At 47.6% G+C, this 144,179-nt stretch overlaps 6 protein-coding genes and 1 pseudogene across 6 annotated transcripts; 2 read left to right on the forward strand and 5 right to left on the reverse strand.

Moving 5' to 3' along the window:
- Nucleotides 1-19,101: 19,101 nt before the first annotated feature.
- LOC109785270 (uncharacterized) lies at nt 19,102-19,944 on the reverse strand. The gene is made up of 2 exons (XM_020343866.1): nt 19,783-19,944; nt 19,102-19,731 (listed from the first exon to the last, which is right to left on the reverse strand). Exons 1-2 carry the CDS (start codon nt 19,942-19,944, stop codon nt 19,102-19,104), a joined length of 792 nt encoding a protein of 263 aa, XP_020199455.1.
- A 3,640-nt stretch (nt 19,945-23,584) lies between these two features.
- LOC109785269 (serine carboxypeptidase 1-like) lies at nt 23,585-26,218 on the reverse strand. The gene is made up of 8 exons (XM_020343865.4): nt 25,834-26,218; nt 25,627-25,734; nt 25,279-25,556; nt 24,791-25,036; nt 24,600-24,712; nt 24,334-24,420; nt 24,148-24,253; nt 23,585-24,053 (listed from the first exon to the last, which is right to left on the reverse strand). The coding sequence occupies exons 1-8, from the start codon at nt 26,210-26,212 to the stop codon at nt 23,898-23,900; spliced, it is 1,473 nt and encodes a 490-aa protein (XP_020199454.1). The 5' UTR covers nt 26,213-26,218; the 3' UTR covers nt 23,585-23,897.
- A 1,370-nt stretch (nt 26,219-27,588) lies between these two features.
- Nucleotides 27,589-36,309, reverse strand: LOC109785268 (serine carboxypeptidase 1-like). Its single transcript, XM_073500413.1, has 12 exons — nt 34,503-36,309; nt 32,526-34,376; nt 32,182-32,459; nt 31,174-31,282; nt 29,522-29,914; nt 29,310-29,417; nt 28,962-29,221; nt 28,616-28,861; nt 28,395-28,501; nt 28,225-28,311; nt 28,024-28,129; nt 27,589-27,946 (listed from the first exon to the last, which is right to left on the reverse strand). The coding sequence occupies exons 2-12, from the start codon at nt 33,067-33,069 to the stop codon at nt 27,791-27,793; spliced, it is 2,394 nt and encodes a 797-aa protein (XP_073356514.1). The 5' UTR covers nt 33,070-34,376; nt 34,503-36,309; the 3' UTR covers nt 27,589-27,790.
- Nucleotides 36,310-43,715: 7,406 nt separating this feature from the next.
- On the reverse strand, nt 43,716-44,306 carry LOC120964808 (uncharacterized). The gene has a single exon (XM_040389778.1). The coding sequence runs from the start codon at nt 44,304-44,306 to the stop codon at nt 43,716-43,718; it is 591 nt and encodes a 196-aa protein (XP_040245712.1).
- Nucleotides 44,307-44,907: 601 nt separating this feature from the next.
- Nucleotides 44,908-112,614, reverse strand: LOC109747589 (serine carboxypeptidase 1-like; annotated as a pseudogene).
- A 3,107-nt stretch (nt 112,615-115,721) lies between these two features.
- Nucleotides 115,722-116,231, forward strand: LOC141022879 (uncharacterized). Its single transcript, XM_073499157.1, has one exon. It carries the CDS (start codon nt 115,722-115,724, stop codon nt 116,229-116,231), a length of 510 nt encoding a protein of 169 aa, XP_073355258.1.
- Nucleotides 116,232-133,650: 17,419 nt separating this feature from the next.
- LOC141022880 (uncharacterized) lies at nt 133,651-134,160 on the forward strand. The gene has a single exon (XM_073499158.1). The coding sequence runs from the start codon at nt 133,651-133,653 to the stop codon at nt 134,158-134,160; it is 510 nt and encodes a 169-aa protein (XP_073355259.1).
- The last annotated feature ends 10,019 nt before the right edge of the window (nt 134,161-144,179 follow it).

Genomic DNA, 144,179 nt, shown 5'->3' on the forward strand with positions numbered 1-144,179 from the left:
GGTTCTGTGGGATTGGTGAACCACCTAGCGGTGCTTCTAAGACATAATCTTTCTTGGCTACTATAAGGATGAGCCTCAGGTTCCGGACCCAGTCCGTATAGTTGCTGCCATCATCTTTCAGCTTGGTTTTCTCTAGGAACGCGTTGAAATTGAGGACAACATTGGCCATTTGATCTACAAGACATAGTGTAAAGATTTTAGACTAAGTTCATGATAATTGAGTTCATCTAATCAAATTATTTAATGAACTCCCACTCAGATAGACATCCCTCTCGTCATCTAAGTGAAACATGATCCGAGCTTAACTAGGCCGTGTCCGATCATCACGTGAGACGGACTAGTCAAGATCGGTGAACATCTCCATGTTGATCGTATCTTCTATACGACTCATGCTCGACCTTTCGGTCCTCCGTGTTCCGAGGCCATGTCTGTACATGCTAGGCTCGTCAAGTCAACCTAAGTGTATTGCGTGTGTTTCGAGGCCATGTCTGTACATGCTAGGCTCGTCAACACCCGTTGTATTCGAACGTTAGAATCTATCACACCCGATCATCACGTGGTGCTTCGAAACAACGAACCTTCGCAACGGTGCACAGTTAGGGTGAACACTTTCTTGAAATTATTATAAGGGATCATCCTACTTGCTACCGTCGTTCTAAGCAAATAAGATGCAAAAACATGATAAACATCACATGCAATCAAATAGTGACATGATATGGCCAATATCATCATGCTCCTTTGATCTCCATCTTCGGGGCACCATGATCATCTTCGTCACCGGCATGACACCATGATCTCCATCATCATGATCTCCATCATTGTGTCTTCATGAAGTCGTCACACCAACGATTACTTCTACTTCTATGGCTAACGCGTTTAGCAACAAAGTAAAGTAATTTACATGGCGTTATTCAATGACACGCAGGTCATACAAAATAATAAAGACAACTCCTATGGCTCCTGCCGGTTGTCATACTCATCGACATGTAGGTCATGATTCCTATTACAAGAATATGATCAATCTCATACATCACATATATCATTCATCACATCTTCTGGCCATATCACATCACATAGCACTTGCTGCAAAAACAAGTTAGACGTCCTCTAATTGTTGTTGCAATTTTTTACGTGGTTTGTAGGTTTCTAGCAAGAACGTTTCTTACCTACGTATGAACACAACGTGATTTGCCAATTTCTATTTACCCTTCATAAGGACCCTTTTCATCGAATCCGTTCCGACTAAAGTAGGAGAGACAGACACCCGCTAGCCACCTTATGCATCTAGTGCATGTCAGTCGGTGGAACCTGTCTCACGTAAGTGTACGTGTAAGGTCGGTCCGGGCCGCTTCATCCTACAATGCCGCCGAAACAAGAAAAGACTAGTAGCGGCAAGAAGAATTGGCAAACTCAACGCCCACAACTGCTTTGTGTTCTACTCGTGCATAGTAACTACGCATAGACCTGGCTCATGATGCCACTGTTGGGAATCGTAGTATAATTTAAAATATTTCCTACGCTCACCAAGATGCATCTATGGAGTCTACTAGCAACGAGGGGATAGGAGTGCATCTACATACCCTTGTAGATTGCGAGCGGAAGCGTTCCAATGAACGTGGATGACGGAGTCGTACTCGCCGTGATCCAAATCACCGATGACCGAGTGCCGAACGGACGGCACCTCCGCGTTCAACACACGTACGGTGCAGCGACGTCTCCTCCTTCTTGATCCAGCAAGGGGGAAGGAGAGGTTGATGGAGATCCAACAGCACGACGGCGTGGTGGTGGATGTAGCGGGTCTCCGGCAGGGCTTCGCCGAGCTTCTACGAGAGAGAGAGAGGTGTTGCAGGGGAGGAGGGAGGCGCCCAAGGCTGTTCGTTGCTGCCCTCCCTCCCCCCCTTTATATAGGCCCCCTTGGGAGGGGGGGCCGGCCAAAACCCATCTAGGGTTGGGGGGCGGCGGCCAAGGGGTGGAAAGGGGTTACTTGCCCCCCAAGGCAAGGGGGAAGTCCCCCCACCCTAGGGTTCCCAACCCTAGGCGCATGGGGGGCAGCCCATGGGGGGCGCCCCAGCCCACTAAGGGCTGGTTCCCTTCCACTTTCAGCCCACGGGGCCCTCCGGGATAGGTGGCCCCACCCGGTGGACCCCCGGGACCCTTCCGGTGGTCCCGGTACAATACCGGTAACCCCCGAAACTTTCCTGGTGGCCGAAACTGGACTTCCTATATATAATTCTTCACCTCCGGACCATTCCGGAACCTCTCGTGACGTCCGGGATCTCATCCGGGACTCTGACCAACTTTCGGGTTTCCGCATACATATATCTCTACAACCCTAGCGTCACCGGACCTTAAGTGTGTAGACCCTACGGGTTCGGGAGACATGCAGACATGACCGAGACGCCTCTCCGGTCAATAACCAATAGCGGGATCTGGATACCCATGTTGGCTCCCACATGTTCCACGATGATCTCATCGGATGAACCACGGTGTCGAGGATTCAATCAATCTGTATGCAATTCCCTTTGTCAATCGGTATGTTACTTGCCCGAGATTCGATCGTCGGTATCCCCATACCTTGTTCAATCTCGTTACCGGCAAGTCTCTTTACTCGTACCGCAATGCATGATCCCGTGACTAACGCCTTAGTCACATTGAGCTCATTATGATGATGCATTACCGAGTGGGACCAGAGATACCTCTCCGTCACACGGAGTGACAAATCCTAGTCTCGATCCGTGCCAACCCAACAGACACTTTCGGAGATACCCGTAGTGCACCTTTATAGTCACCCAGTTACGTTGTGACGTTTGGCACACCCAAAGCACTCCTACGGTATCCGGGAGTTGCACGATCTCATGGTCTAAGGAAAAGATACTTGACATTGGAAAAGCTCTAGCAAACGAAACTACACGATCTTTTATGCTATGCTTAGGATTGGGTCTTGTCCATCACATCATTCTCCTAATGATGTGATCCCGTTATCAATGACATCCAATGTCCATAGTCAGGAAACCATGACTATCTGTTGATCAACGAGCTAGTCAACTAGAGGCTTACTAGGGACACGTTGTGGTCTATGTATTCACACATGTATTACGATTTCCGGACAATACAATTATAGCATGAATAATAGACAATTACCATGAACAAAGAAATATAATAATAACCATTTATTATTGCCTCTAGGTTTGAATTTTCATCTTCATGCAATTCTAGACTTGTAAAGTGACTATAGACTTGCAAGATAGGATCAAGAACTCACATATATTCATGAAAACATAATAGGTTCATATCTGAAATCATGGCACTCGGGCCCTAGTGACAAGCGTTAAGCATAGCAAAGTCATAGCAACATCAATCTCAGAACATAGTGGATACTAGGGATCAAACCCTAACAAAACTAACTCGATTACATGATAAATCTCATGCAACCCATCACAGTCCAGCAAGCCTACGATGGAATTACTCACTCACGGCGGTGAGCATCATGAAATTGGTGATGGAGGATGGTTGATGATGACGACGGTGACAGATTCTCCTCTCCGGAGCCCCGAACGGACTCCAGATCAGCCCTCCCGAGAGAGTTTAGGGCTTGGCGGCGGCTCCGTATCGTGGAACGCGATGAATCTTTCTCTCTGATTTTTTTCTCCCCGAACACGAATATATGGAGTTGGAGTTGAGGTCGGTGGAGCTCCGGGGGGCCCACAAGGCAGGGGCGCGCCCCCCACCCTCGTGGCAAGGGTGTGGGCCCCTGGCCTTGATTCTTTCGCTAGTAATTTTTATTATTTCCAAAAATAATCTCCGTGGAGTTTCAGGTCATTCTGAGAACTTTTGTTTCTGCACATAAATAACACCATGGCAATTCTGCTGAAAACAGCGTCAGTCCGGGTTAGTTCCATTCAAATCATGCAAGTTAGAGTCCAAAACAAGGGCAAAAGTGTTTGGAAAAGTAGATATGACGGAGACGTATCAACTCCCCCAAGCTTTAAACTTTGCTTGTCCTCAAGCAATTCAGTTGATAAACTGAAAGTGATAAAGAAAAACTTTTACAAACTCTGTTTGCTCTTGTTGTTGTAAATATGTAAAGCCAGCATTCAAGTTTTCAGCAAAGATTATGAACTAACCATATTCACAATAAGTCTTAGGTCCCATGTTTACTCATATCAATGGCATAATCAACTAGCGAGCAATAATAATAAATCTCGGATGACAACACTTTATCAAAACAATCATGATATGATATAACAAGATGGTATCTCGCTAGCCCTTTCTGAGACCGCAAAACATAAATGCAGAGCACCTTTAAAGATCAAGGACTGACTAAACATTGTAATTCATGGTAAAAGAGATCTAGTCATACCCAATATAAATTAATAATAACTGATGCAAATGACAGCAGTGCTCTCTAGCTGGTGCTTTTTAATAAGAGGGTGATGACTCAACATAAAAGTAAATAGATAGGCCCTTCGCAGAGGGAAGCAGGGATTTGTAGAGGTGCCAGAGCTCGGTTTTGAAATAGAGATGAATAATATTTTGAGCGGCATACTTTCATTGTCAACATAACAACCAAGAGATGGCGGTATCTTCCATGCTACACACATTATAGGTGGTTCCCAAACAGAATGGTAAATTTTATACTCCCCCTCCACCAACAAGCATCAATCCATGGCTTGCTCGAAACAACGAGTGCCTCCAACTAACAACAGTCCCGGGGGAGTTTTGTTTGCAATTATTTTGATTTGATTTGCATAAAGCACGGGACTGGGCATCCCGGTGACCAGCCATTTTCTCGTGACTGAGGAGCGGAGTCCACTCCTCTTGAGAATAACCCGCCTAGCATGGAAGATACGGACATCCCTAGTTGATACATGAGCTATTCGAGGATACAAAACAGAATTCCATTTGAAGGTTTAGAGTTTGGCACATACAAATTTACTTGGAACGACAGGTAGATACCGCATATATAGGAAGGTATGGTGGACTCATCTGGAATAACTTTGGGGTTTAAGGGATTGGATACACAAGCAGTATTCCCGCTTAGTACAAGTAAAGGCTAGCAAAAAACTGGGAAGCGACCAACTAGAGAGCGACAACAGTCATGAACATGCATTAAAATTAATGAACATTGAGTGCAAGCATGTGTAGGATATAATCCACCATGAACATAAATATCATGAAGGCTATGTTGATTTGTTTCAACTACATGTGTGAACATGTGCCAAGTCAAGTCACTTGAATCATTCAAAGGAGGATACCACCCCATCATACCACATCACAACCATTTTAATAGCATGTTGGCACGCAAGGTAAACAATTATAAGCTCCTAGCTAATTAAGCTTGGCATAAGCAACTATAATCTCTAATTGTCATTGCAAACATGTTTATTCATAATAGGCTGAATCAGGAACGATGAACTAATCATATTTACAAAAACAAGAGAGGTCGAGTTCATACCAGCTTCTCTCATCTCAATCAGTCCATCATATATCATCATTATTGCCTTTCACTTGCACGACCGAACGATGTGAATAATAATAATAGTGCACGTGCATTGGACTAAGCTAGAATCTGCGAGCATTCAATAAGCAGGAGAAGACAAGGCAATATGGGCTCTTGGTTAAATCAACAATAATGCATATAAGAGCCACTTCAACAATTTAATTATGGTCTTCTCCTATCGACCCCCAAAGAAAAGAAAAGAAATAAAAACTATTTACACGGGAAAGCTCCCAACAAGCAGAAGAAGAACAGGAAATCTTTTTGGGTTTTCTTTTTAATTATTACTACTACAGCAAGAAAGTAAACTAGCTAAAAGCTACAACTAATTTTTTTGGTTTTCTTAAGGTTTATCAAACACACAAGAAGAAAGCATAAAAAAGAGAAAATAAACTAGCATGGATAGTACAATGAAAGAGTATGAGCACCGACAACTAGCAATGAGTGTGTAAACATAAATGTAATGTCGGTGGGAAATACGTACTCCCCCAAGCTTAGGCTTTTGGCCAAAGTTGGTTTATTGCCACGGATGGCCTGGCGGATATCCAAAGTTATAGTTGGGGTCGTACTGAGATGCAGCAGTTATTGCATCGTGGGATGCAGCTTGGAGGCGAGCTATCTCAGCCCTCCTCTTATACTCTTCCGCCTCCTCTCTGGTTATAAAATATCTCCCTTTTGCCTGAAAGTCAAAGAAAGTAGAAGCAGGGAGAGCGACGTGATAGGTGCGTCGTCTGTCAAAGATTAGTCGGTACTGGAGGAACTGATCGTTCCTCTCAACAAAATGATGACGAACCATAGCCTCATAATCCAAATAAGCAGGAGGCAACTCAACATCATCCTCACGTATGGTTACACCAAGAAAATTGGCTATACGGGTTGCATAAATTCCACCAAAGAAATCTCCATTAAATCTATTATGATGCAACCTACGTGCAACAATGGCTCCCAAATTATAATGTTTTTCTCCTAACACAGCACTCCTAATAGTACTGAGGTCAGGGACACACATGTGACATGCTTCATCCTTACCATTTATGCACCTACCTATGAAGAGAGCAAAATAATGTATAGCCGGAAAATGAATGCTCCCTATGGTAGCTTGTGCAATGTCTCTAGATTCACCCACAGTTATACTAGCAAGAAAATTCCTAAACTTAGATTTGCGAGGCTCACTAGTACTACCCCATTGTGGAAGTTTGCAAGCAGTGGTAAAATCCTCTAAGTCCATAGTATAAGAATTTTCATAAAGATCAAACAGGATAGTTTGAGAATTGCATGAAGATGAAAATTCAAACCTAGAGGCAATAATAAATGGTTATTATTATATTTCTTTGTTCATGGTAATTGTCTATTATTCATGCTATAATTGTATTGTCCGGAAATCGTAATACATGTGTGAATACATAGACCACAACGTGTCCCTAGTAAGCCTCTAGTTGACTAGCTCGTTGATCAACAGATAGTCATGGTTTCCTGACTATGGACATTGGATGTCATTGATAACGGGATCACATCATTAGGAGAACGATGTGATGGACAAGACCCAATCCTAAGCATAGCATAAAAGATCGTGTAGTTTCGTTTGCTAGAGCTTTTCCAATGTCAAGTATCTTTTCCTTAGACCATGAGATCGTGCAACTCCCGGATACCGTAGGAGTGCTTTGGGTGTGCCAAACGTCACAACGTAACTGGGTGACTATAAAGGTGCACTACGGGTATCTCCGAAAGTGTCTGTTGGGTTGGCACGGATCGAGACTGGGATTTGTCACTCCGTGTGACGGAGAGGTATCTCTGGGCCCACTCGGTAATGCATCATCATAATGAGCTCAATGTGACTAAGGCGTTAGTCACGGGATCATGCATTGCGGTACGAGTAAAGAGACTTGCCGGTAACGAGATTGAACAAGGTATGGGGATACCGACGATCGAATCTCGGGCAAGTAACATACCGATTGACAAAGGGAATTGCATACAGATTGATTGAATCCTCGACACCGTGGTTCATCCGATGAGATCATCGTGGAACATGTGGGAGCCAACATGGGTATCCAGATCCCGCTATTGGTTATTGACCGGAGAGGCGTCTCGGTCATATCTGTATGTCTCCCGAACCCATAGGGTCTACACACTTAAGGTCCGGTGACGCTAGGGTTGTAGAGATATATGTATGCGGAAACCCAAAAGTTGGTCAGAGTCCCGGATGAGATCCCGGACGTCACGAGAGGTTCCGGAATGGTCCGGAGGTGAAGATTTATATATGGGAAGTCTTATTTTGGTCGCCGGAAAAGTTTCGCGCTTTATCGGTATTGTACCGGGAGTGCCGAAAGGGGTCCGGGTGTCCACCAAGGGGTTCCACCAGCCCCGGGGGGCCACATGGGCTGTAAGGGGTGCGCCTTGGCCTATATGGGCCAAGGGCACCAGCCCCAAGAGGCCCATGCGCAAGAGATAAGAAAGAAGGGAGAGTCCTAAAGGGGGAAGGCACCTCCGAGGTGCCTTGGGGGGGAAGGACTCCCCCCTGGCCGCACCCTTCCTTGAAGGAAGGGGCAAGGCTGCGCCCCCCCCCCCTCTCCCTTGGCCCTATATATAGTGGGGGGAAGGGAGGGCAGCAACATCTAAGCCTTGGGCGCCTCCCTCCTCCCCTGCAACACCTCTCTCTCTCTCGCAGAAGCTCGGCGAAGCCCTGCTGGAGACCCGCTACATCCACCACCACGCCGTCGTGCTGTTGGATCTCCATCAACCTCTCCTTCCCCCTTGCTGGATCAAGAAGGAGGAGACGTCGCTGCACCGTACGTGTGTTGAACGCGGAGGTGCCGTCCGTTCGGCACTCGGTCATCGGTGATTTGGATCACGGCGAGTACGACTCCGTCATCCACGTTCATTGGAACGCTTCCGCTCGCGATCTACAAGGGTATGTAGATGCACTCCTTTCCCCTCGTTGCTAGTAGACTCCATAGATGCATCTTGGTGAGCGTAGGAAAATTTTAAATTATGCTACGATTCCCAACAGTGGCATCATGAGCCAGGCCTATGCGTAGTTACTATGCACGAGTAGAACACAAAGAAGTTGTGGGCGTTGATGTTGCCAATTCTTCTTGCCGCTACTAGTCGTTTCTTGTTTCGGCGGCATTGTAGGATGAAGCGGCCCGGACCGACCTTACACGTACGCTTACGTGAGACAGGTTCCACCGATTGACATGCACTAGTTGCATAAGGTGGCTAGCGGGTGTCTGTCTCTCCTACTTTAGTCGGAACGGATTCCATGAAAAGGGTCCTTATGAAGGGTAAATAGAAATTGGCAAATCACGTTGTGGTCATACGTAGGTAAGAAAACGTTCTTGTTAGAAACCTACAAACCACGTAAAACTTGCAACAACAATTAGAGGACGTCTAACTTGTTTTTGCAGCAAGTGATATATGTGATATGATATGGCCAGAAGATGTGATGAATGATATATGTGATGTATGAGATTGATCATATTCTTGTAATAGGAATCACGACTTGCATGTCGATGAGTATGACAACCGGCAGGAGCCATAGGAGTTGTCTTTATTATTTTGCATGACCTGCATGTCATTGAATAACGCCATGTAATTTACTTTACTTTGTTGCTAAACGCGTTAGCCATACAAGTAGAAGTAATCATTGGCGTGACGACTTCATGAAGACACAATGATGGAGATCATGATGATGGGGATCATGGTGTCATGCCAGTGAAGAAGATGATCATGGTGCCCCGAAGATGGAGATCAAAGGAGCATGATGATATTGGCCATATCATGTCACTATATGATTGCATGTGATGTTTATCATGTTTTTGCATCTTATTTGCTTAGAACGACGGTAGTAAGTAAGATGATCCCTTATAATAATTTCAAGAAAGTGTTCACCCTAACTGTGCACCGTTGCGAAGGTTCGTTGTTTCGAAGCACCACGTGATGATCGGGTGTGATAGATCCTAACGTTCGAATACAACGGGTGTTGACGAGCCTAGCATGTACAGACATGGCCTCGGAACACACGCAATACACTTAGGTTGACTTGACGAGCCTAGCATGTACAGACATGGCCTCGGAACACGGAGGACCGAAAGGTCGAGCATGAGTTGTATAGAAGATACGATCAACATGGAGATGTTCACCGATCTTGACTAGTCTGTCTCACGTGATGATCGGACACGGCCTAGTTGAACTCGGATCATGTTTCACTTAGATGACGAGAGGGATGTCTATCTGAGTGGGAGTTCATTAAATAATTTGATTATATGAACTTAATTATCATGAACTTAGTCTAAAATCTTTACACTATGTATTGTAGATCAAATGGCCCACGTTGTCCTCAATTTCAACGCGTTCCTAGAGAAAACCAAGCTGAAAGATGATGGCAGCAACTATACGGACTGGGTCCGGAACCTGAGGATCATCCTCATAGCAGCCAAGAAAGATTATGTCTTAGAAGCACCGCTAGGTGAAGCACCAATCCCTGAGAACCAAGACATTATGAACGCTTGGCAGCAGCGTGCTGATGATTACTCCCTCGTTCAGTGCGGCATGCTTTACAGCTTAGAACCGGGTCTCCAAAAGCGTTTTGAGAAACATGGAGCATATGAGATGTTCGAGGAGCTGAAACTGGTTTTTCAAGCTCATGCCCGGGTCGAGAGATATGATGTCTCCGACAAGTTCTTCAGCTGTAAAATGGAGGAGAACAGTTCTGTTAGTGAGCACATACTCAGAATGTCTGGGTTGCACAACCGCTTGTCTCAGCTGGGAGTTAATCTCCCGGATGACGCGGTCATTGACAGAATCCTCCAGTCGCTTCCACCAAGCTACAAGAGCTTTGTGATGAACTACAATATGCAGGGGATGGAAAAGACCATTCCCGAGGTATATTCAATGCTGAAATCAGCTGAGGTAGAGATCAGAAAAGAACATCAAGTTTTGATGGTGAATAAAACCACTAAGTTCAAGAAGGGCAAGGGTAAGAAGAACTTCAAGAAGGACGGCAAGGGAGTTGCCGCGCCCGGTAAGCCAGTTACCGGGAAGAAGTCAAAGAATGGACCCAAGCCCGAGACTGAGTGCTTTTACTGCAAGGGAAGTGGTCACTGGAAGCGGAACTGCCCCAAATATTTAGCGGACAAGAAGAAGGCCGGCAACACCCAAGGTATATGTGATATACAAGTAATTGATGTGTACCTTACCAGTACTCGTAGTAGCTCCTGGGTATTTGATACCGGTGCGGTTGCTCATATTTGTAACTCAAAACAGGAACTACGGAATAAACGGAGACTGGCAAAGGACGAGGTGACGATGCGCGTCGGGAATGGTTCCAAGGTCGATGTGATCGCCGTCGGCACGCTACCTCTGCATCTACCCACGGGATTAGTTTTAAACCTCAATAATTGTTATTTAGTGCCAGCTTTGAGCATGAACATTTTATCTGGATCTCGTTTAATTCGAGATGGCTACTCATTTAAATCTGAGAATAATGGTTGTTCTATTTATTTGAGAGATATGTTTTATGGTCATGCCCCTCTGGTCAATGGTTTATTTTTGATAAATCTCGAACGTGATGTTACACATGTTCATAGTGTGAATACCAAAAGATGTAAAGTTAACGATAGTCCCACATACTTGTGGCACTGCCGCCTTGGTCACATTGGTGTCAAGCGCATGAAGAAGCTCCATGCAGATGGACTTTTGGAGTCTCTTGATTACGAATCATTTGACACGTGCGAACCATGCCTCATGGGTAAGATGACCAAGACTCCGTTCTCCGGAACAATGGAGCGAGCAACCAACTTATTGGAAATCATACATACCGATGTGTGTGGTCCAATGAGTGTTGAGGCTCGCGGAGGATATCGTTATGTTCTCACTCTCACTGATGATTTAAGTAGATATGGGTATGTCTACCTAATAAAACACAAGTCTGAAATCTTTGAAAAGTTCAAGGAATTTCAGAGTGAGGTTGAGAATCAACGTGACAGGAAAATAAAATTCTTACGATCAGATCGTGGTGGAGAATATTTAAGTCACGAATTTGGTACACACTTAAGGAAATGTGGAATAGTTTCACAACTCACGCCGCCTGGAACACCTCAGAGAAATGGTGTGTCCGAACGTCGTAATCGCACTCTATTGGATATGGTGCGATCTATGATGTCTCTTACCGATTTACCGCTCTCATTTTGGGGTTATGCTTTAGAGACTGCCGCATTCACTTTAAATAGGGCACCGTCTAAATCCGTTGAGACGACACCGTATGAATTATGGTTTGGGAAGAAACCTAAGCTGTCGTTTCTAAAAGTTTGGGGATGCGATGCTTATGTCAAGAAACTTCAACCTGAAAAGCTCGAACCCAAATCGGAAAGATGCGTCTTCATAGGATACCCTAAGGAAACTATTGGGTACACCTTCTACCTCAGATCCGAAGGCAAGATCTTCGTTGCCAAGAACGGGTCCTTTCTAGAGAAGGAGTTTCTCTCGAAAGAATTGAGTGGGAGGAAAGTGGAACTTGATGAGGTGATAGTCACCCCTTCCGAGTCGGAAAATAGCGCAGCGCGGGAAAATGTTCCTGTGGTGCCTACACCGACGGGGGAGGAAGTTAATGATGATGATCATGAAGCTTCGGATCAAGTTGCCACTGAACTTCGTAGGTCCACAAGGACACGTTCCGCACCAGAGTGGTACGGCAACCCTGTCCTTGAAATCATGTTGTTAGACAACGGTGAACCTTCGAACTATGAAGAAGCGATGGCGGGCCCGGATTCCGACAAATGGCTAGAAGCCATGAAATCCGAGATAGAATCCATGTATGAAAACAAAGTATGGACTTTGACTGACTTGCCCGATGAGTGGCGAGCCATAGAAAACGAATGGATCTTTAAGAAGAAGACGGACGCAGATGGTAATGTGACCATCTACAAAGCTCGACTTGTCGCTAAGGGTTATCGACAAGTTCAAGGGGTTGACTACGATGAGACTTTCTCACCCGTAGCGAAGCTGAAGTCCGTCCGAATCATGTTAGCAATTGCCGCATACTATGATTATGAGATATGGCAGATGGACGTCAAAACGGCTTCCTTAAGGAAGAGTTGTATATGATGCAGCCGGAAGGTTTTGTCGATCCTAAGAATGCTAACAAAGTATGCAAGCTCCAACGCTCAATCTATGGGCTGGTGCAAGCATCTCGGAGTTGGAACATTCGCTTTGATGAGATGATCAAAGCGTTTGGGTTTACACAGACTTATGGAGAAGCCTGTGTTTACAAGAAAGTGAGTGGGAGCTCTGTAGCATTTCTCATATTATATGTGGATGACATATTATTGATGGGAAATGATGTAGAATTATTGGAAAGTATAAAGGCCTATTTGAATAAGTGTTTTTCAATGAAGGACCTTGGAGAAGCTGCTTATATATTAGGCATCAAAATCTATAGAGATAGATCAAGACGCCTCATTGGTCTTTCACAGAGTACATACCTTGACAAGATATTGAAGAAGTTCAGTATGGATCAGTCCAAGAAGGGGTTCTTGCCTGTATTGCAAGGTGTGCAATTGAGCACGGCTCAATGCCCGACCACGGCAGAAGATATAGAACAGATGAGTGTCATCCCCTATGCCTCGGCCATAGGGTCTATTATGTATGCCATGCTGTGTACCAGACCTGATGTAAACCTTGCCGTAAGTTTGGTAGGAAGGTACCAAAGTAATCCCGGCAAGGAACACTGGACAGCGGTCAAGAATATCCTGAAGTACCTGAAGAGGACTAAGGATATGTTTCTCGTTTATGGAGGTGACGAAGAGCTCGTCGTAAAGGGATACGTCGACGCTAGCTTCGACACAGATCTGGATGACTCGAAGTCACAGACCGGATACGTGTATATATTGAATAGAGGAGCAGTAAGCTGGTGCAGTTGCAAGCAAAGCGTCGTGGCGGGATCTACATGTGAAGCGGAGTACATGGCAGCCTCGGAGGCAGCACAGGAAGCAGTCTGGATGAAGGAGTTCATTACCGACCTAGGGGTGATTCCCAATGCGTCGGGCCCAATGACTCTGTTTTGTGACAACACTGGAGCTATTGCCCTTGCGAAGGAGCCAAGGTTTCACAGGAAGACCAGACATATCAAGCGTCGCTTCAACTCCATTCGTGAAAGTGTTCAAAATGGAGACATAGATATTTGTAAAGTGCACACGGACCTGAATGTAGCAGATCCGTTGACTAAACCTCTCCCTAGGGCAAAACATGATCAACACCAGGACGCAATGGGTGTTCGATTCATCACAATGTAACTAGATTATTGACTCTAGTGCAAGTGGGAGACTGTTGGAAATATGCCCTAGAGGCAATAATAAATGGTTATTATTATATTTCTTTGTTCATGGTAATTGTCTATTATTCATGCTATAATTGTATTGTCCGGAAATCGTGATACATGTGTGAATACATAGACCACAACCTGTCCCTAGTAAGCCTCTAGTTGACTAGCTCGTTGATCAACAGATAGTCATGGTTTCCTGACTATGGACATTGGATGTCATTGATAACGGGATCACATCATTAGGAGAATGATGTGATGGACAAGACCCAATCCTAAGCATAGCATAAAAGATCGTGTAGTTTCGTTTGCTAGAGCTTTTCCAATGTCAAGTATCTTTTCCTTGGACCATGAGATCGTGCAACTCCCGGATACCGTAGGAGTGCTTTGGGTGTGCCAAACGTCACAACGTAACTGGGTGACTATAAAGGTGCATTACGGGTATCTCCGAAAGTGTCTGTTGGGTTGGCACGGATCGAGACTGGGATTTGTCACTCCGTGTGACGGAGAGGTATCTCTGGGCCCACTCGGTAATGCATCATCATAATGAGCTCAATATGACTAAGGCGTTAGTCACGGGATCATGCATTGCGGTACGAGTAAAGAGACTTGCCGGTAACGAGATTGAACAAGGTATTGGGATACCGACGATCGAATCTCGGGCAAGTAACATACCGATTGACAAAGGGAATTGCATACGGATTGATTGAATCCTCGACACCGTGGTTCATCCGATGATATCATCGTGGAACATGTGGGAGCCAACATGGGTATCCAGATCCCGCTGTTGGTTATTGACCGGAGAGGCGTCTCGGTCATGTCTGCATGTCTCCCGAACCCGTAGGGTCTACACACTTAAGGTCCGGTGACGCTAGGGTTGTAGAGATATATGTATGCGGAAACCCGAAAGTTGTTCGGAGTCCCGGATGAGATCCCGGACGTCACGAGAGGTTCCGGAATGGTCCGGAGGTAAAGATTTATATATGGGAAGTCTTATTTTGGTCGCCGGAAAAGTTTCGCGCTTTATCGGTATTGTACCGGGAGTGCCGAAAGGGGTCCGGGGGTCCACCAAGGGGGTCCACCAGCCCCGGGGGGCCACATGGGCTGTAAGGGGTGCGCCTTGGCCTATATGGGCCAAGGGCACCAGCCCCAAGAGGCCCATGCGCAAGAGATAAGAAAGAAGGGAGAGTCCTAAAGGGGGAAGGCACCTCCGAGGTGCCTTGGGGGGGAAGGACTCCCCCCTGGCCGCACCCTTCCTTGAAGGAAGGGGCAAGGCTGCGCCCCCCCCTCTCCCTTGGCCCTATATATAGTGGGGGGAAGGGAGGGCAGCAACATCTAAGCCTTGGGCGCCTCCCTCCTCCCCTGCAACACCTCTCTCTCTCTCGCAGAAGCTCGGCGAAGCCCTGCCGGAGACCCGCTACATCCACCACCACGCCGTCGTGCTGTTGGATCTCCATCAACCTCTCCTTCCCCCTTGCTGGATCAAGAAGGAGGAGACGTCGCTGCACCGTACGTGTGTTGAACGCGGAGGTGCCGTCCGTTCGGCACTCGGTCATCGGTGATTTGGATCACGGCGAGTACGACTCCGTCATCCACGTTCATTGGAACGCTTCCGCTCGCGATCTACAAGGGTATGTAGATCCACTCCTTTCCCCTCGTTGCTAGTAGACTCCATAGATGCATCTTGGTGAGCGTAGGAAAATTTTAAATTATGCTACGATTCCCAACAATGTGTCACCCTATGTTATGACTGTTACATGATGAACCGCATCCGGCATAATTCTCCATCACCGATCCAATGCGTGCGAGCTTTTCACATATTGTTCTCCGCTTATTTACTTTTCCGTTGCTACTGTTACAATCACTACAAAACCCAAAAATATTACTTCTGCTACCGTTACCGTTACTTCCATACTACTTTGCTACTAAATACTTTGCTGCAGATACTAAATTATCCAGGTGTGGTTGAATTGACAACTCAACTGCTAATACTTGAGAATATTCTTTGGCTCCCCCTGTGTCGAATCAATAAATTTGGGTTGAATACTCTACCCTCGAAAACTGTTGCGATCCCCTATACTTGTGGGCTATCAACCTCCGATCATCACTGCACCCTGCCCAATCTGCATCAGAAAACAGCTCAACAGCATTGAAGGGGATTTCCTTATAGGGAGGCCCATGCTCCGAGTATACTTTAAGTATCTCAAAATCCGTTTGACTGCTGAGAGATGTATAGTTGTGGGTGCATGAAGAAACTGGCAAACACGGTTTACTGCAAAGGATATATCTGGTTGTAAGTGTTAGATATTGAAGAGCACCAACCAGACTACGATACTTGGTGCTATCATCTTGAGACAATGGCGACCCACTTTCCTTGGTGAGCTTCTCAGCCGAAGACATGGGTGTGGTGGAGATATTGCAATTTTCCATATTTGCTCGATGAAGAATGTCACCAATATACTTCTGTTGAGAAAGTACAACCCCCCCTGGCGACGATCTCACCTCAACTCCAAGGAAGTAATGCAGAGGACCGAGATCTTTGATAGCAAAGGAAGCCTGAAGATCAGAAAGCAACTCGGTGGTAGCAGTAGGAGACGAGCTGGCCACAATGATATCATCCACATACACAAGCATAAACATGGTGACACGAGCATGATGAAAGACAAACAAGGAGGTGTCAGCCTTAGATGCCACAAAACCAAGTTGGAGAAGCCGAGAACTGAGCCTGGAATACCACGCTCGAGGAGCTTGTTTAAGACCATAGATTGCCTTCCTGAGCTTGCAGAGATGTCGTGGAGCCCTGGGATCCACAAAACTAGGGGGTTGTCGCATGTACACCTCTTCTTGAAGAACACCATGAAGGCGTTTTGGACATCCAGCTGACACAAGCACCACCCACGAGAGACTGCAATGGAGAGAACCAAGCGAACAGTGACCGGTTTGACGACGGGACTGAACGTATCATCATAGTCCAAGCCATATCGTTGTTTGAACCCCTTTGCAAGGAGTCGTGCCTTATAACGATCAACTGTTCCATCCGCCTTGTGCTCGAGTTTGAAAACCCATTTGCAGTCGATCAGGTGCCAAAGACCAGGTGCCATTGTGATGAAGAGCCGCAAGCTCGAGTTGCATGGCCGCACGCCACGCGGGAGAATGGAGAGCTTCACGATGATCAGTAGGTTCCCGCGAGGCGAGAAACGCACGTCGAGACGGGTCATACGTGACCGTGCCATCGGTGCGTTGCATGGTCTTGCGTGTGTTGTCACGTAGGCGAGTCACCATGGTGTGGACGGGCGGAGCATCGGATCCGCACGGAGCAGAAGATCCAGGTGGGAGATGCTCCTCGGATCCCGTACCAGCGGCAGGGCGAGCGGGACTGAGATCCGCCTGGGATCCCGAGCCGGTAGCTGGCGGGGCGGCAGGAACTGCAGCGGCAGCCCGCCCTGAAGCCACGTGTGGCTCGGCCCGAGACATGTCGGGCTGGAGGAAAGCCGGCCAAGGTGTGGACCTCGCCACTGGCGCGGGTGGAGCCGCGGGTGCGGGTGGAGGGGAGGCCGACCCGTCAGTGGGCGCCACGCGGCCCACTGCGGAGGCCGCTGCACCGCCGCTGCCTGGCGCGGGGGAAGACGCGTCACTGTCCGCTGACAGCGCGGGATCCAAGACCGGATCAGCCTCGGATCGGTCACCAGGATCTCCTGGGATCCCGTGGTGGTTTCGCCTGGGATTTTCTGCGCCGTGGGAGATCCTGCATCCAAGTTAGCACGCAAACCAGGGGTACAATAGTTCATGTGGTCATGCGAAAATAACAATATGGCATGTTCGGCTACCCTGGGTGGTATGGGAGAGGGGAGAGGACTAGCGAATGGAGAAACCTGTTCGTTAAACGTGACATCGCGAGAGATGTACACGCGGGTAGTGGGCAAGTGTAAGCACTTGTAGCCCTTGTGACGAATGCTGTACCCAACAAAGACACATTGTTGATATCGAAAAGCAAGTTTGTGTGTGTTGTAGGGGCGTAAGTTGGGCCAACAAGCACACCCAAACGTACGGAGAGATGTATAGTCGGGTTTGGTGTTAAACATTTTTTCCATAGGACTTGTGTTGCCAATGACACGACTAGGAAGTCGATTTATGAGGTAGCAAGATGAAAGATATGCCTCATCCCAAAAACGAAGGGGCATAGACGCATGTGATAACAGAGATAACCCCATGTCAACAATGTGACGGTGTTTCCTTTCGGCAGAACCGTTCTGTTGATGTGTGTGTGGACAGGAAACGTGATGCATAATACCAAGTTGATGAAAAAAGATGTTGCTGAGTTTCTCGTACTCACCACCCCAGTCGGACTGAACACATAGAACTTTACGAGACAAGAGGCGTTCAACGTGAGCAAGAAAATCACGAAAGACATCAAACACATCACATTTCCGTTTGATAAGATAAATCCAAACAAACTTACTATAATCATCAATGAATGAGACATAGTACTGGAACCCACCAGAAGAGGTTTTGGCAGGTCCCCACACATCCGAAAAAATAAGTTCTAAGGGAAAGGAAGAAACACTCGATGATCTAGGGAAAGGTGCTGGTGTGCTTTGCCTTGCTGACAAGCATTACACACATGGGTCAAAGACCGACTAGATGAAGCTAGCTTATTTGAAGATAAAATTTGTTGAACAACTTGTGTGGAGGGATGGCCAAGTCTTGCATGCCAATCTTCAACAGATAACCTAACCGAAGACAAAGCACGAGGAGGTGATGGCCGAATGGGATAGAGCCCATTCTCACATCTGCCTTGAAGTAGAACCCTCTTGGTGATCAAATCCTTCATAAGAAAATGAGTAGGGTAATACTTTAGATAAGCATGATTATCAACGGCAAGACGATTAATGGAAAGAAGATTTTTGTCAGCATTAGGGACATACAAGATATTGCGAAGTTTCAGATTTGCAGAGGGAGTAGGAAGAATTGCATGACCACGATGAGCTATGTGCAAACCTGAACCGTCGGCTGTGTGGATGCGATCCCTCCCTGGATACTTCTCTCGGATCATGAGGCGATCGAGGTCGCCAGTGATGTGGTCGGTGGCGTCGGTGTCAGTGAACCAGGCGCGATCTCCTAAGATGGAAGGAGGAGATGCAGCAGCGAGACCAGCCATCTTGGATTGTTGGGGTTGGAAGGCGTGGTTGTAGCGCTGGCCGCACTCCCAGGCATAGTGCCCAGGACCGCGGCAGAGCTGGCACTAGACGCAGTTGTCACCTCAATCGCAATAATCGCCGCGGTCACCGCCTCAGTTGCCGCCGAAGTCGCCTTGCTGGCGCGCACCACCCCCGCCACGGTTCCCGCGGTCACCTCCGCAAGAATTGTTGTAGCCGTCGCGGTCACCGCCGTTGCCGCGACCCTTGCCGCGGTAGTTGCCCTTGCCCCGATTGGGAGGGTTGTTGTTGGTGTTGCCGTTGGTGTCCCGAGCGACGTAGTTGACGGAGGAGCCGCTGGGATGAAGACGAGCGGCGTTGTACTCACGACGGCGTTCGAAGGCGATGGCGTGGGAGTAAAACTCCCCAAGAGACATTCCATCAAGGCAAGTCGTGGCAGCAATGATGAGTGGCTCGTAGTCGCTGTCGAGGCCGGTGATGACGGCGGTGATGATGTCCTCATCACGCATGGCATGGCCGACGGCAGCAAGCTGGTCGGCGTTGGTGCGGATCTTGGCGAAGTAGTCCGCCATGGAGAGGTTGCCCTTCCGGAAGACCGCCATGTCCAGCTTGATCTGGATGATGCTGGCACGACAGTGGATGTTGTACATCTCCTCGACATGCGCCCAGATGGCGCGAGACGTTTCAAACCGATGCACCTGCTGCAGCACTTCATCGGAGAGAGAGGCGAGGAGGTAGCTGAGAACAATCTGGTCCTGACGGTACTAGTTGGCATACGCAGGGTTAGCTCCGGCGATGCGCAGAGGAGGAAGAACCTGAGCTCGCCATAGGAGGAAGTTGGAGGTGGTGAGCTTGGCGGTGATAAGGCTAGCAGATGGCGAGGGGACGGCGGACGCCGGCGGACCGTTGAAGGCGGTGGGCAGTGATAGGGTTGAGAGAGCAGAGGAGGAGGAAGCGGAGGCCGTCGGGGAACCCATCGTGCGATTACGCGTGATGGCATGATACCATGTGAAACAGAAGAAGGAGATTGGGATTTGGCACAGCCCATAGGGCGGCCGGGGGAGTGTTTATATATGCAGCCTCTAGGGCACGACATAGCCGAGATTACATAGGTTGTTACAAGAGATAAGGAGATAACTACAAATATTAACAGCCTCCTAATCTATAACAACATTCTGTTTAACACTTGGATCCATTGTTGAGAAAATCGTTAACCGGTAGCTGCTCAGTTGGCTGCCGAGCAGGGGATTAATAGGCTAATCGGTAAGTTCATCAATTAATCGGCCAATTTATTAGTGTATCGACTACTCACTGACTCTACAAGTAGGGATTAATCGGCAAGTTAACTGATTTAATCGGCTGAATTCTTGAATAAGGCTTGGATCAAAAATTTAATGTTGGCTTCCTTTCCCGCGTGTAACATGTATTTCGCATTCCATTAGTTACACATTTTTCTGAGCCTATTCATGATGGGTTGGAAGTTCCCATTCTTGATCCTCCCCTCGGTGGTTGGCAGACCAAGGTATTTGGACTCAAAAGTGGTAGTCTCACCCTGAATCTCTTTTATGTCTTCTCTCACATGCGTCGGGCAAACTTCACGAAATAGCAATTAACATTTGCTCGTACATCTTAGAAATGTTGCCAATGGGCTGCAGAATGACCAATGCTTGATTCACATACGCTTTGACTGTCATCAGCGAATAAAATATTAGAAATACCAAGAGTGTTTCTGGCCACTTTGATAGGAGTCAATCTGCCGTCCAAAACTTCTCTATTTAGGATGCTTGTGAGTCCATCAACCACAAATAGGAAGCGATATGGGCTCAATCGATTGGGAAAATAAATCAAGTAGTTCTCCATTGCATCTAACCCAATACCTAATAGAGCAGACACACTTCATGACCCACTACACCCACTTCTGATTAAATTCGAGCTTAGTAAGGAACTCACGAAGGAAATTCCATTCCACATGGGCATAGGCCTCTGCAAGGTCTAGCTTGTATACACAATGGGTGTTAAGCTCACACCTGCTATGCTAAATCTTGTGAAAGCACTAAAGTCAATGAACGCATTGTTCGTTATCATTCTCCTGGGAATGAAGGCACTCTAAATATCCGAAATAAGCTCATCAAGGATAGGACAAAGATGATTGACCATACACTTGGAGATCACTTTGTTAGAATTAATCCGAGGCGCGTAGTAAATCTATCGAGGACCAAACAATCACACGAGGCACGACACCGGGATTTTTTTAACGAGGTTCACTGACACGGAAACATTCCCGGGGCCTGACTATGGACCCTCCTTCCCATGACACCGCTACAATACCACACCCGGCCACTCGTGCGCCGGCACACCCCGCCAACTCCCTCAACGTGCATGTGCTATTATGTTGACAAATGTTACATCGTGTTTCGACACCCTCATTATATAAGAGGCCTAGGATACGAGAATCCTACTAGGACACTACAACGTACCCTATCTACACATCGTATGACTCCATGTCCGATTATAATCTTCCTTGTACAAAATATTCCACACAATTCCAACACACCTATGATAATACACAGGCTAATGGGGCGAAAATCTTTCACGCACTGAGGGTTATTACCTTTTGGAATCTTAACAGTGATTGTGTCATTAATCCCATCGGGCATCACTCCATCATCAGAAAATTTAAGCACTCCACAGACCACCTCCTCTTTTAGGATACCCCAAATTATCTTGAAAAACTGTGCTGGAAAATCGTCCGGGCCAAGCGCTTTGAGGGGGCCTATCTTTTTTTTCTTTGCGACTAGAAAAGAGCATCACTCGCCTCCTTCTCGGTAAAGGGCGTCGTTACGTCCTCCCTCCCCGAGACGCTCTCGCAGGCGCCCTCGGGAGGAACCCTAGCGCTGCCTCCCCCGTCCCCCCTCGCCTCACCCTCCTCCCTCGCCGCCGCCGGGGGCGTCGCCGGCCTAAGGTCGCGTGGCGCTGGCGGCGGTGGGGCTGCTCCCTCCCGCGCGCAGATGGGGGCCGTCGCGGGGCGTCCCTCCTCTGCACGATGGTGGCGGCCATCGGGCCGGCCCTGCCTCATCTCCCTCCCTGCCACTGGCGTTCTGGTGGCCGGCGGCGCCGCCTCCTTCCTCTCCGGCACAACCCCTGGGGATCCGGCCCCCTGGATCGTGCTGGTGGCGGATCTGGCCCCTGGCCCAGATCCGGACGTGGTGGTTGGCGGTGGCAGTGGAGGCCGGCGGCCGTGTTTAGGTGGTGGCGCTGCAGCTAGGGTCCGTCTACTCCGGTGGGGTGGGGTGCTCCGGCTGGACCTGGCCAGGGCGCGGTGGCGCTGGTGTTGTGGTGGTGGTGGTGCGTGTCCGTTTTGCCGACGTATGGTGGGCGGGCGGCGCAGGTTGGGGCAGCGGCCCGGCGTGGTTGTTGCTCCGGCTGTGGGCGGTGGCGGCGTGGTGGGTCGGCTCTCTCGGTGTGGAGGCTTCCATTCGTCGTGCCTGCATCACGGCAGCCCGGCGGACCGGCTGGGACGACGGCTGGCTTTCTGGTGTCGGCTCGTCTGTAGGCAGCCCGTTTCAACCTTCGGTCCTCTCCTCGTCGTCCAGTTGCTACCTTCGTCGGAGGTTCGGCCTCCCCCGACAATGGTCCATCGCTCGTCTCACACCCGGCAGCAGGACTGACCTCGTCTCGCGCCCGGCAGCAGGACCGACCCCGTCTCGCGCCCGGCAGCAGGACCGAGCTCGTCTCGTGCCCGGTGCCCCGGACGGGTCGATGGAGGCCAGTTTTGGCCGACCTATTGGGTTTCGGCGTTGGGGGCGGCTCAGGTGTGCGAAAGGCTGCCCTTTCCGCCCGTATCTTTGGTTGGGGTTGCGGTGGGTCTCGAGTGAGGTGGTGTCGAGGTCTGGGATGCCAGGGTGGCGGCCCTGGTGGTGGTTCCGCGGTGCTCATGGGCAGAGCCCGTGGTTAGGTGTTGCCTGGTGGCCATGGTTGTGTGGGCGGCGTGGTATTGCGTGGTATTGGGGTGTGGCGTCCGGTGGTGGTGAGTGTTGGCCGGGGTGAAAACCTGATCTATCCGCGGATGGACCGGCGGCGGCGAAGCTCGTTCCCTTCTAGAAGGCGTCGTCGCGGCTCTCATTGCCCGTCGTGTTGCTCCAGAAGAAATTCTAATTCTCGGGTCGGGCGGTGGCGGCGCTCTGGTGTCATAACCTTCCTGAAGGCGCCACCTTGAAGCACACGGTTCGTCATAGGCGGCTTCATTCTTCGCGGTGGCATGCACACGGTTGAGGACTCCGGTTGCTCTCGTAGTACTAAGGATAGTGTTGATGCGCTCAGCGCCTTTGTATCTTGCCTTGCGTGCGTGAGAAACACTAGTACAATTATGAAGCTAATAATTAAGGAGCATCAAACAGAGTAGAATCGACATTTATTATCCGTCTCCTCTTGAAGACCAAAGAAGATGACATGTTGACATGTAAGATCTCATTATAATATCTCCTTTCCGGTTTATAGGGCTCAATTCAAAAATCTCACCAACCAAGATAGATGGTGAGTGGTGGAACAATTTTTGTAGTTTGCAAAACCAATCAATTAATGTGCTTGTTTTCCTTAAAAATTGTGTTTACCAATGCATTAATTGCAATACATGCATGTACACTCTTAATACTTGCATGCAATGATTTATTGCACCTTAAAATCTGAACATGTGATAAGGAACAACCAAATTGAGACTTATAAAATAAGAAAATTAAAATTTTGAGATAAACCTTATAAACCGAAAAGGAGGGGGTAATATGATACTACTCTTTCTGTATCACAATACTTGTGGCTAGGGAACTTATACTAGTTTTCCCTAACGACAAATAGTTCAGTACAGAGAGAGTACATGGCAGCACCTTGCATGGCGCCCAGTGTGCGGTGCTCAAGCATTCCATTCAGGAAGCGTTCATGCACCCTCGTCACGCGGGGGAAGCGTTCCATTCAGGAAGGAGCTGACCAGCACGAGCGCTGCCTCGGGCTGGTAGGACGGGACCGCGTGCCCGGCTGCCCTCACAGTTGCAAACACCAACCCACCCGTGTATCCCTGAACGAACCCTCCAGTCTGCAAGAAAAGCACGGCAGGATTATCAGAGTGGCAACGAGCAAAGACTTGCAGGCAAATCAGGACACGTAGCGATGCATGATCAATATTCTACCTCATCCTTTACCATCCACGGGCGCCATTGCTCCGTGACGTCGAGGCCGAGGTCCTTGATGGTGTAACTCGTGGCGATGAACGGGCACACGGAGTCAAAGTCGCCGCTGAAAACGCACATCTCTCCGTCACACACACACACACACTCTCTGGCAGACCAGACGACCAGATGCATATATATACTTACCTGTACAGCCACACGGGCAGGTGGTGCTCTATCAGCCATTTGAGCGTCGGCACCATCGAGACCGGTGCATCCATCCAATTGAGTGAGCTGCAAAAATACTAGAGCGTTAGTTAAGCGCAGTTTATTTTGCTGCAAATCGTACGCTATTTTGTACTCCCTTCGTCCCATAATATAAAAACGTTTTTTACATTACACTAGTGGAAAAAACGCTCTTATATTATAAAACAGAGGGAGTAGTTTCTTCGATCCCAGTTAAGAAATCCTACGAGCAGAGTTGCCACTCTTGCGATCTAGCATGCAAAGCCTTCTGCACCCGAGGATCATTGAGGTACATGTATATGTAACGATCGCTGCAAATATCATACGACCTCGGTAGTATCTGCAAAATTTAGAGCAAAACGTATTTTGTCAAGGTAGTAGGTGTGTGGCTCTTTATAATTCAGTGGCGCTCTCTTACATAGCGGCTGTGGTACTGTGTTTCAGTTGGCCCTTCCATGCAAACCGGTTCATATACGTCGTAGGGATCGATGTTAGCATGAGTGCCATAGATCATATCTTCAACGCATGCTGTGTAGCCTGGCTTGTCTAAATGGCAGTTCTCGGTGATATTGGCCCACGCCTCATTTGATATCAATCCGTGGCCCCACTGATAGTCAACTTTCCCCTTATCGTTCATATTGGCATCAAGGTACGGGTTGCCGACCTAATTAACCAAAACAGAGATGCACTCACTATACTGTTAAAATAAATAGAATGAAACTTTGTAATACTCCCTCTGTCTGTAAATATAAGATGTTTTGGATATTTTAATATGGACTACGTACCAACCAAAATGAATAAACAAACAAACTAAAATCTGTCTATATACATCTGAATCAGGAAAAAATTAAAACGCAAGGAATGGACTGGAGTAACTATTATTAATAATCAATTAATGACTCGTACCAGGATACCCCGTAGGTTTATGGAAGTTCTTGTACTACTCTTGAGATTGTGGCCGAGGATGGTGGCTGCAAGCTGCGGCACATAGTGGCCGGCGTAACTCTCCCCGGAGATGTAGAAGGGGCGGCCTTTGTACTCCGGGAACCTCTTGAGCCAGTTAAGGAGGAAGACAAACGCATCGTCGGCCGTCCTCTTGTCCCCGCTCAAGTCGTATTCGGAGGTCGTGTTGGAGTACGAAAACCCAACACCGACAGGCGATTCCAAGAAGAGCACGTTGGCAACTGCAAGGATCTCACAAGTCGGATCGGATAATCGGTTGTAGTTCTAGTTCAGTTGCGTGCAGCGCCTTACCTTTGGTCCAGGCATGCGGGTTTTCGCTGAGAGTTCTCTTGTCCTTGTTCACGCGGAACGGGCCCATCTCCATCATCGCTCCGTAGCCAAGCGATGAGCATCCAGGACCTGCGCGTGCACCATGTAAGCATTGATAGTATCTATCATCACAGAGCACTCAAAGGTTCAACAACTGAATTGAAAGCATTTTGATCGTAACAAACTAACCTCCGTTGAGCCATAGGAGGAGTGGTTTCGCGGCCGCGTCGCTGGCTGCCTCGACGAAGTAGTAGAAGAGCGCTCGACCGTTCTTCTCGTGGACGCTCACGTACCCGCCGTACTGATTTAAGCCGATGGTGCCGCTAGGCTGCCCCGGCAGCACATGGATCTTATCGGCGGCCTTCAAATTGGCCAGGTCATGGACAGAGTACTCTCTGAGGCTACTGGTAGTGGTAGTGATTCCTACCTTTGGTTCATCTATGTTGTTGGCATTGCTACTGCTCCGTCTAGACCGGATGAACCTTCTAAGCTGAGCCTCTTGCGATGCATCTGCGTGCAACGCGGCCACGCAGACGAGGAGGAGCAGACCCAAGGGGGTGTTCCTCATAGTCTGCTATGGTAAAATGAGTAACTCTGTAGCTAAAATGATGAAGATGGATTCGTGGTTGGAGTTCATATATAGAGAAATTGTAACATGGTCCCGAACAATTTGTTTGAGTAATCCATGCACATTTAATGTGTTTTAATGCGCTAGAATCTTTTTAAGTATGCCATATCTTCCTACCCCCTAGAATTCATTGATGACAATATTGTGATCCTTGAGTAGTATACGATTTGTGTAGGCAAGACAATAATGTGTATTACTATTTCCCCTTTTATGCCATGATGTATTAACTAGATGATTCGATAAGATTTTTTTGCGCAATTAAACACGGGCATGGCTTGCCTGCTTCCGCGCCTTGCTCCCATCGGTGCTCCCGGGACACGTGGCATACGTCCAAATCATCATACCATTTTCTTCCTTTCAAAACAATTCCACAAAAAAGACGATTAATACGAACCAATACGTGGCCCGGGGGTTCTTGCCGGCGCTCCTCGGCCCGACGAATTCGGTCGCCGCCGATGTCCATGCCGCAGCAGGCGGGAGCCCGGACCATACAAGGGTACTAGCACGCTTCCTCGAATGTGGACTTTGCTTTCCGCACTGATGGTCCTGATGCACCTTGGAGCGACCGTTGCGATTCCACCAACCAATGGACCGACACGACCTCATCGCTAACCCAAGCGACGAATATAAGAGGCAACAGGGTGGAGCCAACGGTGGACACCGGGCAGGCATAGAAAACATGCAAACCATCGACCGGCCAAAGAAACACGGAACGCACCCAAATTAACGCGCACTTCCCTCCCTACTTTGTCTCCACTTTGCGGGAGAAAGCATTTCCGAACCGCTCAGCGGACCGATATAGGCCCGCATCGGATGGCACAACACGTCCGGACCACGTGGTCCGGACGGTTCGAGGATCGGCGTTGAAGATGCCGCCCTAAGATACTTCCGCAAAGTCAATGGCCAATTTCTTGATGATTGCCACATCCGGACCGAGATATCATCTGTTCGCTGCACTGATTTCACTACAAAGATGCAGTCTGATTCAACCTTTGCACCCTATGTTTCCCGCCAAAAACATGTCGTTCCTAATCGTAATCATCTTCACTGCATAATTAATACAGTATAGTTTACCGACCATCAAATTCCACAACCCCAGAGGTTAGAACCAGGATGTTGTAGTTTTGGTTTAAATGGAGGTTTGATAACAAACTATGTAATGCTCAATTTTCCTCACTTTATGTAACTTGTTGTTTTGTTTCCTCCTATGGCACAACTCCTGCATCAACTTTGTAACAAATTGCATTTGGGGCATTTTTGGGTGCAGAGGTTGAAGTGCCATTTCCGGGTGTCCCTAATTGTTGAGAGGTATAATGTTTTTCCGCTTAAAATTGTTGTCTATTCTCATACCTAACCAACAGCCAGTTATAATCTTCTGCATTGAGAAACAAACACCAAGGATACATTCAAGAGCCCATCTCCATTTGAAGAGGCAAAAGACAGAAAAAAAGAAGCTCCTAAGTAAGGCAACACCATATCTGGATGCATGACACGACAGTTCTTACTTGGGTCCATATACTACTGCCCCTTTTCATAGAGTGGAAGTGTTCCTTTCAGGAACGAGCTGAACAATATCAGAGCTTTCTCAGGCTGGAAGTAAGGGACCTGATGACCAGCGCCCCTCACAGATGCAAAAACCAAACCGCCCGTGTATGCTTCAACATACCCTCCAACCTGCAAAAAATTTCAGTGTCATCAGTCAGTACAAACAAACAAGTGAAAACTGACTAGAACATGTAGTCATGCTTTACCTCTTTGTTCGCGGTCCATGGGCGCCACGGCTCCGTGATGGCGACGCCAAGGTCATGGATGGAGTACCTTGTGGCGGTAAATGGGCACACGGAGTCGAAATCGCCGCTGAAAACATATTACTATTTGTTACCCACACACTTTGGCAATGTTAGATGCGTGCTTGCAGTTGCAGTTCAGCCTGGGGTTGGCATGTTACCTACCTGAACAACCACACACGCAGCCCGTGGCCCATGAGCCATTTGAGCGTTGGCACAATGGACGCCGATGAATCTTTCCAGTGCAAGTCCCTGCACAATCACAGTAGTGGTAAGTGGAGTGAGTGGATGCTCACAAGAGTATTTATCTTGGCCCCAATTAAGCTAACTCTTACGTGCAGCCTGCCCACTTGGTCGTTCTAACATGTAGAGCCTTTTGCACCTCAGGATCGTTGAGGTAAGCATCTATGTAGTAGCCGGTGCATGGATCATACCCCGGCACCTGCACAATTTAGAGAGGATGATTTTTCTTCAGAAATTAGGTATACAAAGGAAGTGTGTTACGTGCATATAATTTGCCACTATCAGAAAAGATGTACTCCAAGATATATCTTACATAGCGGCTGGGGTAGTATTTTCCGTCGGGTGCGTCGATACAAACAGGTCCGTAAATGTCGAAGAGGAGAGTGTTGGCAGTATCATACGCGGCCATGGCGTCAGAGCATGCGTTACCATCCGACAGATTGAAATTGCAGTTCTTGGTGATGTTGGCGTACACCTCGTCTGATATCACGGCGTGGCTCCACAAGAAGTCGATAACCCCTTTCGTGTTCATGTTATCATCAAGGTATGGGTTGCCAACCTAACCAAGTAGAGATCCACAAGCTAATTTATACAATCTTCACTAGGAGATGTGTTAACTGTTATGAAGTGTATGCTTAACTGAACATAATCGCGCGTACCAAAATACCCTGTAGGTTTATGGAAGTGTTGTGGCTCAAGATGGTGGCGGCGAGCTGCGGCACGTAGTGGCCGGCGTAGCTCTCTCCGGAGATGTAGAAGGAGCGGCCCTTGTACTCCGGGAACCTCTCGAACCAGCTGACGAGGAAGAGGAACGCGTCCTCCGATGTCCTCTGGTCTCCGCTCTTGTCGTAGTCGGAGGTCGTGTTGGAGTAGGAAAACCCGACACCGGCAGGCGATTCGAGGAAGAGCACGTTGGCCACTGCACAAGCATCAAAACCTTCACATGTCACGTGTGGGGCATCGGTAGAAAACCGTTAGCGGTTGTTGTAATGTTGTGCCTCCCTAACCGTTGTTCCAGGCATGCTCGTTTGTGCTGAGGGTTCTGTTGTCGCTGTTGACGCGGAACGGGCCCAGCTCCCCCATTGCTCCGTAGCCGAAGGATGAGCATCCTGGACCTGCGTACCAAATGTAAGATCATTTTTGACACTATACGCAGGAGCGAAGCTATGTGTATTCCCTAAGGAGACACAAGTGCATCTCTATGTATGCATGGGCGAACCTCCGTTAAGCCACAGGACGAGAGGCCTCGTCGCCGCGTTGGTGGCCGCCTCGACAAGGTAGTAGAAGAGCGCGCGGCCGTTCTTCTCGTCGACGGTCACGCAGCCTGAGTACTGGCTGAAGCCGACGCCCTTGGGCGGCTGCCCCGGCAGCGCGGCGATCCTGTCGGCATCCTTCTGATCGCTCTGGTCAGAGACGGAGTGCTCGGCTCGGAGGCTACTGGTGGCAGTAGCTCCTATCATTGGCTCATCTACGCTGTGGCTACTGCTATGGGTGCTAGTCCTCTTGGACAGGATCAACTCTCTGAGCCGAGCCTCCCGCGACGCATCTGCGTGCCACGCGGCCACGCAGATGAGGAGAAGGAGACACAAGGAAGTGTTCCTCATGATGTTTTCTGAAGAAAATTAGCAGCTGTACTCCTCGCGTCCACGGATATTTCAGTGGTGTTTCGAGGTGCTTATATAGGTGTAATATAAGTGACAATGATTGGAAGGAGAAAGTTTTGACGCGATCAATCAGTCAGTGTTGAAGCCTTGAAAAGTTCTTCTGACCGTACTGAGACAAAAAGAAAAAGGAAAGAAAAACTACATGTCTGTTGCCATTGCTCAATTGAATACTGCAGATGCAGGCTGTATGTTGTCGAGTTATACTTTGTACGCAAGCTTAGAACAGCTTACAGTTAGGAGAGAGCACCATTTGGCATGCTGCCCCTGTGCTGTATGATTGTATGAGTTTCCCTATGGGTACACTCCGGTGTCATTATACGTTGCCAGTGCCAGAACAGTATTTTACCAAGGTTACACTTTGGCGCATACTGCCGTTGCTACTAGGGACTAGTCCTAACTTTTGATGGGAGGATGAGAACGATTTTTTTGGGGGTTTTTTTCTTTGTGAGGATGAGAACGATGATCACATAGTTACAACCCGTTAGTACTATCGAATAATTAGCAACACAAATCGTACATCTTTAAGATTATAGAACAATTAGGTCACTAAATCCTAACATCATCATGTTTCATGTCTTACCCATGTCCTTGTATCTTTATAGAGAAAAAGAAAAAAATCCTATGTCCTTGTATAAACTAGCATATGATGAACATTTGGAGATATTCCTACATGCAGTCCTGAGAGAATTGCCTTGCTTTCATTCTGCTCGTGATCACAAGATATTACGGAAACATGCTGTGATTAAAATTCAAAGATGTTCATCCGGCGCAAACCAGATGTGCTATTCACTCTATCCTTTTCATGAGAACAACATACAACCCTTTTCAGCACACAAGTGTTAAACCATACGACTATGGCCTGAATATGTTGTCACCTGTACTTCTCATAGTCGCGCGTAAGCATCGATTTATTTATAGATCCAATATTCGAATCAGAGCACACCGTAAATTAACATGTGGGTGCCCAAACATCCCAATTCAGTTTGGGACGTCACCCAGGTGGGAGCCTGCCCTTGAGGAAAGAGTAGAGAAGAACAAGGGCTCTCTCTGGCTGATAGCTAGGAACCAGATGGCCTGCACCCCTCACCGATGCAAACGTGAAGCCTCCCTCATACTGCTGAACATATCCTCCAACCTATGAGCCACCACAACCCCATTTCATCACAGGATCATATCTGAAGCTCTTACTGGTGTCTATTTATGTTACCTCGAAGTCCGGGGTGTACCAAGCGCGCCATGGCGTGGTGACGGGCAAGTTGAGATCCTTGACCGAGTACCTCGTCGAGGTAATCGAGCATGTGGAATCCAAGTCGCCACTGAAGAGAAGATGATCGTTCTAGTTAAAAACGTGAAACCTAGATAGTTTGTTCTGCTGATGCTCATTGTGCATGCATAGTAGTACCTATAGACTTAATAATATGGCTGTGCGCATTATTTGATGCAGAGGCCGGGGTAATCCCCTTTTAAAAAAAATAGTAGTACCTATAGACCCATATGCTTAACCCACGTTCGACTAGCCTCCTGATCGTTGGCACCACAGAAACTGGGCCAGGGGTATAGTGGAAGGGGACGCTGAAAGAAATGAAGGTGTTGCGCTCAGAAGAAAAGAAAAAAGGTGAGTGTAACAGCAGAACATTATGCAGATAGATAGAGCATATACCTTGTTCTTGGGCAAGCTAACCAATTTGTGTTGGTTCGGGCGTGCAGAGCTTCTTGCACCTCGCCGGTGTTGAGGTATGCCTCGACGTAGTACTCCATGCACGGATCGTAGCCAGCCATCTGGCAAATAAAAAATTGCGAACACTGTGACTGTCTGACTAGCCGTATAAATGAACCATTTTTATTGGGAAAGAGAGTTCGAGACTAGCCGATGGATCGCATTATCTATCTTACATAGCCTTCGCGTGCCGATGGAAGGCAGATCCTCGGGTCGTATATGTTTCGGGGATAGATGCCGCTTATGTGGGACGCCTGCCCCAACACGGAGCACCACCGCCCGTCGTCTTTTGGGGTGAAGGTGCAGTTAGCACGGATCCCGGCCCAGATCTCGTCGGAGATCAGCCCGTGGCTCCATAGAAACTCCAGATTCCCCTCGCTGTTCTTGTAATTGTCAAGGATCGGATTGCCGACCTAGATGTAATACAAACGAAACATACATATGCATGGCTACGGCAAAAACGCAATAATTTTGCAAAGTCGCATGCGAAAGGCTTACGAAGATGCCGTGGAGGTTTATGAAAGTGGTGCGGTGGAGCTCGCTCATGAAGGTGATTACGGTGGCGAGCTGCGGCACGTAGTGGCCACCGTAGCTCTCGCCGGCGATGTAGAAGTCGCGGCCCTTGTACTCGGGGAACCTCTCCAACCAGTTGAGCAGGAAGACGAATGTGTCCTCGGCGGTTCTCTGGTCGCCCCGCTTGTTGATATTATCCGAGTTGTTGCTCGCGTAGGAGAACCCCACTCCGGTTGGCGACTCCAGAAAGATCACGTTTGCCACTGCACACATCTAATCTGTTCAGTGTATCTACTCTGCTTAGAAGCCAGCTCCACTTAACAACTTACGGTTGTTCCAGGCGTGCTTGTTCCTCCTCAGAGTCTTGCCGTCGGGGTTCACTCGGAACGGGCCGAGCTCCATCATGGCGCCATACCCCAGCGATGAGCACCCAGGCCCACCGTTAAGCCAGAGGATGAGCGGCTTGGAGGCCGCCTCGTAGGGGGCCTCGACAAAGTAGTAGAAGAGCTCGCGGCCGTACTCCTCGTTCACCGTGACATAGCCGGCGTACTGGTCGAAGTTGACTCGCGGAGGCTGGCCGGGCAGCGCGGTGATCTTGTCGGCCGCCTTGGCGCTCGCCAATGGGATCGGGCAACGAGTGGGCAGGTGGCTGAAGCTGCTGGCGTCGGCCCATGGGTCGGGTCCCTCGGTTACGTCTGGATTACTGACCCTGTCAGCTTGCCTCTTCTTGGCCGTGGACTCGATGAACCTCATGAGCTGATCCTCCTGTGAGGCATCTGTGGGTGATGCGCTCAGCAGAAGGAGCAACAGGAAGAAGGTAATGGTGTGCCTAATCATATTTGCCTCTGACTTCGTGATCTTGTGAAAGATCATTCTGTTGTGGATATATATATGGGGCAGCTCAGGAGTTTGGTTGCTATTTCGCTCTTCTCCACTCAGTACAAATCCATGAGCGTACAGCTCGGAGGCTTATGGTTACTAAGAAACTAACAAGTTTGTTGCAATTAGTACACCACTACGTCTATTGTGACCAAACTGCTTGGTGCCAAAGTATCTGGTGAACAATGCTATATTTTCTTGTAGTGTAGCTGCTTGTTTGGTTTGGATTCTCCGAAGAGAGTTCTGAGTTTACATGGAGCGAATGGTTAAGTGAGACGATAATAGCGAACTCTGAGCGGTGGGTTAACTCAATGTCTTACAGCCAATTTACTTCGATTAAGACCAAGCCTCTGGAAAGTCTTCTTTAGTACAGATGGATTGTACATGATGGTATATATTTTTTCTTTTTTTCTGAGAAGGAAGTGTCAATCTCCCGGCCTCTACATCCTCAGATGCACACGGCAATAATTTATTAAAGTTTGTGCAAGGCAGTGAAGGCATAAAAAACTAACAGACATAGTACAAGACAATCATAACTATGGTAAATCTATTAGTACAAGATATGCAGCACCTACGACTAAATTTACTTCTGCCGCATCCACGCCTTCAAGAAGAGATAGCGCCGTACTCACCATCGCCCATGTCCGGCCAGAGACGGCCAGGACAAAGGATTTTCATCTGGATGCGAAGACCAACCAATGAAGGCCAGAACATCGGCATGAAGATGGTGCCTTCAACAAGGTAATGACGCAAGTTTCACCACTGTTGTGACAACCAGTGAAGGTGCGATTAGTTTTCACTCTGGACATGAAGCGGTGCTCCAAGCAACATCTTCCAAAGGGATCATCCAATAGTTTATAGTTGCGTAAGCTAGTTCTCCGCAAAGAACCACCATGGTGTCCACCAGAGGAGTCCAGACGTCTCTCCCGACACCTCCTCCCAACCATGCACAAATGAAGCGCATGCGCAAAGGTGTCATCTAGCCAACCACATCATAGGGAGGAGTGTCCCGCCAGCGGTGACGAGAGGGGGCAGTCGCACTAACGGATTGGTGGACGTCTTACCGCCCCGCCTATAACACCACCACTGCCGTCGAGGAGCCATCCTACTCGTCAGTGGCGGATCTAGGATTACACTACAGGGGGTGCCACTAAACAAAACGCAGAGCTCAGAACTTAAGTGTAATGCAAACATCGCAAATTCAAATATTGCCACAATTATGAAAATGTGAAAAACATACAAGGAAGTTACCTTGTTTGACTGCTAGAGACTTTGTACATCCTTCATGGTGTTTACTGCAGCTGAATTTGCTCATCCATACAAGATATGAGATAATAAGTAATTAGTATTTGGCCAACAAACAATACATTGAGCATAAGAGCTTGCATAATTTTGCATAACAAGAGAATAAAAACAAGTGTATATACCTACTGGAATAGCAGCCAACAGCAGGCACGCAAGACATCAGGTCCCTCTGACCTCCATTCGTCCTTCTCTGCACAGAAGGAACAAAAAACAGCCGCATCACAGTAGTTTGATTTCCACTTCTTTCCTCTGCACAGGGAGGTGGAGTAGGAGTTTGATGTCCACTTCGGCACTTCCTTCGTCGAATCTGTCGCCAACTCCAACAACTTGTTATTGAGCAGCCCTTGCCTCTTCCCGAGTGTGCCCTTCTACTAGAGCATTAGCAGACGGTGATGACGACGGTCCTATTTTTTGCACCTTTGCTTCTTCATGCTTACGAAATGGAGACACTATGGGATTATCTCTCTTCATATCTCAACTGTCAATCAACAGTGGCAGCCCAAGTCTCAGTAAATTCTGCAAACCAACTGATGAAAGCTGAACATACAGCACCAACAATGCCACGATTTGGAAGATGTGGGCCCCTCCGAAGTGCAAATTCTTTGCCTGGTTAGTCCTTCAAAACCGTGTTTGGACAGCAGATCGACTGACGCGAAGGGGATGGCCTAACTGTGGCCTTTGCCCCCTCTGCAAACAAGTGCAAGAGTCTGCAGCCCACCTGTTTTTTCAGTGTCGATTCTCAGGTAGAGTCTGGAATGAGATCACCGTCTGGCTTGGCATTCACCACTACACACTACTGACTTGGCGGAATGAGGATTCGGTTAGAGCTTGCTAGATCAAGGCTGTGGGCGCGGGAGACCAACACAGGAAGGCCCTTGCTTCGGTTGTGATGCTGGTTTCATGGGAAATTTGGAAGGAACGAAATGCAAGAATTTTTCGCAACATGGCTGCTCCAACAACGATCGTCGTCAGCAGAATCAAGGAGGAAGCCCGCCTCTGGGCGCTTGCTGGAGCCAAGCATTTGAGCCTACTTATGTCGCGAGAGTAGACCTTTTCTTTTTTCCGCTTTGCGGCTTATGTCTAAACCTTCTTCTTAATTAATGAAAATGGCAAATCTTTTGCCTTGTTTAAAAAAAAAAAGCTGAACATCAATTTTCGGATCAACACAAGGGCCACGGGCACAGGCAACAGTTCAATCAAAAATCACAAAGGGGAAGATTCTAATGTACAGATGTACTGTACTTACTCCAGGTTGTAAGCCTTGTAGGTTGAGAGAGATGGAGATTGGAGTCGGAGAGTGAGAGGGCAGCACGCCGAAACGCGCCCAGCCGGCAGCCGCCCACGCCGGTCGCCTCCGCCCTCTGGGCGACGATCGCTGTCCCCGCCGGCCGCCGCAGCGCTGCTGCGGTGCTGGCGTACTGCCCACTGCCCCAACACCACGCCGCCGACGCACAGGGAAGCTAGGTTTCAGACTTTCAGTTCTGTCGATGCAAAGGGGATCGATTAGGTCTGGAGGCTAGTTTTTTTTTAGGCAGTCCAGCCCAAGAACGTGAAGATGGGCTGGTGGGCTTTAGGAATAGATGGGCTGCTCAATTTCATACCTCTAATACATATGGAATTCGAATTATTATTGCGTATACTAGGTAAAAAAAAACTAGGTACCCTAAAAAAAGGATAGAAAAAACTAGGTAAAAAACCACAATTTGTTAGGGGTTGCCATGGCACCACGGCACCCTCATTGGATCCGCCACTGCTACTCGTGCCATGCATCTGGTCGCTGCCACCGTAGCTCAAGCCATCCATGCATGGGCCATCTAACCGCCTTTGTGCCAAACCAATCGGCCAGAGACAACACACCCATCAGACGCGCGACATGTCGTAACCGACACCATTGTCGAGCCCCGAAATTGTTCATGTGTTCAGTCAGAAAAAAAAAGATACACAAATTCTACTCTTTTCCAGATGTAAACGTATGTTCTTAATTAAGTCATCAATATTTCTTCCGACGCACGCCATATCACATGCCAAATTGCAAAAGGAGTATGAGCATATAGTTGATATTTGTGAATTGTGATTTGTGTTACTCGTAGAGGTGTCTACATATGGTTGGGACGTACATCTGTATGTATTATATCTTTTTTGCTATTGTATTATTAGCAAAGACTCCAATAGGGAAGGTTCCCTGAGCCCCTGACGCGAACAATTGTTGTGGCTGGGTGACTCAAACAAATGACGACATCATTCGTTCTGAAAGGTTCTAGCCAGCAAACGATGCTCTGCACCCTCTTCCTCACACATCTCTAGAGGATTGCCAGGTTATGAAGAGCGAATGACCATGCTACACCGTGTTGTGAAGAGAGAATTGCCATGTTGCAATAGAGAAAACTTGACAGGTGTTCTGGGTTTGCTATGTGGTGGCACACAAAAATGCCATGATATAGAAAGGAGAATTCCCATGTTTAGTATTTTCCATGGTACATCGTAGAATTTTGCCACATGATCATTGATTGCACCACTGCACTATCATGCTATAACAGGGAGAATTGCCATGTCATCGAAGAGGAAATTACCCACACTTCCGTTTATTGCCATGCTGGTAGAAAAAGATTATCATGTTATAGCAAAAAGATTTACCATGGTACGACAAAAAAGATGCTACACATGTCCAGGAATTGCCATATTACAAGAGAAAAAATGCCATGTTACGCAGAGAAATTGCAACACATATTTTGATAATTGTCATGCTATGCAGAGAAGTTGCCATGCTTTGGACTTCGATGATGTAGGTCTTGTTCTCTCCAAGGGGGATGGATGGAGCGAATGTTAGCGTCGTTCGCGCTGAGTGGCTCATACGAGCGAACAGTACGGCCACCAGGATTGCCACGTGTCACCCCGTTGAGATTCACGCGCAGGATTGGATGCACCACAAAATGTTTGCTCAAAAAACCCTTCACAGAGAACGTCCGCTCTATAAAATTTCTAACTAAAAATATGCAAATAAGCCTCCATGACACATGGGTTTAATTATTTCATTCGTTGATTGTAAAAATTAAGGTTAATTATCCTTTTGCCCTCAGTGGTGTCCATGTGCTCAGTTTTGTCCTCAGGTGCGAATTGTGCTCAGTTTTGCCCCTAGTCCATGCACAGCTACTATGACGAGGCCAAACGGCCAGATTTGAGTCCATTGCGTCCACCGGCGTTAGTGGTTGTGCGTCCGGAGCTTACACGTGGGACCACGTGGACGTGGGTCCGGAGCTGACATGTGGGCCCGTGCAACAAAATCCCCAAATCATTCGTAGGATTCTAGCCGGCCAAATCGACGCCCACTCTGCCCATCCGCCGGCCGGCTGTCCTGCGCCGCCGCCGCCACCTGCGTCGCGGCCAGCACCTGCCCCGCCACCAGCTACACGGCCTGCTCCGCCGCTACCGTCCTGCGTCGACGCTCCACGGCTACCTGCGACGCCCGCCACCTTCCTGCAACGCCACGGGTGGGGCGCCCGCCACCTGCTCGACCCGCGGCGCTGCCTCCTTCCGTGCGCCTGGCCGGAGCGCTCAAAGGTGGGGGGCTGCTGGAGCTGTTTGAACTAGGAGGAAGAACCCTAAGGCGAAATGGCGAGCAGCGGCGACCCCGGAGTATTTGGTGAGGCAGGCATCGGGCCCAAGATCCGCCGCGTCCACGACTGGGTTCCCGAGGGGTAAGTCATGCCTCCTGTTTAGATTGAGTTTAGTTGTGCATTTGAACAGTCGATTCGAGTAGGTTTGCCCAATTAGTGTGCTGATTGCGTCTCTGTTTTTCGTCGGTTAGGATGGAGTTGCGGTTTGCTTTTTTGGTGCACATTAGAAGGGACCGCTACATGTTCGATGCAAAGGATAAGAAGAAATACCAAGGAGGTTTCAATTATCGGTTGCCAATGGCTAGTAATTGGAGTTTCAGACAATTTGGGGAGGTAATTTGTAGCCAATATCCTTGGGGTTTGCTTGATGAAGTGGTATACAAATACTATGATGGGGAAAAGAAATGGGTGACAGTTAGTAATGATGAAGAGCTGGCTACCATGTTTGTTAGGCATAAAGAGAAAGATAATTTGCATGTGAGGCTGCAAGTTGATGTGCTTGTGGAGGCATTTGGACCTAGGATGACGGGTGCAACATCTCAGGGAGAACCAAGTTGTCGTAATGGCATCTCTAGCCAGAACAGTTCAGTTGGTGCACGGCGACGTGGTGGCTCGACAAGTGTGGGCAACTGCAGTAGGGTCCCCTTGAAGTGGAGCCTGATGACTACAATTCTGGGGTTGATGAAGAGAAGCTATATTCTGATGTTATTCGGAATTTACGACGGGCACCTCGGGCTGAAAACCAAGATGGGGCTCACAATGCAGTCCGTGTGGATGATGACGCGGTGGGTGAGGACGAAGACCTTGCAGTTGTTGAATGGGACCCTTTGAACCCTCTTATGGAAGAAGGTACCGTTTTTGCATCCATGACTGAGTGTAGAAATGCACTTGTGACATACTGCATCAAGGTAGAACGTACTTTCAAAGTTGACAAGAGCGATCAAGTACATTACAGAGTGCACTATCCGACTGAGGGTTGTCCATGGAGGCTGCTCGCATCTAAAATGCGAAATAGCACTAATGTTCAGGTCAAAGTGAACCCTTTTAAGCACACATGTCAAGAATCAACCCTTATGAAGGATACAATCAGTAGAGCCAAGTCAAGATGGGTGGCAGAAGAAATAAAGAAGTGGGTGAAAGAAAACCAGCAAGTGGGTCTAAAGGAATTACAGAAGAACATCAAATATAAGTTCAAGATAGATTACCATACATGAGGTTGTTCAATGGTAAACAACATGCTATGGATTCTATTTATGGTAACTGGCAGGAAAGTTTTCAATTGTTGTATTCATTCAAAGGTGAAGTGGAGAGGACAAGTCCAGGTAGTATTGTAGATATTGATCACCACACCGTGGAGTACACATTCAGGGGAGTGACAAAGACCAGGGAATGCTTTAGGAGGGTTTTTGTCTGCTTTGAGGCTTGTCGCTAGGGTTTTTTGGCAGGTTGTAGGCCTTATTTGGCTATTGATGCCACTTTTCTCACAGAAAGGTTTAAAGGACAGTTAGGTTTTTGAAATTTTCATGAAAAATGTGCTAAAAAGAGGGATCCAAAGGTAGGGTAAACGACCTCATTTCTAAGCAATGTTTTTTTCGACCTTGTCTAAATCAGCCAAATAACTTTCCTACACATATATTCTATATATACAGACTATGTGCGCTGGTTTTTCCATTTTTTGATTTTTTTTAATTTGTTTTTCTCATTTGAATTCTGGTCAAACTTAACTTTGACCAAGATTTAAACAAGTCTAAAACATCAAAATGAAAAACTAAGCCTGGATCCTTCTTAGTCACTCCAAAATGAAGCTGTGGTGAGTTTTTTGAAATTTTCATGTTCATTTCGCCAAAACACTTCTCTTCACTTCATACAAGAGAGTTTGAGATACTCGAGATATCACATAATACACATGAACTTATCGTTTAAATGTATGTAAACCTTGTTTATCAACTTAAATCGTTAGTATATGACATAAGAAGACTATGTGCGCAGGTTTTTCATTTTTCTAATTTTTTATTAATTTATTATGCTCATTTAAAATCTGGTCAAACATAGCTTTGACTGCTCCAAACCCCTCCCAAACCCCGCTAACCCTAGCGCTGAACAAGGACCGTCCATCTAACCCTAGCGGCGCCGTCGATCTAACCCTTCTAGAAGGAATCTGCGGGGAGGAGGGGGGCGATCCGCGAGATGCAATCTGATTGGCTGGGAGATTGTTTTTTTTAACAAATATCGGGCGCGCTGGATGGACTTTTGGGCCATCTCGTTGTCTGGGCCTGAGACCACAGTAAATTGCCCGTCTCAGCCTTTCCAGGGCTCCATGCATGGGAAGGGCGGCGACGTGGGTTTGCATGCGCGGGAGGCGGACGTGCATGCATGCGAGCGAGGCGAGCGAGACGCGCTAGGCTAGCGAGGCGAGTGAGGTGAGCTAGGTGGCCATGCACGTATTGATTCAGAGTTAGGCCATTACGGCAGTGGTTCAGATTACAGCAGCGAGTCAGATGCACGGGCCCGGTCAAAGAGCTTCGCTATGCAGTGATTCAGATGCAAGCACGCGCATCATGCATCGTTTTCGTGCAAAAATGAAAGGGTGCAAAACATAACGGATACACACACGCGTCCGGATTCACACACACACACCGTTCTCATCCTTTCTCTCTTCCTCTCCCACCCACAGGCCTATAAATGGGGTGCCTCTCTTCCTCTCCCACCCACAAGCCAGATCCGATCCATTCTCTCCAACTTCAAACACCCAAGCGACCGAGCCCTCTCTAAGCGACCAAGTGAAGATGGAGTTCAATAGGCCGACCTTCAACCGTCCGCCTGTCGTGCCGGAGCTGCGCTACCCACCGGGCGTGCTCGTGGAGAGGGAGCTCCGTGTGTGGGCGATTTCAAGGTGGAGGGGTTCCGTCGAACTCACCCGCGCCTTCCTCAGAGCCGGCTATGCCTACCCCCCACGGGGCTCGCCTAGGATGTTCACCCTCAACGAGGTTCGTGACCACGGCGGCATCCTCCTATTGCTCACGGTCACCTTCGCCAATCCGTTTGACGCGGGCGAGCTCCTCGGCCAAGTCTTTTGGTGCGGCTGCGAGGCCATCTTCTTCAACGTGTACAACATCTACACCAACTACGAGAGCATCTTCCCCACTCCAGGCCAGATGCACTCCCTTCCCTACGACGAGGAGGAGGAGGTGTGAAGTTGAAGACGGTGTTGAAGGGGCGCGCGACCAAGGTGGAAGAAGGAGGTCAAGATGAAGATGTTCAAGCCCGGAGTCAAGCTCGTCATGTTTTGTTTTTATTTTGTTGCTTTTCTATGTCGTGTCGTGTCGTGTCATGTTTCTTCATGTGTCCGTGAACTTATTATTATTGCCTAATGTAAGGGTACGGTGTGTTGCATCTTATCTAAGTTATTAGCGTTTATTATGTGTATTAAAAAATATATGTGCCCAAACATATCATTTCTTCCCTAAACCAAGTCATGAAGTTTGAGAACTTGTGGTTTTCATTAATGAAAATCGGAGGGGGTGAGAAGCCCTCTCTTTCATTAAAAAAACCAAGTCATGAACTAACATGCAAATTTATTCCCTTTAAATCCTAAACCAAGTGCCACTCTAACCCTAAACCAAGTGCCACTCTAACCAAAATCATGTGGCAGTGCAAACATATGTTTCCAACCCTCCAAAATTTGAGTGCAAAACAAAGGAAAACCACTCTCACGCGTGTGCAAACATTCACGGTCTCACTATGTATACCTTCCTTCCCTACCCATGTCAAAGTCTTTCCATCTGTCCTAGCGGTTACCAACGCAGCCCTAAACGCCACAAAACCACGCGGTCCTGGGTAAGAGTCCCCAGTCGCACCAATTTTTTGTGCATTTTCCCACCTTCATTTTTGTAGACAAATTATTTTTTTCTCAATGTAATGCCCTTAAAAAATGTTCATTTATTTTGGCACCAGGTGTAAACCTCTACCAGAGCTGAGGCACATTTTCCATGACATTTTGGTCTTTGATTTAAATCACGGTGTATTTGAATTGGAGTAATTAAATTGCTATTAAATATTTAACAACTCCAAAAAAAGATTCTAAGCTTAATTGTTTGGCTCTGGAATAATTCAATTAGCTTCCACAAAAAGTTTCAGCATTATGATTTACTGCCTAAATTAAATCAGAACAGAAAACAGAAAAACACGCAAGAGAACCCCCGAATGGGCCTAATTGGATGCAGTTGGCCCATTAGTCTAGCCTGCACTTGGCTCTACGGTCTGAATTTGGCCCACAAAGAAACCTTTTTTTTGACAGAAAGGCAGAGCAGAGAGCTGCATTTCATTGATCAAAAGTTTCTGAATTCCTCATTTCTTCTCCTTTTTTTCAACATATTTAAATGTTGGTCGCTTCTTCTCTTTTTTTCAACATTTAAACAACTTTGACCAACATTTAAACTAGGTGAATTTCTCATACAATTTCAAGCTTACAAATTCCTCCATAATTCATGCCTTTCCATACATTTTTAACATTACAACCAGTGCGATTACCATACCTACAAATGACCAAAAGTAATTGCAAATGGGTATTGGTAATGCTTGATCTTCAAGCTTCCTAACCTTCTTCTTCAACATCCTAAGCTCAACAGCTAGCTCTCTATCAGTGCGTGCTTCGCCCTCCATCTCTTCTTCCGGAGCTCGTGCTGCGGCCACTGCCATTCGTGGCAGCATGCACAACCATTCTTCATGCTCTTCTTGCATTTCATTCATCAGAGTCTTGGCCAGAGCATCGACCCAAAAAAAGAAGCATGTCACCTGCATGAACACCAAACAGATCAATCCATTGCTCAAAGATCCCGACCATGAAAATGGTGCAATTGCCCCGATTCTTACCGCATTCTCGCTGCACACGTAGAACGAACGATTCTGGTTCCTCGGTGTGTGAGAAACCCTCCGAACAACGCCCGCCCGGCACCGCAGACAAACGAAGACAGGCATGTCCACACGCGCCCGGCTCTGCATCCGCGAGGTGGCGCGGGAGCTTGAGGAAGACATGGAGCTCGGAGCCGAAGGGGATCTCAACGCCGCCGCGCCCTCCATGGCTAGCTTCCCACCGCCGTGCTCTCTCTCTCTCTTGCCGTGGTCACCGCTGTGCTCTCTGTCGCCATGGTCACCGCCGCTGTGTGTCGCCCGCTTATATAGCACACCCGCAACGGCTCTCTGCTGGGTCCCACAAGCCACGCGTGCAACGGTCTGAATATAATTAGCCGTCTCTGCCGCCTGGTCCCACCTGTAAGGGCCGAGTCAAAAGGTTGACCTGACGGAGACGACAGAGTTCACGGAACGAGTCGGTGCACACGGACTAGGGGCAAAACTGAGCACAATTCGCATCTGAGGGCAAAACTGAGCACACGGACACCACTAAGGGCAAAAGGATAATTAACCCAAAAATTAATGACTAAGAGCATCTCCAATAGATGGTCCAAAATTTGGCGGTCCAAAACCGGATATGTAAAATTTGGACCGCCAAAAAGTGCGTTTTGGATCTCCGAAAAAAGCTCAACTCCAACAGATGGTCCAAATTGATGGTCCAAAAGACCAACTCCAATAGATGGTCCAAAATGATGATGTAAATTTCTTAAAACGACATACTGCTAGTCCATTCAACATAGTTCAAACATCAAATTCAACATAGTTTCATACATGAACTTCAACTACTACTTATTCAAACTACTAGATAAACTACTCCTCATCGTCGGAGCTGCGGAACCGCGCCCAGAACTCCTCCTTCGTCGGGTCGTCGCACCCCTCCTCCTCCTCCTCCTCGTCCGAGAAGTCTGCCCAGTCCTCCTTCGGAAAGGACTCGATGGGGATCACCGTCGGGGGACCAGCCTCGTCCTCCTTCTTCGTCCCCTTCTTCTTCTGCTCCGCCTCACGCTTCCAGTAGTACTCCAGCTCGGCCTGGACGTACTCCGGATGCTCCCAAGCAAACCTCGCCATCGCCTCCTCGTCGGTCTCGCCAGCACTGACGACAACCGACGGCTTCTTCGTCTTCTTCTTCTTCGTCGTGATCTCCTTCATGTTGATGCCCTGCGGCACAAGCATCTCCGCTTTCGCCCGAGTCTCGATCTCTGGGAAGTTGAGGTGCGACCGAGGCCTCTCGGCACGCCACACCGCCACGTCGTAGGCACGCGCGGCCTCTTGGGCGGAGGGGTACGTGCTGATCCACCAATGCCTTCCGCCGTCGGAGAACTCCACACCCCAGTTACCAGAGGGCTTCTGCCTCACGCCGAAGAAGCCCGACTTGCCCTTTGGTGTCTTCTTCAGCGCCATCGGAGAGCGGTGGAGCGGCGGCGGCGTGCGACCGGGGCGGTGGCGGACGGAGCCGGGCGGGGCGGTGGCGGACGGAGCCGGGCGGGGCGGAGCTGCGGGACGGTGGCGGCGTGCGGGGCGGTGGCGGACGGAGCTACGGCGGGCGGGGCGGTGGTGGACGGAGCCGGGCGGGGCGGATCTGCGGGGCGGCGGCGGCGTGCGGGGCGGTGGCGGACGGAGCTACGGCGGGCGGGCAGGCGGCGGGGCGGCGTGGAAACAGCGGCGGGCGGGCGGCGGGGCGGCGTGGAAACAGCGGCGGGGCGCGGGGCAGCGCCGGATCTGATGCGGGCGGCGTCGGGGCGGCGGCGGACGGGGTGTGGAGGCGGCGGTGCGGCGGCGGGGCGGCGGCGGACGGGCGGGAGGTCGCGGGCGGGAAAGAAAATGAAGTGGCGGTTGGGTGTTCGCGGGAGGCGGCTGGTTTTGGACCAGATGCACCTCGTGATGTAAATTTGCATCGCGAGGTGTTGTATTTTACAACACGAGGAGGCCGCGGTCCAATTTTTTTTACATATGGACCGTCTGTTGGAGCTGTGTTTTTGACCTTAAACGGTTTAAAAGTTAGTTATTTTTTTTACCATCTATTGGAGATGCTCTAAGGTCTAAGAAATAATAATAGGTCTAATTTTTTTTATGTCAATGTAATGTAGGTACGAAGGACGTGGTGGCTCCTATGGATGCGCACCTTGGCCGTATTTGATGGGGGTCCATCGTTGACAAATCCGACTGTCTCTCAGGATAAATGCTAATACTATGAAAGTGAGATAATACAGAAGTTATTCGGTCTGGTAAAACCAAGTGAAGAGCAGTTTGAATATTATTGGATGTGTCCCCCGAAAGAAGAATACGCTAAGATTAAAATTCAAACGTGCCTATCCGGCACAAGCATTTACGCTTTTCAGTGTGAACAACATTACAACTCTTTTCATAAGCACACAAGGGTTAAAACCACAAGACAAATGTCCTGAATATATTTTTATCCGTACATCAAAGTTGTGTGTAACCGATGATTTATTGTGAGGATGGAGAGGAAGTCAATCCAACATTATCAGAACACACAATGAACAAGTGAGCGTCCAAATGACACAACTTAGTTTGGGATGTCAGCTGGTGGAAGCACGCCCTTGAGGAAAGAGTAGAGAAGAACAAGCGCTCTCTTTGGCTGGTAACTAGGAACCAGATGGCCAGCACCCCTGACCGATGCAAACGTGAAGCCTCCCTTGTACTGCTGAACATAGCCTCCAACCTAAATCCACCACAACCCCATTAATTTCATCAGAGGATCAAAACACACATTATATCTGAATTTTACATGGCTTTTTCTTATGTTTATTTCTGAACACCCGTTAATTACCTCGCTGTCAGGGGTATACCAAGGGCGCCATGGCTTCGTGATGGGTAGGTTCAGATCGTTGACGGAGTACCTCGTCGCGGTAATGGGGCACACATCATCCATATCCCCACTGAAGAAATCGTGGTCGTTCTAGTTAGAAACCTGAAGCGTAGCTACTTTATTATGCTCAATTGTCATTGTGCATGCAGTATACCTGTAGAGCCATACACTCAACCCACGTTTGACTAGCCTTTTGATGGTTGGTACCATGGAAACTGGGCCGTCGTTATAGTCCATATCTAGGCTGAAAGAAATGAAGTTGCGTAGTGCAAATTAGTTAGACCGGGTGTTGCGCTCAAAGGAAAAGAAAAAAAAAGATTGGGAAGACGTGCTCTGTAGCAGGTATCGTGTGTAATATACAGTACTTTTTTTTGCGGTAAGTAATATACAGTACTTACCTGCAAGCTGTCCAACTTGTGTTGGCCCGGGCGTGCAGAGCTTGTTGCACCTCGCCATTGTTGAGGTAAGCCAGGACGTAGTGGTCGATGCACGGATCGTAGCCAGCCAGCTGAGAAATCATAATTTGCAAACACGTACTGTGAATGGCCAAAGATATTTTTTTTAATTCTTATAGCTATCTTATGTAGCTGTTCGAGTAGTAGAAATGTTTGCATTGCTGCCCATAGAAATGTTTTAATTTTATTGGGAAAAAATGATCGAGACTAGCCGATCGACAGTGTGATCTTACGTAGCCGGACGAGTGGTACGTGCCGTCGCGTTCCGACTTGAGGCAGATCGGGGCGTATATGTTGTGGAGATCGATATTGCCTTTCTGTGGCTTGTGCGCCGCCACGAAGCACTGCCAGTCGTCTTTCGGGGTGAAGGTGCAGTTTTCACGGATATTGGCCCACCCCTCGTCGGAGATCACCCCGTGGTTCCATAAGAACTCGAGGCTCCCCTCGTCGTTCTTGTAATCGTCAAGGTACGGATTGCCGACCTACATATATATAACGTGATGAGAAATGGATATGGGTGTGTAATAAGTTGCGGGACGAAAGGAGGTGAATCAAACTAGGCACTAGTACTTACCAAGATGCCGCGGAGGTTTATGAGCGTGCCCCCGTAGAGCTCGTTCATGTATTCGATCACGGTGGCGAGCTGCGGCACGTAGTGGCCGCCGTAGCTCTCTCCGGCGATGTAGAAGTCGCGGCCCTTGTACTCCGGGAACCGCTCCAGCCATTTGAGCAGGAAGACGAACGCGTCCTTGGCGGTTCTCGGGTCGCCAACGTTGTTGTTATTGTTCGGGTTGTTGCTCGCGTAGGAGAACCCCACGCCGGCCGGCGACTCCAAGAAGATCACGTTAGCCACTGCACATCGTAATCTTCTCAGTTCAGTATAAATCAATGATCAGCGATCTCCTCTGCTCAGAAGACAGTTCGACTTAGACACTTACGGTTGTTCCAGGCATGCTTGTTCCTGCTCAGGGTCTTGCCGTCGGGGTTCACTCGGAACGGGCCGAGCTCCGTCATGGCGCCGTACCCTAGCGACGAGCACCCGGGTCCACCGTTGAGCCAGAGGAGGAGCGGCTTGGAGGCCGCCTCGTAGGGGGCTTCGACGAAGTAGTAAAAGAGCTCCCGGCCGTGCTTCTCGCTCACCGTGACGTAGCCAGCGTACTGGTCGAAGTTGACCCGCGGCGGCTGGCCGGGCAGCGCCGCGATCTTGTCGGCCACCTTGGCGCCCAGAGGTGGGAACGGAAATTGCGTTGGCAGGTGGCTGAAGCTGCTGGCGTCGGCCCATGGGTCGGTTTCCTCGGGCACGTTTGCATTACGGGCCCGTGAAGCTAGCCTCTTCTCGGACCTGGACAAGATGAACTTCCTCAGCTGATCCTCCTGGGAAGCATCTGCGAGTGATGCGCCCAGCAGAACAAGCAGCAGGAAGAAGGTAGTGGTGTGCCCAACCATTTCGCTTGTGACTTTGTGATCGTGTGAAAGATCAGTCGGCCTGTCGAGGTGTATATATGGAGTAGGAAAATGCATAGTACTCCTAGGTGGGTAACTGAGAACTGGCAAACAACGGTCTGAATAGAAGCATGCAGCTCGGATTCTCCAAGGTTGTTGGCTAGCTATACTTGCCGGGTTTGGATTTCCGGAAGATAATTTTTAGTTTACATGGCGCGAACGGTCAGGTGAGACGATGATAGCTAACCATGGAGTACATCGGAAGGACCCAACTCTAGCGGTGGGTTAAGAATGCCGGCGCGCGGAAGCAAATTTTAACACAATGGGCTTACTGCCAATTTACTTCGATTAAGACAAGGATGGAAATGGTAAATGTTCGCTTAGAAAAAAGATGTTTTAGGTTCCAGGTTTCCAGATGTAAACGCACTTGATTACGTCAACACATTCCTTTGGACGCATGCCATAGCCAAACTGCGAAGAGTATGTAGAGCATTTTTAATCGATCCTCTAAAAAAATTTAGAAGAGCAAAATGATGAGTTCACCACACCTAGCCAAGCTCCTAGATGTTTAAGGCATCTTTCACGTCGACTCTCAAACCGCCTGCATACGCCTGGATCACGTTGTCCGGACCGTGAAAACCATCCAACGCGGGCTTGTATTGATCCGTGGGACGGTTCGGACGCACTTTGTCCCGCAAACTGGAGACAAACGTGGGGCTTTGCGGGCGTCCGGACAGCACCCACGCCCCCTTTTGACCACCCTGACCACCCACACCCCTCCTCCCTCGCCCGCGCACATTCCCGCCCGGCGCCAGCTGCCTGCATTCATGCCGTTGTAGAGCGCGCCGCTGCACCTTAAAGACGGCTCAGGGCGGACGCGATCTCTCGCTGCCTCCGTCACTGAAGCAGCGCGCCGGCCGAGGGCGTCGCCCGCGATGCGTCTCCGGTGTCTGCGCCTATTCATTGCTGATGACGTGTTACTAGACAGGATGGATATCCACCACACCCGTTCAATGCCCCATTCGTCCGTATGCCGCCGTTAAGCAGGCTCGTCGGCCGAGAAATCAACTCCGACGCCGCACATTGATACACCCGGTGATGGGAAACATAGCATGCAATTTTAAAAAAATTCCTACGCTCACGCAAGATCTATCTAGGAGATGCATAGCAACGAGGGGAAGAGTGTGTCTACGTACCCTCGTAGACCGTAAGCGGAAGCGTTTAACAACGTGGTTGATGCAGTCGAACTTCTTCTAGTTCCGACCGATCAAGTACCAAACGTGTGGCACCTTCGAGTTCTGCACACGTTCAGCTCGATGACGTCCGTCGTCCTCTTGATCCAGCAAGATGTCGAGGAAGTAGATGAGTTCCGTCAGCACGACGGCGTGGTGACGATGATGGTGAAGTGATCCGCACAGGGCTTCGCCTAAGCACCGCGAGAATATGACCGGGGGTGTAAACTGTGGAGGGGGCGCCGCACACGGCTAACAATTGATGTTGATGTGTTCTAGGCGCCCCCCTCCCCACATATATATAGGTGGGAGGGGAGGAGAGGCAGCCAGGGGGCGCCCCAAGTAGGAACCGAATCCTACTTGGGGTTTCCCCAAGTGGCACCCCCTTTCCTTTTTTCACCGGAGAAGAAAGGGAAGGGGGAAGAGAGAAAGGAAGGGGGCCCATATCTTCCCCCGGGGGTTCCGGTACCCCCCGGTACTCCGATAAATACCCGATACACTCAGGAACACTTTCAGTGTCCGAGTACTATCGTCCTATATATCAATATTTACCTCTCGACCATTTCGAGACTCCTCGTCATGTCTGTGATCTCATCCGGGACTCCGAACAACATTCGGTCACCAAATCACATAACTCATATAATAGAATATCGTCATCGAACGTTAAGCGTGCGGACCCTACGGGATCGGTCGATCATGAAGACGTACGACTACATCAACCGCGTTGTCATAACGCTTCCGCTTATGGTCTACGAGGGTACGTAGACGACACTCTCCTCTCTCGTTGCTATGCATCACCATGATCTTGCGTGTGCGTAGAATTTTTTTTGAAATTAGTACGTTCCCCAACAGTGGTATCAAAGCCAGGTTTATGGGTAGATGTTATATGCACGAGTAGAACACAAGTGAGTTGTGGGTGATACAAGTCATACTGCTTACCAGCATGTCATACTTTGGTTTGGCGGTATTGTTGGATGAAGCGGCCCGGACCGACATTACGCGTACGCTTACGCGAGACTGGTTCTACCGACGTGCTTTGCACACAGGTGGCTGGCAGGTGTCAGTTTCTCCAACTTTAGTTGAACCGAGTGTGACTACGCCCGGTCCTTGTTGAAGGTTAAAACAACACTAACTTGACGAAATACCGTTGTGGTTTTGATGCGTAGGTAAGAACGGTTCTTACTCAGCCCGTAGTAGCCACGTAAAGCTTGCAACAACAAAGTAGAGGACGTCTAACTTGTTTTTGCAGGGCATGCTGTGATGTGATATGGTCAAGACATGATGCTATATTTTATTGTATGAGATGATCATGTTTTGTAACAGAGTTATCGGCAACTGGCAGGAGCCATATGGTTGTCGCTTTATTGTATGAAATGCAATCACCATGTAATTGCTTTACTTTATCACTAAGCGGTAGCGATAGTCGTAGAAGCAATAGTTGGCGAGACGACAATGATACTACGATGGAGATCAAGGTGTTGCGCCGGTGACGATGGTGATCATGACGGTGCTTTGGAGATGAAGATCAAAGGCACAAGATGATGATGGCCATATCATATCACTTATATTGATTGCATGTGATGTTTATCCTTTATGCATCTTATTCTGCTTTGATTGACGGTAGCATTATAAGATGACCTCTCACTAAAAATTTCAAGGTACAAGTGTTCTCCCTGAGTATGCACCGTTGCCAAAGTTCGTCGTGCCGAGACACCACGTGATGATCGGGTGTGATAAGCTCAACGTTCTTATACAACCGGTGCAAGCCAGTTTTGCACACGCAGAATACCGGGTTAAACTTGACGAGCCTAACATATGCAGATATGGCCTCGGAACACGGAGACTGAAAGGTCGAATGTGAATCATATAGTAGATATGATCAACATAGTGATGTTCACCGTTGAAAACTACTCCATTTCATGTGATGATCGGTTATGGTTTAGTTGCTTTGGATCACGTGATCACTTAGATGATAAGAGAGATGTCTATCTAAGTGGGAGTTCTTAAGTAATATGATTAATTGAACTTAAATTTATCATGAACTTAGTACCTGATAGTATTTTGCTTGTCTATGTTGTTGTACATAGATGGCCCGTGTTGTTGTTCCGTTGAATTTTAATGCATTCCTTGAGAAAGCAAAGTTGAAAGATGATGATAGCAATTACATGGACTGGGTCCGTAACTTGAGGATTATCCTCATTGCTGCACAGAAGAATTACGTCCTGGAAGCACCGCTGGGTGCCAGGCCTGCTGCAGATGCTACTAATGACGTTAAGAACGCCTGGCAGAACAAAGCTGATGACTACTCGATAGTTCAATGTGCCATGCTTTACGGCTTAGAACCGGGACTTCAACGATGTTTTGAACGTCATGGAGCATATGAGATGTTCCAGGAGTTGAAGTTAATATTTCAAGCAAATGCCCGGATTGAGAGATATGAAGTCTGCAATAAATTCTACAGCTGCAAAATGGAGGAGAATAGTTCTGTCAGTGAACATATACTCAAAATGTCTGGGTATAATAATCACTTGATTCAACTGGGAGTTAGTCTTCCAGATGATAGTGTCATTGACAGAATTCTTCAATCACTGCCACCAAGCTACAAGAGCTTCGTGATGAACTATAACATGCAAGGGATGGATAAGACAATTCCCGAGCTCTTCGCGATGCTAAAGGCTGCGGAGGTAGAAATCAAGAAGGAGCATCAAGTGTTGATGGTCAACAAGACCACCAGTTTCAAGAAAAAAGGTAAAGGGAAGAAGAAGGGGAACTTCAAGAAGAACAGCAAACAAATTTCTGCTCAGGAGAAGAAACCCAAGTCTGGACCTAAGCCTGAGACCGAGTGCTTCTACTGCAAACAAACTAGTCACTAAAAGCGAAACTGCCCCAAGTATTTGGCGGATAAGACAGATGGCAAGGTGAACAAAGGTATATGTGATATACATGTTATTGATGTGTACCTTACTAAAGCTCGCAGTAGTACCTGGGTATTTGATACTAGTTCTGTTGCTAATATTTGCAACTCAAAACAAGGACTACGAATTGAGCGAAGATTGGCTAAGGACGAGGTGGCGATGCGCGTGGGAAATGGTTCCAAAGTCGATGTGATCGCCGTCGGCACGCTACCTCTAAATCTACCTTCGGGATTAATTTTAGACCTGAATAATTGTTATTTAGTGCCAGCGTTAAGCATGAACATTATATCTGGATCTTGTTTGATGCGAGACGGTTATTCATTTAAATTTGAGAATAATGGTTGTTCTATTTATTTGAGTAATATCTTTTATGGTCATGCACCCTTGAAGAGTGGTCTATTTGTGTTGAATCTCGATAGTAGTAATACACATATTCATAATGTTGAAGCCAAAAGATGCAGAGTTGATAAATAGTGCAACTTATTTGTGGCACTGCCGTTTGAGTCATATTGGTGTAAAGCGCATGAAGAAACTCCATACTGACGGACTTCTGGAATCACTTGGTACTTGCGAACCATGCCTCATGGGCAAGATGACTAAAACGCCGTTCTCTGGAACGATGTAGCGAGCGACAGATTTGTTGGAAATCATACATACTAATGTATGTGGTCCAATGAATATTGAGGCTCGCAGCGGGTATCGTTATTTTCTCACCTTCACAGATGATTTGAGCAGATATGGGTATATCTACTTAATGAAACATAAGTCTAAAATATTTGAAAAGTTCAAAGAATTTCAGAGTTAAGTGGAAAATCATCATAACAAGAAAATAAAGTTTCCATGATCTGATCGTGGAGGAGAATATTTGAGTTACGAGTTTGGTCTACATTTGAAACAATGCGGAATAGTTTCGCAACTCACGCCACCCAGAACACCACAGCCTAATGGTGTGTCCGAACGTCGTAATCGTACTTTACTAGATATGGTGCGATCTATGATGTCTCTTACTGATTTACCGCTATCGTTTTGGGGTTATGCTTTAGAGACGGCTGCATTCAAAATCCGTTGAGACGACGCCTTATGAACTATGGTTTGGCAAGAAACCAAAGTTATCGTTTCTTGAAGTTTGGGGCTGCGATGCTTATGTGAAAAAGCTTCAACCTGATATGCTCGAACCAAAATCGGAGAAATGTGTCCACATAGGATACCCAAAGGAGACTGTTGGGTACACCTTCTATCACAGATCCGAAGGCAAGACATTCGTTGCTAAGAATGGATCCTTTCTAGAGAAGGAGTTTCTCTCGAAAGAAGTGAGTGGGAGGAAAGTAGAACTTGATGACGTAACTGTACCTACTCCCTTATTGGAAAGTAGTTCATCACAGAAACCGGTTCCTGTGACACCTACACCAATTAGTGAGGAAGCTAATGATGTTGATCATGAATCTTCAGATCAAGTTACTACCAAACCTCGTAGGTCAACCAGAGTAAGATCCGCACCAGAGTGGTACGGTAATCCTATTCTGGAAGTCATGTTACTTGACCATGGCGAACCTACGAACTATGAAGAAGCGATGGTGAGCCCAGATTCCGCAAAATGGCTTGAGGCCATGAAATCTGAGATGGGATCCATGTATGGGTACAAGGTGTGGACTTTGGTTGACTTCCCGATGATCGGCAAGCCATAGAGAATAAATGGATCTTCAAGAAGAAGACTGACGCTGACGGTAATGTTAGTGTCTATAAAGCTCGACTTGTTGCGAAAGGTTTTCGACAAGTTCAAGGGGTTGACTACGATGAGACTTTCTCACCCGTAGCGATGCTTAAGTCTGTCCGAATCATGTTAGCAATTGCCGCATTTTATGATTATGAAATTTGGCAAATGGATGTCAAAACTGCATTCCTGGATGGATTTCTGGAAGAAGAGTTGTATATGATGCAACCAAAAGGTTTTGTCGATCCAAAGGGTGCTAACAAAGTGTGCAAGCTCCAGCGATCCATTTATGGACTGGTGCAAGCCTCTCGGAGTTGGAATAAACGTTTTGATAGTGTGAACAAAGCATATGGTTTTATACAGACTTTTGGAGAAGCCTGTATTTACAAGAAAGTGAGTGGGAGCTCTGTAGCATTTCTAATATTATATGTGGATGACATATTGTTGATTGGAAATAATATATAATTTCTGGATAGCATAAAAGGATACTTGAATAAGAGTTTTTCAATGAAGGACCTTGGTGAAGCTCCTTATATATTGGGCATCAAGATCTATAGAGATAGATCAAGACGCTTAATTGGACTTTCACAAAGCACATACCTTGATAAAGTTTTGAAAAAGTTCAAAATGGATCAAGCAAAGAAAGGGTTCTTGCCTATGTTACAAGGTGTGAAGTTGAGTCAGACTCAATGCCCGACCACTGCAGAAGATAGAGAGAAAATGAAAAGTGTTCCCTATGCTTCAGCCATATGCTCTATCATGTATGCAATGTTGTGTACCAGACCTGATGTGTGCCTTGATATTAGTTTAGCAGGGAGGTACCAAAGTAATCCAGGAGTGGATCACTGGACAACAGTCAAGAACATCCTGAAATACCTGAAAAGGACTAAGGATATGTTTCTTGTTTATGGAGGTGACAAAGAGCTCGTCGTAAATGGTTACATCGATACAAGCTTTGACACTGATCCGAACGATTCTAAATCGCAAACCGGATACGTGTTTATATTAAACGGTGGAGCTGTCAGTTGGTGCAGTTCTAAACAAAGCATCGTGGCGGGATCTACGTGTGAAGTGGAGTACATAGCTTCTTCGGAAGCAGCAAATGAAGGAGTCCGGATGAAGGAGTTCATATCCAATCTAGGTGTCATACCTAGTGCATCGGGTCCAATGAAAATCTTTTGTGACAATACTGGTGCAATTGCCTTGGCAAAGGAATCCAGATTTCACAAGAGAACCAAGCACATCAAGAGACGATTCAATTCCATCCAGGATCAAGTCCAGGTGGGAGACAAAGAGATTTGCAAGATACATATGGATCTGAATGTTGCAGACCCATTGACTAAGCCTCTCTTCCACGAGAAAAACATGATCAACACCAAGACTCCATGGGTGTTAGAATCATTACTGTGTAATCTAGATTATTGACTCTAGTGCAAGTGGGAGACTGAAGGAAATATGCCCTATTGGCAATAATAAAGTTATTATTTATTTCCTCATACGATAAATGTTTATTATTCATGTTAGAATTGTATTAACCGGAAACATAATACATGTGTGAATACATAGACAAACATAGTGTCACTAGTATGCCTCTACTTGACTAGCTCGTTGATCAAAGATGGTTGAGTTTCCTAGCCATAGACATGAGTTGTCATTTGATTAACGGGATCACATCATTAGGAGAATGATGTGATTGACTTGACCCATTCCGTTAGCGTAGCACTTGATCGTTTAGTTTACTGATATTGCTTTCTCCATGACTTATACATGTTCCTATGACTATGAGATTATGCAACTCCCGAATACCGGAGGAACACTTTGTGTGCTACCAAACGTCACAATGTAACTGGGTGATTATAAAGGTGCTCTACAGGTGTCTCCGATGGTGTTCGTTGAGTTGGCATAGATCGAGAATAGGATTTGTCACTCCGATTGTCGGAGAGGTATCACTACAAAAAAATACACTTCCGTGATGATACATGTTTGTCACAGTAGGTCGCGTTTTTTGTCATGCATGTATATCCATGACAAATTTATGACAGAATGAAGATAGTCATACCTGTGCTGTCGTAGAAGTGTTCCATGACATTACCAAAATTATCATCACGGAAGTGTCCACTTCCATGACGATAAATCGCGCGTCACAGAAGTGCTTTTGTCAAGGGTGACCGACACGTGGCATCCACCGTAACGGAACGCCGTTAAGCTATCGGGTCGGGTTTTGGATCTGATAACCTGTTAACAGCCCCGACCAATGGGGATTTTCCACGTGTAAAATCATCATTGCCTGGAGGAAACACGTGTCGGCTCATCGTTGGGACAGATGTCATCCACTCATTGGACAGAAGGCGCCTATGATACGTCGACACGTGGCACGGCCCAACAGAGGCCCATTCCTGTGAAAAGGCCGGCCCGTTTGACTTGGTCAAAAGGTGGCGGGCCGGCCCATGGAAAGCCTGTTAACGGCATGTTCGCATATAGCCCATTTACAGCCCGCTAACCCAAGGCCCGTTACGCCCTATCCGAATTAGGCCCAGTAGCGTCATCTGGGCCATCCAATATGATTCCAGCCCGTTTTCACTTCTGGCCCATGTATGGCCCATGACGTCTTTCGGCCCATATCAGGCCCTATGTAACTCTTGGCCTATTAACGACCCATGGTGAAACTGGCCCGTAATGAACATTATATCACTTTACACCCATTAACGGCCCGTGGTGAAACTGGCCCGTAATGAACAGTGTATCACTTTATACCCATTAATGGCCCGTTATTCCATTGGGCCGTTTCCAGCCCATGTTATCTTTCAGCCTTCTCAGAGCCCATTTATTCTTGGGCTCATTTCCAGTATTCGTTTACTTACGACCCGTTACTGTCATTTTTTGCTTGTGGGCCAAATTCAGCCCGTGGTTACAGTCGGCCCGTTTGTGGTCCGTTAATACGTTGGGCCGTTTTCATAGCGTCATCAAATACGACCTATTAACGATGGCCCGTTATGGTCGGCCCATGAACGGACGATTCCAACTCTAGCCCGTTTACGGCCATAATGCGACCTGTTATTGGCCCATGTTTGGCCAATCGATCATACGGCCTGTATAAGGCCCATTGATGATACGGCCCGTAGAAGGCCCATTGTTTCTACGGCCCGTAGAAGGCCAACTATTTCTACGACCCGTAGAAGGCCCACTGTTTCTACGGCCCGTAGGAGGCCCAGTGTCACTACAGTAAATATTAGCCCATGGTTATTGTGGCCTAGTTTTAAAAAATAGGTTATTGCAGCCACTAGCAAACCGCGGAAAAAGAAGTGCACTGACTACAAGCAAACAAATAAACAAGACAACAAGGAAATAAATAAGCAAGCAACTTAAGCTAGGCTATCACGGCTATTACACATATTACATCCACTGGGCATCAAAGTTCGCCACCAGTGATCATAAAGCGCAACGAATAAGCAGATTACAAAAACTGGGCACCATTGCAGCGTAACAAAATAATACTGAACCGAGACCACTTCCAAGACAGTTCAAGAAAGGTTAGCCTTGCGGGGGAACTACTGCGCAAGCTGCGGAGCAAGGCTGTGAGACCATCCTAGCATGTCGGTCATAGCTTCCAGGTGTAGCTGTTTAGCGATGAGGTTCTCATTGGTGTTCTCCGCAATCTTTCTTAGAGATAGGACTTCAAGTCGAAGTTGAGTTGCAGAATGCCTTTCTGCTAGAACTTGGGACTGAAGAAGTCGAACTGATTCAGACAACGAATTCTGTGAGCTTGTCTGACTGTTAGTCTCAAGTAACTTGAACAATGCATCAAGACAAGACTTTGGGGTTGTCTCGCTATCTTCAAGATGTTTTGCCTTCTTTGCTGCAATATATGTTGGGTTTGTCTCACAGCCTTCAGCAGACTTGTGCATGCCATCAGGCATATCACCCTGAAACAAAGCAGAGAGATGACAGGTTTTGCACGTGTATAAACAAAGATGATAACTGTTCTGTCAATTCTATCCAATTTCAAATTAGAAAATAAAGAGTAAGTTCAAAATATCAATAGCATAATTTGGCATTGTTCATAATGCGGGGAGCTTCACCACACTACTGGATTACCATGTCAACATAACAAGCATAGATGATGGGCAAAGAAAATCATTGTATCTATTTTGGATAATGTGCATGGCATGTTGTTCATATCATCAGCCACATCAGTAAGATAAAACAGGAGATGACAAGGTGCAAACGTGGGCTGCTTCACCACACACTGGATTATAGATCCACAAAAACAAGCATACATATAGGGAGTATTAAGTAATGTGCATGGTATGAATAAGGAATTTGGTTTTACAAGTAAAACTTAGAACTTACGGTTCTTACGAACATGCATTTTGGTAGAAACAACAAACTAAACAGCAGTAAACGATAGGGAGTATGAGCAAATTAAACAGCAGTTGAGGATAAAGGCTTTAGAAGGACTGACTTACATTAACAGTTATCACCGGCTTTATAATGCCCTTCTCCATGTCAAGGGAAGGATAACTCAAGAATTTCAGCACAGAATCTTCTTCATAAGCATTGCCTGTACTCTACATTTTGTAGAGAGTAATTATAGATATGATAATACTGGAAGGGATAGAGGATAATGAAGATAAGATGCAGATTGATGCTACACAATCAACTACCAATCCCTGGAAGTACAAGCGTTACAGGACAAAATGTACTGACAAGAGCAATGGGCTACACTTCTGCACTGGCATTGTCTGTGTATTCTACTTGTTGGTAAGATTAAATATAGATCTGATCTTTTTTAGTAAATGGTGGGCGAGGGAGATAAGATGCAGAATGCTACAAAATGAACCAATCCCTCTTCCCATAATACAAGAGTGTTTTGAACACTGGTGTACTGTACAAAACGTTCTTATATTATGGGACGGAGGAAGTAGCTGTTAATGTAAGTAAAGTGATAGACCACGTTCAGTCCTTACAAGAGGACTGCAGAGCTAAACCTCTTCAAAAGCATTGGGTTGATTCTAAATTTATGTAAGAGTCCATACGGATCTTATAATGTCCACCAAATGGACGATTACGAGTCTAACATGTGCAGTGATGCTACATAATCAAACAACTATGAAAGTAAGTATGGTCATACAGGGCAAGAGGTACTCACAAGAGCAATGCAGTGTGCAGTATAGTTGCGAGATTCTGTGGTCCCTTGAGAACGAATGTTCTTCTGCTAACAGTTTTCGTACAAGTGAGACATTAAGGCAAATGCAGAAATTTAGTTCAAATTGTGATGTGATATCATAGACAGTACCTTACGCTGCAGCCGAGACCAATGTGTAACAAGATTATTCCAGTCACCGTCGGATAAATGTAGCACCGGAGACTCTACACAAATTTCGTTCAGAGGCTTGCCATCGAAGTGCGCTTGCCTCAGGTAGGAACAATACTTCATCAAGAGTGCTTGAAAAGTGCAACCAACCCTTGCTCGTCATCACAATCCAGTTTGCTCCTCGCCTATTTAAAAGAATGAAATCTTGTGTCTTCTGTCAGCAGAAACATATGCAGTAATGACCATGAATAACATTAGTGCATTACTTACGCGTAAGTTGCGGAGGAAGACTGGAAATTGTTCTGTGTCTGCGGTATAATCTTTCCATGAAGGAAAGATGCGCACAAAGTTCCTGACAACAACATAAGCTTCGTCTTCTAAACTGGGAAGAAATGGAACAGGGGTCCTATTTGCTGCAATTGGGGCTCTCTCTGGTTCGAAAAGGTATTTGGCAACTGGATTTGGTGTACTCTTTGCTGGAATGGGGGTTTTGCGTCGTACAGCTGGTGCTATGTCAACTGGCATAATCATACTGTCTGCTGTAGTTGGGGTCTGCTGAGTTGGGGCATCAGAAATGACCAGTGTAGTAGGGCTAGAGTCTGCTAGTGTTGGGGTATTTTGTGGGTCAGGTGATATTGCAACTACACCTAATGGGCTATTTGATTTATCAGGTGCCACTACCTTTTCCAAATACTTTGCTTGTGCTCCTCCACGATCAGCAATCGCGCTCTTCCTTTTGAATGTCTGATACACAAGAACAACATTTGAATGGATAAATATGGTATGATGACAGATGGAATATGTACTGAAAATGGATAGGCAGGGCGTATTCACATACACGATGTGTAAACTAAGCTAATGGCAGTTCAACAAAGTAGAAGCAATGCAAAGCATCAGTTGCAAGATATGTGCGAGCAATGTAACCTTGGAAAGTTAGAGCAAGTACCTTGATGGGTGAATAAGATAGGGCATCTTCCTCTGACTCCTCCACTAGGGAGCTACATTGACTTATGTCTCCCTCTAGCTCAGAATCACTGTTAGGGTCATATTCTGAGGATGAATCTGTAGGTGGAGAGCGTTTTCATTGCATTGCATCCAGACTTGATTTCAGTCCCTTAATGCCAAGTTTGACAGCCATGGCATTGTTCTGCTTTATTCTTTTCATGCGCGCAAGCTCATAATCATTATGATGCTGTTCAGAATCTGAGATTCATGAAAACATAAAAAAGTACTCAGATTATCTATGGAATGCATTGCGGATTCAACTCGGAGAGTGTCTCCCTATAAACCCCTGCATATGCAAAGTTTACCTCCCCAACCGTGCTGACCAGACCACACCCAGAAATACAAACCCCTTATGTCTCTATAACAGGCAAGCACACATTTCAAAACTGAAGTAGGAACATTAGAATCATATGAAATTCGTATTTGAACAAATAAACTAAGCAATTATGAGTGGCGTAATGTTTAGCTTCAAGGGTGGAGTGTTGGTAGTGCGACACAAAGCAAGTAGGCAGATTGTATTCCATGTAAAAGATCGAAACCTATGTAAAAGCTGGAAATGACACTTTCTTTCTATACAATGCAGTGTTCGTTACCCACACATGATGGAAGAGATCACATAGAGAAATACTATTCACTCATGTCTACGGTTCCAGTATTTAGAAACAGGGTGGTCCACCCTAAAAAAATATTGACAACAAATATGACAAGGCAAGCATAGATGTAGTGAATCAATCATTTACTTCTGAGCTTACTAGGACAAGTATGCAGAATTGTAACTACAGTAAGAGACCGTCCAAAATCTGAATGAAGAAGTTTGTCTAGCACTTATTGTTTGCAACTAATCGACGTGAATAATTGGATATTATATCGAATGAGTAAGAAAGACAAGTAAAATTGTCAACAAACCTGGCTTGCAGTAGTAATCTGGGTCAATGTCACTATGATCAACAATCCAAAATGACTAGTTTCTGTTCCGAGGGCCGGAATTTTGAAAACCCTGTGAACTTTAGAGGTACTAAAGATTACCGAAATACATCTGAACCATTAAGTGTAGGTAGCACTGAGCACACAACAAACCCTAATGACAGTCCTGCCTAATGAGTAATGAATCAATTAGAAAATGGGTGATGAGGAGTGGCTGCTGAGTGTTGAGGACGTATCTCCGGATAAATCGGGTTGGCTTGGTGGGTGCTGCACGCCTGAGCCCTGAACGGACTGGGAAGGTAGGCACGGCGGCGCGCCCGGGCAGCGGTGACGCTGTTGGGCGAGCGGCTCCTGGCCTCCTGTTAGTCCGGCGTCTCCTCCTAGAGTCATGCTGTCCGGGGACGGCAAGTCGCCGGCGAGGCAGGCGGCTGGGGGCGACTAGAGATCGGAAGCGCGCAGCAGAACAGAGGGGAATCGGGGCCTGGGACGACCCAAAATCCCAGGGTGGGCCGGCCCACCGTGGGCACCCTGTAGAGATACACACCCGAGCGGTGAACATGCATTTTCGAAACTAATTCAGGAACATTTAGCTGACCAATTAAACAACTCTGTTTTAATAATATCAGATTCGTATTTGAACAACTAAGCTTGTTTAGCTTGATGGGTGGAGCAGTGTTATTATGACACGAAGCACGTATTCTGATCGTATAGTGATCATAAAAGGGGGAAACTCTAAGCATATTTTTTTAGCAAAAGATGTTTCCCCTCCGATTTCTATTAAAGAAACCACCACGGAACCAACATGATCAATTAAACCCTAAGCATGATCAATTAAATCGTATTATGGCTGTGCCATGGCAGATTTGAAGCTGCAAACCGGAGAAATGATATTTAGCATCCATTGTTTGCTTCAAACTAAGAACTAAATTCTAAGAGCTGAAAAGAAAGTAGAGTAACCAAGTTAAGATCTATTTTCTGGTTGAGATCAAAAAGTTGAGGAGATATGAAGTACCACCTCTCTTGCGGCGCCGTGTAGGCATCGGGGGTGCGGTGGCTGTCGGTGGCGTTGAAGCAGATCTGCGACGGTAGACGGGTGCATCGGGGAATAAGTCCCGTTGCGGTGGAAGAGAAGGTCGTGTGAGCGGCCCCGGCAAAGAGGACGACGGCGCCGATGAAGCGAGAGGACGCGATGCAAGGCTATTGGTCCGTCGCCGTGGATGAGAAACGTCCATCTCTAGCAGTGGACAACGCGGTCTTGGTAGGCGCTCCGGCATGGTGGAGGACGGTGGCGATGGATGTGGTGGAGGACGGCGGCAATGGATGGGGTGGCGGACGGAGGCTGGTGTGGGGATGGGGTGTTCTAGCGCGGACGGTGTATGAATGGGAAAATGGAGGGAGAGGTACGGGGAACCATGTTTTTGGGACGCGCCTGTCTGAAATATGGGAAAGTTACGAACTTAGCCCCCGTTTAAAATTTGGACGTCTCGTCGGTTGGGGATAGGACGGTAATCTCGCATCTCGCCAATATTTGCCCAGAGCGATTTCGGGCGAGGAGAGGGTGGTTGGCGCCCATGGTTGGCGCCCACGGTGTATGAACGGGGCTGACAGGTAGGGCGGTTGTGTCACGTCTGAGTGAAGTTACAAACCTGCCCCTATTGAAAATATTTGCCTACATCGATTTCGGCCGAGTCGAGTATGTTTTGCCGCCCATCGTGTATGAATGGGGAATGGAGGGAGAAACAGAGGTCTTTCGGACGAGCTTGAATCAAATGAGTTTTGCCGCCCATGTTTGACGCCCACCGTGTCGGAATGGTCTCAGAGGCAGTCGTGTCACGTCTAATTGAAGTTACTAACCTACCCCTATTTAGAGAAGTGGAAATCGGGCCGATGGATTGTCCGTGTAATGGGTAGACAGTAATTTCCATCTCCCAAACACTTGTCTTCGGGCAGCCGACGTGGGAGTGGACATTTTGCTGCTTCTTTCGAATTTTGGGACAATAAGCATCCACGTTTACCATGGCAACTAAATTCGAATCCATTTTGTATTCCTATATGAATCTTTATAAATCATTCTATGTGTTTTTATATATGTTCAAAAGGACGACAAAGATGTATTCCACTGTCATATATGAATATGGTTTACAAATGCCGATACTCAAATTCAGAAACTAGAATCCAGTTTAAGGTGAATTCGAATATTTGAAACACTTCATTTCCAACTCAAATGTCACACGCAGCATAATGTGTACTCCCATTTAGATATGTACACAAGCGATGTATCAAGATTCAAATACCGAGTCAATCAACCAAGAATGTACAGAACTAACAGACATATAAACACTTATAGAGTATATGGATCAATAATATCAACTAACTACATAAGCCAGGCCGCTGTACTTTTTTTTGGCTACAACATCATCCTTTTTTTAGCCAGCATCTTGGCCCTTTCCAATGCGTGCCACTTATGGTCCATCTATACTACTACTATTGCTGAATGCACATTCAACCCGATTGGCATATTTGTAGGTCTGGCACAGCAATCCAAATGAAATGTCTCCGAGTCTTATCAATTGATATAGACTTGTGCTCAAATAAAATTACAAACCAAAAAACAAAAAAAACAATTATTACATGATCTCTAAAACAAATGGTTTGATTGATTACATGAACAGACAACACAAAGGTTATTCAACTATGGAAAGAACATTTCACCTATGATTTACCAAGTAGGAATTTAATTTTCTTTTTTCCTTCAGGACCTTAACAATCTGGTCAGTCTCAGCTTGCTTCGTTTTGAAATCCACGAAATATTTAATGGTTGTCTTGAGTACTGCTTGTGATTGTGCTGTTTGCTTCCTCAACATGTCAACTTCATCTCTAAGTGCAGAAGCAGAATCTCTTTCTACCACTAGTTTAGCCTCTAGAGCATTAGCAGTTGGCAATTCATAATGCACGATTGGGCCGGTGCCACTGCTGTGGGATGATGCAACGTCCATGGGGACCTCGCTCTTTGATCTTGGGCTAACCTGTTTTGCCATTAAAGTTCCGATTGGATTCAGAAAAGTTGAAGTTAGCAAAACATCTCAACTGGGAGTTATAACAGCAAACCAATTAAACAAACAAGGAATTAAAGAGTTTCAATTGGATGCTGAAAAGTAGTTATTAACATCATTGTAACCCGCTGTTGCAGCAGCAAAGCAGTTAAAGAAACAAGTAGATATTTAAGTTAAGGCAAACAGGTAATTCTTAACAGTAAGTATCAAACACATAGATAGGCGCAGTCTACAATATGATTAACAGGCTGTGCCATTATGTAATCAGTAGCAAACTAAATTAAGCCAAGCAACGTAATTGAACAATTTTGCAATAAGTGGCTAACTAAAATTCCGAGAAGCAGGTAACTGAACTTACGCTAGTTCTTTGTACAGGCACACTGCAACTTCTTTTTCGCTTACAAGGTTGTACGAAGGAGTCCATGGCATCAATTGCTTGGATACGCAGTCCCAATACTTCTTTCTTCCCATATTGCATGGGTAAGTCGAATGGTTAATCTGGTAAGATGGTGCGTCCTTGATATGTTATATGAGGACGTGTAGTCAGACTAGTTGTAGCCAAACACATCACACAGGTTTTTACTGTATATTTCATGTGATTACTTTTGGCATATCGAGATCTAAGCAATCTACAATAGGATGAAAAGACTGGCATCCTTCACATTATTGGCGAACTCAGTTCATAGAAACAAGCAATTCAACCATTCTGTGGGTAAATCAAAAGCGCCACTGGAATATTTTCACTATCCAATCATACACGCAAAAAGGGGCGACGCCACCATAGGGGCTGGTATGAGCGGCCGCCTCAGGTGGCTGGAAAGTGTGCACCTAGTTTGAGTCGTCCAGGTTGGCCCCCGCTAGTTTTGTTCGTCCCAACGCACGAGCAGGCAATGTAAAAAATGAAGAAAAATGTTTCAATTTGGATGGGCCAATAACATAAGTGCAAGGCAGGCCCTATAGCAGGCTCGCGGCCCAAACAAGCGCCTCCCATATCGATCGACAGCAGGAAAAATCCCAATTCATTCGCTCCAGCCTCCAGTCTGGTTCGCTCCTAACCTAGCCGCCGCTGGATAGACCGACACAGCACTTCCTCGCGCCCTTGTTGGAGGGCGGTCGCCGGGCTTCAAGCGAATGGAAGGACAAGAAGATGAAGATCCAACCCTGGGTGTAGCCTACGTGGGAGGCAGCGGCGGCAGCACGGGCATGGCATCGAGCTTGCGCAAACGGACAGTCGCAGCTTGCAAGAGTAGCATGCGCAACGAGCAGGTACATCACATCCCTGATTATATCTAATTCAACTCTTCAATTTCTGGCCAATAGCTAAACCTGACGGTGTTGTAAAACTGCTTGTATGTAGGGAATCTATGAGAAAATGAAACCAATTTCTACTTATTTTATAACTCCCCCAATCAATACTGAACTGACTGAATCTGATGTATCTAATCAAGTTTCCGGTGCAAACATACAAGCTCATGTTGTTCTTGAGCCTGAAGTGTCTAATGAAGGATTTGATGCAAACATTTTACATGCTCCTGGTGATGAACATATAGTGTCTAATGAGGGATCTAATGCAAGCATTTTGCAAGCTCATTGAAGGATTTAGTATCTAATGATGATCTACTATGTTGAGAGAGACAGAGATTTGCACGCATTGATGACAAGAAAATTATAGTGCATTTTCATAGCTTGAGGAAACATCGAGGCCATCTACCAGAAAGTCCCCGTATCATGACAACATAGAATAAATACTTTTCTAATCTGTTGTTTGAAACTATTGCCATACTTGTGCAGGATAGATATATTGATATGCAGTTTGCGCACTCGTTATACGTGCAATTACACTTCGATATTTTCAGCCAGAGAACGAATAATTCAAGCAGGTACAGACCATGTTTGTAGTCCTTGTACACCATGTTGCATTTTGTGTTTTTTGGTTCTTGCATCATTTAGTGTTTATAATCTGAACTACTTTGGATCATTAGTTGGTTTTCAAAGTGCATGTAGCTTCACATTTCTCAAGTTATGTTGATTTCCGGAGTGCAAGTGCCTTCGTATTTTTTAAGTTAAATGTTCGCCCCTGGTAACTTGAATTCGTGGATCAACCACTGCAGACAAATCATACATGAATGCCAGTACGAATTAAATGAAATGCAGGGACTTACGCTAGCTCGTTGTACAGGCTCACTGCAGCTCTGCTTGCGCTTGGGATGTTCCATGTACAAGTCCATGTTACCACTTGCTTGGATGTGCAGGCCTTGTGCTCCTTGCATCCCCCTCTGCATTTTTGACACGGCGAATGGTTGATCAAATAAGAGGAATCGACCTTGATGTTGTACCGGAGGACAGATACTTACAAGGTTATACGGGTGTGCAGGATGTGTACCAGATCCCGTAGCGCCGTCATGCTTCGCTAAAAAATGGATTTGCTTGTTTCAGATGATATCTCCAGAAGAAATAAGAGTTAAAGTCAGAGTTGCATAGGCGTGTAAGCTAAGAGAGCAGTGAAAGGATATCCAAACATCGTCGGAACAGTGCACAAGGGAGTGATGTGTGGATACCTAGTTCGGGTCGGCGTTTGGGCATGCTCACCTAGCTAGAGTGCGTGTCACATCAGAGCCATTGAGGGTGATGCGCTGGCGTTGGCTGGCCGCGCACGGATGCAGATCTTGAGTGGTAGCGGAGCGCTATGGTGCGGTGGACGAGACCGTTGGTGAAGCCCCAACGGCTTCGGGGGGCGGAGGTGCGACGATGTGCTCGGTGAAGTAGCCCCGGTGAGCTGGGAGACGGCGTCGGTGAAGCGCACCTGATGCGGTGGAACTCGGTGTCTGTGAGGCACGTCGGTTGCGGCGGCCGACGTTGTCGGTGGACCACCCGGTGCGGTGGACGAGGGCGTAGATGAGGTAGCTCCGATGCGGTGGTGAAGCGCGACCGTCGTCTTCATCGTCGTCGTCCGGCACAGAGGTGGGGAACGGTGGGGAAAGAGACGAGACGAGGGGTGATTCGAGGGTTGGCGACGAATTAGGGATTTGAGCAATCTGGGCGCGGAAGGGGATGGTGGAGAAGAGAGATTTTGCAGGGCTGGAATTGGGGCCGCCAGATATTTCAATCCGAAACGTGGAAGCGCGAACTTATATTGTCGTCGTCCTTTTTTTGGGGGAGGGGGGTGGGTGGCTGGGTGCTACGCGTCCGTCCGACACACGCGACCACCCCGACAGGACTATGCTTCGGTGCCTTAAGGCACCTGCCTTTGTGTCCATGACATGTGGGCCCAACAGGTGGCTGGCCCACATGTCAGTGACCCAAAGGCAGTTGCCTTTAAGGCACCGAAGCAGCGTCCACCCCGACATGACCCTGGTCTGCCTGGTGCGCCTACATTTGAGAATGCAAATGAATCTTCTTTCATTTGCAAACGAATCTGTATGTATTACCATGCCCGTGTTTTCCTTGCAATAATTAGTCATTCGAAACGAGATACTCCATCCGTTCACTTTTGTAAGTCGTTTCAGACAACTTAAAATGAACTGTTTTGCACATTGTCTAAAATGTCTTCAAGGTCTTATAAAAGTGAACAGAGGGAGTACTATAAATTAATTAATGAGGAGTTATTTGAAAAAAAATCGAAATGGTACCCACGCTAACGTGGATTAGAGTGTGTGTCACATAATTAGTTATTTAAATTAGAGTGTGTGTCACGTAGTTAGTTATTTGAATTAGAGTGTGTGTCACGTAGCGATCTCCAATTCTAACGTGGATTTCGCATTTCACTGTATCCATGCTACTTTTTAATACAAATTCATATGTATATGATGAACACCATGGTAGTGAGAAAACTTTTGGATGGATTCAAACATATGACCTACAAAATAGCACAACAAACTGAGTCAATGTCAACTTTTCGAAACTTAGTATGGCACGAATTCGAAATAATTACCCATATGCCTGGTCCTGGGTTCAAATCTTACAATGTACACCGAATTGAAACATCGATATTAAGTCTCGTACTATGTACATTCAAATGTTGTTTTTAGCCCCCCCCCCCCCCCCCGCACAAACGCTACATACTTCCTGTATCGGTCAATCTTCCTCTCCTAACCACCTTAGGAAGCTATCGGTTTCCAACACACGTTCATTCTTTCTCTCCATGTTTCGATCTCTAAGTCTCTCAACTACACAACCCCTTTTTCCACTCTGTTACCAAATGTATTTACCTCACACACCCGCCATTGCACCCCATGTCGAGCTCTCTCTCTCTCCCCCTCTCCCTCTTTCCCTCTCACCCTCTCGCGCTAAATACATGCATTGCCTATCTAGCCCCCCCAACCTCTCGTGCGCACGCACCCACGTTGTATATCTTGGTCACTCCCTCGAGACTGTCTCACTCTTTCTTCCGCACGGCGGGCCACACTCGCTCAATCTCGCTCTCTTTATCTGAGTCTCGTTTAACCTTGTTTTCTTTCACACACAAATGATATATCTCCCTGTTCGGGCCTCGATCGACACACTCTATACTCTCTCACGCAGATTGTCTATCTAGGTCAGTCCATCCAAGCCGCCGCCACTCTTTCAACCTCATGGTGGGCCACGCTCACTCAATCTCTCTCTCTCTCTCTCTCTATGTATGTCTTGATTGACCTCGCTCTTTCTCGGACAAAAACGATATATCACCATGTTTGAGCCCAATTCGACCTATTCACATTGTATACTCTCTCACGCACATCGTCTATCTAGGTCACTCTCTCCAACCCGTCTCACTCTTTCGATCGCACGGCGACCCTATGTGATCGGTTGACCTTGCTTCCTCCCACGCACAAAATATATCTACACGTCTGTGACTGGATCATCTCTGAAGCTCTATCTTACAGCCCTCACCCTTGCCAAAAAGCTCAATTGGACAATATCTCTCCAGAGCATATATATTTGTTCAATGAATGTCGGACCACACTCACTTTGTCTCTCTATCTATATGTCTCTCGATTGACCTCGCTTTCTCACACCGTATCTTCCACGCGTTGAAGCTACTACCTCTCCACCCCTCGCAAAGCCGGAGCTATTTACATTGCGAGGGGCACTCCAACCTTGGATTAATTTGTGTAGGCATTTATTCCGGTCGATTTAGATTACATTTTCGTAGCATTCGGCCCACAACTACTCAAACACCGTTGCAACCCATGCAACTCCCCTAGTTGATTTCCCTCTGGCTCGGTCATCGCTCTCTTGCATGTCCTTTCTCGCCTTCAACGTCGCACCATGGTATTATTGAAAAAACTATGTTGTTCTCTTTAATTATTATAAATAAGCTACAAAACTACACACCGATAGTCCACTTGGAATGGAACAAATTTTAACCCACAAATTAAAGTGCTACAAACTACACACCGAGGGGCCCACATGTCATGAAACAAATTTGGACCCATATACAAATTAAAAAATAAAGGACGAGGATCGAACATGCGACCGTGCCTTCAAGCCGCACGTCAATAGGCAACATACGTAGAATAGCAATGTTTGTTGTACCCCCTTTGTTCACATAATGTTTTTATATTATCACAGCCTAATTAATGGATAACATATAATATTATTTTTAGTACTATTCGCCTTCACTTACTGGTGGGTTCCATGTGTGCTCTCTCTCTCCTCCCCTTCTGCGTTTAGACGCACGGGCAAACAGGAAGAACTCGCGGGCGATGTTGCCGTTGACCATATCTGGACGCGTTCACAAGTCACGGCACCAGTTTCACGTACTAGCAGCACTGGTCAGTGTGTACGTGCAATGCACGTTAATTTGGAAGTATATTAAGTGCATGCGGATATTAACTATTAGGATATTATTTGCGTGTTGTCATGTGATTAGCACTATTTTTGGCATGAAATTAACTGCACGCTAAACGTGTTGAGCGCTCGACATTGAAGCAGTTTAGGTCGTTGGATGACAAGGAATGCATGTGGCTTGATGACATTTTATATTTAATTTGATATGGCTCTAGCAGAACATTCAATCGATCAAACCATACATTTCGTTCAGTCTAACTTCGAATTTAAATTATACGACGATCGATATAAAATAAACGGAAATGATAAACGTTCGGATTTTAAGCATGGCAATCTGAACGTTTTTCATGGCAAATTTAGATTACGTGGTGGCGGCGGCGTCTCACGGTGGGAAGCGGCTCCTCTGCCGTGCTCTGTGTGTCGTCGGGCCACTGACCGACGGCGACGGCGGCGTCTTGCGCCGTTGTTGGCGTACTCCTGGACGTTGGCCTAGCTTCAAGGAAGGCCAAAATGTTCTGGACTTCGGAGCGAGTCAACTGGCGGGAGGAGGCGACTGGCGTTGGTGCAAGGAAGCGGTCGACGGCGGCCATCAATGCCGCTGAGGGGGGCACTGGCACCCGCGCGGGGACAGGCGCTGTCAACGGCGCGGCGGAGACATTCGTGTGCACGGGCACCGGCACGGGCGCGCACGTCAGTGCACGCGCAGGCGCATGCGCTGGCAGGTGCACGGGCACCGGCACGGGCGTGCGCGTCAGTGCACGCGCAGGCGCATGCGCTGGCATGTGCACGGGTGCGTGAAAGTCGGCGGGGACCTCGTGGAACCAAGTGGGATCAAGCTCGGCGACAATGTTGGGCTCCCAGCCCATCAATGCCACGGGGATGGGCGTTGGCGCAGTCGAGGCGACGGGAGCCGGAACGGGAGCGGGGACACGCGTGGCGTCTTCCCGCAAGGCCAGTTCAAGCTCGTCCCAAAGCGCCTTATGTTCTTGAGACTCCGGCTGGGTGTGTTCCTCAGGAAACTGGAACACTAAGGGCAGACCATTGTGATGCGGCATGGCGTACGTTTAGGTCAGGCTAGTTGGAGGTATACGACAGGAGAATCGGAGATGAAGAGAGAGGATTGTAGCGATACCGGGTAGTGCGGGGTTGATTTTAAACTGTGGCACCGGTGACATAAAAAGTGGGAGCAGTTGGGACGACGGTGGGCGGCGGAGCCTGGTCAAAGGGCTCGCCTCCCGGTGAGCCTGCACAGCGGTCTGCTCGCACGCCTCCCATCGACTCACACGCTTGCTCGGACGGCACCTGCCGATGAGAAGCGGGGACTCGTGGCGGCACGTAAACGCCCACAGTTTCAATAGTGAAAGCGTTCGCCTTAACATGACAGGTCTTTGTTCCAAAATACCTTGGCTCTTCATTTGTGCAACTTGTCATAAGCAGCTTGTCTCAAATTGAAGAAAAAACTTACAAAGTAATATTTTTGCCATATCACGTGACCATGCTTAGTTTCAAGAATTTATGCTCACTTTTGGATTTTCTGAAATTTAAGATCCAGGATTCGAAACAATATCATAACCTGCATCATGCAATAAATTTTCATGCCGTACATCTGTCCTGTTGTATTTCTTAAGAAAGGATTTGGTCAAACATTTTGCTTAGTTAGACTTCAGACAAATTATATATGCAGAGTAAAAGGATAATCCCTCCGTACCAGTGCATTGCCTGATATATTAACTCAAGTACTAGGCACGAACAAACGGGCTCAATTCTGTGCTCATCCTAGTGTAGTAGTAGTAGTACTAGGAAATGCAGTTGACGGGTGACCTTGACGAGCGGCGACCGAGGGAATTGAACCGTGCTCGGCATGGTAGGTAACGCTGTCTAGTTACTAAAGCATCCCTCCGTTGTTCATCGGTAGTCATTATGGACCGGGGACATGAGGGGAATTTCCTAGGGCTGGAATTCTGGCCGCCAGATATTTCAACTTGAAACGCTGAGGCTCGACTAGTTGGGGTTGCCTAATGTGCGTACCACGCACGCCACCGAAGGACACGAGCCCGTTTTTTTTTAGGATCAACACGAGCCAAGGTCTGGCTGGTACGCCGTTGGGTCCTGCCATTCGAGAATACGAAAGGAACCTTTTAAATTGCTGAACGAATCTATGTGTATTACAATACCCGTATTTTCCTTGCAAATACTAATCTCAACGTGGTAATTGATTTATGACGAGTTGTTGAATTAGAGTGAGTTTGTGATATAGTGATCTCAACGTGGATTTCATATTTCATGGTATCCCTAGTAAGGTTTCCAATGCAAATTCAAATATAAAAGATGAACAATATGGAGGTGATAAAACTTTGTATGTATCAAGCATATGACCACACACACACACAGAGACACACACGCACGAACACAACAACAATCCAATAAGTATAGTGCATCTATTTTTCCAAACCATGCATGTATGACACGAATTCAAAAATACTCCTTCTATTCCTAAATATTAGTCTTTTAGAGAGTTCAACAAGTGACTACATACGGAGCAAAATGAGTGAATCTAGACTCTAAAATATGTCTATATACATCCGTATGTGCCAGTCCATTTGAAGCCTCTAAAAGACTAATATTTAGGAACGAAGGGAGTAAAATGTAAGACATCCATGGTCCTCAGTTCAATATTTAATATGAACATGAAACTGAAACATGAATATTAAGTCTAGTACTACAGTACATGCAAATGTTGTGTTTAGGCGGAGCTATGATTGTCGGGGGTCAACCCCTCGACCTTAGATAAAATTGTGTAGCTCTGTTTAGGGTTGTTTAGATTATATTTGTCCCCACCCTCCCAACCACCGATTGGATGTGCACCCCCACCCCTCCTCCCCGGGAGAATATCATGTGCCCCCATACCTTAGATGCTATGTGCCGATACGAGTTGCTTGGAGCTTGTAGATATGAGATATAGCAGCTCACATGATGTGTCTTAATATTTTTGCAGGAAACCTTGATGAGTTTGAGAATTGCACACAATTTGTACAAAAACTACTTAGATGCCCTTTGATCCCATATCCAACGACCTCGAAGCTCGTATCACCATAGCATCTAAGATGAAGGAGGACATCATATTCTCCTGTATGTAAGAATATCATGTGCTACCACACCTTAGATGCTTTGGTGATACAAGCTCTTCGGAGGTGTTGGATTTGTGACCCAACACCTCCTTGGTGGTTCGAATGGTTTTTTGCAGAAAAGCCCCAAAAGAGTTCGGCCACTGCTTACAAGCACAAAGACTGCTCAGATGCCATTGGATCTCAGATCAAATGACCTCCAAGCTCATATCACCGTAGCATCCAAGCTGCGATAGCAACTTATGTTTTCTCGCACGGGAGAGTATGAGGTGCTCCCGCACCGTAGATTCTATGGTGATACGAGTTCACTGAGATCTAACTGCCCACAGTAGGAGGTTTGAATGTTTTTACAATATACGACTGATAGAGTTTGGGAAATGCGCAGAAAGTACAAGTACTATGCATGTGCCATCTGATCACTGATCATACGACCTAGATGCTCATATCACCGTAGCGGGTAATTAAGCTAGGGGGAGCACCTAATATGAGCACCGGGGAGCCGTTGGATCGAAGATGCAGCGGCACACACGAGGCCTGAATGTTTTATTTGCAAAAAAACCTTTGGAGAGTTTGGAAATTGCGCATAATTACAAAGACTACTCCCAAGCCATTGGATCTCACTTCCAACGGTGTAAAAAGTCGTATCACCATAGTATCTAAGCTGCGGGGTGGATGTGATATTCTATGCCGCTGTCATTTTTGTTCGTAAACTTGCAAAATACGTGTAACTCGTGCCGTTACTTGTCTAACCGCGCAAAGTGTTTGTTCAAAAAAACCATCCTACACTGAAATATCGGAACAACACACGGGGGTCCCACTTGTCATTAATCAAATTTGGACCTCAAACTAACAAATCTGAAAGATGAGATTCGAACTGGCAACCTGGACTACAAAGCGTAAGTCGATAGCCTGAAAAAATGAACGGTTGTTGGCTTTGTCCCATAACTTGATTTTATACAGTACTTGCGTTGAGTAGAGTAGAGGGAGTGCCTCGTCAACACGTGCATGACCGTTGTCTCACTTACTGGTGGGTCCCAGGTCGGCGATCTCAATCTCTCTTCTCTCCATCGTCTAACCTTTGCACGGGCACACACGAAGAGCGGCGCTAGCTTGCCGTGGTGTTATTACAACTAAAAAAAAGCTTGGAAAATAGAAGAATCGCCTAGAACAAGAGATGTTGTGGCTGGTCGAGACGGAGCTAACCACATCAATCCTCCGTGCCACGTTTGCATGATGAAGCTGTGTGGCTAGTGGGGTGTTTTCGACCGACTGGCTGGGTCCCGAGGTCGAACCATAGGTACTACGTCTGATACTGTATATTTTTACACACCCATTTTTCCTCCGTGCCGAGACGTGGCACACCCTACCGCGCGGTTTCGGGGTCCTCCCGGGTGGTGCACGCATATATTCTTCCTGACATGGGACGCCCTACTGCGCATTTTCTGGGTCCTCCTCGGTCGTAGCGCCGAAGCAAGTAAATGAGTCGTCAAATCACGAAAGACCACCTATCCCGCCGAGTACATCAGTGAAGCACGGTGGCTAGCTAGTTGGGCTAGTTCGACCGATTAGCTAGGCCGCCGCCACATTTGTTTTTTCACCCCTTTTTTATCTACTTGCCGGCAGGTAAATTTAGATATCCACCGCGGCGTTGCTCTGGTGTTTGGGTGCAGTAGGATTTTTAATTTTTTGATTGACGGGAGTAGGCGCGGCAGGATTTTTAATTTTTTGATTGACTGGAGCAGGCGCGGCAGCAATTAGTCATGATGACTCCGCCTGTAAAAACCCACTGTTCCCTGATGTGAGAAGTCGTCGACTGGTGTTTTACTGTGGTGAAAACCAAAAGATTCCCCGCTCCCTGTGCCTTCCCGTAGATTGCATTGCCTTTCAGCCATTTCGCCCCTTTGCTTCCTCTCCCCATTGCTTCTACCTGGTGCCATGACGGCGCAGCAGATCACGGAGTCCGAGGTGAGGCGCCTGACACAGGAGCTCCATGTCAAGGATGCGGAGCTCAGGGCCAAGGACGTGGAGCTCCGTGAGCTCAAGGAGGAGAGGAGTGCCATGCTCCTCCGTTATGTGCGGGAGTTCATGTTGGGGAACGTAGTAATTTCAAAATTTCCTATGCACACGCAAGATCATGGTGATGTATAGCAACGAGAGGGGAGAGTGTTGTCCACGTACCCTCGTAGACCGAAAGCGGAAGCGTTAACACAACACGGTTGATGTAGTCGTACGTCTTCACGATCCGACCGATCAAGTACCGAACGTACGGCACCTCCGAGTTCAGCACACGTTCAGCTCGATGACGTCCCTCGAACTCCGATCCAGCCGAGTGTTGAGGGAGAGTTTCGTCAGCACGACGGCGTGGTGACGATGATGATGTTCTACCGACGCAGGGCTTCGCCTAAGCACCGCTACGATATTATTGAGGTGTAATATGGTGGAGGGAGGCACCGCACACGGCTAAGAGATCAATAGATCAATTGTTGTGTCCATGGGGTGCCCCATGCCCCCGTATATAAAGGAGCAAGGGGGAGGCCGGCCGGCCCTTGTTGGCGCGCCAGGAGGAGGAGTCCTCCTCCTAGTAGGAGTAGGACTCCCCTCTTTCCTACTCCTACTAGGAGGGGGAAAGGAAGGGGGAGAGGGAGAAGGAAAGGGGGGCGCCGCCCCACCTCTCCTAGTCCAATTCGGACCAGAGGGGGAGGGGGCGCGCGGCCCCTCCTGGCTGCCCCTCTCTCTCTCCACTAAGGCCCATAAGGCCCATTACTTCTCCCCGGGGGGTTCCGGTAACCCTCCGGCACTCCGGTTTTCTCCAAAATCACCCTGAACACTTCCGGTGTCCGAATATAGTCGTCCAATATATCAATCTTTATGTCTCGACCATTTCGAGACTCCTCGTCATGTCCGTGATCACATCCGGGACTCCGAACAACCTTCGGTACATCAAAACATATAAACTCATAATATAACTGTCATCGTAAAGTTAAGCGTGCGGACCCTACGGGTTCGAGAACTATGTAGACATGACCGAGACACGTCTCCGGTCAATAACCAATAGCGGAACCTGGATGCTCATATTGGCTCCCACATATTCTACGAAGATCTTTATCGGTCAGACCGCATAACAACATACGTTGTTCCCTTTGTCATCGGTATGTTACTTGCCCGAGATTCGATCGTCGGTATCTCAATACCTAGTTCAATCTCGTTACCGGCAAGTCTCTTTACTCGTTCCGTAATACATCATCTTGCAACAAACTCTTTAGTTGCAATGCTTGCAAGGCTTAAGTGATGTGCATTACCGAGAGGGCCCAGAGATACCTCTCTGACAATCGGAGTGACAAATCCTAATCTCGGAATACGCCAACCCAACAAGTACCTTCGGAGACACCTGTAGAGCACCTTTATAATCACCCAGTTACGTTGTGACGTTTGGTAGCACACAAAGTGTTCCTCCGGTAAACGGGAGTTGCATAATCTCATAGTCACAGGAACATGTATAAGTCATGAAGAAAGCAATAGCAACATACTAAACGATCGAGTGCTAAGCTAACGGAATGGGTCAAGTCAATCACATCATTCTCCTAATGATGTGATCCCGTTAATCAAATGACAACTCATGTCTATGGCTAGGAAACATAACCATCTTTGATCAACGAGCTAGTCAAGTAGAGGCATACTAGTGACACTCTGTTTGTCTATGTATTCACACATGTATCATGTTTCCGGTTAATACAATTCTAGCATGAATAATAAACATTTATCATGATATAAGGAAATAAATAATAACTTTATTATTGCCTCTAGGGCATATTTCCTTCAGTCTCCCACTTGCACTAGAGTCAATAATCAAGTTCACATCGCCATGTGATTTAACATCAATAGTTCACATCACCATGTGATTAACACCCATAGTTCACATCGTCATGTGACCAACACCCAAAGGGTTTACTAGAGTCAATAATCTAGTTCACATCGCTATGTGATTAACACCCAAAGAGTACTAAGGTGTGATTATGTTTTGCTTGTGAGATAATTTTAGTCAACGGGTCTGTCACATTCAGATCCGTAACTATTTTGCAAATTTCTATGTCTACAATGCTCTGCACGGAGCTACTCTAGCTAATTGCTCCCACTTTCAATATGTATCTAGACCGAGACTTAGAGTCATCTAGATTAGTGTCAAAACTTGCATCGACGTAACCCTTTACGACGAACCTTTTGTCACTTCCATAATCGAGAAACATATCCTTATTCCAGTAAGGATAATTTTGACCGCTGTCCAGTGATATACTCCTAGATCACTATTGTACTCCCTTGCCAAAATCAGTGTAGGGTATACAATAGATCTGGTGCACAGCATGCAATACTTTATAGAACCTATGGCCGAGGCATAGGGAATGACTTTCATTCTTTTTCTATCTTCTGCCGTGGTCGGGCTTTTAGTCTTACTCAATTTCACACCTTGTAACACAGGCAAGAAACTCTTTCTTTGACTGTTCCATATTGAACCGCTTCAAAATCTTGTTAAGGTATGTACTCATTGAAAAAACTTATCAAGCGTCTTGATCTATCTCTATAGATCTTGATGCTCAATATGTAAGCAGCTTCACCGAGGTCTTTCTTTGAAAAAACTCCTTTCAAACACTCCTTTATGCTTTGCAGAATAATTCTACATTATTTCCGATCAACAATATGTCATTCACATATATTTATTAGAAATGTTGTAGTGCTCCCACTCACTTTCTTGTAAATATAGGCTTCACCGCAAGTCTGTATAAAACTATATGCTTTGATCAACTTATCAAAGCGTATATTCCAACTCCGAGATGCTTGCACCAGTCCATAGATGGATTGCTGGAGTTTGCATATTTGTTAGCACCTTTAGGATTGACAAAACCTTCTGGTTGCATCATATACAACTCTTCTTTAATGAATCCATTAAGGAATGTAGTTTTGTTTATCCATTTGCCAGATTTCATAAAATGCGGCAGTTGCTAACATGATTCGGACAGACTTAAGCATCGTTGCGAGTGAGAAAATCTCATCGTATTCAACACTTTGAACTTTGTCAAAAACCTTTTTCCGACAAGTCTAGCTTTGTAGATAGTAACACTACTATCAGCGTCTGTCTTCCTCTTGAAGATCCATTTATTTTTTATGGCTCGCCGACCATTTGGGCAAGTCAAGCAGAGTCCATACTTTGTTCTCATACATGGATCCTATCTCAGATTTCATGGCCTCAAGCCATTTTGCGGAATCTGGGCTCACCATCGCTTCTTCATAGTTCATAGGTTCGTCATGGTCTAGTAACATAACCTCCAGAACAGGATTATCGTACCACTCTGGTGCGGATCTTAATCTGGTTGACCTACGAGGTTCAGTAATAACTTGATCTGAAGTTTCATGATCATTATCATTAACTTCCTCACTAATTGGTATAGTCGTCACAGGAACCGTTTTCTGTGATGAACTACTTTCCAATAAGGGAGCAGGTACAGTTACCTCATCAAGTTCTACTTTCCTCCCACTCACTTCTTTCGAGAGAAACTCCTTCTCTAGAAAGGATCCATTCTTAGCAACGAATATCTTGCCTTCGGATCTGTGATAGAAGGTGTACCCAACTGTCTCCTTTGGGTATCCTATGAAGACACATTTCTCCGATTTGGGTTTGAGCTTATCAGGATGAAACTTTTTCTTTATAAGCATCGCAACCCCAAACTTTAAGAAACGACAACTTTGGTTTCTTGCCAAACCACAATTCATACGGTGTCGTCTCAACGGATTTAGATGGTGCCCTTTTACGTGAATGCAGCTGTCTCTAATGCATAACCCCAAAACTATAGTGGTAAATCGGTAAGAAACATCATAGATTGCACTATATCCAATAAAGTATGGTTATGACGTTCGGACACACCATTATGCTGTGGTGTTCCAGGTGGCACGAATTTGTGAAACTATTCCACATTGTTTTAATTGAAGACCAAACTCGTAACTCAAATATTTGTCTCTGCGATCAGATCGTAGAAACCTTATTTTCTTGTCACAATGATTTTCCACTTCACTCTGAAATTCTTTGAACTTTTCAAATGCTTCAGACTTATGTTTCATCAAGTAGATATACCCATATCTGCTCAAATCATCTGTGAAGGTCAGAAAATAACGATACTTGCCGCGAGCCTTAACACTCATCGGACCGCATACATCAGTATGCATTATTTCCAATAAGTCAGTTGCTCGCTCCATTGTTCCGGAGAACGGAGTCTTAGTCATCTTGCCCATGAGGCATGGTTCGCAAGCATCAAGTGATTCATAATCAAGTGATTCCAAAAGTCCATCAGCATGGAGTTTCTTCATGCGCTTTACACCAATATGACCTAAATGGAAGTTCCACAAATAAGTTGCACTATCATTATTAACTTTGCATCTTTTGGTTTCAATATTATGAATATGTGTATCACAATGATCGAGATCCAACGAACCATTTTCAATGGGTGTGTAACCATATAAGGTTTTATTCATGTAAACAGAACAACAATTATTCTCTAACTTAAATGAATAACCGTATTGCAATAAACATGATCAAATCATATTCATGCTCAACGCAAACACCAAATAACACTTATTTAGGTTGAACACTAATCCCGAAAGTTATATGGATTGTGCGATGATGATCACATCAATCTTGGAACCACTTCCAATACACATCGTCACTTCATCCTTAACTAGTTTCTGTTCATTATGCAACTCCCGTTTCGAGTTACTACTCTTTAGCAACTGAACCAGTATCAAATACCGAGGGGTTTCTACGAACACTAGTAAAATACACATCAATAATATGTATATTAAATATACCTTTGTTCACTTTGCCATCCTTCTTATCCACCAAATACTTGGGGCAGTTCCGCTTCCAGTGACCAGTCCCTTTGCAGTAGAAGCACTTAGTCTCAGGCTTAGGTCCAGACTTGGGCTTCTTCACTTGAGCAGCAACTTGCTTGCCGTTCTTCTTGAAGTTCCCCTTCTATCCCTTTGCCCTTTTTTCTTGAAACTAGTGGTCTTGTTAACCATCAACACTTGATGCTCTTTCTTGATTTCTACCTTCGTCAATTTCAGCATCGCGAAGAGCTCGGGAATTACTTTCGTCATCCCTTGCATACTATAGTTCATCACGAAGTTCTACTAACTTGGTGATGGTGACTAGAGAATTCTGCCAATCACTATCTTATCTGGAAGATTAACTCCCACTTGATTCAAGCAATTGTAGTACCCAGACAATCTGAGCACATGCTTACTGCTTGAGCTATTCTCCTCCATCTTTTAGCTATAGAACTTGTTGGAGACTTCATATCTCTCAACTCAGGTATTTGCTTGAAATATTAACTTCAACTCCCGGAACATCTCATATGGTCCATGACGTTAAAAACGTCTTTGAAGTCCCGATTCTAAGCCGTTAAGCATGGTGCACTAAACTATCAAGTAGTCATCATATTGATTAAGCCAAACGTTCATAACGTCTGCATCTGCTCCTGCAATAGGTCTGTCACCTAGCAGTGCATCAAGGACATAATTCTTCTGTGCAGCAATGAGGATAATCCTCAGATCACGGATCCAATCCGCATCTTTGCTACTAACATCTTTCAACATAATTTTCTCTAGGAACATATCAAAAATAAACACAGGGAAGCAACAACGCGAGCTATTGATCTACAACATAATTTGCAAAAATACTATCAAGACTAAGTTCATGATAAATTTAAGTTCAATTAATCATATTACTTAAGAACTCCCACTTAGATAGACATCCCTCTAATCCTCTAAGTGATCACGTGATCCATATCAACTAAACCATGTCCGATCATCACGTGAGATGGAGTAGTTTCAACGGTGAACATCACTATGTTGATCATATCTACTATGTGATTCACGCTCGACCTTTCGGTCTCCGTGTTCTGCTAGGCTCGTCAAGTTTAACCTGAGTATTCCGCGTGTGCAACTGTTTTGCACCCGTTGTATTTGAACGTAGAGCCTATCACACCCGATCATCACGTGGTGTCTCAGCACGAAGAACTTTCGCAATGGTGCATACTCAGGGAGAACACCTATACTTTGATAATTTAGTGAGGGATCATCTTATAATGCTACCGTCAATCAAAGCAAGATAAGATGCATAAAAGATAAACATCACATGCAATCAATATAAGTGATATGATATGGCCATCATCATCTTGTGCTTGTGATCTCCATCTCCGAAGCACCGTCATGATCACCATCGTCACCGGCGCGACACCTTGATCTCCATCGTAGCATCGTTGTCGTCTCGCCAATCTTATGCTTCTACGACTATCGCTACCGCTTAGTGATAAAGTAAAGCATTACAGGGCGATTGCATTGCATACAATAAAGCGACAACCATATGGCTCCTGCCAGTTGCCGATAACTCGGTTACAAAACATGATCATCTCATACAATAAAATTTAGCATCATGTCTTGACCATATCACATCACAACATGCCCTGCAAAAACAAGTTAGACGTCCTCTACTTTGTTGTTGCAAGTTTTACGTGGCATCTATGGGCTTAGCAAGAACCGTTCTCACCTACACATCAAAACCACAACGACAGTTTGTCAAGTTGGTGCTGTTTTAACCTTCACAAGGACCGGGCATAGCCACACTCGGTTCAACTAAAGTTGGAGAAAATGACACCCGCCAGCCACCTATGTGCAAAGCACGTCGGTAGAACCAGTCTCGCGTAAGCGTACGCGTAATGTCGGTCCGGGCCGCTTTATCCAACATTACCGCCGAACCAAAGTATGACATGCTGGTAAGCAGTATGACTTATATCGCCCACAACTCACTTGTGTTCTACTCGTGCATATGACATCTACGCATAAAACCAGGCTCGGATGCCACTGTTGGGGAACGTAGTAATTTCAAAATTTCCTACGCACACGCAAGATCATGGTGATGCATAGCAACGAGAGGGGAGAGTGTTGTCCACGTACCCTCGTAGACCGAAAGCGGAAGCGTTAACACAACGCGGTTGATGTAGTCGTACATCTTCATGATCCGACCGATCAAGTACCGAACGTACGGCACCTCCGAGTTCAGCACATGTTCAGCTCGATGACGTCCCTCGAACTCCGATCCAGCCGAGTGTTGAGGGAGAGTTTCGTCAGCACGACGACGTGGTGACGATGATGATGTTCTACCGACGCAGGGCTTCGCCTAAGCACCGCTACGATATTATCGAGGTGTAATTGGTGGAGGGGGCACCGCACACGGCTAAGAGATCAATAGATCAATTGTTGTGTCCATGGGGTGCCCCCTGCCCCCGTATATAAAGGAGCAAGGGGGAGGCCGGCCGGCCCTTGTTGGCGCGCCAGGAGGAGGAGTCCTCCTCCTAGTAGGAGTAGGACCCCCCTCCTACTCCTACTAGGAGGGGGAAAGGAAGGGGGAGAGGGAGAAGGAAAGGGGGGCGCCGCCCCCCCCTCTCCTAGTCCAATTCGGACCAGAGGGGGAGGGGGCACGCGGCCCCTCCTGGCTGCCCCTCTCTCTCTCTCCACTAAGGCCCATAAGGCCCATTACTTCTCCTGGGGGGGTTCCGGTAACCCTCCGGCACTCCGGTTTTCTCCGAAATCACCCGGAACACTTCCGGTGTCCGAATATAGTCGTCCAATATATCAATCTTTATGTCTCGACCATTTCGAGACTCCTCGTCATGTCCGTGATCACATCCGAGACTCCGAACAACCTTCGGTACATCAAAACATATAAACTCATAATATAACTGTCATCGTAACGTTAAGCGTGCGGACCCTACGGGTTCGAGAACTATATAGACATGACCGAGACACGTCTCCGGTCAATAACCAATAGCGGAACCTGGGTGCTCATATTGGCTCCCACATATTCTACGAAGATCTTTATCGGTCAGACCGCATAACAACATACGTTGTTCCCTTTGTCATCGGTATGTTACTTGCCCGAGATTCGATCGTCGGTATCTCAATACCTAGTTCAATCTCGTTACCGGAAAGTCTCTTTACTCGTTCCGTAATACATCATCTTGCAACAAACTCTTTAGTTGCAATGCTTGCAAGGCTTAAGTGATGTGCATTACCGAGAGGGCCCAGAGATACCTCTCCGACAATCGGAGTGACAAATCCTAATCTCGAAATACGCCAACCCAACAAGTACCTTCGGAGACACCTGTAGAGCACCTTTATAATCACCCAGTTACGTTGTGACGTTTGGTAGCACACAAAGTGTTCCTCCGGTAAATGGGAGTTGCATAATCTCATAGTCATAGAAACATGTATAAGTCATGAAGAAAGCAATAGCAACATACTAAACGATCGAGTGCTAAGCTAACGGAATGGGTCAAGTCAATCACATCATTCTCCTAATGATGTGATCCCGTTAATCAAATGAAAACTCATGTCTATGGCTAGGAAACATAACCATCTTTGATCAACGAGCTAGTCAAGTAGAGGCATACTAGTGACACTCTGTTTGTCTATGTATTCACACATGTATCATGTTTCCGGTTAATACAATTCTAGCATGAATAATAAACATTTATCATGATATAAGGAAATAAATAATAACTTTATTATTGCCTCTAGGGCATATTTCCTTCAGTTCATGGAGCTTCAAAAGCGGCAGGCATCCACCACAAAGATGCTCGAGGCGTCGGTGGCGTTGCTGCAGAAAATGGGAGATACGATAGGCCGTCAGGGGAGCCGGCTGGAGCGCGAGCGGGCCGATCGTGACGAGGTCCAGGATCGCCTCAGCCACTTGGTGAACCAAGTTGACACGCACGTGTTGCGGCTGCGCGATGCCTACCGTCGTGCCAGCGCGACGATGCCGGCCGTCGGGCTAAACCCGTTAGACCACCCGGTCGACTTCAACGAGCTGCGGCTTCCTGACCTGGTCTCCTTCTTCACCTATATCTCCGAGGAGCTGAGCCGTCTCTGTGCGACGGTGGGGGCTGAGCTAGACAAGGAGGGGTTGCGGGCTGCCGTCGCCGTTGCCGGGCGAATCCTTTCAGGGCTCCGTCACCAGAATCCATTCGTGCCATTGGACGCCGTCTTTGACGAGCTGGCTCCCGTCGATCGGGAGCGGGCTCTGCGGGCGGTTGCACCCTGCATCACCAACGTCGTGCGCCTCGAGAAGCAGAGGGACTTCGGTGGTGTTTAGGCGCCCTCTGCATGGGCTTGTCCATGTCTCGGCGCAACATGACCGTTGGATCAAACTCAAACGGTGCCGATCAGTCACTGTAGCACAAAGCGTGTGGGTGTGTTTGGTTGCATTCTCATCTCAGTCTAGTTGTTTCCTCTTCATGTATTTTTGTCAACCTACTAGTGTGGACTCATGCACCCTTCATGCACTCTGCCAAACACCCAAAAGTGGGTCGAGAAGGGAACTTTTGCTCCCATCCCGTGCACCCTTCATACACCCTGCCTAACACTATTCGTGCTTCATATGGTTCATGTTTCGTGGAGTACTGTAGCACCGTACTCTCCGTGCGCTGTGGACCTAGTTCTGTTAACATTGATCTCACCATTCATTCTCGACCGGACAGTCGAAAAAGCGGTACTATGTTACATATAGGAGTAGTTGACATGCGCACAACATCATTTGTTATCCTCATATCTTACTACACTAGTAACAAGATTGTGTAGTACTGACGTATGAACCACTGCACATGCCTAGTAGTAGGAGCACTGTGTATGTTCAAGTGGCTGCCGTGTTTCGCACTCCTCCGTCGTAAGAGTGGAAACGCTTGCTGTAATCATTTTTTTCTTCAAAAAACAGTGGACACGCTCTACCTTGCGGATCCTCCTCCAGCCATGCACTAAATTACTCACTTTCGCCGACGTGTGGGACAGGCAGCACCTGGGTCCACCAGCCATGCACTAAATTACTCTGTAGTAGAGTGACGGTAGACTACCCCGATCGAACCGCCGCAGTAATGCCCAATGAGCCATCAAATCACAAAACCCCCTCCTTTCTAGCAGTAAGTTGGACGGACGAAGCAACCATCATTTCACTCTTCTCTCTCAGCTTCCTCTCTTGAAGAAAACCCCCACTCGCTTCGCTTCTCCCTCATCTCGTTCCTCCTTTCACTCTTCTCTCTCAGCTTCCTCTCTTGGATGGACGCCGGAGCACCGGCCGACGTGATGTCTATGGCTCTGGCCAAAACCATCGAGGCTCATGGTACGAAGAAGCGCAAGCACCCCGCCGAGACTACCGCACACAAGCTCAAAGCCATCGCCCTGTCCAAGCCCCCCTCTCTAGGATCCCACATTAAGCAAGTCCAGGTAATGTCTCTTGTTGACGATCTTTTTCTCGATCTTGATCGTGTTTTTTCATCTAACACGCAGTACTAGTACTGGTAGTACAACTTTCTGGGTGATCTTGCATGTGATTTTAGTGTGCCAAATGACGGTTCTAAATTCCTCTTTTGACCAAAACATGCGAGAGGTTGACACTGATTTCTTATAGATTACTTTCAACTACTCCCTCTGTCCCGAATTTCTTGTCTTAGATTTGTCTAGATACGGATGTATCTAATACTAAAATGTGACTTGATACATCCGTATCTAGACAAATCCAAGACAAGAATTTTGGGACGGAGGGAGTACTTTATGAACATCAATGCTACCTTTTAAGAGGGTATATTTGCCTCAGTAACTTGTGTTATGGATATTGCATGTAATCCCTCTGCTCTCATGCCTTTGAAGACATGTTCTAGTGTCTTTGTTCACTCATTTCTGTGCGTATATGTAGTCATATATGGAGTATAATATCGAAAATCATCTTATATTTCTGAACGGAGGTAGTAATAAAATATGGTTTCTGTTTGAATTAGAACCAGGTCCCCGGTGGAGATGAAGTTCTCAAAGTCATGCCGTGTGAACTGGAAGACCTGATGATGAGTTCTACTGCTGAACTATCCAGCTGCTGTGTCCTTGTCGCCATGTGTCCTGAACTAGTGTTTTCCTGTAGCATTGTTGTCGGGCGTGTTCTCGAGGCTGTACTTGACCACAACAATTTCCTGGTTGTGCCTTCGATTACGAAGGGTGTGGTTCTTGTAAAGATTCCCAACAAATCTGATGCGGCCTGTCTTCATCATCATGTTTATGAGTGGAAAGACCACTCTGTTAGGTTCTCCAAGGTTGACAAGATGGTGATGGTGCATGTAGACATCTCACACGAAGTCCATGGCCTAGTCAGTTATGCGGGGTTCATCCCGTAGGTCGGTGGCAAGAAATAGTCTGCAGAGTTTAGTTAGTGCAACTTTGCTTGTCTGTAGTAAGTACTATTGTTCAGTACTTGATTTGTGTTTGTGAACCCTGTATTGTTTATTAGTACTGCCGCTTTTGGTGTGTGAACGGTCTATGTTAATGTCTGTCCACTCAATTCAGTCTGTATATTTTGAAGTATCCAGATCATATTTTTTGTGAGGACGGTTTATCAATTATGGTTACACTCCAATATCTGTATGCATTGCAGGGTTTATCGCACCCACCAGGATTTCCAGTCCCATGGATGTTCGGTCCATACGATTTGTCATGACCTTTGGACTGTCCTGCTTGTGGGAGTAGGCGGGGCCCCTGCATGCCACGCGTAGTTGGACAATCAATCTTCTGTTTAGTACTTCAACATAGTGATTTCCTGGTAAGGATTCACTCGTGTCACATCAAGTAAATCTTATTGATTTACTGTCTAAATCTTATTGATTTAATGTCATGTTTTCTTTCTTTTCCTGCAATTTTACGATGCAGGTTTTGCCATGTGACATTCATCATAGAATAAACCGTTTGGTTTGCTCTACGATGGCTATTTTTGCAGGTTTCACTTCTTATGTCGTGTCAGTAACGAAGGCACTGTCCATCACTTATATTACTGGAAAAAATTGGATCAATCTATTGTCTGAGTACAAGATGAATCCCTATGACGAACTGTAGTTTGGTTTAACAAAAATGCCACAATTAGTCCTTCTCGCGTTTAAAAGAAATGAAGAAAAAAACTGGATCACGGTCACGGATCCTAGTCAAGTTAGAAAGCTGATCATAGCAGACCAGACACGATCGCCGCTGTCTCGCACAGATCGAGCACCGGCAGTTGCTCTAGCACTGACAGCGACAGCAGCTCAGTCTGATCCAGCTGAGGATTGGGCACCGACCGCGTCAGCGGATCAGTCTGATCTACCGGAGGATCGGGCATCAACACCGGAACCTGCTCCGACACCGGCACCAGCTCTACAAGGAGCACCATCTCTGGCAGCAGCGGCGGCTTCGGCACCTGCACCAACACTTGCACTTGCATCTGCTCCGGCCCATGCAGTTGCACCGGCAACAGACTGGGCTGCAGTTCGCACTTCATATACCAAAGTCCTTACAAAAACCGACATGTCCACCTTCTTGGTAAGCATTGGCCGCCCAAGTGCTTCGTTCTTTTTTCTTTCCATGTTGTTTCACATGATTCACTGTGTTGATCTAACTGTTTGGGTATGTCTTCTTGTTTGCAAACAGAGAATTCCTAGAGCAACGAGGGAGTCGTTCAACAATCCGGGCGACCGCGGCCAAGTTTCTCTTACCATGCGCAGCCTTGGTGTGAATGAACCTGCTCAATATACCGTAAGTACAAAGGATGGTCGCATGATGATTGATGCTAAAGGATGGTCAAGGTTCAAATCTAAATCATATCTTGCGGTAGGGGATGATGTCAAAATCGAACTTTCTCGGCAAGGAGAGCTGGTCCAAATCAACTTTGAAATTCTTCAGTAGCAGCACGCAACTGCCGAACTGATCTATCCTCCGAGAGATTTTGATGTAATAATCTGGCATGGTTAAACAAGTGTCCTGTGTGTATAAGTAGTACGCCAGTATTATTTATCACATGGTATATCGTTGATAGAATTGCAACTCTGATTGCTGGTTAGGAACTGTCGTTCGATTTCATTCCAACAGCTGCCGTGCTTTATTCAATTTTGTGTATTCGCCTTGCGACAGCATCTAAAACCAGCGCCGTACCGATCGCTTGCAATATGAAAAGCGCTGAGGTAGAACACATGGGCCCCCAAACATGCAGGGTCGGCCTGCGGCCCAAAGTCCAGAACCGTGAGCCTATCTGAGTATTATATTCTCAGCTGAACCCCCATAAAAAAAGCTGAACCCCCATAATGCCCGTGCGTTGCAGAGGGAGTATATTTCTCGGCAAGGTGAGCCTGTGATATAAAATATTTGTATATTTCTTTACAGAGGGAGTATCTCTCTGTCAAAAAATATATTTATGTGTAACTAGTTACTCCTGTCTTTCTACTTCCTTTCGCTGATATGTGGGGCAACCGGCAACGGGGTCCACGTGCCATATGCACAAATTAGAGTGCACAACTTCACGGTAGACACACCCCGGTTGTAGCGCCGCAATAAGGCCCAATGAGCCGTCAAATCACAACCCCCCTTTCCAGCTTTAGCAGTAAGCTGGACGGACGAAGCGGCAATATTTCACTGGGCCTGAATCCCCTTCTCCCTCGTCTGCTTGTTCAGAGAAAACCCCCTCTCGGCGATTGCATAGGGTTTTCTCATGGAGAACCAGGTACGAATTCTTCATCCATCCCCGATAAATCCAAGTCCCTTGGTCGCAGGTAATCCTACGATGGCAGCCGCCACCATTGATGCATATTTCTTCCTACTGAATCTAGTGTGTTTCATTTGCAGTGCCCAAAGTGCGAGTACCCTACAGGTTTCTGCGCCCTCGGCGAGACGCCACACTTGTTCCTTCTCATCCTAACATAGCATTTTGAAACGCGCACAGTATGTTCCTAGAATCCTCTTTTCTATCCGGGAGGGTGGGTTTTTTTTGAACATGATGTGTTCTCATATTATTTTTCCTGCAGTGTATTATTTGCTCTGCCAGAACACATGTACTCAAGATGCTCGGCCTTGCCATAACTGAATACACTAGTTTAATGGTCACAGTGAAGACAAGCCATGGATATAAGTTCCGAGTTGGGTTCATGAACCAAGAAGATCACTGCTTTTTTATGGCCGAACTTGGATAAACTTTCTCAAGTGTTACGGACTGAAAGTTGGCGCACAAATGTTGATGGAAATAGCAGAACCTGGTCTCATCTTCACTGCGATCTTCCACCCCGACGTCGTTCCAATTGTTCATCCATGTTAGTTTTGTATCTGGTTCTTGCTTGTTGCCTCGATTACTTCTTAATCCACCTATTCTGTCTAACTAATCACAATTTAACTTTAGAAGTAGCAACGAATCTCTCACGAAGATGCTACTTCTAACTAATATTTTCTTATAATTGGTGGCACGTGTAGGTTTTTTCAGAGTTAAGCAGTCTGCTTGTTTGTTACTTTGTAATAACTCGGCTGTTACTAATGGCACTGAAGTTGACTGGATCGACATCCACAAGTTCCTACACTTTATTGATCGTCTTGAGGTCCTTGTGGGGCGTTTCAATGGTGGAAGGCCACGTGGGATATGTGTGCCACTGCTGCACTCGTTGAACAGGTCCAACTGTGTCGAGAAACTTATGGTAAGAGCTATTTTCTGTTATATATGTTGTTCATAAACTATTGCTTATACACAGTTTTACAGTTGTGATCTTCTTGAAACAGGAACTGCCGAGTTCTATTGTTCCTATACAGATGCCTGACCATGGTCGGGTCAGACTTGCGCTTGGTCACAACATGATGTTTATGTCGACCTACTCAATTCCCCTTGGAGGTGAAAAGATACTTATTCATGGGTGGTCTCAAATAATGAAGGCCCGTCCATCTTGGAGAATAGGACAGAAGATTATGTTCATGCTTTTCCATGGCTCTAAAGCGAATATCCTGTTTATTGACCACGTTGCTTTCAGCTTTGGTTGTTAAGTGCCCCTGCTGGTTTCAGTTAAGGTTGTTAAGTACTCCTGCTGCTTTTGCAGTCTGTCATGTTTCTTCAGTCCTGTCTTCCTCCAGCCGCCAAAACCAAACCAGCGCCGGCGGGGCCGCCTGCTTCCGCCGCCCACGGCTGGCTGCGCCTCAGCGCACGCATCGCCGCCCGACCGTCTCCTAAATCGTTAATGCCGACGTCCTCTGCGCGCTTTGGTGCGCTTGCCGCGGCGCCGCCCTCTCGCTTTGTCAACATGGTCAACAAACAATAGGAATCGGCAGAAGTACGTGGAGAGGATGACAGTAGGGGCCCACCACGTCAGCGTATGGAAAAATAAAATGCTTCCTCCTAGTGTTTTCCTGACATCTGGCACCCACGACATTGTGAGCGTATATAGTCAATAGACAAGAGAACAGCACAAGATCGGCTGACACCTGGGACGTAGCTACTCGAGCAGTATTTTTTTTTGTTTGGTATTGTTGAGACGGAGCAGGGTTTGAACTGGGCTATGGCCCGTCTAGCCCAGGCTTATATTTTATGTTCACCATGTGACCAGCCCAGCTATTTTTTCTTTGTGAAAATGAGCCCAGTTAATTTTTTCTGAAGAATACCAAATCCAGGCCTACTTATTTTTCTACGCCCTGATGGGCTGCAACTCTTTCAAGACGCCTGCAAATCTTGAAAGTAATATGAAATGGGTTGTAAATATAAAAACAGATGACAAATTGGCAATTACTTTATAATTTCTGAATTTTTTCACATTTTCAGATTCCTATTTCACTGGGCATTAACCTAATTTAAATATATCTTCAAAGTACTTTAAATCTGGCTCGACATTTCGGTATTAAAAATAGTTTGGAACCCACAGAAATATGCGAAATTGGCCCTGGCCAACCAAAAAAACGACTGCAATAAATTGCATAAGAAGTTGCCATGAGCTATATATAAATTATTAAAAAAAAGAGGGAGTGGTCTGACTTGTGGGCCTGTTTAGTTGACGCGTATGCAAGATTTTTTTAGTTATTATATACGTCAACAAACGATTCTAGCAGACGTAACCGTTGGATGTCAATCCAACGACCATCGTGTTTCTTCAATCTCTGATCTTCTTGCTCCAACCGCCAAAGCAGCGCCGGCGGGACCGCCTACTCCCGCCTCCCGTGGCCGGCTGTGCTGCCGCGCAGGCCTCAGCGCCCCCTACTACTCCCACTGCTGGCCAGGGCATCCCTCTACTCACCCACACCCCCTGTTATTTTGTGGCGACGGCAGACTCACACCGCAGCCGAACCGGTGAACCCTCGTACTCATCTCCGCGCGGGCTTCCACTGCCGCGTCTTCCCCGGCTCCGCGTCGTCCCCTTCCTTGGCCTCGCCGTCGTCCACCGCCGTAGTGCTCTCGGCGCGGCGTGGTCAATGTGGTCAACGACCGACTTCCATCGGAGGAGTACTGTACGTGGAGAGACTGACAGCTGGGTCCACGGCAGCCGCAAGGAAGTGCCTCCTTATTACGCGGAAAATAATTATTCCTCCACCTGACAGCAGGGACCCACCGGACGGGCCACCAGTATTTCGTGACAAAAATGTTTCCCCCTGACTGCTGGGACCCACAGGACGGGCCACCGTATTTCGCGAAAAAAACGTTCCCCCTGCTGTCAGCTCGGACCCACCGGAAGTGCCTCCTTATTACGCACAAAAAAATGAATACCCCCTGCTAGCTGGAACCCACCTTGGTGGGAGGCTGACTTGTGGGCCTACTAAGTTGACTGGGACGGAGGCCTTTGTCAACTTTAGTCAATATATGAACGATTCTAGCTCTAGTGACCGTACGATGTCCATCCAACGGCCGTAGTGCTTCTTCAACCTCTGGTCTTCTTGCTCCAGCCGCTCAAAGCAGTGCCGGTCGTGCCGCCTGCTCCTGCCGCCCGTGGCCGGCTGTGATGCCGCGGAGGCCTCACCGCCCCCAACTACTCCCACCGCTGGCCAGGCCATCCCTCTACGCACCCACACCCCCTGTTATTCTGCGGCGACGGCAGCCTCACACCGCAGCCGAACGAGTGAACCCTCATACTCCTCTACGCGTGGGCATCCACTGCCGCGTCTTCCCCGGCTCCGTGTCGTCCCCTTCCTAGGCCTCGCCATCGTCGACCGCCCTGGTGCTCTCGGCGCGGTGTGGTCAACGTGGTCAAGGAATGGCTTCCATCGGACATGGACTATACGTGGAGAGGCTGACAGCTGGGTCCACGGCCGCAGCAAGGAAGTGCCTCCTTATTACGCGCAAAATAATTATTCCTCCACCTGACAGCGGGGACCCACCGGACGGGCCACCGTATTTCGTGAAAAAAAAAACGTTTCTCCCTGACTGCTGGGACCCACCAGCTACATCTTCGCACGCAAGGAAGTGCATCCGAAAAAAAACGATTCGCCCCCCTGACTGCTGGGACCCACCAGCTACATCTTCGCACGCAAGGAAGTGCGTCCGGGCAAAAAAAAACAAAACGATTCCCCCCCTGACTGCTGGGACCCAGCAGCTACACCTTCGCACGCAAGGAAGTGCGTCCGGGCAAAAAAAAAAACGATTCGCCCCCTGACTGTTGGGACCCACCAGCTACATCTTCGCAGGCAAGGAAGTGCCTGACAGTCGGGACCCACCTGGTCGAAGCGTACGTAGCGTTGTCATTCTAGTCGCGAACGTGTACGTACATATATACTGGTCGATGTAGAGGCGCGCATGTGTCGTAGTAGAGGCGCGTACGTGTCGTAGTAGAGGCGCGCATGTAGCATGTACACGTACGTACAGCGGCCAGGGTGCAAGAAAGAAAATACGTCCACGTACGTACATACGGGCAGGGTCTCGAACGCCTACTCGCGCATACGTACGGCTAGGGATCGTGTACATGGCTGGGTCGGAACGGAGAAACACCGTCGTCGTCGTGTTCATGGGGAGGCAACTGAATGCGTCGTGTTGATGGGGAGGCAACGGAATGCGTCGTATTCATCGGGAGGCAACGGAACACGTGGGAGCCGACCGGCTGGGTCGGAACGGAATGCGTGGTCGTGTTCATCGGGAGGGCTTGGACGGAACAGGCGATGGAAACGAGGCCTGGCGTACCGCAAAACGGAGGAAACTGCCTTGTGTTCGACCGGCCACGTTCGAAACGGGATCCTGTTCATCGGGAGGGGTCTGGCGTACCGCAAAACGGAGGAAACGGACCTCCTACGGTCGAAACAGGGGTCCTGTTGATCGGGAGGGGTGTGGCGTACCGCAAAACGGAGGAAACGGACTTGTGTTGGAGCGCTATGGTCGAAACGGGGGTCCTGTTGATCGGGAGGGGTGTGGCGTACCGCAAAACGGGACTCCACGAGATACTGTTCATCTCCACCGTCGACCTCCTCCAGCCTCCACGGGCTACCGTCGACCTCCTCCAACCTCCACGGGCTCCAGTTCATCCAGCCTCCACCGCGCGCTATTCCACCGGGTACTATTCAACCAACCCTCCACCGTCTACTGTTCATCCAGCCCTCCACACCACGGGGTCCTGTTCAACCTCCCCTCCACCGTCTACTGTTCATCCAGCCCTCCACACCACGGGGTCCTGTTCAACCTCCCCTCCACCGTCTACTGTTCATCCAGCCCTCCACACCACGGGGTCCTGTTCAACCACCCCTACACGGGCACCCCTCCACCGTCTACTGTTCATCCAGCCCTCCACACCACGGGGTCCTATTCATCCAGAGGCAACGCCACCGCTCACTGTTCATCCACCCCCCCCCCCCCCCGCAACACTCACTGCTCATCCAATCGATCGGCTTCAGTTAGCAGCAGTAGCGAAGGAATCGCTCGATCGGGTTCAGTTAACAGCCATCGATCGATCGCTCGGGTTCAGTAACGCGTAGCCTGCAGTGCAATCGCTCGGGTTCAGTTAGAGCCGAACGCCTCGCTCGGGTTCAGTTAGAGCCAACGCCTCGCACACACGCGCGTACGTGTACGAGAGAAACGCGCATCGCTCGGCCCCCGACCTCCCACCGTAACTGGGAACTCCCCGAAATTTTCCTCCCCCTCGCTTCTACCACGGTATTTTCCGTCATGGACGGCCCAAAGAATGTCATGCAGCTGCGTCTCCGGCCCGCCCAGGACGAAAAGCCCATTTTCTATCATGATTTTTTGTCATAGAAGTAGGAGCCCACCACATCTATGATGATACCGGGTTTTGTCACAATTATCGTCATAGAAGTGTCATATGTATGACAGAAAAAATTTTGTTCGGCCCAAAATGTCACGGATGTGTCTTTTTTTTGTAGTGTATCTCTGGGCCCTCTCGGTAATGCACATCACTATAAGCCTTGCAAGCAATGTGACTAATGAGTTAGTTGCGGGATGATGCATTACGGAACGAGTAAAGAGACTTGCCGGTAACAAGATTGAGCTAGGTATAAGGATACTGACGATCGAATCTCAGGCAAGTAACATACCGATGACAAAGGGAATAACGTATGTTGTTATGCGGTTTGACCGATAAAGATCTTCGTAGAATATGTTGGAACCAATCTGAGCATCCAGGTTCCTCTATTGGTTAATGACCGGAGACGTGTCTCGGTCATGTCTACATAGTTCTCGAACCCGTAGGGTCCGCACGCTTAACGTTCGGTGACGATCGATATTATGAGTTTATGTGATTTGATGTACCTAAGGTAGTTCGGAGTCCCGGATGTGATCACGGACATGATGAGGAGTCTTGAAATGGTCGAGACGTAAAGATTGATATATTGGATGGCTATATTCAGACACCGGAAGTGTTTCGGGTGGTTTCGGAGAAAACCGGAGTGCCGGAGGGGTTACCGGAACCCCCCGGGGAAGTATTGGGCCTTAATGGGCCTGAGGGGAGAGAGAGGGCAGCATCCCATGAGGTGGCGCGCCCCCTCCCATGAGGAGTCTGAATTGGACTAGGGGAAGGGGGTGCGGCCCCTCTGTCCCTCTCCCTCTCCCTCTCTTTCCTTTCCCCTTCCCTCTTCCTAGTTGGACTAGGAAAGGGGAGTCCTACTCCTACTATGAGGAGGACTCCCCCCTCCTTGGCGCGCCCCAAGGGCTGGCCGGCCTCCCCCCTTGCTCCTTTATATACGGGGGCGGGGGGCACCCTAGAACACACAAGTTGATCATTGACCTCTCTTAGCCGTGTGCGGTACCCCCCTCCACCATAATCCACCTTGGTCATATCGTAGCGGTGCTTAGCCGAAGCTCTGCGTCGGTAAACTTCATCATCACCGTCATCACACCATCGTGCTGACGAAGCTCTCCCTCGAAGCTCTACTAGATCGTGAGTTCGTGAGACGTCGCCGAGCTGGACGTGTGCAGTCCGCGGAGGTGCCGTAACTTCGGTGTTGGGATCGGTCGATTGTGAAGACGTACGACTACATCAACCGCGTTGTCATAACGCTTCCGCTTACGGTCTATGAGGGTACGTACACGACACTCTCCCCTCTCGTTGCTATGCATCACCATGATCTTGCGTGTGCGTAGGATTTTTTTTGAAATTACTACGTTCCCCAACAGTGCGCGCCCTCCACCCTCATGGACGTCTCGTGTCCTTCCCGGACTACTTCTTATTTTCCTATTTTCATTAATATTCCAAAACGGAGAAAAATTGCCAATAGAAGTGTTTTGGGGTCGGTTTACTTACCGTACCATATACCTATACCTTTTCGGAGTCTGAAACGTTCTGGAAGGTGTTCAACATTATGGGATTATGTGAGATATAATGTTTGATTCTTTGACCGTTCACCACCTTTGGATTTGTGCCTTCGAAGTTGTTGATTTTTATGGCACCGGAACGATTGACCTCCTCGATAATGTAAGGACCTTCCCATTTAGAGAGGAGTTTCCTGCAAAAAATCTTAAACGAGAGTTGTATAGCAAAACATAGTCACCTACATTAAACTCACGCTTTTGTATCCTTTTGTCATGCCATCTTTTAACCTTTTCTTTAAACAGTTTGGCATTCTCATAGGCCTGTGTTCTCCACTCATCAAATGGGCTAATGCCAAATAGTCTCTTCTCACCGGCAAGTTTGAAATCATAATTGAGCTCTTTAATGGCCCAATATGCCTTATGTTCTAGTTCGAGAGGTAAGTGACATGTTTTTCCATAAACCATTTTATACGGAGACATACCCATAGGATTTTTATACGCAGTTCTATAGGCCCATAATGCATCATCAAGTTTCTTGGACCAATTCTTTCTAGATCTTTTAACAGTCTTTTACAAAATTAATTTAATCTCCCTATTACTTTGTTCTACTTGACCACTAGATTGTGGATGATATGGAGATGCAATTCTATGATTGACATCATACTTAGCAAGCATTTTACGAAAGGCACCATGAATAAAGTGTGAACCACCATTAGTCATTAAATATCTAGGGACTCCAAACCTCAGAAAAATAACTTCCTTAAGCATCTTAATAGAGGTGTTATGATCAACACTACTAGTTGGAATAGCTTCTACCCACTTAGTAACGTAATCAACAACAACTAAAATATGTGTATAGCCATTAGAGGTAGGAAACGGTCCCATATAATCAAAGCCCCAAACATCAAATGGTTCAATAACAAGTGAATAGTTCATAGGCATTTCTTGACGTCTACTAATATTACCAATTCTTTGACAGAAAGACAAGACAAACTTACGGGCATCTTTGAAGAGAGTAGGCCAATAAAAACCGGATTGCAATACCTTATGTGCAGTTCTATCTCCAGCGTGGTGTCCTCCATAAGCCTCGGAGTTGCACTTGCGTAGAATCTGTTCCTGTTCATGCTCAGGTACACAACGTCTAATAACACTATCTACTCCTTCTTTATAAAGATGTGGGTCATCCCAGAAGTAATGTCTTAAATTATAGAAAAACTTTTTCTTTTGCTGGTATGTGAAACTAGGTGGTATAAATTTAGCAACAATGTAATTAGCATAATCAGCATACCCTGGAGCAGTACAAGAAGCATTTATGACAGCTAATTGTTCATCTGGAAAGCTATCATCAATAGGTAATGGGTCATCAAGAACATTCTCTAACCTAGATAAGTTATCTGCAACGGGTTTCTCAGCGCCCTTTCTATCAATAATATGCAAATCAAATTCTTGTAGCAAGAGAAACCATCTAATTAATAAGTCTAGGTTTAGCATCTTTCTTTTCCATAAGATATTTAATAGCAGTATGATCAGTGTGAACAGTTACTTTAGAATCAACAATGTAAGGTCAGAACTTATCACAAGCAAATACAACTGCTAAAAATTCTTTTTCAGTAGTAGCATAATTTCTCTGGGCACTGTCTAGAGTTTTACTGGCATATTGAATAACATTTAATTTCTTATCAAGTCTTTATCCTAGAACAACACCTATAGCATAATCACTAGCATCACACATAATTTCAGAGGGTAAATTCCAATCAGGTGGCTGAACTATAGGTGCAGAAATCAAGGCTTTCTTAAGTATTTCAAATGCTTCTACACAATCATCATCAAAGATAAAAGGAACATCTTTTTGTAAGAGATTGGTGAGAGGCCTGGAAATTTTTGAGAAGTCTTTAATGAACCTCCTATAAAAACCGGCATGACCAAGGAAACTTCTTATACCTTTAATGTCCTTAGGACACGACATCTTTTCAATAGCATCAACTTTAGCTTTATCGACTTCAATACCTCTTTCAGAAATTTTGTGCCCCAGGACAATACCTTCGTTAACCATAAAGTGGCACTTCTCCCAATTCAAGACAAGATTAGTTTCTTCACATCTCTACAAAACTCGATCAAGGTTGCTGAAGCAATCATCAAAAGAAGTTCCATATACGGAGAAATCATCCATGAAAACCTCAACAATCTTTTCACAAAAATCAGAGAATATAGCCATCATGCATCTTTGAAAGGTAGCAGGTGCATTGCATAAACCAAAAGGCATACGTCTATAAGCAAAGGTACCGAAAGGAAAAGTAAAGGTGGTCTTTTCTTGATCCTCTTTTGACACAGGTATTTGAGAGAAACAAGAATAACCATCTAGAAAGCAAAAATGTGTATGTTTGGATAGTCTTTCTAGCATTTGATCAATAAAAGGTAAAGGGTAGTGATCCTTTTTAGTAGCTTTATTTAGTTTGCGGAAATCAATTACCATTCTATAACCTGTAACGATTCTTTGTGGGATCAATTCATCTTTATCATTAGGGACAACAGTAATGCCTCCCTTCTTAGGGACACAATGGACAGGACTTACCCACTGACTATCAGCAACGGGATAAATTATACCTGCCTCCAGAAGCTTTAGTATTTCTTTTGTTACCACTTCTTTCATCTTAGGATTTAACCGTCGTTGGTGATTAACAACCGGTTTAGCGTCTTTCTCCAATTTTATTTTGTGCTGACATAGAGTAGGACTAATGCCCTTAAGATCATCAAGAGTATATCCAATAGCAGCACGGTGCTTCGTCAGAGTTTTCAATAATTTCTTTTCCTCATGCTCTGAAACGTTAGCACTAATAATAACATGATATATCTTTTTCTCATCAAGATAAGCATATTTAAGAGTATCAGGTAATGGTTTAAGCTCAAACACGGGATCACCCTTGGGTGGAGGAGGATCCCCTAGGATTTCAACAGGCAAGTTGTGTTTCAAAATAGGTCCCTGTTTAAAGAATACTTCATCTATTTCCCTTCTTTCATTCATAAACATATCATTTTCATGGTCGAGCAAATATTGTTCTAAAGGATCATTGGGAGGCACGGTAATAGAAGCAAGAAAAATAATTTCATCTTTACTAGGCCGTTCTTTATCATGGGGTTGTCTACGAAATTTAGCAAAATTAAACTCATGAGACATATCCCCCAAACCAATCGTAACAACATCCTTTTTGCAGTCTATCCTAGCATTAACAGTATTCAAGAAGGGTCTACCAAATATAATGGGACAAAAGTTATCTTGTGGGGAACCAAGAACAAGAAAATCAGCAGGATATTTAACTTTCCCACACAAGACTTCAACATCTCTGACAATCCCAACTGGTGAAATAGTGTCTCTATTGGCAAGCTTAATTGTAACATCAATTTCCTCTATCTCAGCAGGTGCAATATCATGCATAATTTCTTTCTATAAGGAATGAGGTATTGCACTTGCACTAGCACCCATATCACACCAGCCATGATAACAATGATCTCCTATTTTAACAGAAATAACAGGAATGCATACAACAGGTCTATGTTTATTTTTAGTATCAGGTCTAGCAATTCTAGCAGCTTCATCACAGAAGTAAATAACATGCGCATCAATATTATCGGCCAAGAGATTTTTAACCATAGCAATACTAGGTTCAACTTTAATTTGCTCAGCGGGTGTAGGTGTTCTAGTGTTACTCTTACAAACCACAGTTGAAGCTTTAGCATGATCCTTTATTCTAACAGGGAAAGGTGGTTTCTCAATATAAGAAGTAGGAACAACGGGATCAACATTATAAGTGATAGTCTTTTCTTCAACTTTAATAGGTGCAACTACTTTTACTTCAATGGGAGGATTATATTTAAACCAGTTCTCCTTAGGGAGATCAACATGAGTAGCAAAGGATTCACAGAAAGAAGCTACTACCTCAGAGTCAAGTCCATATTTAGTGCTAAATTCACGGAAAACATCGGTATCCACAAAGATTTAACACAATCAAACTTAGGTGTTATACCTAACTCCTTACCTTCGTCGAGATCCCAATCTTCAGAGTTGCGTTTAATTCTTTCCAATAAATCCCATTTGAATTCAATAGTCTTCATCATAAAAGAACCAGTACAAGAAGTATCGAGCATGGAGCGATTATTGAGAGAAAGCCGAGCATAAATTTTTTGAATAATAATTTCTCTTGAGAGCTCATGATTGGGGCATGAATATAACATTGACTTAAGCCTCTCCCAAGCTTGAGCGATGGTTTCTTCTTCGCGAGGCCAAAAATTATATATATAATTACGATCATGATGAACCAGATGCATAGGATAAAACTTCTGATGAAATTCCAATTTCAATCGGTTGTAGTTCATGATCCCATATCATCACATAGCCTAAACCATGTCAATGCCTTTCCCTTCAAAGATAAAGGGAAGACCTTCTTCTTGATAACATCCTCGGGCATACCTGCAAGCTTAAATAATCCACAAACTTCATCCACATAGATTAGGTGCAATCGGGATGCAATGTTCCATCTCCTGTAAAAGGATTAGCTAGCAGTTTCTCTATCATACCCGAAGGAATTTCAAAGTAAACATTTTCAGTAGGTTCAGTAGGTTGAGGAGCAACTCTTTGCTCTACTAGTCGGGGTGAAGATACCCCGAACAAGCCCCTCAAAGGATTACTTTCCATAGTAACAAGTGACAGTAAATTTCAACCAAATTACACCTACCAAAGGCGCTTCACTCCCCGGCAACGGCGCCAGAAAAGAGTCTTGATGACCCACAAGTGTAGGGGATCTATCGTAGTCCTTTTGATAAGTAAGAGTGTCGAACCCAACGAGGAGCAGAAGGAAATGACAAGCAGTTTTCAGTAAGGTATTCTCAGCAAGCACTGAAATTATCGGTAACAGATAGTTTTGTGATAAGGGAATTTGTAACGGGCAACAAGTAATGAAAGTAAATAAGGTGCAGCAAGATGGCCCAATCCTTTATGTAGCAAAGGACAAGCCTGGACAAACTCTTATATGAAGGAAAATGCTCCCGAGGACACATGGGAATTATCGTCAAGTAATGATTCGCGTTCGTTACTTTGATAATTTGATATGTGGGTGGACCGGTGCTTGGGTACTGCCCTTCCTTGGACAAGCATCCCACTTATGATTAACCCTATTGCAAGCACCCGCAACTACAAAAGAAGTATTAAGGTAAACCTAACCATAGCATGAAACATATGGATCCTTACGAAGCAACACATAAACTAGGGTTTAAGCTTCTATCACTCTAGCAACCCATCATCTACTTATTACTTCCCAATGCATTCCTCTAGGCCCAAACAATGGTGAAGTGTCATGTAGTCGACGTTCACATAACACCACTAGAGGAAAGACAACATACATCTCATCAAAATATCGAATGAGTACCAAATTCACATGACTACTTATAGCAAGACTTCTCCCATGTCCTCAGGAACAAATGTAACTACTCACAAATCATATTCATGTTCATAATCAGAGAGGTATTAATATGTATAAAGGATCTGAACATATGATCTTCCACCAAGTAAACCAACTAGCATCAACTACAAAGAGTAATCAACACTACTAGCAACCCACAGGTACCAATCTGAGGTTTTGGGACAAAGATTGGATACCAAAGATGAGCTAGGGTTTTAGAGGAGATGGTGCTGGTGAAGAGTTGATGGAGATTGACCCCCTCCCGCTGAGAGGATCGATGGTGATGACGATGGTGATGATTTCCCCCTCACGGAGGGATGTTTCCCCGGCAGAACAGCTCCGCCGGAGCCATAGATTGGTTATGGTTCCGCCTCGTGGTGGCGGAGTTTCGTCCCGAAAGCTTTTTCCTGACTTTTTCTCGGACGAAAGACTTCATATAGCAGAAGATGGGCACCGGACGCCTGCTAGGGGGCCCACGAGACAGGGGGGCGCCCCCCACCCTCGTGGCCAGGGTGTGGGCCCCCTCTGGTTAGTTCTTTCGCCAATATTTTTTATTAATTCCAAAACGTGCCTCCATGAGTTTCAGGAGTTTTGGAGTTGTACAGAATAGGTCTCTAATATTTGCTCCTTTTCCAGCCCATAATTCTAGCTGCCGGCATTCCCCCTCTTCATGCAAACCTTGTAAAATAAGAGAGAATAGGCATAAGTATTGTGACATAATGTGTAACAACAGCCCATAATGCAATAAATATCGATATAAAAGCATGATGCGAAATGGACGTATCACGGGCCGCCGGATCAGCCCAGGAACCCCAACGAGAAGCGCAAGGCCCAAAACGGCGCCCACCTGTCCACCTCCCTCTGGGCTGGCCCAACACGCTAGCCCTAGTCGGCCCACGTGAAGACACAGCCCGGTTCCGACCCGACCACGGAGCAGAGCCCTCCCGCGGCGCCGCCGGAGCCGCCTCCGCCGCCGGCGCGGCCGCCCCGGACCCCGCACTGGCCCCAGCAGAGCTACTAGGCTCCGCCAGGACCAGGCGGCGGTCTGAGATAGCAGGCGCAACACCCGTACGAGCAGCCGGCCCAGATAGGGGCGGGCGAGCTCCGAGGAGTGCCGCTGGCGAATGCGACGAACAAGGACAGCCGGAGGAGCGGCGGGGATGGGCGCGCGCCGGGCGGGCCGCCACCCAGAAGTCAGCGAGGACCGGTGGCGCCAGCTTGACAGGAAGCTCGACCGGGTCGGCAGCCGCATCCTCCTCGTCCGCAAGGTCTGCCCAGGAGAACGGCGAGGGAGAGAGGGAAAGGGACAACCCGGGGGGCACAGCCACCCCAGCGCGAGGCACGGCCACACCCGCCGACCCGCCGGCCGCCATGGCGGCGCCGGCGAGGTCAGTCATGGGCGGCCCGATGGCGGATTTCGAATCCCCAACGGTCACCTCACGCGTCGCTCCAGACAGCACGAGCAAAGGCCACCAACTCAACTCCTAGCAGTGGGTTAAAAGCGCCGGCGAAAACCATTTTTAACTCACTGGCTTACTGCCAATTTACTTCGATTAAGCCCAAGCTTTTGGAAAGTTTATTTTATGCATAATAAACTATTGTACAGGAATGGTAAAATAAAATAGGTGAAAGGGGGTCCAGAAGGACCCGAAGCTGCATTAATAAAGACAGGTAAGTACACACCAAGTTATATCAGGACCCAAACTAAAAGAAAATATTACCGCATCACTTGTGATGACAAAAGAGGACTCTAGAAAAGTGATGGAAAACGCAATTGGGTCCATTGATTGTTCTCAGTGGACACAACCTCATCATTACCGCATCACTTGTGATGACAAGATCTCCGAGAGACTGAGACTACATCCCACAGACTCCATGAAAAAGCAACGTTGCCTCCCTTTTGGCTCCATGGCCTGTAGGTAGAAGAATGGTCGCCATTCGGGCAACAGATATGTGCCGAGGTAAGTCGATTCTTTTGTCATGATTTCTGCTTGTTTTTCCTTGTATTGTTTTGGGATTTTCGATTTGCCCCTGTTTGTGGTAAGTCATTTATTTCTTAAGCTAAAACTTTGACATAAACCTGTGTGAGGTAAGTCGATGTTTTCTTAGGCTCCTTTTTTGGCTGTTTGGGGCAAGTAGTTTTTTCTATTGGGCTCGAAGCCCTTACAAATTGCCTTTTTTTCTTTGTATGTGTTTTTTACCTTTTGTTTTTATTGTTAACTTTACCTCGATTTTTATTCTACATGGATATTTGTTGCATATTGGATGAGTGGAAATGTATACACCCAAGTACTATACAGTATGTGTGTAAATGACACTAGAATGTGAAAATGACAGCATTATATGCTTACTCCTTGCTTATTTAAAAAGTGCAGTTTATGTGCAAATTTGTGTGCATGTTTCTTTAAAAATATCTTTCTGCTTAAAAGTTTATACCAAATGCTAATATTTCATGCTCCCTTACAATAATTCATTGTTTTGATTTTGTTTTAGTTTTTATTTTATTTTCTTATTTCTTTAAGAGTAATACCAATGTCACTAATTCATTCCTTCTTATAAAACTTTTTTAAAAGAAATTCCACTATTTTTTTGATATGATAAAAAACACAATTTCTTCGTAAAATATGTGCAAATTTAACCATTATTTATTTATTTTATATTTTCTTCTTAATGGGAATAACACCACTAGTAATTCATTCTTCCTTAGAAAACTTTTTTTTTCATTTTCTTTCTTCTTTAATGGTGATAACAATGGCACTCATTCATTCCTTTGATGAAACTTTCTTTTGCAAAAAGTCCACTATTATATGTTTATTATTGTATATTATAAAAAGTGCAATTTTGTATGTATGTTGTGTCCAAATTGACAATGTTTGTTTTAGATTTTGTTTTCAGTTTCTTTCTTCTTAAGAGTTATACCAAAATGTAATTATTTCTTTCTTAGAAAAACTTATTATTTTGATTTTTAGTTTTTATTTCATTTTATTTTTTAAAGGGTAATACCAAAGCCACAAATCCATTTTTCTTAGAAACCTTTTTTTATTTCTTCTTTAAGGCTCATACTAGTCTACTAATTCATTCCAATTTGGAAACTTCCTATTTCATCAAAATTTCACTACTATATGCTTTTTCTTACATGTGATGAAAAATTGTTTTTTTGTATGTGTTTGCAATTTTTTTTATGTTTGGTTTATATATATTTTTCTTCTTAAAAGGTAATACCAATGGTACTAAGTCCCTTTTCTTAGAAAATATCTTATTTGGATTGTTCTTCTAGTTTTTATTGCACTTCTTTCTTCTTCGAGGATAATAGCCATGCCACTAATTCATTCTTCCTTATAAAACTCTATTGTTTTTATTTTTATATCATTTTCTTTATTCTTTGTGGGTAATACCAATGACATTAATTCATGCCTTTTTATTAAACTTCTTTTTACGAAAATTGCACTATTATATGCTTATTCTTGTATATTTTAAAAAAGCACAATTTTTGTGCAGAGTGTGTGCAATTTTTGTCACTATTTGTTTTAGATTTTGGTTTTCATTCTGTTTCTTCATAAAGGGTAATACCAATGCAACTAATTCGTTTTTCCTTAGAAATCTTCATTACTTTGATTTTATTTTAATTTCTTTCTTTCTTCGAAAACTTCACTATTTTGGTTTTGCTTTTAGTTTTTATTTTTATTTTTTATTTTTAAAGGGTAATATCAATGACACTAATTCATTCCTACTTAGAAAACTACATCATTTTGATTTTTTTCATAGTTTTGTTCCATATCTTTCTTCTCTAACGGTAATACAAATGCTACTAATTCATCTTTGCTAGAACATTTCATTATTTTTATTTTGTCTTAGTTTTTTCATGTCGTTTTTATGTAAGGGTAATACCAATGACACTTGTGCAATCCTTCTTAGGAAAACTCATTCTTGTGAAAATTCTAATATCATATGTTTATTCTTGCATATTATAGAAAAATGTATTTTTTATGCAAACTTTGTGCAATTTTTTTTCATTGTTTCTTTTGCCTTTGTTTCTTTTCTTCTTCTTAAAGAGTGATACCAAAGCCACTAATCATTCTTTTTTAACAAAACTATTATTTTGACTTTGTCGTAATGTTTATTTCATTTTGGTTACTTCTAAAGTGTTAATACCAATGCCACTAATCAATTAATGAATAATGTACCCTTAGCAACATACATAAGAGTGCATGGACCGAAACACAGTGACACGCACTATGCATGGATGCGAAATGCAGTGCATGGGTCGTTAGGATGCATGCATGCATGTGCATGTTCTTCTCTAATCTGTATCTATCGCTTGTGTTTCTACTGCTACTATTCCACTACAACTTGCTTATCTGTACCTAGCTGACTAAGTGAATTAACAAAGCACAACATGTGTGAGGTATATCCCCTTGCTACGAAAAAGTGATTGACCCCAACTAAGAATTCAATCGATTGACACCTATCTACTTTTATAGCAATGTATAATATTTTTTAGGACCAGCCTATTAATTTAGTGTCTAGAGTCAGTTGTTATTTTCTATATGCTTTGGGTTTTACATAAAATCCATATTTACGAAGCTCAAAATAACTTGGGAATTTTTGAGGAATTTCTTCGGAAGTAGAAGAGTTCACAAAAGCACCGGAAGATGTCGGGGGCCCCAGACGGCCAGACGGCGCGGCCAAGGGGTGCCCCTGTTTGCTTTCTCTTAGGAGTGGTTTGGTGACCCCCAAGTGTAAGGGTGAAGTAAACCTAGGAATAAGTATTTCCCTCGATTGAGAACCAAGGTTTATTGAATTAGTAATATCTGTAAGAAAACAAAAAAATCCTCGGTACATGCACACATAACACAAGATACTCTTGCCCCAACGTTTCAAGAAGGTTGTCGGTAAATAGTATGGCATGACAGGGTTTATAGATAGATAAAATAAATAAAACGGTACAACAATGTAAAGTATTTGTAATGATGTTTTCAGGAAACGAAAATAGACCCCTGGGGCCATAGGCTCACTGGAGGCATCTCTCCAAGCAGCATAAATGTGGTGTGGTGAACAAATTACTGTTGGGCAGTGATTAAATTGCAATATTTATATTTATGACTATGATCATTCATGACATAATCTTGCATAGGCATTACGTCCGTGATACGAAGACCGTTATCCAACTTCATCTACAACTAATACTCTACCCCAAGGCCGCTATCCAGCATGCATCTCAAAGTGTTAAGTTTATGACAAACAAATCAATGCAATAAGCATGATGACATAATGTAGATAGTAAAAATGTCAACTAATTAAGTGTGATAAAGAAACCATCGTTTTGTCCTCAGTGGCAACAAAACAATATGTGTTCATTCCTTTTTTGTCACTGGGATGAATAACCGCAAGATTGAACCCAATACCATGCACAAGTCCTTCTAAAGAACTACCAATCATTCTGGGCCAGAGACGACAAATAGATTGGAGAGCATACATGACTACTTAATAATGTAGAAAAAACTTGAAAAGGTTTCGATATAATTCAATGGACAATTTGATCATAAAGTGACAACTCATCATATCCCAACAAACACAACCGCTGATTACATCATATTGATCTCGGTCATTTGTGACAGCTCATGAGAACTTTATATCGAATCACAAGGGAGAGAGGACGCCATCAAGCTACTGCTATGGACCCTAAGGTCCTCAGGAAATTACTCACACATGGTCATGGTGGCAGCGAGGTTGATGAATATGGGTCTGGTGATGGAATTCCCCTTAGGCAGGGTGCCAAAATAGGCCTCCAGATTGGATCTCCGTGGAACAAGAACTTGCGGTGGCGAAAAAATCATGAAAAGAATGGTATAGAGAGTTTCTTGAATTATGAGATTTATAGGCGAAAGAATCAGCATAAGGCAGTGGCCAAGGGGCCCACAGGTCCTCCGCATGCGGATGGCCCCCGGTCACACCACCTGGTTGTGTGGAGGCCTGGGGTGGACCCCTGGCGCCTCCTGACATTTTGTGGAATCTTCTGGAGTTAAAAAAACTATCAACAATCCCCGTGGTGTTTTAAGCTTTGTATATATGGATTTTCTGAAGAAGTCAAAAAACATGCAGGAAATAGCAACTTGCTCTGGGCATTGAATTAATATGGTAGTCCAAAAAAATAAAAATAAAATTGGTAAAAAGTATTCAAAAGTGATATTATAGTAGGATGAAACAATGAAAAATTATAGATACGTTTGCTTAATCCCAACCCATCATCGAGTAAGTAGTCATAAACAACCATTGCCTTTCAAGAATAAAGATGCTAATGAACATGTTTCCGTACCAAAAATTGAAATAAGCACGCTATGTTTTCCTTGTATAATGACATTCTAGTCGTGAACATGCTCGGGCGCAAAACCGAACACTTGAGCTACACTCACCTCGAATCAACTACTAAGCCCCAACGCAATACTTGAGCATGAGCTCTCACCCTTTAGCACTTTTTGGATGAAAAATACAATATAAGTTTAAAAAATTCAAAAATTAAGAAAGTCTCACACTAAAGCAACTGATCGTTAGGCAATGGAGAAGCCTTACAATCGATATTAATGTGATGAGTAGGCATTGCCATGCAATAGATGCACCAGAACTATATGTGTATGAAATCACTTCAAATGGACTAGTGGGTGTGCATCCAACTTGCGCTCTCATGAAGAGCTAGCTCGAGCGTTTTGAGGAAGCTCATCCTTATGAAAGCCAAGTTCTATAATGTAAACATCCCACTAGTATGACAATGGAATATATGAAAACTCTCTATATGAAGCACATGAGATGCTACTATGAACCACATGTATATACAAAGGATAGTAGTGTGTCCCCCTCGCTTTATTCTTTTTTTCTTTTTCCGTTTTTTGGGCTCTTTGGCTCTCTTTTCTTTCTTTCTCCTTTTTTCTTTTTCTTTTTTTTCTTTTTTTATTTCCTCACTGGTAGGGGCAACACTCTAGAAAACATTAAACTTTTATTTACTCATAACATAGAAAATATGATGACTACAAATGAATGCCTCTGGCAGTGTACCAGAATGTGCAATGATCTAGCATAACATGTAGAACAGTGATGAACGATGGTTGTGCCACAAATATGTCAGCTCCATAGCTATGAAAAGCACATCAAGTCATGTAATGTAAAGTAGCAATGGAAGTTGCATGGCAATATATCTCGAAATGGCTATGAGAAAGGCATAATAGGTAGGTATCGTGGCTGTTTTGAGGAGGTAGTTGTTTTATGTGTAGGAGAACAAGAGTAAGGTCTCCGACGGGTTTTGGGTGTACCGACGAAGTTTGCACCAAGTCTCGAAGCGAGAGTGGGCAATGCACCGTACCATAGAGGCTAGCAAAATATTGATACGTGGGTGTACGTAGAAGACCAAAAACTCACATTAGTAATAAAGAACTCATACTTAATTATTGCAAGAGCCTAATAACGAATCTACCTCACACAATACCTTCTATGTCTGAAAATAATGGCCACATTTACCTTAACTCCAACACTGCCTCCTTGTGGCTCAACTTGCTTCCACCAAGCTAGGTCAAAGCCCTACATACGCAAAGCTTGATGCGGGAAAGGCCACTTAACTTTATCATAGGCTTGTCGAGTTTCTTCAAATGAATTTCATGTAAAGTTTCATGCAAGATAAAAAAACCCTCTAGTATGTACCCTCCTAGCATGAAAGCAGACTAATCGACTTAACCACACAATATGCACAATCTTCGTTTGACGATTGTACCCACTTTGGTAAAAAATATTAAAACTAACATTAGACTCCCGTCGGTTTTCTTTACCCCAGTCCATGGCCACCAACTTTAGGAAGTTCACCTTTTCACACCATGATAATTCAAAAGAGAAGATAGTTTTGTTTCTCATGTGAGCCACGTCACCGGAGTAAAAAGTAGATGAGTATGATCAGACAACCCCCTTTGTACTGCTTGCACCATTACTAGAGGGAATTTCTGTTCTGATTTCACACTAGATAGAACCCAATCCAACTTCTCATATGTATGTTGGATTAAAATTGTTTGCCCACATATATTGTCGACCAGTGAGAGTTATCTCCTTCATGTCTAGACTTTCACTTATAGCATTAAATATAAACAGCGAACAACCATCAAAATTAACCTTATTTCTATCTTCCTTCCGACAAATTAAATCCCCTCCAACCATGATGGGCAACCTCTCCTCCCCGCAAATACACACCAAGTCAGCGAGGAAGTAGATTTGAATTCAGTTTGGCCGGCCCATATACCGCAATTAGATCCCACCTGAAGCCATCAAATTTTGATCGCACCGGAAAATTGACAGCACATAAAATTGGGAGAGAATTTCACTTCTCCCGGCCTCTACACCAGCCAGGGCTCCACATAGCCTTTTAGTATGAATAGCATGATTTTTATCTTGAATTGCATTCCCACCACATATCAAGCATGGTCCTTGGAGATTTTGATGTGTACCATCATTTTATCTTGATGAGTGGTCCCACCACACATCAAGCTTGAACCTCACTAAATGTGGAAAACCCCTGTGCGTCACCTGTCAATGCTAAGAATTGAATCAGGGTGGTTAGGCTACACAACCTCAAGCCTAACCACTAAGCTAAGACTCTCTTTGCAGCAATGCTAGTGATGTTGGCTGGCGGATGCTCGATGGATCTTGCAGCCGCAGATTGCGAACATGGTCGTGCGTGTGACGTGTCATGGTGTATTGTCTGGGACCAGCGGACACTCAGATTTACCACTTGCATCAAAGCCGTGAAATTGCCTCAACGTCTCTAATATGATATTTTTGGCAACAACATCTTCATTCCAATATGTTCTTGGCTCTACAAACTACTGTTCCCGGCAGCTAGGCTACTCGCATATTGTGTGGATAGTTTACAGATCACATGCTTGCGTCCATGTACGGATCGTGTTTGCTCGCATCATATTGTTGGGTATACAACTGCCATGCATAAGATCATCATTGTTTTTTGTACATCAATGTAGCATACCTACGCGGTCTCGATGACTTTGCTCTTTGATGCCTTGAGGCTATATTATGAGTCAATAAAAGTGTCCTTCATTGAAAAGAATAATTAGTCTGCGTTGAGACATTACTAAAGGTGCACCTTTGAGTTTCATTTTATGTAATATGATTATGTTCCTAGTACATAATGATTTTTTTTTTCAAAAAATCTAACGAGACTGGTTTGTTTTTCTCATAATTTGTCTACAGAGTAATGCGTCGACCTGCAAGCTCACCAGCCAGACTAGCAGTCCACCCCCCCACTAGGTCAGTTATCGTATGCTCTCTTACGTTTGTAATTTGCAGATCTCCGACCCTTACTCATTTTGTGCATAGCTTGTATATATAATTGGATCCATCTTTTATTAAAAGTTTAACAAATAAATGACCATCACACCCTCAGCCTTCGATTCAGTAATCAACGCTAATCTAGGTACTCCATCAACGCTCATGCCGATGCCTTATTACTTCTTAACCGATTTCTTCTGCACTACATGTAGAACTTTATTCAACAACACTAAGCAAAGCATAATGCATTATATTGTTGAGTTAATATATAAATAACCCTAACATTTGTGGGGACAACATACACAAGGTGGACAGCGAATCATTTTACAAAAGAACTTCTCCAAGATCTAACCAGGGACCTTGATATGATATCACACTTATTTATTTGTGTCCGGCTGGACTAATTGTTTTTTCCAGCCTCTTGCAAACTTAGGCCCCGCTCCATACTGAGACCCGAGGTGGCAGAGCACCAGGTGGCAGAACTCCTTTCATGAAGGAGTATAAAAGAACAAGTGATCTCTTGGGCTGGAAGCTAGGGACGAAATGGCCAGCTCCTCGCACCGATGAAAACGTGAACCCTCCCTCGTATTGCTGAGCGTAGCCTCCGACCTAGATTTGGCCATAATTCAGTTTAGTGTACACAATCCAGTCGAAAAACTGGTAGTACGTATTGTAGGGTTTATTGCATATATGTGGTTACCTCGTTGTCAGGGGTGTACCATGGACGCCACGGTTTTGTGATGGTCAGATTGAGATCCCTGACAGCGTACCTCGTCGCGGTAATCGGGCACTCATCATCCATGTCGCCACTGTCATCGAATTAGCCGCCATGTTACGAGACAGGAGTACGTATAGCAACTATGGCAGAAAAAAGAAAGATCTCCATTTTGTGTTTTGAAGGACCTGTGAATGCTTGAAGTAATAAAGTTACCTGTAGATCCAGACTCTTAATCCGTTGTCAACAAGCCAACCGATGGTTGGCATCATGGAAACTGGGGAATCGGTCCAGCCGTTCAACGACTCTCTATGTCAAAATGTAATGCATATTAGTTTTGTTCCAAGTCAAAATTTATGAAATCTGACTATAAATCTATATAAAAAACATGTACGGGAGAAGGTGGGGTAAATATCAAGTATAAGGAGCCTCTACTGAACACAAGAGAGAGTTTGTTAGCAAGTGCGTTACTTACGAGCACTCTGACCAGTCGGTGGTTCTAGCATGCATAGCCTTCTGCACCTCAGGATTGTTGAGGTAGGCGTCGATATAGGCATCGATGCACGGATCATAGCCTGGCAACTGTATCAATTACAGCGGCTAATTAGTCAGTACCACCACACCTCTGATTTGCTAATGCTGAATAATTGTTCTTTTCTGCTATAAGAGAAAGAGCGCATGTATCTTGTGCAGCACTACGTACGTAGCTGCTGGGGTGGATACTCCCGTCTGGCGACTGGATGCAGACCGGGGCGTAAATGTTGTAAGTATCGATGTCGCCCTCATCGAACGAGTCGTCGCATCCGCTGCCCTGCCCGGAGTTGCACGGCCCGTTGACGTTGGCCCACACCTCGTCGGAGATCACCCCGTGGCTCCACAGGAACTCTAACGATCCATATGAGTTATTGGACTTATCGAGGACCGGATTGCCGACCTGCAGAGATGAACCCCGATTTCTGTTAGTCACAGATACCACCAATACAGATCAAAGCTCGCAGCGCCGGCGGCCATGATCACACAACTTACGAAGATGCCCTTGAGGTTCATGTTCGTGGCACCGAGTTCGCGGAGGGCGAGGATGACGGCGGCGAGCTGGGGGACGTAGTGTCCGGCGTAGCTCTCCCCGGAGATGTAGAAGTCGCGGCCCTTGTATTCGGGGAACCTCTCGAGCCAGTGGAGCAGGAACATGTAGGCGTCCACCGCTGTCCTCGTGTCGCCGCTCGGTATCGATGCGTTCGAGTAGGAGAACCCGACGCCCGCCGGCGACTCCAGGAAGATCACATTCGCCACTGCACGACACCACAAACCATCAGAGATCACAGCGTGCACGAAGTTGTAACAGGATCTATGAGGCACCCACAATTGTTCCAGGCATGCCTGTTTCTGCTCAAGGTTTTCCCGTCAGGGTTCACACGGAACGGGCCGAGCTCCGCCATGGCGCCGGAGCCGAGCGACGAGCACCCGGGCCCACCGTTGAGCCAGAGCACGAGCGGCTTGGATGAGGCCTCGTAGGGGGCCTCTACGAAGTAGTAGAAGAGCGCGCGGCCGTACTCCTCGCTCACGGTGACGTAGCCGGAGTACTGGTCGAAGTTGACGCGGGGGGGCTGGCCGGGCAGCGCCGCGATCCTGTCGGCCTCCCTGGTTCCCGCCGGCGGGGCGTCGCACTTGGTGGGCAGGTGACGGAAGCTGCTGATCGGGTCGGCCCACGCGTCCGGCTCCTCGGGCCCGTTCGCGCGCGTCTGGGCCCTCGATTTGATGAAGGCCCTCAGCACGTCCTTCTGGTTGGCCGCATTCGCGAGCGATCCTCCTCCCAGTAGGATCACCAGTGCTACTACCGCGTAGTATATGGTATGGTTCCTCATCGTAACCTGCGAGGAAATTACGTAGATCGTCTTGGTGTTTTTATAGTGACACGTTGTAGGTATTTCGGACATTCCAAGCAGAAACTTTGCGCGGTTTAGAGTTCTCCGAAGTTAGCTTGCTATAGCTACGAGATACATACTTCGCATCGATGCTTGACTGAGCTCAACAATGTTATTATATTCCAGATCTTCGTTCGATAGTGCCGGACATTTTTGGCGTACGTACAAGAATGAAATCGACACCGAACTTGGCCGTCGATGCCGAGGTGACATTTCTCGGCAACTGTCGAAACGACAAGACTGGTTAGCATTGCCCTTTCTTATCCGAGATGTAGTGCAAACTTCGTTGATGCATCCAAACCCCATGATATCATAAGCTCTATCACACATAGGCCCCCTTATATCTTCTTTAAAACAGTCACCATACCTACCTATTATGGTATTTTCATAGTCAATCATAGATATATTCCTCCCCCCCCCCCCCCCCCCCCCCCCCGGCTCTCACAATTTGTGGCCAAGAACACGGACGGGAGCCGTGGCGGCATCGTCACTGCCTGGGATCCGTCTTCCTTCTCGCTTGTTTCCTCGTTTGAGTCTAGATACTCCGTCTCCGTCACTCTCACGTGCTCCTCCTCGGGGGTGACCGTTACCCTGACAAACGTTTATGCCCCCTCTGACCATTCTTTTACCGACGCGTTCGTTGAGGACATGCTCGCTGTCGTTCCCTGGGTCATCGGGGCCTGGCTCGTGGTTGGGGATTTCACTCTCATTCGCTGTCCCAGTGAGAAAAACGGGGGGAACTTTGATGCACGGCGTGCCGCTCGTTTCAACTCGCTAGTGAATGCCCTCACGCTTCATGAGCTGCACCTTTCTGATCGCCTCTTCACTTGGTCGAATCGGCAGAATCCCCCGATCCTTGCCCGGCTTGACCACGCGTTCTTTGACAACACTTGGAACGCGTCGTTCCCTGATTCTTCGCTCGCTTCGCTCCCTCGCGTCACGTCGGATCATGTGCCCCTCCTGGTCACGGCCTCGACCAATACCCCGACTCGTCGCGGTTTTTCTTTGAAACGGCCTGGCTTCGGGACCCATCCTTCCTCCCCACTACTCTCCCCTCTTGGTCTGGTTCGGTGCGCGGCTCGGGTGCGGGTGGGATCCTCGCTGCTCGGAAGAAGGCTTTCGGGTTTGCCTCCAAGGGTTGGAAAAAGCAGCACCGGTTCATTCCCACCTTTGATAACGATTGTAGGTCTTGATTGACCTATTTGACTTTCTAGAAGAAAACCGTGCTCTCTCTGTAGATGAGGCCGTCCTTCATCGCGACGCCCGCCTTGCTCTCGCTACGTCCATTCGACGGTAGTGTGCGCATTGGCGGCAGCGTGGCAAACGCCATGCAGTGTGTGAGGGGGATGACAACACCCAGTTCTTCCACACCTCCGCCTCGCACCGCCGCCGCCGCAACAACATTAGTGCCCTGGAACTCGAAGGGGTGCAGGTGCTCGACCATGCAGGAAAGGCCGCGGCGCTGCTTGCATTCTTCTCTGCACTGCTGGGTCGGCCCAGGATGCCCGTCTGGCACTTCGATTTGGCAGCCTTGTACGCCAGCGCCCCCTCTGTGGACGGGCCGGCGCTGGTGGCCCCTTTCGAGCGGGCCGAAATCAAGGCCGCAGTGGCCGCCCTCGACCGCACCAGCGCTCCGGGCCCCAACAGGCTAAGTCCTGCGTTTTACCAAGCGCCTGGAGCATGGTGGCGCCGGATCTTCATCGCCTCTTCGGCGAGTTTCACGCGGGCGCTGCCCGCCTAGACGGGATAAACCATGCCTACGTCGCCCTGCTTCCAAAAGGGAGCGGCGTGCCGTCTTCTGCTTCCTTCCGCCCCGTCTCCCTCCAAAAGGGCAACATCAAGATCCTGTGTAGAGGCCTAACCACGCGGCTTCAACGACAAATCCGCCTCCTGATCGACGAGGATCAGTCTGGCTTTGTGCGGGGGAGGAGCATCTCTGAGAACTTCATATACGCCACGGAGCTGGTGCAGTGCTTCCACAGGCGCCAAGCGCCTACGGTGGTCCTGATACTCAACTTCGCCAAAAGCGTTCGACTCCATCAACTGGGCGAGTCTGCGAGCTGTGATGGAGGTGCGAGGGTTCCCACCGCTCTGGTGCGACTGGATGGATGCCCTCTTACACTCCTCACGCTCGGCGGTCTTGCTAAACGGCGTGCCGAGGCGGTGGTTCCAGGTGCGCAGTGGCCTCCGGCAGGGGGACCCCATCTCCCCCTACCTCTTCCTCATCGTCGCCGACGTGCTCCAGCGGCTCATTCGCCAGGATGGTGTGTTGCGCCATCCCCTCCTTCCAGATGCGCCTGCGTTGGTGCTGCAGTACGCAGATGGCACACTGATCATCATGCGTGCGTCCGTGGACGACGCGGCTCGTCTCTGGCAAATCCTCAACCAGTTCGCCGCCGCTACTGGGCGGGCGATCAACTTCGCCAAGAGCACCCTGGTGCTGGTGCATGTGGAGGAGGGGGCCTTGGAGCAGGTGGTGGCCGCCCTCGGCTGCGCCACCGGGACGTTTCCGCAAACCTACCTCGGCCTCCCTCTGTCGTGGGTGAAACTCCGGTTTGCGGATTTCCTGCCAATGATTGCAAAGGTGGACAGGTATCTCGCCGGGTGGGCGGCTCGCCCCTCTCTCTTGCCGGGCGCCTGGTGCTCATTGATGACGTCCTGGACGCGCTCCCCACTTATGCCATGGCGGCTCTGCTGCCGCTGCCGTCCGTGGTTCGCGCTCTGGACGGGCTCCGTCGCTCCTTTCTCTAGAACGTTGCCGAGCGGGCCACGGGCGCTCAATGCCTCGTGGCGTGGGAGCGGGTGTGCCGGGCCAAGAGTGAAGGCGGACTGGGGGTCGGCGACCTGGCGACCGAGAATGCGTGTCTTTTGCTGAAGATGCTTCATCGCCTGCACACGACCCCCGAGTGTCGGTGGGCCGCCTGGGTCTGGGGCGGTGCGGGCGGGCACTCCCTCCGTTGCCGGTGAGGGGCGGAGGGAATGTGAGGCGGCTCCGTCACGCCGCCGCCCCTAAAGGCGCCCTGTCCTCCAGCTCCGCGTATAGGCTCATGCGGTTCAGAGGGGTGCGCGCTGGCTTCGCCTCCATGATCTGGGGGACGCGTGCTCCCTCGCGGGTGAAGTTTTTCTGCTGGCTGCTGGTGCAGAGACGTATCCACACGAGGGACGTCCTGCTCCGGAAGTGCATCGTCGCCGCGGAAGACGCCGGCTGCCCGCTTTGCTCTGCAACTCTGGAAACTGCAGATCACATGCTCTTCTCCTGCCCGTTCGCGACTAACTTTTGGCAAAAAGTAAATGTTGCCGTTGACGGCGTCACGATCTGCACGCTCTCTGCTCTTACAACTGCGGCTGCGGCGGCCGTCGATTCTGAGGTTGAGTTCTCCATGCTGTGTTGTTGGCAGCTTTGGAAGCACCGTAACGCTGTTGTTTTTCAGCAGCTGCCATCGTCTCTTGCTCGCTTGCTCTGCTGCTGTCGGGAGGACACAGTTCTGTGGCGTGATCGGCTGCTCAAAGCTCATCGATCGGATGTGGGGGCATGGCTGCGCGCGCTCTCTCAATAGCGTGCGTTGTGTGTGGTTTGCTGGCTCCTCTCTCTCTTTGTAAAGCTGCTGCGTTGTAACTATCTGGGATTTTAGCCCACTTTGATCAATATATTTAGATGGGGGATTCTCTCCCCCGGTGAAACTTAAAAAAAAATCCGAGATATATTGCCATGCAATTTCCACCGTTCTGTTATTATAACACACATCATCATTGTCATATTGCTTTGCATGATCATATAGCTAACATAGTATTTGTGTCTCAGGACTCTCACCCACCATTCATTATTTTTTTCACATATTACACTAGATCATTGCACATCCTGGTACACCGCCAGAGGCATTCACGTAGAGTCATAGTTTGTTCTAGTATCGAGTTGTAATTTTTTTTGAGTTGTAAGTAAATAAAAGTGTGCTGATCATCATATTCATTATTGGAGCATTGTCCCAAGTGAGGAAATGATGATGAAGGCTATGATTCCTCCATAAGTCGGGATGGGACTCCGGACGAAAAAAAGAAAAGAAGGCCAAAAAAAGCCCACAAAAAATGACAAAAAGAGCCCAATAAAAAAATGAAAGAAAAAAAGAGAAGGGGCAATGTCACTGTCCTTTTCACACTTGTGCTTCAAAGTAGCACCATGTTTTTCATAAGACTGTCTCTTATGGTTTCATTTACATATAACTAGTGATAATTGTTCATTATAGAACTTGACTTGTATATTCTAACGATGGACTATCTCAAATGCCCGAGGTGTTCATGAGCAAATAAGTTGGATGCACACCCACTTATTTTATTTTTGAGCTTTCATACACTTGAGCATCTCCAGCCGTTCCCCCCCCCCCCCCCCCCCCCCCCGCGCACTCGGCAAATGCCTTTTGGCGTTTGCGCTGGCGATTTTTTTGCCATCGGGGCGATCGAGTTTCCAGCCGCGCCCCCAGGTTTCGGCCCCCAGACGCTCAAAAATTCGAACTTGTCTTTCCCGCTGCCAAAAACGCCACAAGTTCCACTACTAGGGAAAACCTTATACACAGAACTTTAGCAGTAGCGCTGGGTAAAATGCGGCGCTACTGCTACTTAACAGTAGCGCGGGGAAATGGAAGGCGCTACTGCTATGAGAATAGTAGTAGCGCGGCCAGCGCAAAGAGCGCTACTACTAAAATTACCCCACCATTGCCGCCAGGCTAAGTGTAGTACTAGCACTTGCCTATGAAACACACTGCTGCTAGCTTGTCTAGCAGTAGTGTTTTCTCCTAAACCACACTACCGCTAATCCAACCTTATCCCCCCGCGCGCCCGCCCATTTCCTCACTTTCCTCACTGTCGCGGCCGTCGTCCTCCTCCTGCCATCGCCGGATTGCCGCCGCCGTCGCCACATTAATGCCGGCGTCGCCGCCATGCTCCAGCCTCGGTAAGCCTCCTCCATCTCCTCTTCCTCCTCCCCCCTGCTCCTCCCTCCACTAGTCGCCCTCCATCAACAACACCTCCTCCCTCCATAGCCCCTCCTCCCTCCATAGCCCCTACCCCCTCCACCTCCTCCATCCACAGCCCCTCCTCCCTCCATTGATTTAGTTGACAGTATAGATAGGTAGAATGTAGGTTTTTTCAATAGTATAGATATGTAGAATTTTGTAGAATGTACATAGAATTTAAGTGGTTAATAGAACTAGTTTATTTATAGTAAGTGCTTAATAGAATTAGTTGAATTAGTATGAAAATTAATTATTTTTATTTATAGTAAGTGCTTAGTTGAACTAGTTGAATTAGTAAGAAAAATAATTATTTTTATTTATAGTAAGTGCTTAGTTGAACTAGTTGAATTAATAGAACTAGTTTATTTTTAGTAAGAAAATTTAGGTATGGAAAATTTAATTTTTTTATGTCATTATCACTTTGTCATCAAAGAATGCTATATGCTATTTGATGATCTAAAATTTTACTCGGTGGAATATGCATGCTTTGTAGAGTCGTGTCTCCTTGGAGTGATCGTCATCCGAGCTACCTCTACTTCCTCTACACCTGAGTTGGTGAGCTAAAAGTCCACCTCCTCCTTCTCCACTCCTCGGTGTGTTGAATAGAGTAGAACTAGGGTATTTAGTCGGTGAGCTCATGTGCGAATGCTTATGATAATTGATCCGGATGGAATTGCAAGTTTAAGCATCGTTGTATGTGTATGAACATCTTTGTATCAAAGGGACAATCCGAGTGGCCTATGTTTTGCCGGAGTGTTGATTCATTTCCGTTCCGGCAAATTTCAGGCGCTCGATATGTCCTATTTTAGCAAAGGTCATGCCGGATTTTTTCGTGAATTTAAGCATGACTTGTGCTAGAATATGTAGGAAATATCGAGTGCCCCGGATTTGTGTGTTGAGTTTCCTGGTAGTTGCCTTCGATCGATTTTCAATTAATGTTTCAACTATGAACATAGGAAATGTCTGATGACGAAAAGGATTTCGGTATGTGCGAATATTGCGAAGACGAGGGCGGTCTATGTGACAGAAATTTCCTAGTTGATGGTAGGCGCTTCGGCATCAAGCTCGATGAGACCTTGGAAGTGGATACAGTAAGTCACAATGACAAGTCTTTTTTTGTAATTAAGCATGACTGCTTCTTCTTTTGCTTCAACTTATAATTTTAATTTTTTACTATTCTACAAGCGTATCCCGTTCCATGCAAGAATTTTTGTCTTGGATAAGATTGATTTCAGTCCTATGGAAACTATGGAGGTAAAGAGAGTTCACTTGAGGACCGAGCATGGTTATACTTGTACTGCAAAATTATAGAATACAGACACCTAAACCTATTTTGAATGCAAAAATTGGAGAGCACTATGCAAGGCTTATGCATTTGAGCCTGATATGCTTACTGTCGTGGACTTAACACGGCAGATGTCCTAGCGAAAGGACTTAGTCGTGGAGACATCGCAACTAGTTTAGCTTAGGGGTTAATCGGGACAAAGGACACAGAGAGTTTATACTGGTTCAGCCCCTCGCGGCGAGGTAAAGGCCTACACCAGTTTGGGGTTGTATTGCTTGGGTTTCGATTACCAGGGAGCGAATACGCTTGACCTGATTCTTGACTTGTTGTTTCTTGAGTTAACCCGCCGGGTCACCCCTCTATGTACATAGGTTGATGCCCGACGGCTTACAGAGTCCCGGCCGGCTCATACACAACGTGTCCAGCTCGGTGACTAACTAAGCTTGCCTTACAATACAAGTTATACATGTGGTGGTTCATCCTTTTGGGCCTCAAGTCGCCTCTGGATCTTGGGCCGTCAATAGGCTTGCTATGACCCGCCATCTTAATTGATAAGTCGCCAGTGGTATGACCCGGCCCCTCCTAGGCGGTTCATACTCAATAGTTATATCCCCAATATTAGGACCCAGGTTGATTTGAACTTGTTCACATCAATCTTCAATACCTGACTTGTCAAAATTTTGCATCGTCCGTTTGATAAATTTTGCTGTAACCCGCCATGACGACAGCTCACATAATCTTCTTAACCCGCCATGAAGTCATTTCACATTAACTTCGCACAAAGCCCAGAACATCTTAACTGATCCTTATCTTAATCTTAATGAACATCCCAAAAATCGAGGCGTCCATATAGCCACATGATGATTTTGGCCTCCTCGATTCCCGCGCATGCCTTGCATCCATCCTCTTATAAATAGGGGCGGGGGTCCTTTTCATTTTCCCCTTTGCCTCCTCATCCTCGTCTTTCTCTCGCGACTCCTCTGCCACATCGAGCTCCGCCGCCACTGTCCTCCGTCTGCTGCACCAACTCAGGCCGCAGCATCAACCTGACGGGTCCAGAGAACGCCGGCGCTCCACCACAGTCCATCTGCATCTGTAAGTATTCATCTCCTTATACCTCAGATCTACATTAGGGTTAGCCTTGTTCATCGGTGTTCTTCACTTTATAATTTAGATCGATTATTTTCCAATCTGAATACAATACAAAACTTATACGGTAGCATCTTAGTACCCGTTTTCAACATCAGAATACCTTTCTTTCGTATAAGATCTCATCTGAGCATACAAACTTCTCTGCTGCCGCCACCTTAGGTTTAGGATTTTACTTCATTTTCTGAACAACCGTAGATCCAAAATTATAGCTTCGATCTGTGAAACCTGTTTGTCCATCACCTAGCAAAATTTTGACTTATAGATTTGAAGTACCATAACTGCCATAGTAGCTTATACCATAAACCGTGACCCGCCATATAACATTAGGCTCTGTTTAAGCCGCCATCATACGCTTCATAACCTGTATAAACCGACAATATTCTCTGGTTTAACCATGCTTGCTTATTCATCCTCATAATCTGGCTCTGCAAATTGTGTTTAACCCTTAAACTCTGGCCGGCTTAACAACATAATCTTTATCCCGACAGGTACCATTAGCCTTCTTTTAAGCTGCCAATATGACTATCCGCATACTTCAATGTTCATCTTCCGGCTTAACACATTAGCCGTTTATAGCACCTTACTTTTGAATCAATGGTCCGGTTTAATAGCATAATCTTAAACCGGCAACATTTCTTTCTTTTAGGTCTTCGTCCTCAAAATGGGCAAGACTATCACTGCCTGCAACTTGGTCGTTTCCCGGGTTACCGAAGAAGATTTGAACGAGTATGTTCAAACAGGTGTCTTTTCCAAAAAAGATGTCATCCATTGGAGGGTCCCAGGCACTGAATCCTCCTGAGCCCAAAGATGGTGAAGTAATTGTCTTCACTTATCATATGCTCCGTGGCTTCAGTCCTCCCGGCTCAAAATTCTTCTGCGATGTCCTGCATTTTTTCAAGCTCCATCCACAAGACATCGGTCCAAATTCTGTTTCAAACATCTGCAACTTCCAAGTGTTCTGCGAGGTTTACCTTCAACAGGAGCCCACCGTAGAACTATTCAGGGAATTTTATTATTTAAACCAGGAGAAAAAATTCACAGATGGGCCCAGCCTAGAGTTAGGTGGTATTTCTATACAACGACGGAAAGAATCCACTTTCCCAGCCGCCACTCTGCCCAGTCACCCCAAAGACTGGAACCAAACCTGGTTTTACTACAAAGACACTTCTCCAGAAGGGGAGAATCCTCTGCCTGGTTATCGCGCCAGCCGGCTTAGCAACAGGCATCCTCTTCCAGACCGCATCAGTACAGCGTAATGGAAGAAATATATGCCAGTCTTTTCAAAGATCCAGGCCTTATGGCAAACGGCTTGACTGGAATTGATCTGGTTCGATGCTGGGTTGCCTGGAGAGTCTTGCCCTTAAGCCGCCGTCTCGGCTTAATGTGCGAGTACACTGGCGAGTTAGAAGATCCTCAACGCCACTGTCAGATTGAATTGACTGATGAAGACATCAATAATATGACCAAAACTCTGTTAAATGAGAGCTTGGAAGACTGCAATAAAGCCGGATTGAATCCTTTCTGCGTTCTGAACAAACCGCCAGCTGTAAGCTTTTAACCAACTTCGTCATTGAATCACTTCTTCACTTATATAAATTGCCTTTTCATACTCATTTAATCTTTTGCAGGCCGATTCATCTTTCTGGAGTAAGAAGCTGCCGGATAAACCGACCAAGGAGCCTCGGACAAAGACCAAAGCTACTAAAAAGCCCACCAAGAAGTCCAATCCTTTTGATTTATTTAACTTGGATGATAATGATGAGTCAGAGGTAACCCTTGAGTCCCTTGGCTCATTTTTTGTACATCTTATTGATAATAATCTAACTCAGTCGGCTCGCTCTTTTGACAGAATCCTCTGCTTCGGCCGGCCGGCGGGGCGGACGTGGAGCGCCGCTTCGTCCCCGACCGGACCGAGCACGACCAGGAGGACCCCGACCTGGGGGCGGTCCATATGGAGGACGCCGCCGAGCCGGCCGGCGGCCAAGCCGGCGGCGAAGCAGGCGGCTCCGGGTTCACCGCTACCTTCGAGGACTGGCCGGACGAGGACGAAGCCGAAGCCGTCCCGCATCGCCAGCCGGTGTCCGGACGCGGCGCGGGCTCCTCCGGCGCGCAGCCTGCTCGGGGTAGAGGCCAGAAATGTCGCGCCACCCAGGGCATGTTCGTTAGCCGGACGAAGAAGCCCAGGGGTGGGGCGGCGGCCACCAGGCGGGAAGAGGCGGCCGCGAAGGCGGCTCGTTTCCGCAAAGTGGTGAAGCAGCCACAGACTGTGTCGGCGTAAGTTCTCTCTTTCTCCGTACTGTCCTTCTTTCTTTCCTTTGATGGTTCTTGAGTCTTCATCTTCTTTTTCAATGGTCAGAGCTCCGCTATCACTCGAGCGGGCGGACGCCGGCTCCGTCATCGAGTCACCAGGGGGCTCTGGGAGCACCACCCGCCGCGTAGATCCCCGCGCCGCCCTCCTGGAGGCGACGGAAAGGAACGCGCGGGAGGCGCGGGAGGAGCAGGAAGCGCGGGAGGCGGAGGCACGGAGGGCAGCCACCGCCCAGGCAGCTCGAGAGGAGGAGGCGGCGAAGGCGCTCGCCGAGGCCGAAGCCAAAGCTCAGGCAGAGGCCGAGGCCGAGGCGGCGGTAGGGGAGGCCTAGATGGTCACCCCCCTGCGCACCATGGCGCCCGGGGACGTGGATCCCTCGCCGGGGGGAGCCAGCGGTTCCCAGCCGAGGCTGGGAGGAAGCGGCGACGACGTCGTCATCTTGGGGGAGGCGCCGGGGCCGACTCCTCCGACTAGGACGACCCAAGGCCGCCAGCCTGAGCCTGCGCCCGCACAGTCGGCGGAGGGCGAGCCGGCCGCGGGGGCTGAGGTGGCGGTCCGGGTTCCGCCAAGCCGGCGCGCAGGGAGGGCCGCGTCTGAACCGCAGAAGGCTGCGTCGGAGCCACAGCCGGCCGTGGGCTCCAGCTCGTCGGCCCGAGACGCGGAGGTGGCCAGCGCTACCTCGGGGTGGACGCCGGGCGGAGGGTCAGCCGTGGTGAACGTCGCTGCGCAAGACGTCCGGACCCGGCTGCAAAGCCAAGACGCGGCGCTGAGGCAGTTCACCGACGAATTCCTCGCCACGCGGGCAGCCATCCGGGTTAGGATTCTCATCTTGCTCTTTCTTGAACTTGCTTTCTCTCGTGGGGGCGCGTCAGCGCACCCACTGGGTGTAGTCCCCGAGTTCCGAGTCGGCTGCTGAGCAGGCGGCTTGGAACTTCTTGGAGATTTTGTTTTTGCTGCTTTTGTTCTCACGTCGGTCTTCTGTCCGTCTTGCAGGACTACCACAACCTCCGAGCGGCCGCCTTCAACTCCCAGGCTCGGGAGCTGACTCAGAAGACCGCCGATCTCAGTGAAAGCCGAGGTATGTGACTTGATCTTTTTCTCATGTGGGGGCGCGTCAGCGCACCCACTGGGTGTAGTCCCCGAGATTCGGGCCGACTGCTGAGCAGTCGGCTCGGATCTTCCTTGATGATTTCTCATTGTTCTTCTTCTTCTTCTATCTCTGCAGCGGCCAACGCCAGTCTGAGGGTACAGCTGGGGGAGTCCCAGACTGCTCTTCGTGCCAAGGACGCGGAGCTCGCTGCCTTGGCGCAGGAGCGCGACCGCCTGGTCAAGAAGCTGGCCGACCAGGAGGAAAGCCACCAGGCGGCGCTGAAGGCTGCGCAGGATCGCGAAGCCGCCCTCCAGGCCGAGTTCGAGACGGAGGCGGCCGGCTGGGCAGAGGCCAGGCAGACTCTGGTCTCCGGCTATGGCCAGATTGAGGACCTGGTTGACGGTAAGTTGTCTACCCCTTCATCCTTTCTAGCCATCTGCCACTTCGGCTTGTTTTTCTGATTTTGGTGTTCTTCTTTCCTTTTCTCCTTCGTGCAGAGTACTTCCCTGGCTACTCAACTGCTGCCAACCAGGCCATCGAAGCTCGTCGCCAGGCGAAGAGGCAAGCCGGCTTCGAGATCTCGCCCACCGCCGGCCGCTCGCTGGAGGAGCAGCTCCTGGCGATCCAGGCTCGTATCCAGCCGGCTCACAGGCTGCTCCGCCGGCTTCAGCATGCCAGGTCGCAGGTCTTGGCCGCCCTCCCAGTCGAACCGCCGACTGGCTGGATGTGGCCGTCGGCCGCTTCGAGGCTTGGAAGGCGTCAGCGGCTCGCTCCGGCGCCAGGCGGGCGCTGGAGTTCGTCAAGGCCTGGTATCCCGGCCTGAACCTGGACCAGCTGGCGACCTGGCGGCAGCAAGCCGACGCGGAGCTGGAGCCGGCGCGGCCGGCCATCATTCGGCGGGCTTCGGCGATCGCCGACTACACCGACACCAGTGTCTTCGCCCCCGAGGTGGACGGCGATGGAGTCGCCCAGCCGGAAGATTGGTTCGGGCTGGACCCGGCGTACGGCGAGGACTCGGCGGAGGAGATCGACTCCAGCGACGAGGGCGAAGAGGAGGAGGAGGGTGAAGACGCCGAGCCGGCTGGTGGAGTAGCCAGCCAGCCTGACCGCGCCTCCAGCACTACGTCGCGTGCGAGTGCGTCTCCTGCCGCGGGAGGCGGTCAAGCCGGGACCAGCTAGGCGGCCACTCCTTTAGCCGGCGAGCTGCCTTCACCGACCAGCTCGGCCTCCAAGTCGCGCCTTAGTCTTCTTTCTTTTACTTTCCTGTCTTGTTACTTTTGAACAATATTTGGTTAAGTCTGCACAATTGCACCCACTGGGTGTATTCAAACTTAAGTCTGTTGCCGGCCTGTGGGCGGCTTTGTGTATATAAGTTATGCAATGGGTCTTTCCTTGTACTTTCGCTTTTTGTCCTTCTGCTTTTTTCCTTTGCAGCCCTCCCTTGGTTGCCGCCTCCCTAGTCAAACAGTTGCTCTGCAATCTGTAGCCGGGGAGTGCCTGGCCGATTGGGGAGGGGGAAGTACTTTTAGCTTTCCCGGACTTAAGCTAAGTTTTTTAGGAAGCCGGCCAGCCGACTGCTGTGACAGTCGGCAGGCATATATGGAGGCCGTCTTTTCGCTATATAGGTTAGTTGTTCCTTAGCCGTTTTTCGTGTGGGCATCCTTTCTGTCTTCTCTCTTGCTAGTCGGACAGTCAGTTCTTTGAGCTGCGACTTTCAACAAGGGAGGACTTGGGAGCCGGCACACTACTTTGCTGACTTCGGGAAGAACTTAGAATATAGCTCAAGGCGGCCAGTCCCCGGGCCGACTAGTCGGACCCGGTGCCGGACAAGAATTCAAAATGTAATAATACATTCATGGATATGACACTCGTCATTCATAGATAACTAAAGGGCAGTCCCCGAGTACTGCTCGGGGGGCCTATTGGTTTGTAACTTAATACAAAAGGGGTAGCGTGATACATACTGCTTTTCAGCTGTAAAATCGTCTTAGGAGGTTTGCGTTCCATGGTCGCTCCGACTCCTTGCCGGAGTCGTCTCTCTTGCATGCTCTTGGCTTTTGCGCGTCGATCAAGTAGTAGGAGTCGTTGCCGAGTGCCTTGCTGATGACAAAGGGGCCTTCCCATGGGGCCGAGAGCTTGTGCTGGCCGGCTGTTCGCTGGATCATCCGGAGTACAAGGTCGCCCTCTTGGAAGGATCTTGGCTTGACCCTGCGGTTGTAGTAGCGGCGCAGGCCTTGCTGGTAGATGGCGGACCGGCTGAGGGCTAACAGCAGGCCTTCTTCCAGTAGGTCGACGCCGTCTTCTCTTGCTTCTTTGGCTTCCTCCTCCGTGTACATGGTGATCCGAGGCGAGTCGAACTCGATGTCTGTTGGGATGACAGCCTCGGCACCGTACACAAGGAAGAATGGAGTGAAGCCGGTTGACTTGTTGGGTGTAGTGCGCAGACTCCAGAGGACAGCCGGCAGCTCTTCGAGCCAGCAGCCGGCCGATCGCTCCAGTGGTACAACCAGTCGGGGCTTGATGCCGGAGAGGATAAGTCCATTTGCTCGCTCGACCTGGCCGTTTGACTGCGGGTGGGCAACGGACGCTAAGTCCAGTCGGATGCCCTGTGTCGCGCAGAAACGTGCCAGTGCGCCTTTGGCGAAGTTCGTGCCGTTGTCGGTGATGATGTTGTGCGGCACGCCGTACCGAGTAATGATGTCGGTGATGAATGTCACGGCAGTCGGCCCATTCAGCTTCTTAATTGGCTTGGCTTCAATCCACTTTGTGAACTTGTCCACAGCAACGAGTAGATGTGTCAAGCCACCGCGGGCTGTCTTAAAAGGGCCCACCATGTCCAGTCCCCAGACGGCAAAAGGCTAGGTGAGGGGAATGGTCTTGAGGGCAGAAGCCGGCAGGTGATGTTTGGAACTGAAGACTTGACATCCTCTGCAGCTCTTGACTATTTCTTTAGCATCCTCCAAGGCAGTCGGCCAAAAGAAACCATGGCGGAAAGCCTTGGCCACGAGGGATCTTGAGGCGGCGTGGTGGCCGCATTCGCCTTGGTGGATGTCTTTGAGGATTGCCACTCCTTTCTCTGGCTCGACGCAACGCTGGAAGACTCCAGTGACGCTGCGCTTCACAAGCTCCCTGTTGATTATTGTGTATGTTGCGGCTCGTCGTTGCACTAGTCTCGCTGCGATCTCATCAGCCGGCAGCTCTCTGCTGACTAGGAACTTGAGGATGGGCTGGGCCCATGAGGGAGCTGTGACTTCTTCTGCTGTTAATGTGGCCACCATGACTCGGGTGGGTGGGTTGGGTGTTGTGTTGGAGTCGACCACCGCTTCTTGTGTCGTTGCGGTCCCCGGGCCGACTGCTGCAGTCCCCGGGCCGGGTTCCGAAGTCCCTGGGCCGGGTGCGACTACGTCAGTCCCTGGGGCAGTCGTCGAAGTCCCCGTGCCGCCTGCGGGGTTTCTTGAGCCGGATCCGGCTGTTTCTGGCGCAGGCGGTACGAAGATGGAATCCGACTCTGGAGACGGCTTGATGGATGGCTTGAGGAGGCGCTGGAGGGCGACGCCAGTCGGTATGGCTTGTCGGGTGGAGCCGATCCGTGCTAGGGCATCTGCTTGGTCGTTGTCGGCCCATGGCACGTGAAGGAACTCGCACCCTTCAAAGTATCCGCTCATCTGCTGGATGAGGAAACGGTAGCTTGCCATGTTTGCGTCCTTGGCGTCCCAGTCGCCAGATGATTGCTGGACCACCAAGTCTGAGTCGCCGTAGCACAGGATCCGGCGTATGCCGAGTTCTTTGGCTAGCCGGAGCCCATGTACGAGCGCCTCGTACTCGGCCACGTTGTTGGAGGCGGCGAAGTCGATCTGCAGCGTGTACTTGAGCTTGTCGCCTTTGGGAGAGGTGAGGACGATGCCGGCTCCCAAGCCGGTGCGCATCTTGGACCCGTCAAAGTGCATCCGCCAATGGGTAGAGTCAGGAGCCGGCGGTAAGTACTGGGTCTTGGCCCAGTCGACGAGGAAGTCGGCCAATGCTTGCGACTTGATGGCGGTGCGGGGTTGATAGAAAATTGTGTAGGGCGCCAAGGCAATGGCCCATTTGGCCACTCGGCCGGATGCATCCCGGCTGCCTATGATCTCGGCGAGCGGGGCAGTGCACACGACCGTGATGGGATGCTCTTGGAAGTAGGGCTTCAATTTTTTGGCAGCGAAGTACACCCCATAGCACATCTTCCGGTAGTGCGGGTAGTTTTGCTTTGAGCTGGACAGTACTTCGCTAAGATAGTAGACCGGCCTCTGGACCAGTTGGGCTCGGCCTTCCTCCGGGCGCTGGACCACAACAACAGTGCTGACGACTCGGCTTGTCGCGGTGATGTAGAGGAGCATGGGCTCCTTCTCAGTCGGCGCAGCCAGGACAGGCGGAGTGGTCAACATTTTCTTCAACTCATGGAAGGCTTGGTCGGCTTGATCATTCAACTCAAAGTGAGTGGACTTCTTCATGAGTCGGTACAGGGGGAGAGCCTTCTCGCCTAGTCGGCTGATAAAATGGTTCAGGGAGGCTAAGCAGCCAGTGAACTTCTGCATATCTCGCAGCTTGGTGGGAATCTCCATCCTCTCGATGGCTTTGGTCTTGACAGGGTTGCACTCAATGCCGCGTTCGGAGACCAGGAAGCCTAGCAGCTGGCCGGCTGGTACTCCGAACACGCACTTCTCGGGGTTGAGCTTGATCTGGAATCGGCGCAAGTTGGCAAATGTTTCCTTCAGGTCTTCCAGCAAGGTGCCGCGCTTCTCTGTCTTCAGCACAATGTCGTCTACATAGACGTGGGCATTTCTGCCGAGTTGTTTCAAGAGACATTTCTGCATGCAACGCTGAAAAGTGGCACCGACGTTTCTCAAGCCGAATGTCATTGTCAGGTAGCAGAAAGCTCCAAAGGGTGTGATGAAGGCAGTCTTCAGGCGGTCAGCCGGGTCCAACTTGATCTGATGATACCCTGAGTATGCATCCAAAAAACTTAACAGCTCGCATCCGGCTGTGGAGTCTATCACTTGGTCAATCCGTGGCAAAGCGAACGGATCCTTTGGGCAGGCCTTGTTCAAACTTGTGTAGTCTATACACATGCGCCACTTGTTATTCTTCTTCAAAACCAGAACTGGATTGGCAAGCCATTCTGGAAAGAACACTTCCATGATGAAGCCGGCTGCAAGGAGCCGGGCTATCTCTTCTCCCACGATTCTTCGCTTCTCTTCTGATAGTCGGCGGAGGGGTTGCTTGACCGGCTTCGCATCAGCTCGGACATGTAATTTGTGCTCGGCGAAATCCTTCGGGACACCCGGCATGTCCTTTGGGGACCATGCAAAGATGTCTCGATTCTCACGGAGGAAGTCGGCGAGCTCGCCTTCCTATTTACTGTCCAAGTTCGCCCCGATCACGGCGAACCTCTCCAGGTGCTCCGGGTCTAGAGGTATCTTCTTCGTCTCTTTGGCAGGCTGGAAGGAGCCCTGCGCATCACAGTCCTTGGGGTTGGGGGACAAGGCCGGCTGCTTGCCGGCCATGGCCACTACCCGTTCCAGCATCTTCTTCTCTTCTGCCACCACGAGGGATTCGGCCAGCCGGCTGCTGGCCATGGCACACTCGATGGACTTCTTGTAGTCGCCGGCTACCGTGATGATCCCCTTCGAGCTCGGCATCTTCATCTTCAGGTAGGTATAGTGGGGCACAGCCATGAACTTGGCCAAAGCAGGTCGGCCAAGTAGTGCATGATAGGGGCTCTCTAAATCCACCACGTCGAACCATATTGCTTCCCGGCGAAAGTGATCTTTGTCTCCGAAGAGAACATCCATTTTGATCTTGCCGATTGGAGAGCAAGATAGGCCGGGTACGATACCATGGAAGACAGTGCGGCTCGGCATGAGCTGCTTCGGTTTGATGTTCAGCTTGTCCATGGTGTCGCGAGACAGTATGTTGATACTGCTTCCGCCGTCTATCAGGACGCGGGAAAATCTGGCAGCTCGCCTCTCCGTCGCAAGGGTGACGTCCAAGACCATAGCATAGGAGCCAGGCGAAGGCATCACCTCTGGGTGGTCGGCCTGGCTCCAGCTGATGGGCTTTTCTGACCAGTGCATGAACTCGGCGGTGCTAGAGGCGACTGCGTTTACTTCTTGGTGCTGCCGGCGTCGGCTGCGCTTGTCATCGACTTGACTTGTGAAGACGACGTAGGCGTCGTGCGCTTCGGGGAACTCGTCTTGGATGGTGCCGACTGCCGGCCGGGCCGCCGGCTACTGGGGAGCTGGAGGCGGCGGGCCGGGGGGCGGAGGCGGCACCATCCCTTCGCCCTTGGTGATGCGGGTGAGCCAGTGGCATTTTCGTGTTGTATGGTTGGACGGCTTCGCGCCGCTGTGGAACTTGCAGGGAGCATCGAGTGCTTGTTCGTAGGAGAAGGACGGCTGCCAGGGCAGCCGGCCACCCTTCTTCTTGGGAGCGGGCCGCTCTACGGGCTGCTCGTCTTCAACGGTGGCCACCTGCCGACTGGAGGAAGTCGGCATGGGGCCCTTGTGCTTATGGTCGTTCTGGTAGGGGCGCCGGTTAGGGTCGCCAGCCGGCGTCTTGGGAGCCGGAGCAACTACTTTCCCCAAGGCGTCCACTCGGAGCTCGGTCTTCATGGAGGAGTCGGCCGTGGCATATTTGTCGGCGGTGATCAGCAACTCATCGAGGGTAGCCGGCTCGTCGCAGAGGAGTCGGTGGTTGAGGAGGGTGCCCTCTCGGCACCCGACAGTGAAGTACTCGATGGCCTAGACCTCGTGCACTCCCTCGCAGGAGATGCGGAGCTCGGCCCATCGCATGAGGTAGTCGCGGGTCGACTCGTTGGGGCCTTGGACGCAGAGGGAGAGCTGGCGAGGCTTGGGAGGCCACTTGTAGGTGCTGGTGAAGTTGCGGACGAAAACTTCGGTGAAGTCCAGCCAGCTGTTGATGCTGTAGGGCTTGAGGCTGTTGAGCCATGTGCGCGCCGTGCCTTGCAGCATCAAGGGGACGTACTTCACGGCGACGCGCCGATTGCCGTTGGCGATGCTGACGGCTGTGGAGTAGTCGATGAGCCAATCTTCCGGCTTCACTGAGCCGTTGTACTTGGGCGTGTCTCTGGGAAGCGAGAACCCTTTGGGAAAGGGCTCGTCGCGGATGCGGGGGCCAAAGCATGGCGGGCCGACATCGTCTTCTTCTTCTAGCGCCAAGGATCGAGCAAGGCGGTCGATCCTGTGGCAGGCGTCGTTCTCGCCGACTCCTTCTCGGCGGCCGAGTCGGTCGCCAAGAGTCGGATGGGTGACAGGCGGTGGAGTGAGGCGTCTTTCTCTTCGAGGCGGGGGAGGAGGCATGTTTCGTTGGTGTTCAACCGCCCGAGGGCGGCCATCCGCATCGCGCTCGATAGTGATGCGAGTCCGGCTGCGGCTGGCAGCCGACTCCTTGTCTTTCTTCTGGCGCGCGTCGCTCGCAGTCGGCGAGTGGGACGTCGCGGCGTGCTCCCGGCGCGGGGGATGGCTATCAGCTCGGGCGCCGGCTTCGTGCCGTTCTGCAGCCGCGTCGATCAGCTGCTGGATCCGTGTTGTCATGTAGGGGAGCTCATCGGCTCCCAGCCCATTGAGCTCCTCTGCGGCCGCCTGAGCGGCTCGCAGGTTCTCGAGCGGGGTGACGTAGACGGGGCGATCTGCGCCCAGCATGCTGGCAACGGCTGCGCCGCGCTTCTGTACGAAGCCGGCTCGACTCGGGCCGCTAGGCGGCGGCGTCCCGAAGGCGGCGGCGTCCCGAAGGTGGCGCGGTCAACTTCGCGCTGGTGGGCCTCGGTGAGGCGTCTCATCGAGGCTATCTTCTTGCTCTCCGCGATGAGGGCGAGGCGGCGTGCCTCCAGGGTCTCGGCGTCGGCGTCGGCCGGGATGGGGACGGAGAGGTCGTGCATCGCCGCTTGCTGAGCGTCGTGGGCGTTCTCGCCCGAGTTGGAGACGTGGCTGATGACCAGCACTTCGGTGACAGCGCTGCTGCCGCTGTCAGCTCGAGGGAGGGGATCGTCGAAGATCACCACGTCGGATGGGTAGGCGTCGAGCGACGCGGTGTCGGAGTCGATGATCATCGGGTCGGTGGAGCCGACCGACTCCATGTCCGCAGCGGGCTCGCTGGAGACGTGAAGTTGATCGAGGAGGCTGACGAGGCGGCTCTCGGGGTAGTCGGTGCCTGCGTCGGACGCAGGCTCGTTGGAGATGCGAGTCTCGCCAAGCAGATCAGCGAGACGGCTCGCTGCGCAGGCGTCGTCGACGCCTTGCAGCGCGTCGGGGCAAACGCCATCGGGCACAGCAGGCTGGCTGCGCTCGCGGGGAAGGAAGAGGGTTCCCGTCCAGAACAGGTCTCCGGACGACGGTGCACCTGGCCCCACGGTGGGCGCCAAATGTCGGGTGGTTGGTGCGACATATGCCAAGGGATGGCTTATCATTGTGGGAGCCAATAAAACGTCGCCGGTGCCTGGAAACGGGATGAGGCGAAGACATGCACGCCGGCGAATCTTACCCAGGTTCGGGGCTCTCCGAGGAGATAACACCCCTAGTCCTGCTCTGCGGGGTCTCCGCATGATCACTAGATCAATAAAGGGTAGCTACAATCGCTCCTACAGCTGTTGGAATCAAGGGAGAAGAAGAACAAGGCTAGCTCTTGCTTCTCTCTGTCTATGGTGTGTGAGTGTGCGCTATGCTTAGAAGCGAACGGTGCTGAGGTGCCAACGGTGCTGAGGTGCGAACGGTGCTGAGGTGCGAACCCTTTGCATGGGTGCTCCGGGGGGTTTATATAGGCCTACCCCCCGGGGGTACAATGGTAATCCGACTGGGAACTGGTCCCAGCCGTCAGTGTCTACGCCTGCCGGCTTCTCCGCCGGCTGCTGGGTCCCGCCGGCTGCTGGGTCCCGCCGGCTGTCGGCTACCTGGTCGACAGGCCGGCCCCACCGCCTAGGGTCTTGTCGGCGGCTGCTTACTGTAGTCGCGCCTCTGATGATGAGGGCTTTGTCGAGGTAAGCGTGGCTACAGTGACCCGCATCGGGGGCTATCACTGTAGCCTCACCTCGTCTTGTCTCCTTAATGGGGCTCCTGCTTCGAGGAAGGGAGTCGCCGGCTTCTGGAGTCCGGCTATGCTCCTGGCCGGCTAGGAAAAGCCGGGCCACCTTCACGCCTCTCTCTGGCTGAAGGGGCCCGCAGTCCTTGGGCCGTATGGGAGTGGGTCGTGGATGACGTTGAGGCTAGCGTGGCTACAGTTCCGAGCCGCACGGGAGACGTCCCTCCCGTACGGCTTCCTGTAGCCATGCCCGCCTCGGGCTTCGGGGGTCATGGGCCGCACTGTGGCCACACCCTGTCGCGTCGCCGTTATGTAGGAGTGGTTGTGGTCTTGGCCGGCTTCCAGGAGTTGGCATCCTTCTTGGCCGGCTTCTTGGAGTCGGCGAGGCTGGGTCGCCTTCCGGGAGTCGGTGAGGCTGGGTCGCCTTCCGGGAGTCGGCTTGGATGGCAGCCGGCCGGGGAAGGCGGCCCAAATGCTTGGAGTGCTTGAAGGCCCAAAAAGGCCTGATAAATTTCCTAAAGAGCCAGGGGTAGTCGGTTGAGCTACCCGTGGCCATTTACTCCGACACTCTGGTTTGCGGATTTCCTGCCAATGATTGCAAAGGTGGACAGGTATCTCGCCGGGTGGGCGGCTTGCCCCTCTCTATTGCCGAGCGCCTGGTGCTCATTGATGACGTCCTGGACGCGCTCCCCACTTATGCCATGGCGGCTCTGCTGCCGCTGCCGTCCGTGGTTCGCGCTCTGGACGGGCTCCATCGCTCCTTTCTCTAGAACGTTGCCGAGCGGGCCACGGGCGCTCAATGCCTCGTGGCGTGGGAGCGGGTGTGCCGGGCCAAGAGTGAAGGCGGACTGGGGGTCGGCGACCTGGCGACCGAGAATGCGTGTCTTTTGCTGAAGATGCTTCATCGCCTGCACACGACCCCCGAGTGTTGGTGGGCCGCCTGGGTCTGGGGCGGTGCGGGCGGGCACTCCCTCCATTGCCGGTGAGGGGCGGAGGGAATGTGAGGCGGCTCCGTCACGCCGCCGCCCCTAAAGGCGCCCTGTCCTCCAGCTCCGCGTATAGGCTCATGCGGTTCAGAGGGGTGCGCGCTGGCTTCGCCTCCATGATCTGGGGGACGCGTGCTCCCTCGCGGGTGAAGTTTTTCTGCTGGCTGCTGGTGCAGAGACGTATCCACACGAGGGACGTCCTGCTCCGGAAGTGCATCGTCGCCGCGGAGGACGCAGGCTGCCCGCTTTGCTCTGCAACTCTGGAAACTGCAGATCACATGCTCTTCTCCTGCCCGTTCGCGACTAACTTTTGGCAAAAAGTAAATGTTGCCGTTGACGGCGTCACGATCTGCACGCTCTCTGCTCTTACAACTGCGGCTGCGGCGGCCGTCGATTCTGAGGTTGAGTTCTCCATGTTGTGTTGTTGGCAGCTTTGGAAGCACCGTAACGTTGTTGTTTTTCAGCGGCTGCCATCGTCTCTTGCTCGCTTGCTCTGCTGCTGTCGGGAGGACACAGTTCTGTGGCGTGATCGGCTGCTCAAAGCTCATCGATCGGATGTGGGGGCATGGCTGCGCGCGCTCTCTCAATAGCGTGCGTTGTGTGTGGTTTGCTGGCTCCTCTCTCTCTTTGTAAAGCTGCTGCGTTGTAACTATCTGGGATATTAGCCTACTTTGATCAATATATTTAGATGGGGGATTCTCTCCCCCGGTGAAACTTAAAAAAAAATCCGAGATATATTGCCATGCAATTTCCACCGTTCTGTTATTATAACACACATCATCATTGTCATATTGCTTTGCATGATCATATAGCTAACATAGTATTTGTGTCTCAGGACTCTCACCCACCATTCATTATTTTTTTCACATATTACACTAGATCATTGCACATCCTGGTACACCGCCAGAGGCATTCACGTAGAGTCATAGTTTGTTCTAGTATCGAGTTGTAATTTTTTTTGAGTTGTAAGTAAATAAAAGTGTGCTGATCATCATATTCATTATTGGAGCATTGTCCCAAGTGAGGAAATGATGATGAAGGCTATGATTCCTCCATAAGTCGGGATGGGACTCTGGACGAAAAAAAAGAAAAGAAGGCCAAAAAGAGCCCACAAAAAATGACCAAAAAGAGCCCAATAAAAAAATTAAAGAAAAAAAGAGAAGGGGCAATGTCACTGTCCTTTTCACACTTGTGCTTCAAAGTAGCACCATGTTTTTCATAAGACTGTCTCTTATGGTTTCATTTACATATAACTAGTGATAATTGTTCATTATAGAACTTGACTTGTATATTCTAACGATGGACTTTCTCAAATGCCCGAGGTGTTCATGAGCAAATGAGTTGGATGCACACCCACTTATTTTATTTTTGAGCTTTCATACACTTGAGCATCTCCAGCCGTTTGCCCCCCCCCAGCGCACTCGGCGAATGCCTTTTGGCGTTTGCGCTGGCGATTTTTTTGCCATCGGGGCGATCGAGTTTTCAGCCGCGCCCCCAGGTTTCGGCCCCCAGACGCTCAAAAATTCGAACTTGTCTTTCCCGCTGCCAAAAACGCCACAAGTTCCACTAATAGGGAAAACCTTATACACAGAACTTTAGCAGTAGCGCTGGGTAAAATGCGGCGCTACTGCTACTTAACAGTAGCGCGGGGAAATGTAAGGCGCTACTGCTATGAGAATAGCAGTAGCGCGGCCAGCGCAAAGAGCGCTACTACTAAAATTACCCCACCGTTGCCGCCAGGCTAAGTGTAGTACCAGTGCTTGCCTATGAAACACACTACTGCTAGCTTGTCTAGCAGTAGTGTTTTCTCCTAAACCACACTACTGCTAATCCAACCTTATCCCCCCGCGCGCCCGCCCATTTCCTCACTTTCCTCACTGTCGCGGCCGTCGTCCTCCTCCTGCCATCGCCACATTGCCGCCGCCGTCGCCACATTAATGCCGGCATCGCCGCCATGCTCCGGCCTCGGTAAGCCTCCTCCATCTCCTCTTCCTCCTCCCCCCTGCTCCGCCCTCCACTAGTCGCCCTCCATCAACAACACCTCCTCCCTCCATAGCCCCTCCTCCCTCCACAGCCCCTACCCCCTCCACCTCCTCCATCCACAGCCCCTCCTCCCTCCATTGATTTAGTTGACAGTATAGATAGGTAGAATGTAGGTTTTTTCAATAGTATAGATATGTAGAATTTTGTAGAATGTACATAGAATTTAAGTGGTTAATAGAACTAGTTTATTTATAGTAAGTGCTTAATAGAATTAGTTGAATTAGTATGAAAATTAATTATTTTTATTTATAGTAAGTGCTTAGTTCGACTAGTTGAATTAGTAAGAAAAATAATTATTTTTATTTATAGTAAGTGCTTAGTTGAACTAGTTGAATTAATAGAACTAGTTTATTTTTAGTAAGAAAATTTAGGTATGGAAAATTTAATTTTTTTATGTCATTATCACTTTGTCATCAAAGAATGCTATATGCTATTTGATGATCTAAAATTTTACTCGGTGGAATATGCATGCTTTGTAGAGTCGTGTCTCCTTGGAGTGATCGTCATCCGAGCTACCTCTACTTCCTCTACACCTGAGTTGGTGAGCTAAAAGTCCACCTCCTCCTTCTCCACTCCTCGGTGTGTTGAATAGAGTAGAACTAGGGTATTTAGTCGGTGAGCTCATGTGCGAATGCTTATGATAATTGATCCGGATGGAATTGCAAGTTTAAGCATCGTTGTATGTGTATGCACATCTTTGTATCAAAGGGACAATCCGAGTGGCCTATGTTTTGCCGGAGTGTTGATTCATTTCCGTTCCGGCAAATTTCAGGCGCTCGATATGTCCTATTTTAGCAAAGGTCATGCCGGATTTTTTCGTGAATTTAAGCATGACTTGTGCTAGAATATGTAGGAAATATCGAGTGCCCCGGATTTGTGTGTTGAGTTTCCTGGTAGTTGCCTTCGATCGATTTTCAATTAATGTTTCAACTATGAACATAGGAAATGTCTGATGACGAAAAGGATTTCGGTATGTGCGAATATTGCGAAGACGAGGGCGGTCTATGCGACAGAAATTTCCTAGTTGATGGTAGGCGCTTCGGCATCAAGCTCGATGAGACCTTGGAAGTGGATACAGTAAGTCACAATGACAAGTCTTTTTTTGTAATTAAGCATGACTGCTTCTTCTTTTGCTTCAACTTATAATTTTAATTTTTTACTATTCTACAAGCGTATCCCGTTCCATGCAAGAATTTTTGTCTTGGATAAGATTGATTTCAGTCCTATGGAAACTATGGAGGTAAAGAGAGTTCACTTGAGGACCGAGCATGGTTATACTTGTACTGCAAAATTATAGAATACAGACACCTAAACCTATTTTGAATGCAAAAATTGGAGAGCACTATGCAAGGCTTATGCATTTGAGCCTGATATGCTTACTGTCGTGGACTTAACACGGCAGATGTTCTAGCGAAAGGACTTAGTCGTGGAGACATCGCAACTAGTTTAGCTTAGGGGTTAATCGGGACAAAGGACACAGAGAGTTTATACTGGTTCAGCCCCTCGCGGCGAGGTAAAGGCCTACACCAGTTTGGGGTTGTATTGCTTGGGTTTCGATTACCAGGGAGCGAATACGCTTGACCTGATTCTTGACTTGTTGTTTCTTGAGTTAACCCGCCGGGTCACCCCTCTATGTACATAGGTTGATGCCCGACGGCTTACAGAGTCCCGGCCGGCTCATACACAACGTGTCCAGCTCGGTGACTAACTAAGCTTGCCTTACAATACAAGTTATACATGTGGTGGTTCATCCTTTTGGGCCTCAAGTCGCCTCTGGATCTTGGGCCGTCAATAGGCTTGCTATGACCCGCCATCTTAATTGATAAGTCGCCAGTGGTATGACCCGGCCCCTCCTAGGCGGTTCATACTCAATAGTTATATCCCCAATATTAGGACCAGGTTGATTTGAACTTGTTCACATCAATCTTCAATACCTGACTTGTCAAAATTTTGCATCGTCCGTTTGATAAATTTTGCTGTAACCCGCCATGACGACAGCTCACATAATCTTCTTAACCCGCCATGAAGTCATCTCGCATTAACTTCGCACAAAGCCCAGAACATCTTAACTGATCCTTATCTTAATCTTAATGAACATCCCAAAAATCGAGGCGTCCATATAGCCACATGATGATTTTGGCCTCCTCGATTCCCGCGCATGCCTTGCATCCATCCTCTTATAAATAGGGGCGGGGGTCCTTTTCATTTTCCCCCTTGCCTCCTCATCCTCGTCTTTCTCTCGCGACTCCTCTGCCACCTCGAGCTCCGCCGCCACTGTCCTCCGTCTGCTGCACCAACTCAGGCCGCAGCATCAACCTGACGGGTCCAGAGAACGCCGGCGCTCCACCACAGTCCATCTGCATCTGTAAGTATTCATCTCCTTATACCTCAGATCTACATTAGGGTTAGCCTTGTTCATCGGTGTTCTTCACTTTATAATTTAGATCGATTATTTTCCAATCTGAATACAATACAAAACTTATACGGTAGCATCTTAGTACCCGTTTTCAACATCAGAATACCTTTCTTTCGTATAAGATCTCATCTGAGCATACAAACTTCTCTGCTGCCGCCACCTTAGGTTTAGGATTTTACTTCATTTTCTGAACATCCGTAGATCCAAAATTATAGCTTCGATCTGTGAAACCTATTTGTCCATCACCTAGCAAAATTTTGACTTATAGATTTGAAGTACCATAACTGCCATAGTAGCTTATACCATAAACCGTGACCCGCCATATAACATTAGGCTCTGTTTAAGCCACCATCATACGCTTCATAACCTGTATAACCCGACAATATTCTCTGGTTTAACCATGCTTGCTTATTCATCCTCGTAATCTGGCTCTGCAAATTGTGTTTAACCCTTAAACTATGGCCGGCTTAACAACATAATCCTTATCCCGACAGGTACCATTAGCCTTCTTTTAAGCTGCCAATATGACTATCCGCATACTTCAATGTTCATCTTCCGGCTTAACACATTAGCCGTTTATAGCACCTTACTTTTGAATCAATGGTCCGGTTTAATAGCATAATCTTAAACCGGCAACATTTCTTTCTTTTAGGTCTTCGTCCTCAAAATGGGCAAGACTATCACTGCCTGCAACTTGGTCGTTTCCCGGGTTACCGAAGAAGATTTGAATGAGTATGTTCAAACAGGTGTCTTTTCCAAAAAAGATGTCATCCATTGGAGGGTCCCAGGCACTGAATCCTCCTGAGCCCAAAGATGGTGAAGTAATTGTCTTCACTGATCATATGCTCCATGGCTTCAGTCCTCCCGGCTCAAAATTCTTCTGCGATGTGCTGCATTTTTTCAAGCTCCATCCACAAGACATCGGTCCAAATTCTGTTTCAAACATCTGCAACTTCCAAGTGTTCTGCGAGGTTTACCTTCAACAGGAGCCCACCGTAGAACTATTCAGGGAATTTTATTATTTAAACCAGGAGAAAAAATTCACAGATGGGCCCAGCCTAGAGTTAGGTGGTATTTCTATACAACGACGGAAAGAATCCACTTTCCCAGCCGCCACTCTGCCCAGTCACCCCAAAGACTGGAACCAAACCTGGTTTTACTACAAAGACACTTCTCCAGAAGGGGAGAATCCTCTGCCGGGTTATCGCGCCAGCCGGCTTAGCAACAGGCATCCTCTTCCAGACCGCATCAGTACAGCGTAACGGAAGAAATATATGCCAGTCTTTTCAAAGATCCAAGCCTTATGGCAAACGGCTTGACTGGAATTGATCTGGTTCGATGCTGGGTTGCCTGGAGAGTCTTGCCCTTAAGCCGCCGTCTCGGCTTAATGTGCGAGTACACTGGCGAGTTAGAAGATCCTCAACACCACTGTCAGATTGAATTGACTGATGAAGACATCAATAATATGACCAAAACTCTGTTAAATGAGAGCTTGGAAGACTGCAATAAAGCCGGATTGAATCCTTTCTGCGTTCTGAACAAACCGCCAGCTGTAAGCTTTTAACCAACTTCGTAATTGAATCACTTCTTCACTTATATAAATTGCCTTTTCATACTCATTTAATATTTTGCAGGCCGATTCATCTTTCTGGAGTAAGAAGCTGCCGGATAAACCGACCAAGGAGCCTCGGACAAAGACCAAAGCTACTAAAAAGCCCACCATGAAGTCCAATCCTTTCGATTTATTTAACTTGGATGATAATGATGAGTCAGAGGTAACCCTTGAGTCCCTTGGCTCATTTTTTGTACATCTTATTGATAATAATCCCTATCAGGATGACACGGAAGGGAGCCAAGCCAATGTTGAAGAGGTAACTATCCTTTCCTCCGACTTTGAACCTCTGCTAGGACAGAAAATTCGTCAAGCAAGCCAAAAAGTAAGATTTTCTCATCCTTTAGTTTAATTGGATCCCAACTTTCTTTTGAAGAAGCAACAACATGAAGCTCGCCGCACGACCCGGAAGAGTGGCAGCGGAATTATTTCCTCCGGCTTACCAAACACACCAGCACCTCGCAAGCATCGACCGGAGGTTCCAAATATTTCTAACTTAGCTTATCCCAAGGCAGGTCTTTTTCGTCAATCTCTTAACCCGTCCGATTAAAATTATCAGGGAACGTCTCATTCCTCCTCCGGCGATTCAACTGGGACTCAAATCCTGGCCTTCAAGACTATGCCTGGGTGAGAATATTAAATCTATTCGCTTTGAATCATGCACTTAATTTTTATATTAACTCAATCTTATTCTTCCTTTTCAGCGCTATGGCAAAGCCCAGCAAGAAGCAGAAAACTGACAAACCGGCTGAAGAGCCCAAAAATGTTGATCCGGAACAACATGCTACAACTGAGACTTTTCATCAAGTGTCAGAAGCTATTATGAATGACCCCCCTCAAGAGGACCACCCCGTCACTCAATACGCCACGGACGATGATCCAAAAAATGACAAACTGCCCAGTCCTGCTCAGCTAGCTTAGGAATCTGATGATATAATGATTACTGGGACAGCTTTTCAGGCCCCAGGCAACCCCGTTGCCTTGTCCAAGCATAGCGCCAGGGAGGAATTCTCTGCTGTTGATAAGGGAAAATGGAAAGTTGACTTGGAAGGCTATGCTCAATTTAGTGCTCAAGATATTCACTCTGGTTACTTGAACCACCTTCACACCAGCCGTGACTTTGAAGCCGGCTTGGTCAACTTGATGAAGGAGCGCTTTGAGGTAATTCAGCACAATCCTCTTCATAAACATATCTCTATCAGCCGCCAAGTCTATAGAATATGATAGAATTGAATATATGGTAGACTTTTAGATAGTCATAAATAGATGAAGATCAAAAACTAGTAGCCCCCACGGGCCAGCTTAAACTATCAGTTTAAGCCGGGACTTCAATTAGCAGTGATCAACTTTGCACCTGTAGTCCCCAAGGGCCGGTTTAATCAACATGAATAAGCCGGGACTTATCACCATGACTTCAAATAAAATCTAAGTATGTAGCTTTTATAAACCAAATCATATCATTTTCCCCGGGTCATCATATAAACTTGTCTTGAAAAGAGCAATAGGCATTAGCCCCCAAGTGCCAAGGAAAATACTTGTATTGTGCTTGGGACTTCAAAAATAATCATGACCATAATACCTTCCATGTTTGTTCATATCGCAGGCTGAACTAAATGAGAAGGAATCCCAAGTCAAAGATCTAAGGGCCAATATTCAAACGCAACAATCTAAGACTTCCAAAGCCAAATCAGAGCTGAAGATTGCATTGGAAAACATTGAGCAATTGAAACAAAACTTCAGTACTGATAGAACCGGCTGGGAGACCGAGAAAGCAACTCTATTAAAAAGAGCAGAGGATGCCGAAGCAGCCCTTAAACCGGTAACTTACGAGCTGTCTGGTTTAAAGCATCAAATCAACAGCATGACATCGGCCATCTTCGGTAAGTAACAAAAAATACTTTCCTTTGCACCAACAGTATATCATAATCATCTACCGGTTTACCAATAATTTTAATGATGTAGGCTCCCGAAGCGCCAAGTTGGGTTCAGACATGCGTATCAAGCTTAAAGTTGTCTATACTCTAGTAGAACAGCTACACACTGGTGCTCCACGAACAATCGCTGCTGCTATTCATAAGAAACATCCGCCCTCCCTCATCAAGGAAACACTGAAGAAGCTTTCAGTACTGTCCCAAAGAATTGAAGATTTAAAGATCAGCAGCCAGAGCCGGCACCATGACTGCCCTAAGCCGGGCAAAAGCATGGCTAGCAGATCTTGATCCAAAAGATTTAGCCAATGGTTGCCCTAGTGTGAAAGAGGATGGGTCTCCCTTCAGTGCTAACGATTTTGCAAAGATAGCAAGGGAAATGCGGCCATTGGCAAGCAAGATAGCTGAAGATACAGATCTATCCCAATACCAGGCGGCTTATGACGCCGAAAACAAGAAGGTGAAGGCACCAGTTCATCAGGAGGTGGATCTCATCCCGCCGACTCGTAAGCACACCTTCGCTCCTGACATTGATCCATCATGTCTTATAAATGACGAGGTTGTGTTCAGAGCTTTGACCGGTATCAACTAGGCTTCGCCTGACTTCCAGCCAATGGATAACCAAGGAGAAGAAGAAGCAGCGCAGGATGACCAGGAGGCGTCGACCCGCCAAGACTAGAAGTCTTAATTCATGAGCCTTTCTCTGTGTATCTCAAAAACACCTTATTGTTTTGTGGCCATATGATGCCTTGTAATAGGCTAGTTTGAACAATCCTGGTCTGTCACGCCATTGTGCGTGTTTATTTTGCATAACACTGCCGATCCATCATTTGAAGATCTGCCACTTATCCTTATAATATCCTCAATTATGTAGTCCATGCTTATCATTTTTCCTGCACATAAGCAGATAACAAGTGCCCTGGCGGTTTACCCAGGGCGGGTCACAATACCCCATATAAAAAACCACTGATGACTAAATAGTCCATAACCAGGGCCGGTTTATCAAAACCTCATATAATCACAACAAAGTAAATATCATACCTGTGATATTTGTTCACACTGCCGGCTTATCATACGTTGTGCAGTAAGGGTAACAGCCCAAAGACTGAGAACACAATGCCCTCTTCAATTTATTCATACCACCGGCTTATCACGCCATATGCAGCAAGGGGTAATATCCCAAAGCTTAGAACACATCACTCTAAGCACAGAATCATCATACACTGGCGACTTAAAGTCCAAAACCAGGCCGGGTTAATAAAACTCAGGATAGATTCATATATGAACCATAAGGCGACGTGGCCCTAATCAGTTTTTAACCATATATCAACATGGCCACAAAAGATGAATCTCAAAAAATATTCAAAGAAAATATAAATTAGCAAAACAAGGCATTCATAGGCTGCCAAGCCTCAATGACAAGCGTTATTCAAGGGCTACGCAGCCGCTGAGTTAAACCTTAATTCAAACCCGTAAGCCGGACCTCACATGACCAATCACCGTTTTAACTTTGACAAATTCAGGGTCTGTATAAAATTGATTGTCAAGAGTACTGTGAGTCATTCCAGGATTACCTGGTCGGAGTGGCAGGATAACAAAGGCAGGATAACCCGGATTTTTGGTGAATACACCTGGCGTCCAAGCCTATTACAAGGGACAACAAAGCTCTTGTTCATTAACAAGGAGCCCCCAAGTAATATTTTATTCCAGGCGTATAAGCTGGAATAGTAGGGTAGTCATAGCTATGCTAAGTGAGTAGGAAGCCCCCAAGTATTTTGTAACCATGGCACACAAGCCGGATCAAGAGGGTAGTCATAGCTATGCTCAATAAGCAGGATGCCCCCAAGTCATCATATGAATTGACAATAAAGACTCATATTCTCAGAAATGAAACGACAAAGGCCCTGATTTATCAGGGATGCCGGCTTTATTATATTCATCATAATATATACATTGATAGAACTATGCACATCACAAGAGCTGGTGGCTCAGGTGTAATAAGGCCGAAGATAAGCAATATTCCACGGCCGACGGGTCTCTTCCCCAGATTTGTGTGAGTCCTTGTGCTCTCGAACATCAATGAGGTAGTATGACCCGTTGTTCAGATTTTTGCTGACCAAAAAAGGCCCTTCCCAAGGTGGGGATAGCTTATGCATGTCAGTTTGATCCTGGATAAGCCGGAGCACCGAATCTCCTTCTTGGAAAGTTCTGGTTTTAACCCCGCGGCAATGATAACGACGCAGATCTTGCTGGTAAATCACCGAACAAGCTGCCGCAAGGTCACGCTCTTCATCCAACAGGTCAATAGCATCCTGACGTGCTTTTTCATTATCAGCTTCAACATAAGCCGCCACACGGGGCGAGTCATGACGGATGTCACTAGGGAGAACCGCCTCTGCTCCGTAGACCATGAAGAAAGGCGTGTAACCAATAGATCTGTTGGGGTAGTATTGATACTCCATAGCAATGAGGGAAATTCCTCCACCCAACAACCCCACGTCCTCTGCAAAGGGACCATAAGCCGGGGCTTGATGCCTCTCAAAATTTCTTGATTGGTTCTTTCAGCTTGGCCATTGGACTTGGGGTGAGCCACTGATGATACATCAAGAT

Source organism: Aegilops tauschii, chromosome 5 (assembly GCF_002575655.3).
Source record: "Aegilops tauschii subsp. strangulata cultivar AL8/78 chromosome 5, Aet v6.0, whole genome shotgun sequence".
Classification (NCBI taxonomy): domain Eukaryota; kingdom Viridiplantae; phylum Streptophyta; class Magnoliopsida; order Poales; family Poaceae; genus Aegilops; species Aegilops tauschii.

Bases quoted from the DNA above. Each gene is read 5' to 3' on its own strand.
- LOC109785269 (XM_020343865.4), bottom strand. From the start codon at position 26,212: ATGAGGAACACCCCCTTGGGTCTGCTCCTCCTCGTCTGCGTGGCCGCG. The intron at 25,735-25,833 runs GTTAGTTTGTTA...GTGCACGCGCAG, and splicing joins CCTCCTATGGCTCAACGGAG to GTCCTGGATGCTCATCGCTT. The intron at 24,421-24,599 runs GTAGGATTTCTT...GTATTTTTGCAG, and splicing joins CAAGAGTGGCAACTCTGCTC to CTCACTCAATTGGATGGATG.
- LOC141022880 (XM_073499158.1), top strand. From the start codon at position 133,651: ATGCGGTTCAGAGGGGTGCGCGCTGGCTTCGCCTCCATGATCTGGGGG.
- LOC109785270 (XM_020343866.1), bottom strand. From the start codon at position 19,944: ATGGGTTCCCCGACGGCCTCCGCTTCCTCCTCCTCTGCTCTCTCAACC. The intron at 19,732-19,782 runs GTTCTTCCTCCT...TATGCCAACTAG, and splicing joins TCCTCCTATGGCGAGCTCAG to TACCGTCAGGACCAGATTGT.
- LOC109785268 (XM_073500413.1), bottom strand. From the start codon at position 33,069: ATGATCTTTCACAAGATCACGAAGTCAGAGGCAAATATGATTAGGCAC. The intron at 29,418-29,521 runs GTTCGCCCATGC...TTTGGTACGCAG, and splicing joins CGTCCTGTGGCTTAACGGAG to GTCCAGGATGCTCATCCTTC. The intron at 27,947-28,023 runs GTAAAGCATGAC...AATTTTTTGCAG, and splicing joins CATGGACCGCGAACAAAGAG to GTTGGAGGGTATGTTGAAGC.
- LOC120964808 (XM_040389778.1), bottom strand. From the start codon at position 44,306: ATGGCGCTGAAGAAGACACCAAAGGGCAAGTCGGGCTTCTTCGGCGTG.
- LOC141022879 (XM_073499157.1), top strand. From the start codon at position 115,722: ATGCGGTTCAGAGGGGTGCGCGCTGGCTTCGCCTCCATGATCTGGGGG.